This window comes from Callorhinus ursinus, unplaced genomic scaffold (assembly GCF_003265705.2).
Source record: "Callorhinus ursinus isolate GAN/ISIS: 27379988/994484 unplaced genomic scaffold, GSC_fseal_2.0 scaffold1, whole genome shotgun sequence".
Taxonomy (NCBI): domain Eukaryota; kingdom Metazoa; phylum Chordata; class Mammalia; order Carnivora; family Otariidae; genus Callorhinus; species Callorhinus ursinus.
The window spans coordinates 7,840,570-7,975,480 of record NW_027397063.1 but is presented as its reverse complement, the minus strand read 5'-3'; the positions used below and the strand labels follow the sequence as shown (position 1 = coordinate 7,975,480).

At 39.4% G+C, this 134,911-nt stretch overlaps 5 protein-coding genes and 1 pseudogene across 17 annotated transcripts in view; 2 read left to right on the top strand and 4 right to left on the bottom strand.

The window, feature by feature from the left end:
* Positions 1-11,250, bottom strand: part of LTN1 (listerin E3 ubiquitin protein ligase 1) — a 62,397-nt gene extending 51,147 nt beyond the window's left edge. For 4 of the 5 annotated variants that reach the window (XM_073891446.1, XM_025872447.2, XM_025872466.2 and 1 more), the window contains exons 1-6: positions 11,090-11,250; positions 5,414-5,617; positions 4,815-4,913; positions 4,088-4,318; positions 2,139-2,191; positions 1,266-1,446 (exon numbers count right to left, since the gene is read on the bottom strand). In XM_073891446.1, the coding sequence (XP_073747547.1) occupies positions 1,266-1,446; positions 2,139-2,191; positions 4,088-4,318; positions 4,815-4,913; positions 5,414-5,617; positions 11,090-11,131 (810 nt within the window). In that variant the 5' untranslated portion in view covers positions 11,132-11,250. Of the gene's footprint in view, positions 1-1,265; positions 1,447-2,138; positions 2,192-4,087; positions 4,319-4,814; positions 4,914-5,413; positions 5,618-11,089 lie in introns of those variants that run through there. The other variant, XM_073891460.1, reaches the window with a different exon arrangement.
* Positions 11,251-24,563: 13,313 nt separating this feature from the next.
* Positions 24,564-25,174, top strand: LOC112824518 (cyclin-dependent kinases regulatory subunit 2). The gene has a single exon (XM_025872435.2). The coding sequence runs from the start codon at positions 24,643-24,645 to the stop codon at positions 24,880-24,882; it is 240 nt and encodes a 79-aa protein (XP_025728220.1). The 5' UTR covers positions 24,564-24,642; the 3' UTR covers positions 24,883-25,174.
* Positions 25,175-26,659: 1,485 nt separating this feature from the next.
* RWDD2B (RWD domain containing 2B) lies at positions 26,660-37,905 on the bottom strand. 3 transcript variants are annotated; one of them, XM_025872422.2, is made up of 6 exons: positions 37,749-37,903; positions 34,894-35,070; positions 28,895-29,121; positions 28,738-28,805; positions 28,255-28,617; positions 26,660-27,649 (listed from the first exon to the last, which is right to left on the bottom strand). In XM_025872422.2, exons 3-6 carry the CDS (start codon positions 29,099-29,101, stop codon positions 27,415-27,417), a joined length of 873 nt encoding a protein of 290 aa, XP_025728207.1. In that variant the 5' UTR covers positions 29,102-29,121; positions 34,894-35,070; positions 37,749-37,903; the 3' UTR covers positions 26,660-27,414. The 3 variants fall into 3 exon arrangements, with proteins under 3 accessions (XP_025728207.1, XP_073747522.1, XP_073747528.1); XM_073891421.1 differs by lacking the exon at positions 34,894-35,070 and having other exon boundaries at positions 37,749-37,905; XM_073891427.1 differs by lacking the exons at positions 34,894-35,070; positions 37,749-37,903 and adding an exon at positions 32,006-33,084.
* A 161-nt stretch (positions 37,906-38,066) lies between these two features.
* USP16 (ubiquitin specific peptidase 16) lies at positions 38,067-68,445 on the top strand. Of its 7 annotated transcripts, none has more exons than XM_025872380.2 (18): positions 38,067-38,198; positions 44,061-44,162; positions 45,847-46,025; positions 50,169-50,272; positions 51,046-51,149; positions 52,323-52,507; positions 53,096-53,191; positions 54,224-54,354; positions 54,666-54,753; positions 55,826-55,904; positions 57,676-57,767; positions 58,110-58,166; positions 59,069-59,245; positions 61,170-61,830; positions 62,889-62,983; positions 64,127-64,213; positions 67,752-67,908; positions 68,006-68,445. In XM_025872380.2, the coding sequence occupies exons 2-18, from the start codon at positions 44,102-44,104 to the stop codon at positions 68,128-68,130; spliced, it is 2,478 nt and encodes an 825-aa protein (XP_025728165.1). In that variant the 5' UTR covers positions 38,067-38,198; positions 44,061-44,101; the 3' UTR covers positions 68,131-68,445. The 7 variants fall into 7 exon arrangements, with proteins under 7 accessions (XP_025728165.1, XP_025728170.1, XP_025728148.1 ...); XM_025872385.2 differs by lacking the exon at positions 38,067-38,198 and adding an exon at positions 40,691-40,841 and having other exon boundaries at positions 52,326-52,507; XM_025872363.2 differs by lacking the exon at positions 38,067-38,198 and adding an exon at positions 40,691-40,841.
* A 1,083-nt stretch (positions 68,446-69,528) lies between these two features.
* Positions 69,529-83,225, bottom strand: CCT8 (chaperonin containing TCP1 subunit 8). The gene is made up of 15 exons (XM_025872351.2): positions 83,067-83,225; positions 80,189-80,279; positions 79,460-79,539; positions 78,017-78,166; positions 77,394-77,574; positions 77,221-77,282; positions 76,191-76,328; positions 75,138-75,316; positions 74,350-74,416; positions 74,185-74,272; positions 73,988-74,103; positions 73,387-73,458; positions 73,144-73,308; positions 72,709-72,828; positions 69,529-69,754 (listed from the first exon to the last, which is right to left on the bottom strand). The coding sequence occupies exons 1-15, from the start codon at positions 83,124-83,126 to the stop codon at positions 69,677-69,679; spliced, it is 1,647 nt and encodes a 548-aa protein (XP_025728136.1). The 5' UTR covers positions 83,127-83,225; the 3' UTR covers positions 69,529-69,676.
* A 14,797-nt stretch (positions 83,226-98,022) lies between these two features.
* Positions 98,023-99,050, bottom strand: LOC141374423 (glyceraldehyde-3-phosphate dehydrogenase-like; annotated as a pseudogene).
* Positions 99,051-134,911: the final 35,861 nt, after the last annotated feature.

The window sequence follows — 134,911 nt, the reverse complement described above, 5'->3', positions numbered from 1 at the left end:
AGAATGGGGGGGGGGGGGGGTAAAATGGAAGGCATGCAATTCTGAGTACTACACAGCAGTTAGAAGGCACGGACCAAATATACATATAAGAACATGATAGATTTAAAGTATTTTAGTACTTTTGATTTCTTTCTTTTCAAAGAGAGAATCTTAAGCAGGCTCCATGCTTAGAGTGGAGCCCAATGAAGGCTCAATCTCACAACCCTGAGATCATGACCTGAGCCAAAATCAAGAGTTAAGACGCTTAACCAACTGAGCCACCCAGTACTTAAAAAGTCTAAGTAGGAAGAATGAAGGGGAGTAAGTAAGAGGGGGAGAGGAACCAGGAGAGATGATGGACTCTGAAAAACAAACTGAGGTTTCTAGAGGGGAGGAGGGTTGGGGGATGGGTTAGCCTGGTGATGGGTATTAAAGGGGGCACATTCTGCATGGAGCACTGGGTGTTATGAACAAACAATGAATCATGGAACACTACACCAAAACAAATGATGTAATATATGGTGATTAACATAACAATAAAAAATTTTTAAAAAGTCTAAGTAAAAAATAAATAGAACAAAATATAATACCATTTATGTGAATTAAAAATACATGCAAAAGGGCAATGATGTGCCTAACAGAGAAAATGCATATTAGATAAGCTTCATTCAGGCATGACTTCTAGTGCTATTGTCCAGGAGTTCAATGTTAATGAATCAGCAACATATATTAAGATGTCTTTAAACAAACATACATAAAACAAGGTTATACATTGACCAACTGAGAAAAATGTGACCAAAGACTCGCAGACACCTAATCTTGTATTTCCGCTAAGAGCAATGCTTCAGTATTCACTAATTCAATGTTTACGGGTTTTTCATATAACCTAATTACCATGAATAACAAGCATCAACTTTACATACAAAACGACATACACTAAGCACATTTAGAATGGTTAGCTGGTAGAAGTGGAGGATGAAAAGGGAAGCAGAGACAAAAGAGAAAAAAATGCATTAAGTTAGAAGAGCCTCACACAAAGCAACAATTTTAAAGCACCATGAACAGAGGAGTGTGATAACGTAACTCTGAATTTGAGGTCTAAATAACTAAATAAAAAAGTGAAAATACAGTAACACTGCAGTAAAAGAGGAATTCAGCCCAACCACAAAGATGTGTTCACAAAGTTTTAAACATAAATAATAAGCATAAAGCAAAAATATAAAACTAACAATATCAGAGTGGAAAAAAGGAATCACAGAAATGTTTACAATAAAAGATTAAGATACCTGAGGTATACTGTGTTTTCCATACTTCCAAAACTTATTCTGTGATAAAAGAGACTTAAATTTCTCTTCCAGAGAATCAAGCTCATTATCAGGTAAGAGGCAAAGCAATTTTTTTAAGGCCAATAAGGAACAAGTTACAACCCGATAGAATTTAGCTTCTCTTTCTTCCTCTGCAACCGTTCTTGATGTGAAAAGAAAATAAATAATGTAAGGATTGAAAATAAGCCAAATTACATATTTGGCACTTCTATTTTAAATGTTTTATCATTAAGTATCTACTAAAGTTGCTTTATTTCTACAATCTACCTCCGTGTGCCAACCCTCCTCCCTTAAAATACAAACACACAAAATTTTAATCACATATTTTTCAACTACTACAAGGTGAAAGTAGATGAAAAGCTGTGACTTGAAAAAAGTGTGCAAATATATTGCTCTCAGCAGCAAGATGATTCTAGGAAATGGGTATCAGTGCATCTAAGATTACTTTCCATTATGAACTTCTCATAGTTTTATTTGTACATAAAATGGGACATTTTACTACTCTTTCAACAGAACTATTCATAGTTCTTCACTATTTCAACCAGACCCTAAAATGATTTCTGCTAGGACTATCAAAAGGTAAATGTGGGAAAAACATAAAAATATTTCTTTGTAAAAGAACAAAACACGTAACTCCCGGATAATTCAAATTAAATAGGACAACTTGCAAGTAAAAACACTTAAAACAGCACCTGGCATATAGCATTATATTAAGTATTTTCATTTCTACTTTTACAATCCCTTTTTAAAAAATGTGACCTTGAAGTGATTGTCTTATTACCTATGAGTGAAACAAATTCTTAACATGAGTTACATAGATAGAGCATCACTTACTGTGGGTCACTGAGTGTATCAGGTGTTTCTTTTATAAGATGATCCTGCAGCACCTATGGAGGAGGGGGGAATTCCATAACCTTGAGATTTTATTGGACTGTCAATGGTGAACAGTTAGAACATAAACCTTATCTGACCTAAAAGTTTTCACCCTTTCCCCAAAAAAGTAGCAAATTAAGCAGCAAAACTAAAAGGTCTGAATTTTACCTATTTTTCTTTCCCTATCAATCCCCAAGGTTGACTGCTTTTGGGGTAAAAAGGAGAGGGTACTTCTTCTGAACATCTCCAATACCTGTCAAGAGGAATTTTCCCTTAAATACTCCTGGTCTCTTGCTCCTCCATTCCTCTTGTACACAGCAGTGAAGTAGAATTCCCGATGAGTAAATTTGGAAGAGAAATTAGGTTGTTTTCCTCTCCCCTCTTTTTGAGTGCCTCCCAGCTCATAGAGGAGACCACACATTGTGCTCTGCTTCATCATGGAGAAATGTCTAAGGTTCCATTCAAAGTGGGTAAGTCTGCCTACTTCCAAGGTGCAGACTAGGGAACCCACTGTTCTAGGACCCCTTTTATCAGCAATAGCAACAGGTAACATTTACTTAGCTTTTCCACATGCTAGGTATTGCTTTGAATACATTTCATCCATTAACTAAATTAATCCTCACAACTACTCAATAAAGTACAATTTCCACTTTAATAGATGAAGAAATGGATGCACAGGAACTTGCCCAAGGTCACATGCAAAACTAATGGCACAGTGGGACTAGAACCCACTGTGTGTATGACCTGGAGCCTATGTTCTTATAGACAGTATAATGTAATAACTATAAATCTGACATTTTGGTCTTCATTTGCCTAACTCCTCTCTACAAAATTGGTTTTGAACTTGGGAAAGTTCAAACTCAGTACCTGTAAGAACTGTGACATAACCAAGTAAAGGAAGAATAATGGAGGAAATAATCCACATATTCAATGATCAGTTATCCATCCATAACAAAGCCAAGAACAAAAAACCAACCAAATGAAAACCTGAATAGCCAAATTAGTTGTCTCAAAATCTATTTTCTAAAACTCCTAGTGTTCCAACTCATCACACTTCACTCTCACAACACTTAATACTTGATATTTTAAATAAACCAATGATTCTTGGGTTAGACAACTCCCTTTGAGAATATGATTAAAGCTACAAACCCCATCCCTAGAAAAACAAACTTGGTAAACCTGAAAAATAAAGAATAGAAGAACCAAGAACTTAAATGGGGAACTAGAATGCATGTGTGTATGTGTGTGTGTGTGTGTGTGTGTGTGTGTGTGTGTGTGTAGGAGAGGTGTTAGGTGGAAAGATCAAATAGGTAAGCCTATTTATACAGACTTCTGAAGGGCAATTTATCACCATCTATAAAAATTTTACAAATGTTCTTATCCTTTGACCCAACATATGGTTACTATAAATTCTACTATCACTCCACAGGGTATAAAGGGATCTATTCAAGAATGTTCACTGAAGCAGTGTTTGTTATAATAAAAAACTGAGGGAAAACCCCAAATGTTTATTAATATAAAAGGAGTTAAATAAACTGTTGTGCATCCATATCAGAAAGTCAACAAAAAGAATGAAGTAGATCTGTATACATGTACTGATTTGGAAATATGGGGAAAATAAACTTAGATTTATTTTTTAGATGTATTCTTTCTTCAGATTTTGTAACATAAAGCATAAACCCAAATCTTTTAGGTACTATCACTAATATTTATAAATTAAAGATGAAAAATTTAAATAACTTAGATTCAATCCAAAATGTTACTTATGTTAAAAATCAAAAATGGTCAATTTTGTTAAACACCACTTTCTTATTCCTTCACAAGGCCAGGTAAAAGAGCTATCATTATAACATGCCTTATATCCCTTAAATACTTGAGGAAAAAAATAGAGAACAGTTCCAAGAACTTACACTTGTAATTTCATCCTTACAAAATGCTATGGCTTCAGGTTGCTTGCTTGGAGGGAAAGCTGCTTCAAAGGCATCTTTTGCTGCACATGCAGCTGGTGTGTAAGTATCACACTGAGCCATTAGCCAATAGCCCATTAAACTTTTTAAATAAGGAGCCAAGTGTTTCTTCACTTTAAGGATAAGTTTTTCAAAAGCCTGCTGTGTGGCTTCTCGAACCCGGCGATCATGATCCTAATAAAAATATAACATGGTTTAAAATAGCTATAGCCCATAAAAATACAAATACAGACATTTCTGGATATGCTATGATGACCCATTAATAAGAATTCACCTATGGGCAGAGCTCAACTAAAATTATTAAGTTTAAAAATTGTGAGAAATTTGATTAATTTTTCCTTTTCCCCTTCTTGCAATGAGATAAAAACTATTCAAGATAGCCTCAAATTCACACTCACTCTTTTGCAGCAAACATGCAAAGAAATTAAACTGTCAAATTTTACTATGACTAGAAAGTATCTAGGTAATTCTCTAGTAATTACCTAATTTCTGAAAACAGACTCCCAATACACTTTATACAACTAACATGATCCAATCTGCATAATACTGACATAACATTTTATAATCCTCACCAAAAATGAATCATATAAATGTAACAGTCCCCATGACTTCAATCAAAAACTGTATAACAACAACAACAAAAAACTAGTGTAAGTTTTTTAATACTTACAAGTGAAATTTTGCAGAAAATTCTTGGCCAGTATGGAAGGACTCCTTTTACAATTTCTGTGTCTCTCTCTGTACACATGGTTCCAAATTCCTGCATAGCCTAAAAATAAATTAGCAACATTACTAAGGATCAACAGCCACAACATTGTCTATTGATTATATTTATTCTGTTATAGAAGCTTGGTCTATTTTATATAACGGGAGAATACACTGCTTCTGTTTATGCCGTATGGGACTAATCTGAAGAGTTCCTTCACAACATACTATAATAGAAACTTTTCATTTTTTTAAATAAAATATATACAAACAAAAACTCCATTTAATGCTATAGGGTCAAAATCACATTCTCTAATGGGAAAAACCATACACCCAGAATTCCAAAGTGGTTCAAATAAGTGTAGAACAACAAACTAATTTATAGCCCAGAAAATAAAAGGTAAAAACTAAGCTTAAGTCTATGTGTCAGAAAAAAGTACAATTGTAAAAGAACTTATTAGTGATAAACGATTGCTCATTTTTCTTTACATAAAATATACCAATGACATTTTATTCTAACAAAAGGATTTTCTTGATCATTTTTATGAAAAACATAAAACTTGCTTTTAATTTTGTCGTGACATCTTTCTTAGAAAGTTTCCGCAGCACCATTCGGAAATCAGAATCTACAAGACTGTCAATCTCTTCAGCTCCTTGAATAGCAGGAACATAGCCTAGGTCACTCTGAGATGTTCCAAAACCAATAAATCCAGGCACCGTTCCCTGTTCTTTGGCAAGCAGTTCTGCAGCTCGGCCACTGTTTGAAGGCTGATAAGAAAGTTGAGAGAAAAAAAGTCAGAGTCCAGGAAGTGTTCAAAATTTAACTTTGAGTTCTTGTCCTTGACAATTCTCAGAGAGGAACAGGCTTTTTATTTGATAACTTTTTTTTTTTAACGATTTTATTTATTTCAGAGAGTGAGACAGTGAGAGCACAAGCAGGAGGAGAGGCAGAGGGAGGGGGAGAAGCAGACTCCCCGCTGAGCAGGGAGCCTGACACAGGACTCGATCCCAGGACCCCGGGATCATGACCCCAGCCAAAGGCAAGATGCTTAACCGACTGAGGCACCCAGGCACCCTTATTTGAGAACTTTTTATTTCCTAGCCTAAGATTTCATCTCCTGTAATGTTCCCATCACCAAGAACCTATCAATAGTGATCCTAGTGCTATTTCCTGGTCTGCTAAACATCAGAACAATGTTGGTTAAATTGGATACAATCCATTAGTGGCTCATGATGATCAACTTAATGGGTAATGACAGCATTTCAAACAATAGAATAAAACTTTAAAACTCAGAATGCATCACATATGGTAAGAATAAGTACTATTTTATAAAAATTTTAATTTCCAAATTAGTATAAAGAGTATATATACACACATATGTGTACTATGTAATGATATAAAATTAATTCACACATGAGTTACATCTTTTCATTCATCCACTCAACAACCACCATGGGACAAGTCTAACAATAGCTCTTTCTAAGATTAGGAGTTCCTTGAGGGCAGACACACTCATTTCTACATACTCAAAGTTACCCTAACTTCTTTGAGCTATAATGGATACAAATTATATTACTATAGACATAAAATCAATACAATGGTCAGGATTTAAGATACACTCCTTTGAACCATAGTCAGTAGTTTGTTAAATGGATACTCAATATAGTAGCTACTTAATGCAAAAAGCTAAGGGGGCTGGTTGTGACCAAAAAAAAAAAAAATATATTTAAGCTGTTCAAAGAACGTAACGCATTCATTGTCATCTAATAGAAAAATACCTCTGGGATGCCTGGGTGGCTCAGTCCGTTAAGCCTCCGACTGTTGGTTTCGGCTCAGGTCATGATCTCAGGGTTGTGAAACCGGGCCCTGTGCTGGACTCCATGCTCAGCGCTGAGTCGGCTTGAGATTCTCTTTCCCTCTCCCTCTATCCCTCCCCCTGCTCACGCGCACTCTATTTAAGATTTTAAGTAAATCTTAAAAAAAAGAAAGAAAGAAAATGCCTCAGTTCAATGTCCAGGATGACATTAGAATCCATTTAAATTCACCTGTTCCTTAAAAAAAAAAAATAAACAAACAAACAAATAAATAAATAAATTCATCTGTTTCTGATTTCTTTCTAAGAATGGTTGAAAGAGCTACCCAAATGTATGATTTTATTTGCTCATACCTAGCAAAATTGTGTTTGGGAAACTCATTTGTCAAGAAATAATCTGGACTACTTTGTAAACTGAAATGAGTGACCAGAAATGAAAATGATAACGGTAACCTGAATTACTTTTTGTTTCTCAAAACAGTAGCATTTAAGACTAATTTCAAAAACGGTTCTCTATTTTAGAACTTTCTTAAAATGAACTAACATTATTCAGTTCATCTTTCTCAATACTGGTACATGGATAAACAGCTACAATGGAAATTAGTGAATTATAATACAATTCTGAAAACTATGATAACATTAGGACATCAGAATTTTATCTATAACATCACTTATAAACAGTTTTATTATAAAATAGAATAATGAAATCGTATAAAAATTAATGCTAAAAGCTAAAGGAGTCAAGGGGTGCCTGGATGGCTCAGTAGGTCAAGCATCCCGCTCTTGATCTCAGCTCAGGTCTTGATCTCAGGGTTGTGAGTTCAAGCCCCACATTGTGCTCCGTGCTGGGCGTGGAGTGTAATTTAAAAAAATAAAAGGGGGTGCCTGGGTGGCTCAGTCAGTTAAGCAACTGCCTTCGGCTCAGTCATGATCCCAGGGGCCTGGATGGAGCCTCGCATCAGGCTCCTTGCTCATCAGGGAGCCTGCTTCTCCCTCTACCTGGTACTCCACCTGCTTGTGGTCTCTCTGTCAAATAAATAAATAAAAACATCTTAAAAAAGCCAAAGCATTCAAGGCTGAATTCTGAATTGACCTGAAATATCCAAGCTGACAGTGATAACTACCTACAGAATAAAAGGTACCAGATTTCCAACTTCCAGTTTTAAAGTAACAAATTACTTCAAAAATATACTAATTGTATCTTTTATTCAATGTCTACCTTGAGTTTAAAATATAGTTACTTCTTCTTGTTACTTCCTCTACTGCATGTTAAATGCTTATACCCACAGTTCAAAAATAAGAACCTTGATTCTATTTCTGAAAGTTAATTTTCTTACACTACACCTACTTCATTCTTTTGTGCCTGTCTTCTAGAAGTAGTAGAGGTGGCAATCCTGAGTCTACAGTTTAAAGGCCAAACTCAGGAAGACTTACAAGGTCTTTCCCCATCTGGCCTTAGCTTTTCCCAGGCTTATCTCCTTACACTCTTTTCTTCCCCTGTCACAGTTCCTCCTCTCCTCTCCCAATTTTGCTACCACCACTTATGTTCCAGTCCCAAAGTGAATTCACAGTTCTCTGAATATGCTATGCCTTTCACAATCTGATCTTTGTGTAATCTTTTCTCTCCACCTGAAAACCTCTTCTTCCTTTTCATTGCCTGACAAACTCCTACTCAACCTTCAAAACACACTCTTGTTTTCAATGCTTGCCTCCCTCAGGTCAATTATCATTCTTTTTCCGTTCTCCCATTTTCTTTCTACTCATACCCATATCATAATTCTCTAATATATTATAATCATTTGCTTACTTATATGTTTATCATTAAATTAATAGTTCAAGAACAAGAAACATGTCTATGATCTTTGAGTACATGGCATTCAGTACTCAAAGTCTTCTGTTGGACGAAAGAATGCCATTCTTTTTTCTTTTAATAGGGTTTTTTTTTAAGATTTTATTTATTTATTTGACAGAGACAGAGATAGGGAGAGCAGGAACACAAGCAAGGGGAGTGGGAGAGGGAGAAGCAGGCTTCCCGCTGAGCAGGGAGCCCAATATGGGACTCGATCCCAGGACCCTGAGATCATGACCTGAGCCGAAGGCAGATGCTTAACGACTGAGCCACCCAGGCGCCCCTAGAATGCCATTCTTAAGTTCAAATCTCAACTATGCAACTTCCCCTTTCTCTAAGCCTCAGTACCATCATCTTTAAAATGAGAAAATAGTAAGTTACTAAGCCATTACTTGGGTTGTCAAAATTAAATGTAAATTTTAAACCATTTAAATTGATTCCAGCAAGATCATCAAAGGATGCTAAAATCATTAGGTGAAAGTTTGTGAGAAAACAGATTATTCCCAGTCTCAAAATACCACTCCCCATATTATTTGTTAATAGCCAACAGAAAGATACCTTTACAATGGACATCACCTTAACCAAGTGATTAAATAACACCAATAATGGGACAAACACGTACACTCTTGATGCACTGATGATGGCACATCATCTATGAAGCATTCCTATCAAAAACTGTTTAACCTGAATCTCACCATAAGGAACAGACAATTCTAAATTAAGCAAAACAACTGCCCTAGACTTTTCTAAATTGTCCCTGTTGTAAAAGAACTGCCCTCAAAAGAAAAAGAAAAGAAAAAAACTCCAAAGGAAAACTACATAGAGCTAAAGGGTTAAATGAATGGAATCACTCCTTGATTGTATCTTAGATGTTTTTAAAAATGCTGTATCTAAAAACAAGTTATAGAGAACATTATTGAGATCTATACAGAAATCTGAATACAATGTTATCTATTATTAGATAGTAGTAGTATACTGAAGTTAAATTTTCTGCATGTTGTAACTGTTCATGGTTATGAAGAAGAATGGCATTTGTTTCGAATATACATGCTGAAGTACTTAGGAGTTAAGTGTCATGATATGTGCAACTAGTTCTCATATGGTTCAGCGAAATACATATATTTAGAGAAAGAAAACAAATGTGACCAAATATTAACAATTGATGAATCTAGGTAAAAAACATATGGCTTGTCAGTCTAATATTTTTGCAACTTATCCTCATGTTTGGAATATTTTAAAAAATAAAAAAATTGTCCAAATAAAAAATTAAAATTAAATGAGAATGCAAGTAAAGTGCTTAACACAGTACCAACACAAGGCAAGTTACTATTATTACAGTTGGTACTATCTGCCAAAAACAGATCAAGTGACAGATCTAAGAAAATGTATGGATATCACTAGAATTTGATCAGAAGCAGGAAAAATACACTCTCATAATATTGGACTGTGCCATAACAAGCCTAATACCATAAAAATATAATAACATCCCTAATAAGTTTAATTCACTTCTTTAAACAAGTATTTAGGGGCACCTGGGTGGCTCAGTCGTTAAGCATCTGCCTCCCGCTCAGGTCATGATCCCAGGGTCACGGATGGAGGCCCCAGTGGTGGGCTCCCTGCTCAGCGGGAGCCTGCCTCTCCGTCTCCCTCTGCTTGTGGCCTCTCTCTCTCTCGCAAATAAATAAATAAAATCTTTAAAAAATATATTTAGTGAGCTTCTACTATATGCTAGTCCTTGTTCTAGGCTCCTAGGACAACAGCCTTCATAAAAACACCTGCCTTCATAATACATCCCAATGAAGCAAGACAGTAAATGAAGAAAGTAAATCATATAGTATGTGAGAAGTCCTAAGTGCAGAGGAGTAAAATAAAGCAGGAAAGGAGCACACGGAGAGGGAGGCTACAATTTAAAATAGGGCGATCATGACAGACCTCACTGGGGTGTCTCAACGAAATTTGTTGCCGCCTAAAAAAAAGAGCCTTAGGGAGCCTGCCAGGCAAGGTCAAGGCTCGGTGAGGAGGACAGTGTGGGGATGGAGCGAGAAAGGAGGAAGCTGAAGATGGTGCCAGAGAAAGAAAGGGGCCAGACGCTGACCACACACCCTGTACACCATCGTAAGGAATTTGGCCTTTACCCCGAGGAATCTGGGGAGCCCCAGCAGGTTTTTGAGCAAAAGAGCGACATGATCCGAGATGCCCTGCACACCAGGCTCACTTTAAATGCTTTCTACCCAATTCCCTTGTTCCTAGTGCCACCCGCCCCCACCCCCGCTAGCCCGGCCAGGTAACCTTCCAGTTGAAACGGATACTGAACCATTCCTTAATGGAAACTGTAGGATGTGTGCTCGGGTGGAGACCGCTCTGGCATGGAACATCTTTTCTCTCACAAATCCCCAATCTGCTCAGAGACAACGCACCCCGTTCGGGGGGACGCACACACATCAGAGAGGTCACACTCGACACGCAAACACACGCCTCCCTACAGCCGCGCTCCACACGCCCTCCGGACGCGCGCGTGGTAGAACCAGCTGCTGCGAGATGAGGACTCCCCGGCCGGCCGAGTCCCTCCACACTCACCCTCAGGTTCCCCTTGGTCCGCTGCTTGTTCTTCCCGCCCATGGTCGCGGTCTCAGCCGCACTCTCAGCCAGCAGCCCCCTAGTTGACACGGCCAGGCCACAACTTCCGGCCCCTCACGCCGGAAAAGGGCGGACTAGTGCGACTTTCCCGGCCCTCCCCTTCCGCCACCTACCCCGCCCTCCTGCCCCCCCCACTTCCGCCCCCGCCTCCCGCCGCGTCCTTCACCATCCGCCGCCGGAAACGTCACAACTAGAGCCACGCCTGTCTGAGTGACGTCATCCATGTCTCATAAGAGGCCAAGCTTGAGCCCCGAGGCTTCAAATCTTGTCTTTTTTCCCGCTTTCTGGGAGCGGGATTTGTTCCCCTCTTAGCGGGTAGGCAATTGGGATGATCCGTAATAAGGGCATTTTCACATAAAGGTAGCAGAAGAATGACATGGTAGTGGCTGTGAAAACAGGGAAATGGTTGACCTAAAATGCAATCATTCACATCACCTGGGCGTTTATTAGAAATGCAGAGGGGCCCCTGGGTGGCGCAGTTGGTTAAGCCACCCGCTCTTGATTTCAGCTGGGGTCCTGATCTGGGCGTCATGGAATTGAGCCCCGCCTCTGGCTCTGTGCTCAGCTCGAGTGGACTTCATATTCTCTCACTCTCTCCCTCAACCCCTCCTGCTTGTGTCTCTCTCTCAAATAGATAAATAAATCTTTAAAAAAAAAAAATGCAGACTGTCGGGACCACCTTAGGACTATTGAATCAGATTCTGCATGTTCTAAAAAGTAGGCTCCATGCCCAGCGTGGAGCCCAAGGGGGAGGGGAGAGCAAGACCTGAGCTGAGATCAAGAGTCAGAAGCTTAACCAACTGAGCCACCCAGGCACCCCAGATTCTGCATTTTTAGCAAGATTCCTCGGTGTTGTTAAAATTTGAAGTAGTGCTCTAGGCAATAGTCTCTAAATCCCCCCCTTTTTCGTATCAAAATTGTTAAGTGTGATTTTTAGAAAAGTCTAATAAAATTTGAAGTGTACAGATCTTGTACTAAGTGATTTTGATTCTCAATGACACTAGGGAAACATAAGCACACATTGCTACTTACTGTCTCTCATGTCCACATACCACTTTATACTCAATTCCATGATACTGAGACTCTGCAGACTATTTCTCCTTTATTCAACTGGCTCCGTGTTAGGTTCCATCCACAGTGGGGACTAGAATGAGAGTGAGACAAGAAGGAGAAGTGACTTGCTCCATTCCCTTAGCACCATCCCAGCAGTGGTGCTTTGCCCTGGCAGCATCAATTCGTTTAGGTGGCAGTCGGTTTCACTCTGCATCTTTTTTTCAACAATCAGTCACCCTTATTGTGCACCTCAGGGGTACCAGTAACTGAGCAGCCAGGCAGGAACATCCCCCTCGGAGGGCTGATTCCTAGCCCCATGGGACACTTCCTCTGAGCTGTAGACTTCTCTGAATATAGCTTATACTGGAGACTGGAATTCAGAATCAAGTAAATATTTCACATGATTTTAGCAATAAAAATAAATTCTCTCCCTAAAACTCTCCCTAAAAAAGAAAAGCAAAATGACATTGGGGAGGGTATGTGCTATGGTGAGCGCTGTGAATTGTGCAAGACTGTTGAATCACAGACCTGTACCTCTGAAACAAATAATACATTATATGTTAAAAAAAAAAAAAAAAGCAGCAGCAGCAGCTAGCAGGAGGGGTAGAATGAAAGGGGGGAATCGGAGTGGGAGACGAACCAGGAGAGAGGATGGACTCTGAAAAACAAACTGAGGGTTCTGGAGGGGAGGGGGGTGGGAGGATGGGTTAGCCTGATGATGGGTATTAAAGAGGGCACGTTCTGCGTGGAGCACTGGGTGTTATACGCAAACAATGAATCATGGAACACTACATCAAGAACTAATGATGTAATGTATGGTGATTAACATAACAATAAAAAATTTTTAAAAAAGAAAGAAAAGCAAAATGAACAAATACACCTATACATCAGTAAAGCTGATGGCTTTGTAACACAAAGAGGAATTATTTCAGTGAACTCTAGGGCACATTCATTTGGACTGTATATCTGTGTGGAATATACCTTACAAATGAACTGCAAAAAATTCTTAAGCTATTTTCAATAATTATAATAGCATAATAATACCAGTACTATTATTCTGAAATCAAATCAAATATGTAATTATTATAAAGGTACACAGAATTTTGGGGGTGGTGATGAAAATATTCTGTATCTTGATTGAGGTAATGGTTACAACTATAAGCATTTGTCAAAACTCATAGAAGTCTACATGAAAAAAGATGAGTTTTTACCTAAATTCATATTTGATTTAAAAAGCAAATATGTAATTATGTTAATGCCATTAAAGACTAAGAAAAGAGATATAAAATCAAAAAGGTTTAAGATAGGGGTGCCTGGCTTGCTCAGTTGGTAGAGCATGACACTCTTGATCTTAGGGTTGTGAGCTCAAGCCCCATGTTAGGTGTAGAGCTCACTTTAAAAAAAAAAGGTTTAAAATAAAATTTATAAATTTGAAATAAAAAAATAGTATGAACTCATATATGCATGTGTATACATATGTTTTTTAATAGTATTTTCCATCTTTGTCTCCTGAAAAGGTCTAGAAACAATGGCAAACCTAGTAGTAATGAGTTCTATTAAAGAACAGTGACAATCAACAAAATCTAGAATTTGGGAAAGTCTACAAGACAAGCAATCAGTTTTATAAATATGTTGAAGGACAAGCAGGAGGAGAGGGAAGAGAAGGAAGAGAAAGGGGACTGATTGAAAGAGACTAAAGAGACATATCAACCAAATGCAAGTGTGGCTCTTGCTTTTATCATGATTCAAACAAACTGTTAAAAAAAATTCTGAGATAATTGGGGAAATGTGACATTAAAGAATGGTTGTTAATACTTTTGGGGGTGTGACAAAGGTATTTTGGCTATGTTAAAAAAAGAGTCTTTGTCTTTTAAAGATACACATTGAACCTTGTACACAAAAAGATAACAATGTCTGAGATTTGCTTCAAAAAATCCAGTGGAGTAAGGGGTAGGGGCAGAAATTTGAATGTACCTATAAAATACTCTCTACGCTACTCTGATACCATACTTTCAGACTGTTCCTCCTAATTTTCCTTTCTTTGGTTTTCTTTGGTGACTCATTTGCTTCTCTGGAGTTTTCAAATATTGAATATTGGAGTCCATTATTCGGCAGGATTCGAAGTTCAGGCCATTTGATCTCTTCAACCATAGTTTCTGCCTATGCAATTTCATTCATATTCATAGCTTTTTGCCTAAATTTATATGCAGTCCACACCTTTTTACAATAAAGACCTATGTAGACAATTTCTATTAGAAAGTTAATTTGAATGCATTTTGGGCACTCAAATTCAAATTCATCAAAATGGAATTATTTTACCCCCAAACTTGGTTGTCTTGTCTATCTTGGTAAAATGCACCACAATAAATTCACCTCCACAAGCCACACTTCTGAGACAAAACCTTCCTATCACTCTCTCCTTTGTACCTCTATTCAATAAATTCTCAAATCCTAACAACTTAACCTCCTAAATATCTTCCAAATGTATCCACATTTCTTTCTTAAAAAAAGATTTATTTATTCATTTCTGAGAGAGAGAGAGAGTAGGGGAAGGGCAGAAGGAGAGAATCCTCAGGCAGACTCCCCACTGAGCACGGAACCCGACGCCCAGAGATCATGAGATCCATGAGGTCACGACCCATGAGATCATGACCTGAGTAGAAACCAAAAGTGGGACGCCCAATCAACTGAGCCACCCAGGCGCCACCAAATGTATCCACATTTCAGTCTCTGTCTCCATCTCCATCTCCACCGTCTAAGCCAAGAATCATTCCTTGGCAATAACCTCCTCACTGATTTGCAAATAGGCATTCCAGCTTTAATCTAGGATACATGCTGCAGCCAGAGGAGTATTTCATTTAAAAATGGCCTATAAGGTCATATATTACATGGCCCCAGTCCACCCCTCCAAGTTGTCACGCCATTCTGTTCATTACTTGCCAAACATGAGCCACTTAAAAAAAAAAAGATTTCTTTTTATTTATTTATTTATTTATTTATTTATTTATTTATTTATTTATTTATTTGAAAGAGAGACAGAGAGCATAAGCAGGGGCAACAGCAGAGGGAGAGGAAGAAGCAGGCTCCCCACTGAGCAGGGAGCCCGATGCAGGGCTCAATGTGGGGCTCGATCCCAGGACCCTGGGATCATGACCTGAGCTGAATGCAGATAAGTTTAACCACTGACTGAGCCACCCAGGCACCCCAAATGTGTCACAGGCTCTCCAGCTTCAGGATCTGCACTAAGGCTATTCTTTTGGGGTGAAAATTTCTTTGCCACTCCCTCTCTCCAAACCCCCTGCTCTTCCCAAGTTCAGCTGGGTCAGATTCTGCTGTATGCATTCTCATGGATTGTTCTACTTACAAAAATTGAAAATAAATAGCAGTCTCAATGGTTGTCAAATGTCTTTCTTTCCAACCAGAATCAAAATTTGATGAGGACTGCATCCATTTTTATCCATTCCAGAGTGGGTAAACAGTTATTGAATAAATAATGAGTATTAGCAATAAATTTAGGGGAAAAAACAGCATTCAATTACCGGCATTCTTGATCTTGTTCTGTAGTTCCAACTACTACAAAAATATATCAAAAACAAATAAGTAATGCAAATATTGGAAAGTAGGCCACTGGAGTATTATTGGCATACTGTGATTGTCTACTTGAAAAACACAAGAGTATTAATAAAAGAAATATTTAAAAGAGTAAAATACTTTACAAAGGTAGTCAGATATTAAATAAATATCAAATATAAAGGTATTGATTTGACTAACAATAACAGAAAATATAATGAAAAAAGATGATATTCTAAGTAGCAATAAAATATATATCAACAAGAATAAAATAATAAAATTTATATCCTATATGAAAAAAACACAAAAAAATGTACTGAGGAGCATAAGAGATATATGGAAAGATATCTTTTGTTTCTGGACAGAAAAGTGAAATAATGGGAAAATGACAAGGGACTATATGTTAGCTGTTCAGAAGACACGTTCTGGGTTCATGCTGACTTTCTAGTCTAGCTCCTCTACTTACTAACTGCAAATTTGTAAATTTTACTTAACCACTCTGATCCTCAGTTTTATTGTGTGTAAAGTATATTTATCAAAAGGATTGCTGTAAAGAGATTGTCCTTGGAAAGGATTTTGCACAAAGCCTGATAAGCATTTAATACATATTAGCTATTAGTATTATGTCCATTCTAATCAAAATACATATAATTTTAATGCAACCAAAAGTCTTAATGAACTTCAAAAATATGATTTAAAAGTATGTCTGACAATGAATCATGGAACACTGCATCAAAAACTAATGATGTAATATATGGTGATTAACATAACAATAAAAAAATTAAAAAAAAAAAAAATAAAAGTATGTCTGAGAGAGTAAAGGAAGAATCAAACGATGTTTTTAGTAAATAATGCTGAGAGGAATTTGTTCAATCAGGCAGTAATATCAATTTTGAAGTTATAAGAAATGAGTTCTAAAATAAAAGACCTAACTGAAGATAATTATTAAATCCAAAATACTTTAGGGGCGCCTGGGTGGCTCAGTCGTTAAACGTCTTCCTTCGGCTCAGGTCATGATCCCAGGCTTCTGGGATCGAGCCCCTCATCGGGCTCCCTGCTCAGTGGGAAGCCTGCTTCTCCCTCTCCCACTCCCCCTGCTTTGTGTTCCCTCTCTCGCTGTGTCTCTCTCTGTCAAATAAATAAATAAAATATTTAAAAAAATGAAAAATAAATAAATAAATCCAAAATACTTTAAAAATTTAAGAATAGTATATAAGAGCAGTACCAAGAGGAAAAAGGCTACAAAAATGTAATCAGAGTCATAAATAGATGATGAAAAAAATCACAAAAGTTAAAAGGTGTCAACCTCAAAAACTATGCATGTAAATCTAATGTATTCCCAATCAAATTCCTGGTAAGATGTTTTAAAGCTTTTATTTATTTGAGAAAGAATGAGAGAGCATGAGTGGGGAGGGGCAGAGGGAGAGGGAGAAGCAGGCTGACTCCAAACGCAGGGCGTGGTCCCAGGACTCCAGGACCATGCCCTGAGCCAAAGGCAGAGGCTTAACTGACTGAGCCACCCAGGTGCCCCAAGATTTTGTTTTTAAGTATCACAAAACTATCTCAAAAACTCATTTGAAAGGATACACATGAAGAATACCTACAAATATTTTGAAAAGCAAACAGAAAAAAATGATTCATCTAACAAACTTTAAAGTGTGAGATATTGCCATAACAATCCAAACAGCGTTGTTTAGGAATAAATAGTGAAATAGAAAGGCACATCCAGAAGCCCGCCTTCAGGCTCTGATAAGAGTAGCATCTCAAACGTCTGAAGAACATGGATTGTCCAACAAATATCATTGGAACAACTGGTTACTTTTTGAGAAAATAATTTAAATGCCTATTTCATGCAGCACTCAAATGAATTGCTGATGACTGAACATTAAAAATGAAGCCATAAGATGTTGCATAGAGATAGACACATATGTCATAAAAGTACAAAGAAATTTATAGGAATGATAAATACTTTCAGGGTAGGGGTTAATCTGCCAAGGATTGTTGTAATAAACAAAAGTACTCAAGCAGAGTTCAACTATACTGGTAAAGTTTTATTTCTCTAACAGGGTTGCAAGATTATGACTGTTAATTGTTTTATTCTTTTTACCTTTTTGTACAAGGTAAATATTCATAGATAAATAGGATGAATGTTGCATATCATTTTCACAAGATTTTTTAAAAGTAATCTCTACACCCAACATGCGGCTTGAACTCACAACCCCAAGATCAAGCCAGATGTTCTACTGACTGAGCCAGCCAGGCACTCCTTTCACAAGATTTTTAAAACAAACGAAATTACAAGGTTATATAAATAGATATATTTTACAATTATCCTGGAGTTTGGAAAGTGTTGGGGAAGGTCATGGAAAAGAACTGCTGGTTGACCCATGAGCTGGACCCAGGTAGTGGGGGGGCTCCTCACCACCCCTCTGCCCCCCTCCCTTGAAATGTGGGTTCCATTTGCCTTTCTTGCTCCTCCAGAGACTGATTCAGCCTTGAGGTAATGATGTGGTGTTAAGAACACCTGAACAGGGTGCCTGGGTGGCTCAGTTGGTTAAGCGACTGCCTTCAGCTCAGGTCATGATCCTGGAGTCCCGGGATCGAGTCCCACATCGGGCTCCCTGCTAAGCGGGGAGTCTGCTTCTCCCTCTGACCCTCCCCCCTCTCATGTGCTCTCTCTCTCTCTCATTCTCGCTCTCTCAAATAAATAAAATCTTTAAAAAAAAAAAAAAAAAAAAGAACACCTGAACAGTATATGTGACTGAACCTAGTTAAAACCTCTTTATATAAACTTTTAAGATTTGGTGGGCCGGTGTGGGGATTCATTCATCTTGCTGCCACCCAAGAAAGCCTCCTATGTAAGTTCCCTTTGTTTATCAAAACTGCCACCTACCAGGGGTCAACATCTCAAGCTATAAGGTAATTAGTATGTCACAATACCTGGTATGGAAGTAAGATAGGGCTAATAGGAGAAAGCTGCATGTCTTCTAAGACTGTTTATAATACTAAAAGGCCTAACACTGGATGAATATTTGAAAAAAATTGCTAAAATCTAGAAAGAAGATAAAACCCTGGGTGTATTTCTACTAAGCCTAAGTAAATGCATTAAAAAGTTAAGAATATGATATTTTGGTATTGTATATCCCAATTATTTGTTTATCTAGGTCAGATTTATTAAACATTCTGATCATACAATTAATGAATTTTAGATAGTAGACTTTCTTGATTATTGGTCTTTGATCTTACGTTTTGTAACACTGAAATAGTGGATTTATTCTGCTTGCATTATCTTCATGGTCAACACACACAGAATAAAAATCATACTAAATCAATTTTTAAAAAATGTTTATTTATTTGACAGAGAGAGAGAGAGAGAGCACAATCAGGGGGAGTGGCAGCCAGAGGGAGAGGGAGAAGCAGGTTCCCCGCTGAGCAAGGAGCCTGATTCAGGGCTCGACCCCAGGACCCTGAGATCATGACTCAAGCTGAAGGCAGATGCCTAACCGACTGATCCACCCAGGTGCCCCGGCATCTTCTTTTTGTACTCACTTGATTGTTCCTTTAAAAAATAAAGCTTATTTTTTCTGTTATTCTGCTTAAAATATATTATCATCTTTAATAGAAAGTTGTTGAAAATGTATTCCAAATTACCATAATATAGTTTAAAAAGGCAACAAAGAAATATGACTACCTCCCTGAAGCAACAAAAATTCAAGTTTTGAGATCAAAAGGCAAATAGTCAAAATATTAGCGTATTCTTAAGTTTCACAATAAACAAATTTCCACCAAAGATGACTCCCTCTAGTTTTGCCACTCAATGGGCAAATTTTGTTCAGGTATACACCTATACTCATGATTCTAGAAGAGAGAAACTCATTTTTAGTTTCAGGACAAAGCATCCAATCAGTCCAAAACACAGAAGTTGGAAGTCAACTTGGTCCATGGATGGGTAAGTGACCTAGGTTGGCAAATTGGACTGAACAGAAGGACCTTTATAAGATTTTAGGAGGAAAGGATTTCTTCTTTTCTTACTTCAGAATAACAGACTCCTGGCATATTTCAACTGTAAGGGGAAACAGCTTAAGGCTAAGGCAAAAAACACCTTGTTTCAAAATCATCTTTATTTTCCCCTATGAGTCTCCTGTAAAAGAAAACAAAAGAAAACAAACAAAAACCACATGCCACCTAGTACTCCGGAGTGGCATGCCTCTTCCTTCCCTCCTTGCCCTCCCAGTAGAGGGGGGAGGTGTGGCCTCTCAGATTATACCTGGAAAGCTTCCAAGGTTTCGAACCAACAGAAAGCCTTCCCAGTTGATACTCCAAAAAAAAAAAAAAAAGAAAACTATTGATGGATTTAAATACATTAAATTAAAATGTTTTTTTCCCTATGTCAGAAAAAACAAATAGACAAACAGGAAAATCTGCAACATTACCTAGGGGTTAATGTGCTTGTTGTTAAAAAAATGCTTACAAATAAATATTTTAAGGCTGCCCATTTAAGTAAAAATAAGTAAAGCATAAATAGGCATTTACCACAAAGGAAATATAATTGACCCACTCTAAAAGTCAAATGAAGATAACATAAAATGTAGATTTTTCATCTAAAAAAAAGACAAAATAATAATAATGATTAAAATCCAGAGAAAAGGAATTTTCAGAATTGCAATATTCATTTCTTAACCCTTCATAAGTGCAATTTGACAAGAGAAATCCAGGGGTTAAGAGTGACTTTCCACTTTTGGAAATCTAACATGAGGACATAATGGATGCTCATAGTAGCTTTGATGATTGGAAAACAAAACCGAAAACAGAACAGAACAAAAACCAAAAAAGGTTACGATCTCTTTGATTAGGGAGCAAAAGGCAAGTTGAGGGCAAAGCATAAGACTGAAGCACAAAAATTGCAACCCCCCCTTCCCACACCCCGGGGCATATGTGTGACATTCCTCAGGCACTACTGGCTGCCTAAGAACAAAGGAAAGGAAAAAACAAGTGGTTAACTGATAGAGATCACAGTCATGTAGGACATGAGTCTCCATTAGTTTGCAACTGTCTTAATGATTTACAAGAAGAAAAGCAATCTCCAGGAACCTATAGACCCAATTGCCTGGAGCCCTAACATCACCCTCACCTTCCATAGGATAGAAAATCTTATATAATCCGTCACCCCTCACAACCCCAGGCAGCAGCTCTTTCTGCCCACGGGTCCTGTCCCTGTGCTTTAAGCCACCATTTTGCACCAAAGGTGTCTCAAGAATTCTTTCTTGACCATGGGCTCTGAACCCCACCACTCCGAACCACATCATTTTGGTGCCTAGTGTGGGGCTGAATCTTCTCATCTAGAGTCTGAACTGCAGTGCAAACTTGGTTTCAGCCATCATTTCAACCTGTCTTTTCATCTGTCCAAGTGGATGAGCTTTAAGACCAAGAGACCTCTTTCTTTGCCCTCTGGACTCTCATCTGCCTCCAGCCTTCCTGGTAGCACCTCAACTCTTCTGCCTTCCCCTCCCCCTCCCCGTTTCTGCACCACCTTCGATGCAGCCTGCATCACTGTCTCCTATACCATCCTCGGTGCCTCTGGCACCATTGACTCCTCCTATCCTCGCTGTCAAGGAGCAAAGAGCACCGTGTTAGACCTAACCCTGCCCACTTCAGATTTCCACACTGGTGCCCCAGATAAAAATTAACGATGGGAAACAAATTGACTCTTAAGTGGACCCACATGGAACATAATTTGGTATTTAAACTAATTTAAGTTTGTTGGTTTAATTAAGATAGACATGTGAGTTCTCAGCATTAAATATGAAACTTTTTATTCTACCAAGGTTTACTCAAGGTCAAATAAGCTTGTGTTATCTCTGTTGCAATTTGTCAGCAAAAAGATGACTTAAAATAATGGTTAATTTTGTTCGTCTCAAGGTTTTCATGGGTAATTGCTAAGATAGTCTTTGGTAGCCTAAAACTAAAGTTTTGCTTGGATGATGTTTGGGATTGAACTCATTGGGTATCTAGGTCTTTTCTAAATAGAAAGGAGTGCTAAAGCATTGATTAGTGAATGTAGGTTTGTTGGCTTCTTATTGCAGAGAAATTGAGGATATTTGAGTTTGTTGGTAAGCATGCTTTGTGCTTAATTGATTCATAAATTTGCCATTGAAAGAATTCTGGTGTAACGGTTCACAATTGGTTACTACTTAGTTTTCACTGGAGGCTTAGTTTTCTAAGAGTTAAAATTCTGCTAAATGTAATTAAAACTGATGAAAATAAGGGAAGCAACTCTACGTGTGGGAAGTAGGAGATATATAAGAAAGATATAAGGGGGTGCCTGGGTGGCTCGGTCAGTCAGGTGTCTGCTTTCAGCTTAGGTCATGATCTCAGGGTCTTGGGATTGAACTCCACATCAGGCTCCCTGATCAGCAGGGAGTCTGCTTCTCCCTATCCCTCTACCTCTCTCCCCAGTCATGCTCTCTCTTTCTCTCTCTCTCTAGTAAATAAATAAATAAAATCAATCTTAATAAAAGATATAATGAATGGAAATACATTTTTGTTGAAGGTAAAAGAAAGAAATTTTGTCTTAAAATGATACCAGTTGTTTGGTGAAAAATGGCTTGAGACAAAATCTGAATGCAAAAGAAAGCTGTAGAAGGTTTGTGAAAGGAAATCTTTGTAAAGGAATTTTATATGCCATCAGGGTGGACTAAAGCTGAAATGAATGGATTTTATGTATGTATGTATGTATTATGTATTTATTTATTTAAAAGATTTTATTTATTTATTTGACACAGAGAGAAAGAGGGAGAGAGAGCACAAGCAGGGGGAGTGGCAGGCAGGCAGAGGGAAAGAGAGAAGCAGGCTCTCTGCTGAGCAAGGGGCCAGATGCAGGGCTCGATTCCAGGACCCTGGGATCACGACCTGAGCCGAAGGCAGTCGCTTAACCAACTGAGCCACCCAGGTGCCCCAAAATGAGTGGATTTTAGAAGTACACTTGTATAAGATTGAAATCGTGCTTTCTTTCTCTTAAAAACACTAAATTTTCTTAGATTGTTGGTCTGCTCTTGGTAAGAAAAATGTAAACAAAGGGTTTTTTTCTTTTGTCTGCCTGGAAAACCAGTGTCTATGTTTTGTCTTTATCAGGTCTTTAACGATCTATAATCCTACTTAGGCCAGTGCTTTAAAACTTTCTAAGGTTTTAACAAACTTCCCCAAGATTTAAATCATAAATGAAGTCTCTTTGACCAATTAGGCATGTTTATTTGGTATGTTACCTTCTGGTATAAGGTCATCACTCAATATTCTGATTATTGAGGTGTTGTGTGTCAGAGAAATAACCAGATTTCCTTGTCAGCTACATTATAATGAACTCTCATCAGATCTTTAATCATGTCATGTCTATTTTTGAGTCTTTTGTCATTTATAGTTTTGTTCCTCTTGTGAACAGTGTTTAATTTTCAAGGAGATTCATAAAAAGGACTCTTAGGACAAATACAGGTACTTGATATCTTTAATAACAAAACTGAAATGAGTAAGAATTTCCAGAACTAACTATAATGCTGCATTCGTTCAACTGAATATCACATATCACTTAATATCACATATACCCATAAGTAAAAATAATATACTAGAAAATAAAACGTAAAACCAAAATTTAATATTATCTTCTTAGGGGTGGATTTGTGGGTGGGTTTTAAATCCAGTTAGTTCTACATTTCCTATAATAATCATCTTTTCTAATAAAAATGTATTACATACGTATGGGGGTGGGTGGAGAAAGAAGAGATTCACAAAATCCAAAACGCCAAATGCCCCGGGAAGGAAAAAATAAGCCTCCATTTAGATAACTCCCTGGTTAAAATCTGGAGACACGCGGTCCTGGACTGCACCACCAGAACTTCAGGGAGCAGAATTCCACCAATTCTCCCGCTATAGCAGCATCTGGGAAATCCCAAAAGAATGCACATCGAGGCCTTTTCCCCAGAAGATAATGAGCAGTTAAAAAAAAAAAAAAGAAAAAGGCCATCCAGCAGCACAGCCACACCCGTCCAGCTGAGAGATCCCTACTTGAAGGGCAAGTCCGCAGTCTAGGGCTAGAGCCCCGGGTCAAAAGCCTCTGCCCACCTGCTCCCATATTCACAACGCCCCCAACCCGGGCTAGTAGTTCCAGGGCTAGTCGGTGGCTACCTGCGCTAAGCCTCGTTAGGTCCCTCCCAGCTGCGCCCGGTGGGAGCCCTAGCGTGCGCTCAAGCTGCGGGGGCTGGGGAAGGCCAAAGCGTCAGTCAAAGCTCCGGAGCACTTGAAAGCTTCTGGGGAGCTGGTGTCAGCAGGTAGCCGGTCACTCCCCTTTCATGCTGAGCTGAAATCTTCCCTATCGCTGCTCTGCTCCTTGAAGGGTTCTGCCTTTGATGGGGGCGGGGGGATGGCAAAAGATATTAAGGCCTACATCCCTCCCCCGTCCTGATGGGAGCAGATTGCTAAATTGTGCTTAACCAGAAGGCTCACAGTGCCCCTTTGCGGAATTTTTATGGGCTCAGATGGTTCTAAATAGTTGTAATCGTGGCAGGGGGTAGGGAAGTACCAAGAGCATCAGTCCTTAAATGCCATAAACTCGTAGCTGCCTTGCAGTCTTTATGGAGGTCCACAAACGATATATTCTGTTGGGTTTCTCTAATATCTTATTATATAGCTTTCTAAAAAAAAAACAACCTGTGTAACAGTTTTTATATTAGTGCTCAAAGTGATCATCAGTTCTGCACAGCAGATGCAATTTTGTTTTAAAATTCAGTTTATCAAGAGTCGAGCCGTTGCTCTGGCCAGGCCCGGACGTGTGGCCCGCCGCGCCCGCTCCTTGCGCCCCGTCGCTCCCGCCCGCCCGCAGGATGGCCCACAAGCAGATCTACTACTCGGACAAGTACTTCGACGAGCACTACGAGTACCGGCATGTCATGTTACCCAGAGAACTTTCCAAACAAGTCCCGAAAACCCATCTGATGTCTGAAGAGGAGTGGAGGAGACTTGGTGTCCAACAGAGTCTAGGCTGGGTTCATTACATGATTCATGAGCCAGAACCACATATTCTTCTCTTTAGACGACCTCTTCCAAAAGAGCAACAAAAATGAAGTCTATCTGGGGATCGTCAATTAAATCTTTTTCAAATTTAATGTATATGTGTATATAAGGTAGTATTCAGTGAATACTTGAAAAATGTACAAATTGTTGATCCATACCTGTGCATGAGCTGTATTCTTCACAGCAACAGAGCTCAGTAAATGCAACTGCAAATAGGTTACTGTAAGGTGTTTAAGATAAAATTTCTTCTAGTTGGTTTTTCTCTTAATATAAGTGCCTGTTTGACTTTACCTGTTGCTTTTGTTAAATAAAGTTTGTATGTTGCATTTAAAAAAAAATAAAATAAAATTCAGTTTATCAAATTAACGTGCAAATGACAACAGTGGCTTTTGACTTTGTTAGTCCAAGTTCAACTAGTTTGGATTTATGGGATTAATTTTACAATTTACAATATATACTTATTTAAAGATTTTATTTATTTGACACAGAGAGACACAGCAAGAGGGAACACAGACAGGGAGAGTGGAGGAGAGAGAAGCAGGCCTCCCGCTGAGCAGGGAGCCCAATGCGGGGCTCGATCCCAGGACCCCGGATCATGACCTGAGCGGAAGGCAGACGCCCAACGACTGAGCCACCCAGGCGCCCCCAATTTACAATATTTTTAAAAATTTTACTTAAGTTGTGTTTGGGGCACCTGGGTGGCTCAGTTGGTTAAGCATCTGCCTTTGACTCCGGTCATGATCCTGGAGTCCCACATTGGGCTCCCTGCTCAGCAGGGAGTCGGCCTCTCCCTCTGCCCCTCCCCCCTGCTGGTGCACGCGCGCTCTCTCTCTCTCTCAAATAAATAAAATCTTTAAAAAAAGTTTATACAGGAATTACTTTTACAAATAAAAGTGGACATATGACCACTGTTTCCTGCCCATACTTTTGTTTTCTAATAATCCTTTTAATTTTTAACCATAGTTTGATTTGGGACTAATAGTTTCTTTTCAGAATTTATTATTATTTCTTTGTAGATGATTACAGTTCAAGATATATATCAAATTAATACATTGACAGATTGTCATTGTGGAATAAATGTATGTGCAATCATACTGGTCAATTTTACCTAACAGGGATGTTTATATATCAAATATGTAATCATTGGTAATAATCTCAGAAAGCTATGTTTCCTTTTTTTTTTTTAAAGGTTTTATTTATTTATTTGAGAGAGAGAGAGAGAGAAACAGCATGAGAGGGGAGAAGGTCAGAGGGAGAAGCAGACTCGCTGCTGAGCAGGGAGCCCGAAGCGGGACTGGATCCCGGGACTCCGGGATCATGACCTGAGCCGAAGGCAGTTGCCTAACCAACTGAGCCACCCAGGCGCCCGAAAGCTATGTTTCCTAACATTCAACTGGTTTCTTTTCCTTTTTTTAAACATTTTATTTATTTGAGAGTGAGCAAGAGAGAACACAAGCTGGGGGGGTGTGGGCAGAGAGAGATGTGGGGCTTGATACCGGGACCTTGGGATCATGACCTGAGCTGAAGGCAGATGCTTAACAGACTGAGCCACCCAGGGGTCCTTAACTACAGTTTCTTATAGTTTTTTTTATTTTTATTTTATTTTTATTTATTTTTATTTTTTTTAAAGATTTTATTTATTTATTTGCGAGAGGGAGAATGAGAGATAGAGAGAATGAGAGGGAAGAGGGTCAGAGGGAGAAGCAGACTCCCCGCTGAGCAGGGAGCCCGATGCGGCACTCGATCCCGGGACTCCAGGATCATGACCTGAGCTGAAGGCAGTCGCTTAACCAACTGAGCCACCCAGGCGCCCGCTTATAGTTTTTTTTTAGATTTATTTATTTGAGAGAGAGAGGAGGGACAGATGGAGAGGGAGAGAGGGAATCCCAAGCAGACTCGTTGCCAAGCTCAGAGCCCGCTGAGACGGGATCCCACCACTGTGAGACTATGACCTGAGCCACAATCAAGAGTTGGACGCTTAACAGACTGAGCCACTCAGGCTCCCCTCTTATAGCTTTTTTTTTTTTTTAAGATTTTATTTATTTGACAGAGACATAGTGAGAGAGGGAACACAAGCAGGGGCAGTGGGAGAGGGAGAAGCAGGCTTCCCAAAGAGCAGAGAGCCTGATGCGGGGCTCGATCCCAGGACCCTGGGATCGTGACCTGAGCCAAAGGCAGACGCTTAATGACTGAGCCACCCAGGCACCCCTCCCCTCTTATAGCTTTTATTGTGTCTTTTACAGTATACAGTGCAGGCAGGACCATCTGACTTCTTCTTCTCTCTTTTGATATCTTAAATACATTTTTATTTTTTAAATTTATTTATTTTTAAAAGATTTTATTTATTCATTTGAGAGGGAGAGATTGAAAGAGAGCACATGAGTGGGGGGAGGGACAGAGGGAGCAGAAGCCTGACAGCAGTGCGCCATCCCAGGACCTGGAGATTATGACCTGAGCCAAAGTCAGATGCTTAACCGACTAAGCCACCCAGGCGCCCCAAATTACTTCATCTTTCAAGAAAGATTGGGGGAAAAATCAAAAGGCCAACAGTGACAAAACTCTTTCAATACTCCTTTGCCCAGTCACTGTCCTTCCACACCAAAGAACATCTGGAAAACATCCGCACATCCTTTGGCATTTAAAAACTGATACAGCTGACCAAAGTCCATATGGTTTCCTCTGGCTCCATTAACATTGAACACTTTTTCTTCAAAACCTGAAAATTTTCTTCGTCTTTCTATTTTGTCATTTGTACCATCAAAAGGAATGTCTTCTCGATGGCGAATTAAAATTCTCTTCCAGTTTAATTTTCTGAGTCTGAAAAGAAATTTTCAAAGTAGACATTTTGAAAATGTGTTTTGTCTTCTAGAGCATTGAAAATAGAAGTTATAAAACAGACTTTTCAATGCCTTTTCCCAGAAGTAAAGAAATTTACTTTTATCTCACAGGGATTTATTTTAATTCAATATGATGCTGGTCATGATCCTATCTCCAAACTCATTTATTGCTACTGCCTCATATCAACATTTTAGAAATGTGGAAATTACTGTATCTCAAACTCCCAAAGGGACTTCTTAGAAACTTATTCAGGATGTCAGTACAGAAATGAGAAGATTAGAAACCCGTTTGTTTCACAGGGTACGCACAGCTTATCACATCACTAAGAAGAATCCGATCCATGGAAATGGAGGGGATCATAACATCTTGGACAGGGCTCAATTAAACAGCTATATACAGAACATCTATGTGCACCATGTCAGGGAAGGGGGTGACGCTGATCATATGTGAGTTCTGGTTTATCCACTGACTTGAGACCGAATCCCCTAAGGTACAACCCCAGGGACATACTAATTTCCACATCTCTAGTATCTTGTTTACTACTAAAATTATTGACACAGCATACAACATTTGTGAAAGCAAACCTTGACCAGAATTCTTCACAGGCACTTTGTGGGCCTTCCACACAAACAACACCAGGTTTCCCTGGCATGCTAAATCCAGATAGGGAAAGCTCCTTTGCCCACTCTAGAATATTCTTTCTTTTACACTTGTTGTAGATGTGATGGCTGTAGATCCACAGTCTTGTGAGAATGAGATCAACTGGCTGGAATGTACTTCCTGGAGCAGGGGAAGGTGTGGTGTCTCTGCTGATATAGCCAGAAGCATGTTCTCTAACCCATTCTGTGGCATTCAATATACAGACATCTCCGAGACAATTCTTTTGCAGGTATTCGGTCAGATCTGTGTTTAGCTGAGTCTGCTGGGATCTACTAAGTGATACTGATCTGATGGAAAAGATATGGAATATAAAAATTAAATCAATTTTTTGGAATAGAAAACTTAAGCATTGCTTTTATTCTCAGGTTAATTTTAACCTTTGATGTTGGCCAATTCCTGTAACATACCTGACAATAATTTCAGGCAGAACTTCAGGGTATTTAAAGGGAAGAATACAAGCCAGAGAAAACATCACCTGATTAAAAAAACAGAAGAAGAAAATGCCCTAAGTGGTGTTTTAATTCTTGACAGGCTTTCAGTTCTTCAAAAAGCAAACTGAATTACCATTGCTTCCTCAGATACATCCAGGTTCACATTGATAGTAAAGTAAACTTTCGAAGATCGTCCCTCCATCGTCCTCTTTTCAATACAATCTTTCAGTTCTGCTAAAGCCAGCTGGTCATTCACAATGAGCTCGTTCTCACCAGGGAACATACTGGCTAGCAGGTCTAACTCAGAGAGCTGGGCCTCTGCCTGTTCAATCTCAATCATTTTTGGATATCTGTAAATTTCTAAGGAGGTAAGGATAAGAGAAATAATTTACAAATGCAATTTTGGGAGAATTCAATAGATCAATATAGGTCCTTATTGAAAGTGTGTTCGATTTCTTCATAAAATGTGAAATTTAAACAGATGTAATATACTAAGGATCCAAACTATGGGCCAACCCAGTGAAAGCCATAAAACTCTAATAATAACCAGGCATCAAATTCCTCTGTGTCTGGATAGTTGACCTGGAATCTTGAGCTACCACAGTGAACAATTTCACTTAAGTAAACTAATTACATAGTCAAAAGCCCTATCAATGATAAAAGCCAGGAGAGAGGCTATATGACTGGTTACTTTGGAAACCTAGAATGAACAGAATAAGTAACAGAGTTAGTTTTGTGGATGGTTAATATTTTTCTCTTAATATTAGTGTTTATTAGTTTTTAAAAAGCAGAATGTGAAGAAGAGAAAATAAGCTAACAACGTCACAGCTCAAGTACCCTCTGTTAACATTAAAAAAAAAAAAAGTACTAGGTTATAAAATTCAAGTGGTAGAAGGTTAAAAAATGAAGATATAGCTTCAGCTGGTGATTTCTTCCCCTACCTGCCTAAATCTCCCATCCAAGGTGAAGAGTTTTGGTGTTACAGAAACAGAAAATATTTTAGGAATTAGAGACATACATAAATGGAAAATATATGGTGGTATAATGTTTAAGGATATGTAAAGAGTGAGATACATAATCAAAATGTATCCATAGGGATCATATAAACATATCTTTTTTCTCCACTTCTTCCCCTCCAAATATATGTCAAAGACATATTCACTGTCAGTACATAGTGATCTATCTCATTCTTTCTAGTGGTTGACTGTCATACTGAATCTTGTTGATATGTCATAATTTATTGCATTCTTTGCCTATTGATGGGCAGTTGGGTTGTTTCCATACTTTTGCTATTATGAACATTTCTTTAATAGAAGTTCTTTTTATAGATACAGTTTGGCAAACTGTTAATACTGTATTCTCAAGGATAAGTTTGTAGAGGTGGCTTGTTGGGTCAATAAGTATAACATTTTAGATTTTGGTAGATATTGCCAGGTTGCCTTCCAAAAGTTGCCATACTGAAATGTAAGTTTTTACATAGTCCCCTCACCTTTTATTTTTATTAATTTTTCAAAAGATTTTATTTATTTATTTATTTGAGAGAGAGGGAGGGCACATGAGTCGGATGGGGGAGGGGGGAAAGGGAGAGGGAAAGGGAGAAGCAGACTCCCCACTGAGCAGGGAGCCCAACTCGGAGCTTGATCCCAGGACCCTGAGACCATGACCTGAGCTGAAGGCAGATACCCAATGGACGGAGCCACCCAGGTTCCCTGCCCCCTGCAAACTCTTTAAAAAAATTCTTAATACATAGTCTTTTTATGGTGTTTTTTTGTCTGTGTGTACCATTCATGAGTTTTTAAGTAGGCATATTCATCAATTTCTGCTTTCAAAGCTTCTGGACTTTGAATCTTTGCTAGAAAAGTCTTCACCATTCCAGGGTTATAAAGTTCACCAAGATGCTAATCAAATAGGATTTTTTTTTAGATAAATTAATTTCATTTGCAAGAAAAAGTGTAGGGACTTCTGATAAAACATGGAGGCTGAGCACTTGTATAAATATTTCCCTTTCTCTGTGACCCCACTAAAATGAGAATAAAAGGGGCGCCTGGGTGGCTCAGTCGTTAAGCGTCTGCCTTCGGCTCAGGTCATGATCCCAGGGTCCTGGGATCGAGTCCCACATCAGGCTCCCTGCTCAGCAGGAGACCTGCTTCTCTCTCTCCCACTCCCCCTGCTTGTGTTCCTGCTCTCGCTGTGTCTCTGTCAAATAAATAAATAAAATCTTAAAAAAAAAATAAAATGAGAATAAAAGGATAAATTCTCAAAGACAAAGGGAAAGGAAATAACAAAAGCTATCAACAAAAGTTTGGAAGGTGAAAGGGGTAAATGAATTATAACTAACTTATATTTCAGCTTCCTTCCCTCTATTAACTGCTTGGTCAGGTGGGTAGGGGTGCTGCAGAACTTCGGGCAGGCTCAGGAAATAGCACCAGGTACCCTAGAAAGCAGCAGTGTAATGTGCAGTAGAAAACATGAATTTGTTTAAAGTCTAGAGTCTAGACTTAACTAGACTCCAGTTTAGGATTTCTCAATCTTGGCACTATTGATATTTCAGAACAGGTAATTCTGTGTTTGTGTATGTAGGGGGGCAATCTCTGTCTTTTAATTACTGTATTTAGAAAACTTACATTTAACACGATTATTGATATGTTTGGTCTTAAGTACCTATTTCATTTTGTTTTTTTCTATGTTTTCCATTTCTTTGTTTTCTTTTCCCTGCCTTTTGCAGGTAGAAAATATTTTGGAGGGCGCCCGGGTGGCTCAGTTGGTTAAGCGACTGCCTTCGGCTCAGGTCATGATCCTGGAGTCCCGGGATCGAGTCCCACGTCGGGCTCCCCGCTCAGCAGGGAGTCTGCTTCTCCCTCTGACTCTTCTCCCTCTCATGCTGTCTCTCATTCTCTCTCTAATAAATAAATAAAATCTTTAAAAAAAAAAAAAAGAAAATATTTTGGAATTCCACATTTTGGTTAATCTGTAACGTTTCTGCACGTATTTCTTTTTATAGCTCTTTTAGTGGTTACTCTACACACACGTATATAAAACATCACAGTCTCCCAGTGTCTTATTTAAACAGTTTGAGTGACATATAGAAACTTTATGTACCTTTACCTTCCTGCATTTGTAATAGAGTGATCTTAAAATTTTCTTCTATATATATTTAGAACCACAAGAGTGTTATAATTTTTGCTTCAGCCATCAAATATAATTAAGACAGAAGAGAAGGGAAGTTCATTTTATTTGCCCATACTTTTGCTTTCTCTGTATTTCTTCCATGATAATTTCTTTATTGTTTCTTTTCCATTTTAAGAACTTCCTTGAGCCGTTTTTTTTTTTTTAGGGTAGGTCTGCTGGTGACAAATTCTCTTAATCTTCCTTCATGTTAGAATTTCTTGGGGCACCTGGGTGGCTCAGTCAGTTAAGCGTCTGCCTTTGGATAAGGTCATGATCCCAAGGTCCTGGACTGAGTCCTGCATTGGGCTTCTGCTCAGTGGGGAGTCTGCTTTTCCCTCTGCCCCTCCCCTGCTTGTGCTTGCTCTGTCTCTCAAAAATAAATAAATAAATAAAATAAAGTTTAGAAAGTCTTGATTTCCCCTTCATTCCTAACGATATTTTCACTGGATATGACATTCTGGGTTGTTAATTCTTTATTTTCAGCACTTGAAAAATATCATTCCTCTTCATTTTGGCCCCATAGTTTCTGATGAGAAATACTCTCTTATTTGAACCTTATAGCAAAGGTTCATTTCTTGCTTGCCTTCAAGATCTTTTCTTTCTCTGTAGTTTTCATAGGGTTGACTATGATGTGTCTCTATATGAATTTCTTTGAGTTTTTTTGTGCTTGACATTCATTTAATTTCTTGAATCTGTTTATGCCTTTTGACAAATTTGGGAAAATTTCAACCATCATTTCTTCAAGTACTTTTTTCAGCTCTGCCCTCCCCCCCTCTTTCTCCTTCTGGAATGACATGTTAGATCTTTTGTTATAGTCCCATACGTTCTTAAAACTCTGTTCATTTATTTTTGCTCTATTTCTCTCCACTGTTCAGACTGGATAATTTCTATTGTATCTTCCAGTTAACCGATCCTTTCCTCTGTCCCCTTTCTTCTGTTGTTGAGTCTATCTTCTGTGTTTTTAATTTTGGTTATTGCATTTTCAGTTCTATCATTTCCATTTGATTCTTCTTCACATCCTCTATTTCTTTACTGGGACCCGTTATTTTTTATTTGCTTGAAGTATGTTTATAATTGCTCACTGAAAATTTTTTAAGATAGGTATTTTTTTTTAAGTTTTATTTATTTAAGTAATCTCTACACCCAATGTGTAAGCAAGAATCACATGCTCCTCTGACTGAGCCAGACAGGTGCCTCTACGATATGTGTTTTAAAATCTTTGTCAGGGGCACCTGGCTGGCTCAGTAGGAAGCATGCAACTCCTGATCTCAGGGTCATGAGTTCAAGGCCCACACTGGGTGTAGTGATTACTTAAAAATAAAATTAAAAAAATAAAATCTTTGTCAGATAACTCTGTCATCCTGGAATCGGCATCTATTTTATCATCTTTTTCATGTAGTTTGAGATTTTCCTTGTTTTTGGTATGATTGATTTTTTTTATTGAAATCTGGACATTTTAGGTATTCTAAGACTCTGAATATTACTCAAATCTTCCATTTTAGCATACTTTTTCTGATACTTTTTTTGACATCCTGCTTCAGAAAGGAGAAAAAAAGGGGGGCTTATGCCCAGGAGGGGTGGGAGAGCCTCCTTACTGTTACCCATGTGGCCTCCACTAACACCATGTTGACGGGCCACTTTGCTAACGCTAGGTGTTGGTGAAAGTTGGACTCCCCACCAGACTTCTTGGACATCATTCCAGCAGGGTGAAGGAGGGATGCCTTGTTATTGCTGCATCAGAGTGGAAGTACAGGCTCCCCATGTGGTCTGACATGGGTCTGACACTAAACTCTGGTAAGGTCCTCATTATCACCAGGCAGAGAGGAAAGTCCTAGATCCCTAATCAGATTTTTTTGATACATCCTGACAAGGAGTGGGCATTGAAGTACTTATTACAGCTCAGTGAAGTTGGAATCTAGGCTCCCTTTGCTGGTGTGGTAGGGAGAGGCCACAGTGTTTTCTTTAGTATTTGCCTGGTATAGAGCATTTATTATCTAAATGTTTTCCATCTTGCTCAGCTGCACATTTCTTGGTACTTTAGCTAGAGAGCAGGGTTTTTTGAGGTTTTACAACTTGTTTGGTCTGTACCCTTGGTATTTCTGGGTTGCTGCTTCTTTAATCAAGTCTCAGATATTTGAGGCAAAAAAGAATAACCAAGAAAGTCACCACTGTGTCCTTTCTTGGGTCCCAAGGTCCCTAGTTGGTCTGCATTCCCCTTCACTTTTCAGAGTCTTTTGTGTTTGTTTTATAAATAGTGTCCGGGATCCTTAGTTGTACTTAGCTGGACAAATTAGGAAAGACACATCTACTCTGTTGTTCCAAAAGTGGAAGTCCCCCCTACACAATATTTTTAACTTATTGAATTAGTATGCATGTGCAAACACACACACACACACACACACACACACACACACACACACACAAAGATGGTTAACATCTGGTAATTGTTAGAGAAGAAAAAGTTAGTATAAGGAAAGCTGATTTAATTCTATGAAGCCGATCTAAGGAAAAAAATCAGACAGTATATAAAAAAGGTGTTTATAAGGATGTTCACTGCTTATTATCTATAATAAAAAAATCAGACATGACCTAAATGTTCAACAATAGATTAGTTAATATATATCTAAACAGAATATTATGAGACCATCAAAATATATATATTAACACTGATATTCATAATACAATTACCTAAAAAAAGTAGATTGTAGAAGAATATAAATAGGTATGATATTATCCATTGTTATATCATTACACATACATGAAAAAAGTCAGAAAGAGAATTCACCAAATTAGTTTGTTAAATGTGGGTAGAAGGAAGAAGGGAAGGACTAATTTGTATGCTTCTATATTGTTTGAAGTTTTAGAATTCGTATGTAGTGCTTCTGAATTCAGAAAAAAAGGAGTTACACATCTGAAAAGAAAAACAGAACTCAGTCCCATTGCTCCAAAGGAAATATGGCTTACCTTCTCAAAGAGAATTTACTCTGTGAAATCAAACACCATTATCTTGGTTAATGGCGTCTTCATGGAAGTCCTTCTCATCTTTGGGTAACTGTTTATTTAATAAATACTATATTTAGAGCTTCATCCTTCATTCCTTTCTGGAGCTTTCTATTTAGTTTGAGGATCAGTACATATTATCTAGTAAGATACAGAACAATGCAGATAAAAAAGGCTAAGTGTTAAATGACTAGTATAGGCATTATTGTGGGGTTTAAGAGGAGTACATGATCAATGAAATGGGCTATCAGGAAAGATTTAAGGAAGGAGACAGGATCTGAGTTGAACCTTTTCTCCAATTTTTTTTTAAGTTTTATTTACTTAAGTAAGCTCTACACCCAATGTGGAGCTTGAACTCACGACCCTGAGATCAAGAGTTCCATGCTTTTCCAACTGAGCCAGTCAGGTGACCCTGACTTGAGCCTTAAAGATAGGCTAAGACTTAGACAAGTGGAGAAGGGAGCATCGTGGGGAGAGAAGAAAGGTCTGTAAAGCAGGAAAGCACAAGAAAAACAGTATAGACCTGAGCCTGTGCCTTCCTCACAACCTTGACTACAAAGGCCTAATTCAGGGGCTCATTATTTGGACCATTTTCTGCTAGTTACTTCTTGTTTGTCCCCTAAACACCTTCTTGGTCCTTCTTTTCCCCGCTCTAGGCTGAAAAACTGACCTCCGCAGCCTATACCACCCCACTCTTCTTTCTTGTGGTTAGTTTCAGCTAATGCTCTGGCAGGAAGGGGGAGGATGGGAGGAGAAAGAAGCCAGAGTGTTTCTTCACCACACTTTTCCTGTTTTGGTGGCATTCTGACAATGGCCATGACGCCCTAAGACCACAGCTTTTGTGGGCAGCCCTTCTTCCTCAGCTCCAGGAAATCGTCCGGGCCTAGGGCCAGTAACGCCTGGCCACACCTCTGTAAACAGTCCCTTCATTAAGCAGTCTCTTTAAAATTTCAAAGTTGAGTGTATATCTATGTTTTCTTTACTAACCAGTCACTTCATAGAATTTTATATCCTACTTTCATTTGACATCCTAACTTATGCATTTACTGTTATTAAACAAAATATTCATGTAAGTATTCAAAATCCCTGAACTCACTGGAATTCCATTAATATCTTTTCTAGTATTTTTTTTAAAGTTGAGGTTAGATAGTTATTAGATATTATTAGATGGTTATTAGAGGAAGTGAATTTATTTTGTATTTTCATCATAGTGGTTTAAATATGTGCTCTGCTACTTAGACTGCCAACATGCACTTAAAAACTGTGTGACCTTAGGCAGGTGGCTTACTTTCTCTGTGCCTCAGTCTCCCCATCTCCAAAATGGGAATGATAAGGTTGCTGTGAGGATTAAATGATGTGTGGAAGGTGTTTCAAACAGTGCCTGGCAACAGAGTAAATACTATAAAAGTGGTTGCTGTTGTTATTCATCATTCATCCACAAATGTGTCTTGAGCACCTATTGTGTGTCAAGCATTGTCCTTGGCACTACGACTATAACAATGAAAAAAATCACCAAAAAATCTCAAAAAACACAACAAAAAATGTGTTTCCTAGGCAAGAGGAACACAGCAAGTTCAAAGGCCTTGTGGAAGGGAAGTGCTAGACTAGGTACTGGAGCTGACTAAGCCTGGAGCAAGATTTTTGGAGACAAGATTAGAGAGGAAATGTGGGGCAGTTTATATTCGGACTCAGAGGGCATGGCCAGGACTTCAGATTTTATTCTGTCTGATATGGAAGGCCATTGCAGGGGTCTGACTTACTTATGGGGAGGCCCATATCTGATGCTGTGAAATGTGCAGGGGAATGAGGATGAAACGTGAAAGACCAGGGAGGTACTACAATGACTCGGGGAGAGATGACAGTGGCTTGGATTAGGATGTGGTAGTCCAGGTGGTGAGCAACTTTCGAGTTCTGGACATATGGAGAGTAGAACCAACAGGATTTACTGACAAATTATATGTGATATGTAAGAGGAATCCAAGGCATTAAGAGATTGGAAGGATGGATTTGGCATTTAGGTAGGGAAGATGGTGCACACTGTAAGCCTAGTTTTAGAAATACTATGTAATGAAGTGCCTATTAAGACATCTACTCAATAGAGATGTTTAGGAGACAGCTGGATGTACAATTATGCAGTTTATGAGCTATCCGGCTGGAGATGTATTTTGGGAGTAACCAACATATATTTAAAGGCATGTTTGTTTTGTCACTTACTGAGTGAGTGAAATTGGGAGAAAGTCCTACTGAGTTCGGAGGTCTGGAAGATGAAATGGAGCCAGCAAAGAAGTTTGGGGCCAAGCGACCCGTGTGCGAACAACTATGGGAGTGATGCTACAGGTATATTATTTACTTGTCCAATTATTTTCGTAGATAAGATTTCAATGCAAAGAAACCCAAACCCTTGAAAAGAATTTTTGGACTCAAGATTTCAGTGAATTCTGTACGAACGTAGAATGAAAACCGAGTTTCCTAAGTGGAACCATTTTTTTTTTCCTCGCAGATTTTTATTTTACAGAGGAGAGCGGGTCCAGGAGGCACAAGCCCTGACCCCCGGCGAGTTGCAGAAGGCCACTACCGATACCTCGTGCGCAGGCGCCATCGCCCCTAACAACTGCCTGGGCCTAGGGATGGTGGTGAGTGTGGGAAGGGAGGGTCCCGACTGCGGGCGGGGTCAGGAACAGCCGGCTCTAACCAATGAGCAGTGTGTAGCGCGCGGGGAGGCGGGGCCGCGGCGTCGCCAAGTTCCCGGAGTCGGAAACGGGCCTCTGCCACACAGGAAATTCCCGTTTCACTTGGGCAGCAGTAGACCGAAGACTCACCTGGAGCCACGGACCCCCTCGGTGCTGAAACCCTGGATTTTATGGCTGCGCGGACAGCTCAGGTCTCATCCGGAGGGAGCCTCAGCGGTCCAGTGCTAGGCAATCCGAAGCCTACAAGCCACTCCAGCGAGGCGGCATAGGGAAGTGAGACAACGCCCTCTCCGCTTGGCGCATGCGCGCGCTCAGGGCCAGAGGTCCCGGAAGCCCATTGGTCCTGGCTGTTTGGTCCTGGCAGGTGCTCAACGGCTGGAATTCTTGGCAATGCTATGGGCTTCTCAGCCCCAAAGTTCAAATTCCACCCTATTGGCATTTCCCAGCTGCTGCCAGGGTTACGGAGAAGTTTTAGACGGCACTGTTTCCTGGGCCAAGGAATGGTCCATTAAAGTAACGCTCCTCAAATTCAAACATGCGTAGGAATCGTTCAGTTATGTGTAGCTTGGGATTCAATAGGTAGGAGTGGGGTTCCCTATTCTGGGTTTCTGATATCTTCCCACACAAGAGGGATGCTTCTGGCCCCTAAATAGCAAGGCATTAGGGAGAGGTGAGCCTGGATGGTGGTCGTGGCGACTTTAGGAAATACTGTTATTTAATAGAAATCTGTCACTGATAATAAAAGGACAGTTTGAAGGCGACTCCACCATGAGAGTAATTTAGATTTTTCCTTCACAATCTAATGTTTTTAATCTATGTTTTTCTCCAACTTTTTTCTAAGATTTTATTTATTTATTTGAGAGAGAAAGAGAGCACAAGCTGGGGAAGCGGCAGGCAGAGGGAGAAGCGGCAGGCAGAGGGAGAAGCAGGCTCCCCGCTGAGCAGGGAGCCCGATGTGGAGCTGGAGCCCACGACCCTGGGATCATGACCCTAACTGAAGGCAGACACTTAACCAACTGAACCACGCAGGTGCCCCCTTTTTCCAATTTTTATGAGAGATTTCAAGCATGCAGTAAAGTTGAGAGAATTTTACAGTGAAATAGTGGAGTGACTCTCAGGGAAGAAAAAAAGGGGGCGATTTTGCTCCTCAGGGGACATTTGGTAATAACTGAAGACATTTTGAGTTGTCACAACTGGAAGGGTGCTTCTGGCATCCAATGGATAGGGTCTAGGGATGCTCCTCAACTTTCTACAATGCTGAAGACATCCATCTACAACAAAGAATTTGCTGGTTTAAACTGTCCATAGTGCTGAGGTTAAGAAACTGGTGCTATCATGATTCTAGACACTATCGTAACATTTTATTCTACCAACTTTGTCATATGTCTAATCTATTCATCAATCCATCTGTTTTGATGCATTTCAAAGCAATTGCAGACATTAGCATACTTCTCCCTAAGTACTTCAGCATGCATAACATTAAGATTAAATGTTTGATTTTTTATTTTGAGGTAAAAATGAAATGCACATCTTAAATGTACATTTGCTGAGTTTTGATAAATGCATACACCTGTGTAGCTCAAATCCTATTAAGATTAGAACATTATTAGCATCCTAGAAAGTTCCTTCATGCTCCTTCCCAGTTAGTCCCCACCTGAACCCCCAAGAGGCAACCACTGTTCTGATTTTTTCCTGCCATAATTAGTTTTGCCTGTTCATATGCATGGAATTATATAGTAGGTACTTTTGTATGTCTTCTTTCACTATAATATTTTAAGATTGATCCATGTGCTTGTGCCTTACAGTTTCTTTTTATTGCTTAGAATCCCATTTTATGACTATACCACAGTTTTCCTATTCTTTTGTTCAAAATATGGGTTGTTTCTAGTTTCTGGCTAAAATGAGTAAGGCTACTATGAACATTCTTGCAAAATTTTTCATTTCTAATGATTATCCTTCAATAAGTATTTATTGAGCATTTACTATGTTCCAGACACCTCTGGATGCTAGAGATAGCCACGACCAAGACAAAGATATCCCATCTCTCTAAGAGCTTACATTTGCATGTTTCTGTGTATGTATGGGGGCTGGGGGGGAAGAAATATATAGGTAAATATAAGGGGAAAATATTAGATAGTGATAATTTGCTGCGTAGTGACAAAAAATAAAGTGACGTGAATGATCAGGTGGCTATGTAACCTAGATTGCCCAATTTCTCTGTGAGAAAGTAACTTTTAAGGTGTGAACAGAATTACAATAAAATAGCAACCACAGAAGATCATGGGGAGCAGCATTTTAGGCAGAGGAAGCAAGTGGTACAATGTCCCTAAGGCTGCGTTTTAGAATAGAAAAAAAAAATGCGTGTGTGCTGAGTGAAGAAAGCTTAAAAAATTCTATCAGCAGTAAAGAGCAAAAGAGTTAAATGTAATCCTTGCTACTCTGGCCAGTTTGAATGGTTAGGATGCCACTTAATCTACCTTTATCTGATTACTAATGAGGAACATTTCTTCCTATCTCTTATGACCAATTGTCTTTTTGTTGTGAATTACCTGTTCATATTCCTTGCCTATGTTTCTACTGGCGCTTGCATCTTTTTTTTCCCAAGCTATTATTGTGTCTTCTGTAGAAGACTAAACCCTAGGGTAGCGAGCCTATGTTCATTTAATTCACTTCACAGGGGACTGGGCCCTTACATATTTTTAACGGACACACAGTAAATGTTTGAAAATTTTACCTTCCGTGGGCAAGGTTAGTTCAAGACAATTTACGTACTCAACATTTAGAAGGCTATTGGGCAGAATTAGAACTGCGTGAAATGTAAATTTTACCCTCCTAGCCAGCCTTTAGATGTAATGTGAGTAAGGTAACCCATCCAGGAGATTCCAATACTCTGACCACCACCAGGTACTCATGCTTCCGAAACATTTAAACAACCCCATAATTACACCAGAGTGGGGAAAACTGACAGCCAATTTCTTCCAGGCGGCTGGATCTGAACTTCCGGAGGGAACCGCGCACAAGCGCCAATGAAATAGCGTCAGCGCCGCAGGCCCCTGGGGCTAAGCCACCTCCCATAATGCCGAGTACCGGAAATTGTTGCTTTCTAGGGGTCAGTCTGGCTTCGGCTCTGTCGCTCTCTATCCGTCACCGGGAGGGAGACGGAGCTGGCTGCCCAGCCCACAGGCTCATTAGGGGATGCAGTTATGGGCGCTGTCGCCGTGGGTGAGTTCTGTTCCCACTGACTCGCAGTCACCGCTCGCATGACTTCCTGCGTTTCGAGAGCCCGAATTTCCTGCCTTGACCTGGTTCTCTTCTCGAAGGCTCCTCTTCCTTACGCACGTTACCCGGCCTCGGCCCGGTACCGCGTTCTCATTGGCTTCATGTCCTGTCAGTACCAGGAGCTGGCCAATGAGTTGTCGGTGCTGGCGCCCTGATCGACCCTGGACCCGAACGTTCCCCCTTGGGTTCAGAGCAGTTGGAAGGGGAGGTGTGGCGGGCGCCGCGCGGCCGGGAGCACCCTACAGGTTGGGGTTGGGTTTGCTGCCGCGTCCATGTGGTGGTTAGTAGGAAAAGCAAGATCTGTCATCTCACCGATTCAGTGAACCTAGGGTAGGTCAGATCTACGCCGAACTTGAAAGCCATATTTAGGATCTGCTGACAAAGTTTTCCAAACGCTTCCATTTTTAATGGAATCGAGCAGGCATGGGAAGACTGGGAAGGAAAGGGAACTGGATTAGTATGCGAACCGGCAAGACCCAGCCTTGATTTAAATTTTGTGTGGAGTCCTGCAAAGAGTAGTTTGGCCGAGAAGCTGACTCTCATCTCAAGACTCACCTGAAAAGCTTAATAGATTTATTGAGGTTTTTTAGCGAGAGTACTCGCCACTCTTTTCTCTAGACTTATTTCATGCCCTTTATAGCTGCTAAAGATTTTTTGCAGCGCTTCCACAGCTTTGAAGTGAACCCTACTGTCCTCTCCCTGAAGTAGTTAACAATTAGTCTTTCAAGTTTTTCTTTGGAGTCCGGGCTGCTGCAGTCCTCAAACCAGATTTGCTATGCTGGCTTCATTACAGGATACTTCTTCATTCTTTACCTTTTTGTTTTTCAGCGGAACTTTTTTGCTTCATTCTTAGGTGTACCTACCTTTGTACCTTATATCAATCTTTTATGTCTCAGATACTATGCTCTTTTTCTGTTTCAAAGCAAGCACTATTTCTTGAGAAGTATTTCTATATGTACTGACACTGTATTAGATGCATTAGGCAATTCAGAGGTGATGCCCAAAACCATTTCTTTCTCCTAGAACTTTAGATTCCATATAGATAAATAACACGTGTCCAGGTCAAAGATTTAAGAAGCAGCCCGTTGGATTCGGGGACAAAACGAACAGTGCACATTATTAAGGTTGGGGAAGTTCACTTGGGAGGTTTATTTAGAGTAGAATGGTTGCCTAAGTCTTCATTGAAATGGACATCTTGGAGGACTGGTAAGATTTGGATAGGTGGAGAGAACGTCCCAGCTAGAGACCAAAGTCATAGAGGTGGGGCCACAGTGTTTTGGAGAGACTGGCCTGATCGGAATGCAAAGAGTGGTGGTCTTGGAACTGAAAGATCCGTGTTTTAATTCCATCTCTGCCACCCTATGATCTTCCATCATTTTGTTTCTGAGTTTCTTCCTTTAGCAAAATGCTCCATTTAAAGGGTGGTTGTGAAAATCAAATAAGATAATGTTTATGAAATGGCTTTGAAGATCAAACGCACTGTATAATTAAACTTCAGTGGTTCTTTGCTGAGAAGTAATGAGAATCAGGATTACCAGAGCATTGAGGACAATTTGTAAGGGACCGTGAGTGCACAGCTCAGGATCCTGGATATGATGAAAATGGTATTACTAGAAGAAGATCTATCTGGTACTGGAATGCAGCACAGATTAGAGGTAGTTGGATTGGAGGCAAGAACTTGGGTACTGGGTACTATTTGTTTTCCCTTAAAATCTATAATTATAGAGGAGATAAATTATGTAATATGTTACTTTAGGGTGACAAAATGTACATAAAAAGTACCCTAGTTTTATATATACCCGTATACTTTGTATTCTTTTGTTTGTTGTTAATTCATTTATTTTGTAAACATGGAGACTTGTTACATTTTAGATGATCCTTGGAAAGTTTAACAATTACTTGATGTGGCACTTCATATAAACCTTTTTGAATTAACTTTATTTACACTAACCAAGTAAGAGCTGAAAGAGGAATACTTCTAAGACCTTAGGATAGGATGACACCAAGTATCAGAATTATTGGGAAGTGTTTTCAAAACCTGTCTCCCAGGTCCTACTTTCCTAAATTCCTAAAATTCCTAATTTCCTAAAATTCCTAAGAATTTTAATAAGAATCCCAGGTAAAATAATTATTATAGTCATTTAGGTGATTTTGACACTAAGTTATTTGATGTGAAGTATAAGTTTTCAAAATCATTATTATTTAAAGTTAGGTAGATCTGTATGTACTTGCAGCACTTTTCATGTATTCTAATTTTGAATTGTTGACTAAGGAGGTGAAGATGTGATGTGCAGCTAGATTTGGCATAGTCTTCCAAACTGATTTTGGCAGTAATATAATAACGTAAACAGTTGAGAATGCAGTTGTAATAAATTCTCAGTTAGCTAATACCCAGAGGGAATCCTGGTATGGAAAATGTGGAACAGTGGATCACTTTTTATATTTGGCTTTGAAATTTATAAATTTTCTAACTCCCTTTAGTAGATTATCTTCAGAATTATTTCAGATTTTTCTTGGAGAAATTATCAGTTTAATTTGCATAGATTGCAGAGCTAAGAAAGGTAGCTTAGAAGGAAGGGACATTATTCTGTTTCAAAATGCCACCACCACTCCACATTTATTTAGTGAGAAGTTAAATTCCTAATAGTGTAAAGTGCTGAGACTTTTTAGGATCTGTGTAAGAAGACACAGGTTCTTTCCTGACTCTTACATTCATTGCAAAACTTTTTTTTTTTTAAAGATTTTATTTATTTATTTGACAGAGAGAGACACAGCAAGAGGGGGAACACAAGCGGGGGGAGTGGGAGAGGGAGAAGCAGGCGTCCCATGGAGCAGGGAGCCCGATGCGGGGCTCGATCCCAGGACACTGGGATCGTGACCTGAGCCGAAGGCAGACCTCAATGACTGAGCCACCCAGGCGCCCCTCATTGTAAAACTCTTAATCTTACTAAGAATCAATTTTCTAAGCTATGAAAAACAGGGGTAATACTATCCTATCTACTTCAGAGTTCTTACTGAAAACTGGATGATACATGTGAATGGTCTCTGTAAATTATAAAGTGTGATAGACATGTAAAATATGTGGCTTAGTTACTATTGCCTAGAGAAATATAAAACATACTCTTTTTTTTTTTGTCAAGCTAACTTTATCTTGTTTTCTAGATTGTTATTTTGTGTCAGTAAGTAATCCATAAAGTGCCAACATGGGAAAGAAACGGACAAAGGGAAAAACTGTTCCAATTGATGATTCTTCTGAATCTTTAGGTATATTTCACCAATTGAATCTTAAAGTTATGTTTATATCCCTAAATGGACATATATTTTAATATGTACAAATGGGATCAAAGTGTACAGTATTGTTCTGTAATTTGCATTTTAACTTAATGTTTATATCTACATGTCATTTAATAGTCTTAATATTCTTAATGGCATGATACTCCATTGATGTAAATGACCATGGGTGCATATTTCATAATTTACTTAGGTAATTCCCCACTGTTAAAAATTTAGGTAATTTTTAACTTCTCAGTGATATTGAATGGAGTAATAGTAAACATTTTTGTAGCTAAATCTCTTTGCACATCCAGCTGTCTTTTTAGTACAGATTTTAAAAGTAGAATTGCTGAATTAAATGGCATAAATATTTTCAAGACTCTCTTGGTTCCATAGCTAAATGCTCTTCAAAATTTTTTTACTAACTTATAGGCCCCCTAGCAGTGAAATAAAGTGCGCATTCCCCTTAATGATATCAACACTTGCCAGTATCATTTATAAACATCTGCTGATTGTCTAGTTGAAAAAGAGTATTTTCTTTTTTTAGTTTGTATTTCTTTGACCACCTACTGGGATTTAGTAGTTTTTTGTATGATCTCATTTGTATTTATTTTCTCTGGGTGCAAGTTCATTGTACATAAGCTAAATGTGCCACTTGACTGGTTTCTGAACCTCTTGGGTCCCTGAGACAACTGAAGCATTTTAGAGTGACTTGCAAAACCCTTTACTGATCTGGTCCCAACAGGGTTTTCAGTTTCAGGTCTAGCTGCTTGTTTTTACACATGTGTGAGGACACAGTTTGAGGAGACAGTATGAACTTTGACATTTTGTACCTACATACCTTTGTTCGTGGGATATGGCCTTTTCATTTGTTCTGTAGTCCCTGAGTTCATAGTTTAAAGTGTGAGCTTTGAGGTCAGAAAGACCTAAGTCCAAATTCTGGCATAGCCACTCTGTAGTTATGTGATCTTGGGCACTAAATCTTAGTTTCCTCATCTGTCATTGGGGATAGTAGTGTCTTTCTGATGAGATCATGTATGCAAAAACATTTAGCACAGTGTCAGGCTCATAGTAAGTGCTTAATACCAGAAAACTTTCTTACTGTTAATAAGACTGTACAGATGTTACCTACCCTTGGTAACCTTCATTGATTTTAGCCCTTTGTGTACTGCTGTAGCACATTTTGGAGATAATTTTTTTGTTTGTTTTAACATTTTGGAGATTCTTACACATTTATTTATCTGCTTCTGCCAGAATACTACTCAAAGAGAAGAGCTGTGGCTTGGTCTTTTTTAGGTTCCCTGGCCCCTACCATAGTGCTGGGCCTGCAATAGTTGTAATGTTGACTTGACGAAGGACCTTCTTCATGAACCTTTTAGGATAAAGAGAATAATTAATATGATAAAGGCCTTAATTTAAAGGAAATAGATAAATTGAAGTGAATTTGGGGTGGTGATGTTTATACCTAGGACTTCAAGAAGCCAAAATTTCAAATTTGTATAAAATCTCTTCCATCATCATAATATTCAAATGTGAAAGAGAAATTTAAGCTTTCAGATTATCTAACAGTTTGTTTATAAATTCATTTTTGAAGTTCAAATGAAGGGTAAGTTTTGAGTTTAACTGCAGAAAGCCATTTTTACCTCATATACTCCTTTATTATTTGTTTTAATAGAACCTATGTGCAGACACATTAGAAAAGGATTGGAACAAGGTAATTTGAAAAGGGCTTTATTGAATGTGGAATGGAATATTTGCCAAGATTGTAAGACGGACAATAAAGTAAAAGATAAATCTGAAGAAGAAACGGAAGAAAACCCTTCAGTTTGGCTATGTCTTAAATGTGGCCATCAGGTATGCTTAGGTTTTGATCAATATGGGATTTTGTAAAACTCTTTGAATTTATTTTAGAAGGTATTACGTAAAACCACAGTTTGGGTGAGTAGGCTGCCAGGGGGCTTAGGCTCTATTCCCTGGGGAACAGATTTGGGGACTGAGGTTTGGGTATAGGTGGTTTATTGGGGAGTGCTGTCAGGTACCACAATCAGGAAGAGAGTTAGGGAGGCAAGATTAAGCAGAGGGAGAAGCTGAAGCAAGAGGCAGTGCTGTGGGGCCTCAGCTGATCCCACAATGAATTCTGGCCTTCAGAGATGTCCTGAACTGAGACAAGGGGCCGGGCCTTTGTACTTGTGCATAGACTAACATTGGATGTGGGATGCTGCTGGGGAGGGGGACTAACCTTGGGCAAGGCAGCTCCATTACCTTGAGGATAATTCCCCGGGGGTGGATAGACTGAGCTGTGAGCTGTCAGTAGGCCACATTCGTGACAGCTGTGGGAATGAGTACCTGGGTTTTGGGGCATGGATGGTATCTAGGGGCAGAACAGCTCACAGGTATTGCCATGATAATGACGGTCAGGGTCTCTTTCTCTGTTATTGGTGGCAAGTTAAGTTTATATGTTAGGCAACTGGGCTGCTAGGCATTCCTGTCATGAAGCTTCAAGATGAGGCAGAGGACTTTTTTTTTTCTTTTAAATTGAAATTTTTATTGAGGTAATTATAGATTTATATGCAGTATAAGAAATAATTCAGAGATATCCCTATATACATTGCCCCATTTCCCCCAGTGGAACTTTTTTTTTTTTTTGAAGATTTTATTTATTTGAGAGAGAGCAAGTGAGAGAGAAAGAGCACAAGCTGATGGGGGTGGGGAGGAGCAGTGGAGAGGGAGAAACAGACTCTCCTGAGCAGGGCGCCCGATGGGGGGCTGAATCCCAGGACCTTGGGATCATGCCCTGAGCCGAAGGCAGATGCTTAACCGACTGAGCCACCCAGGTGCCCCCCCCCCCAGTGGAACATTTTATGAAACTATAGTATAATATCACAACCAGGATATAATACTGATCCAATCTATCAATTTTATTTATTTATTTATTTATTTTTAAGATTTTATTTATTTGACAGAGAGAGACACAGCGAGAGAGGGAACACAAGCAGAGGGGGAGTGGGAGAGGGAGAAGCAGGCTTCCTGCTGAGCAGGGAGCCCGACACGGGGCTGGATCCCAGGACCTTGAGATCATGACCTGAGCCGACGGCAGACACTTCACAGACTGAGCCACCCAGGCGCCCCCAATCCATCAATTTTAATCAGTTCTTCCTAGTTTTACTTCTCTTCATTTGTATGTTATGTTGTGCATGTGTGATTGTGTATATTAAGTTCTGTGTAGTTTTGTCACCTGTCTAGATTCATGTACCCACTACCACAGTCAAGATACTGAGTACTTTCAAATTACACAGAGCTCTCGTGTTGCCCATCCCCTGCCCCCCTTTTTTAAGTAGGCTAATGCGAGGCTTGAACCCATGACCCTGAGACCAAGACCTGAGCTGAGATGAAGAGTTGGATGCTCAACCAACTGAGCCACCCAGGTGCCCCACATATTGCCCTTTTTTAATTATACCCACATCCCTACTGCCATCTCTCGCCCAAGCCCCTGGCAACCACTAGTCTGTTCCCTATTTCTCAAATTTTGTCATTTCAAAAATTTTATATAAATGGAATCATACAGTATACAACATTTTTGGATTGGCTTTTTTCACTTAGCATAATTGCCTGAAGAGTCATCTAAATTGTGTATATCAATAGCTCTTTTTTATTACTGAGTAGTATTCCATGCTGTAGATGTACCACAGTTTGTTTATTCTGTTGAAGGATGTCTGGGCTGTCCCAGTCCACATTTGGTGATTACAAATAAAGCTGCTATGAACATTTATATACCAGTTTTTATGACTTCATTTTTCTGGAAAAATGTCCAAGAGTGCAATTACTACATCATATATTAGTTGAATGTTTAGTTTTTAAGAAGCTGCCAAACTGGGGGCACCTGGGTGACTCAGTCATTAGGCATCTGCCTTCCGCTCAGGTCATGATCCCAGGGTCCTGGGATCGAGCCCCGCATCGGGCTCCCTGCTCCGCGGGAAGCCTGCTTCTCCCTCTCCCACTCCCCCTGCTCGTGTTCCCTCTTTCCTCTGTGTCTCTCTCTGTCAAATAAATAAGTAAAATCTTAAAAAAAAAAAGAAACTGCCAAACTGTTTTCCAGAGTGTCCATAATGTTTTATATTCCTACCTGCAGTGTATGAGTGATCAGCTTTCTCTGCATTCTTGCTAGCATTTAGTATTGTCACAGTTTATTATTTTAACCATTCTGATAGGTGAATAGTGCTATCTCATTGCAGTCAGACAGTTTAAAAGTATTTGAATGTTGGGGCTCCTGGGTGGCTCAGTTGGTTAAGCATCCAACTCTTGATCTCAGCTCAGGTCTTAATCTCAGGGTCATGAGTTCAAGACCCACATTGGGCTCCACACTAGGCACGGAGCCTACTTAAAAAAAAATTTGAATGGCTGCAAAGAACATATTTATCATTTGTATTTGAAAGGTTTTCACTGAAGCTCTTAAATATATATGATGAGAATGAATATATTGTTACTTCAAATTTTCCAGAATACATTTCCTATTATAAATTTTATTTTGCTACCTATTTAGTTCCTAAGGGTAAGACAATATCACTATTTATTGTTAACTTTTGTCCTATAGTTACCTTTTGCACTGTTAGAAAGTGATTCTCAACTGCTGTCTTAAGACAAGTCATCTCATTCTTATGTTTCAAATGATCTCAAATGGTGTTAAAAGAACTTTTTTTCAAAATTAATGCTCATTTATTTTAGAATTGAATGTTGAATGGGATAAATTAAATCAGTAGTGTTGATATCATAATTAAAAGATTAGAAGCCATTGTTAAACAGTTCCCCTTCGAGGTGTATTTTTGGCTTTAGAGAAACAGGACTTCTTCTGTAGTGCAATCCAAGGGAGTGGGTGGCTTGGTTTCAGATGGATACACAGTGAAGATATATTTCATAGCAGTGATTTAACCAGCAAAAGGCAGAAAATCTGGCCATGTTCTTTTTTTTTTTTTTTAAAGATTTTGTGTATTTATTTGACAGAGAGAGACATAGCGAGAGCAGGAACACAAGCAGGGGGAGCGGGAGAGGGAGAAGCAGGCTTCCCGCAGAGCAGGGAGCCCGATGTGGGACTCGATCCCAGGACCCTGGGATCATGACCTGAGCCGAAGGCAGACGCTTGACTGAGCCACCCAGGCGCCCTGGCCATGTTCTTTTATGAATAAGTCTATACATCTTGTAGGTGAAAATCTCCCATTTGCTTGTTCAATTAATGCTTATTGACCTTCCATTTGCTAAATGTTTTTTTTGGTAATAGATGATTAGTTCTGTTTTTGTATCTTCAGGATTTATAATCCAGGGGAGGAAGGATATAAACATTAACAACTTTAATATGAAGTAGAAATAAGGAATGCCACTAGGAATTTATACCATGTTTTGTAGGAGTTTGTTTACAGCAAGAATACAGTGTTTTCTCATCTGGAAGGATAATCATAGGCTTCTGAGAGGAGGTGGCCTTTGAGCTAGACCTTGAAGACTGAGTGGGATTTGATATAGGACAATATGAGAGCTAACCCTAGAAAGTAGGGTGAGGTCACATGGTATCAGGTTTGTTAATTAGAAGTTTGAAAGCAATTCATAATTTTTGAATTGAGTATATGAACAGAAATTTTTTTAGATACCATTAAACTGAAAAAATACGTATGTGAAGAAAGAAGTCGAAGTCAGGAAAGTACTTAGGAAGCTGTTAAGTGGCTCACACTAGACCTAGTGAATGGCATGGTTTAGTTGGGACTGGAAAGCACAAGTTGGAGAGGAAGACTACTTTGAATGCACGGTTCCTAAATACCTTCTTGTTGAGATCAGTTGCCTATTCGTATTTAGGTTTTCACAAAATCGGGACTCTCTCTAGAGTCTAATCTGTTATTTTCAGAATTGTAAGAATGACAGAATTTCTCAGGCCACTTTCTTGTGCATCATGGATTATAAATTCTCTTTTTGTGAACTTTCGTGGCTTTGAGGCTTATGATTATGATTCTCTAGGGCTGTGGCAGAGATTCTCAGGAGCAACATGCCTTGAAGCACTATATGACACCAAGATCTGAACCTCATTGTCTGGTTCTCAGTTTGGACAACTGGAGTGTATGGTAAGTTTCAACTCTTGTGCCTGTCAGTTGACTGGTAACTATTTGAAATATTGGAGAACGGAGGTATTTAAGGAGCAAGAAAGTTTAAATTTTTGTAGGACTTGTTTAAATACCATAACTTTCAGAAGGCTTGAGGATGTGATATTTGAGAACCTTTTGCTTAGTATTGTATGCACATAGAAATTGTAGCATGTAGAAGACATATGAATCTTTACCCTTTTGTTTTTCTTGTGATATTATAAATGGCATGTAGTGGGTTATTTAAAATTTGGGACACAGAACAAATTTCAGATGAACTGAGAATATAGTAAAATTTTGGCAATGAATTTGTATGAAAATAAATGTCAAGCTGGTATGTATATTTCTTGTAACATCATCAAAACAAATTTTCACATCTTTAAAAAACATTTACACAGTAGTGTTAACTGCACATCATCTGTCAGTTGTAAAACTTGTTAATTTTGATGACGTAGGTCTGTATTTTGAAATACGTGTAGAAAAAACTTTTGACTTTAATATTGTAAATAGCCATTTCAATAAAATGATTGGAGTTTTTCCACAGGATTTATATGTAGCCACAGTTCTGGCTAGCCTTACTAAGTAAACCAGAGGTAACATGGATAGTCTTCTTCACGAAAACACAAAGTTTTTATTTTCATTTTCTTTAATAGAATAATTTGGTGGTTACACATTTTGGTTTCCAGGAATTCTAATTCATCCCCTTTTTTGGTTGTGTTTGTCACTTTTCTTCTCTGTGGTCTTTTGGGACACAGGTGTTACCTATGTGATGATGAAGTCCAGTATTGTAGTTCAAACAGATTGGGTCAGGTGGTTGATTTTGTTAGAAAACAAGCTGATATTACAACTCCAAAATCAGGTAAAATAATTTCTTACTTAATGTATACTGTAATGTTGGGTGTCTGGGTGGCTCAGTTGGTTAAGCGACTGCCTTCGGATCAGGTCATGATCCTGGAGTCCTGGGATCGAGTCCCGCATCGGGCTCCCTGCTGAGCAGGGAGTCTGCTTCTCCCTCTGACCCTCTTCCCTCTCGTGCTCTCTCTCTCTCTCTCAAATAAGTAAATAAAATCTTTAAAAAAAATGTATACTGTAATGTTAACTTAATGTATCTAGTTAATGTGAACTTAATGTATCTATGTAACTTAATGTATCTAATGTACACTAATGTTAACTAACGTATCTTAGTGTATCTATTAATGTATCTTACTTAATGTATCTGTACTGCTCAGCATTACATATACCTGAGTAAAATGAATTATGGTTGATTTCAAACAGTGAAACTATTTTTGGTTAAGAATATAAAACAGCGGGAATAGAGATTATTATAATGTGTTAGAAGGGAATCTGAGGAACAGTCTAGTCAGATGTGATAAAGAGTCTGTGATGAGTCTGAAGTAATGAGCAGTGATGCCCTTTCTGTAGCGGGCTTGAGAGAGACCTGCCTCATACTGAATTTATTTTGTTATATTTGTGTTTGGATGATATACAAGTGAAAGTCAGATATTTTTCAGCTTTTTTTCATACATAATTGAGTTAATTGGGTTGGCATACATCATCTGCTTTAAGCTTGTTTTGATTTTTACGGTCACAGAGTATCTTTGCACAGCCAGAATTGTTTGTTCTTAGCTTCAGGATTCATTTTTGACCCATTCATTTAAAAATTTATTTCATGTCCACATTCTTTACTTGATTGCTTTATACTCTATTTTCATAAGGTAGGATGTGCTCATTTGGAAAAAAAACAAAACAAAAAACTGTGCAGTAAAAAGGGGAAGGTTTATGCCAAACATACACTGTTTGGTTTCATTTGTCAAACTAATGCTTCCATCACTTTTGAATATTTTTTATTGGTTTTTCTCTGGTGATGGTAATTTACTTATATTTATTAGAAAACATTTAAAATCAAACAGCTGGGAATAATGTTTGGTAAAAATTCACAAATTCTAGTACTCTGTCCCAACTATAACTTTGCATTTGGTATAGTTGTATTACACATTTTGCTGGATCTTTTTTCTTTTTTTTTTTCTTAAAGCAGCAAAAGATGGTAACATTGAACTTGAAAATAAAAAATTAGAAAAGGAGAGTAAAAATGAACAAGAGCGAGATAAAAAGGAAAACATGGCTAAAGAAAATCCTTCCACGAATTCTGCTTCCCAAATAACTGTGAAAGGACTCAGTAATTTGGGAAATACATGTTTCTTCAATGCAGTTATGCAGGTGCCAATGTTAATTTTTTTCCCTCTTTAAAACTCTTTTCCCTCACATTATAGGATGTTTTTGCATACTTGTTACTTATAGTATTAAGTTTTTTCCCCAAGTAATTTATTTCTGAGTTTTCGAAGAATATTTAAGGAAATGTTGACTTTGCATGACAGTAAAACACTGTGCTAAGCCCTGGGGTGCGTTAGAGTTCAAAACAAACATGGCCCCTGGCTTCAAGGACTTTGTACTGGGGGGGGGCGGGGATGTACGGGATAGCCTGTTATGGAAACAAATACCTAGTCACCAGTGGTGGTGGTGGTAAGGTAGCTACTTCATGTTGGGTAGTAGGCAGTGCCCTTTTGAGGTGATGAGTAAGCTCTGAACTGAAGAACTTAGGAGCCAAATAAGGTGGGAGAGGAGCATGCTGTTCCTTCTTGTTTCCTAAGATAGGTACAATGAAGATGGCCGTTTTGATCGGGATGTTCTGTTTTGATAGAATAGACACTGAAGAAATACTTGAGTTATTTAAATATTTGAGTGATGACATAAATATTTGATTTGCTTTTAAATAATTTTCCTTTTCTTTTCCATCCTTTACTCCAGAATTTGTCACAAACACCGGTGCTGAGAGAACTACTAAAAGAAGTAAAAATGTCCGGAACAATTGTAAAAATTGAACCACCCGATTTGGCACTAACTGTATGTACTTTAAGATTTTCTTTTACAGTCAGTAATTTTCCTCTCTGAATATCCGCATTCAAAATTATTTTAAAGAATCAGTGCTCATTTTCACCTTTTTTACTTGTTTTGTTTGCTTTTATTTTAGGCTACTGAGTTAAACATTTTCAGGCTAATAGATTAAGCCTTTAGATTTATTTGCTATGTGTATGCCATGTTCTGCTGTGCCCTGGTGTTTGGTGTCTTTGGGAAAGCTGTTGATAGGCATGAAGCCCTAGGCATGCATTATTATTTTCAACAGCTTTGCAGGTGGCTTAAATTGTGTGTAGCAAAATGAATTTTATCCTATCCATTTTTATTATTCACATTTTTCTCTGGCTCTTTCAGTTCTTAGGTGGTCTGCTCTTGATATTCTAAAACTAAAACAGTAGAACTGAATTCTTCATAGTCAATGAACAGAAACTTTCTACATCTTTTGATGTACTTTTTTTAAATGTGTTTTATTTTTTATTTTATTTTTTTTATATTTTATTTATTTATTTGACAGAGAGAGAGAGAGACATCGAGAGAGGGAACACAAGCAGGGGCAGAGAAAGAGGGAGAAGCAGGCTTCCTGCTGAGCAGGGAGCCCGATGCGGGGCTCGATCCCAGGATCCTGGGATCGTGACCTGAGCTGAAGGCAGACGCTTAACGACTGAGCCACCCAGGCGCCCCTACATTTTTTTTTAAAGATTTTATTTATTTATTTGAGAGAGAGAGAATGAGAGAGAGAGAGCACGAGAGGAAAGAGGGTCAGAGGGAGAAGCAGACTCCCTGCTGAGCAGGGAGCCCGATGTGGGACTCGATCCCGGGACTCCAGGATCATGACCTGAGCCGAAGGCAGTCGCTTAACCAACTGAGCCACCCAGGCACCCTTTTGATGTACATTTTGAAGTTTTAAATGGGGCAGCTCTATCAGGAACATTGGCATTAACAAGTTGACTAGCTACGATTTGGTAACATAAATGATTCCATACTTTGACTGAAGAAAGTAATTTTTATTCCCATATTCAGGAACCCTTAGAAATAAACCTTGAGCCTCCAGGCCCTCTTACTTTAGCCATGAGCCAGTTTCTTAATGAGATGCAAGAGACCAAAAAGGGAATCGTGACACCTAAAGAACTCTTTTCTCAGGTCTGTAAAAAGTGAGTATCTGCTTTGATTTTGTTTTCAGTGCATCAGTAAGATGCTGAGATATAATATGAAAAACTTGTTAGAGTCAGCCCAGTATATATATTACAGCATGGTTTATTTCATTTGGATTAAAAAACATGAACTTAATGTGAAAATTAAATCTGCTAAGGGTGTTGTCGAACTAAGTGGAAATTTTGAGAAACTAGAACCCTCTGAGATTTGGGATATGATCCTAAGATTTTGTAAAAATCTTTTACAAAAAGATTTTTTTAGTAGACTCATCATTGTTTTTCTTTGTGTCTTGTCTTCTTTTTTTCTGTAGAGCAGTACGGTTTAAAGGCTATCAGCAGCAAGACAGCCAGGAGCTGCTTCGCTATTTATTGGATGGAATGAGAGCAGAAGAACAACAAGTTAGCATATTTTGACCAGTATAATTTATAATCCCATCGTCATTAACTTCTCTGACATTTGACATCTTAAAGGGTTATTAAAGCAATGAAACTAGTTATTGAGGCCATTGTATTTAAAATTTTTTTTCTATACCAATGTTTTCAACTGGTATATTTTAATCAGTAGAATGAATGAAGAGAATTAGAAATGATTCTCCTTTTCATGATGCTCTGTTTTCCTTGCTGGTTAGGGCATTATTGGTCTTTAGTTCTATTCTATTATACTAGCCTATGCCAGGAGAGCTCCAGAGTATTGGAAAATGTTTCCCCCAAAACAGTTCCCAGTTGCAGTGCATTCTTATTCTTACTCCTAGTGTGATTTAACACAGCTTTTTGAATCTAAGAAGTGTGTTCATTTTTAAGAGTCAGGGACTGTAATTATGTTTTTAACTGTTTGTAAATTACCAGATGAAAAGTAATGTATTTGGGGATGTTGAATATAATTAATAATAGTAATACGAGTGATAACAAGTGATAACTAGTGATAATATTTATTTTGCTCTTATTTTATGTCAAGCACTGTTTTCAGAATCTTATGTGAATTACCTTACTTGGTCCTCACAAACTTTCTCTGAGGTAGATGCTGTTAATCATTTTCTCATTCTATAGACTGTGAAGCCAGGGTGTAAATAAGGTTCAGGACCTGGTTCAAGGTCACCCAGTAATGGTGGCTCTCAGCTTTGAACGCTGGAGTCCCCTATAGCTCTCATTTAAACAGTCTGCTCTTGGACATGATATTTCAGTGGTCTTTCCAAAGGAGGTGGGCATGTGTGAAAAGCTTTGGTTTGAATAGATTAAAATTTTGAAGTAAGACAGTGCCTTTGTTCAGGGGTTAGTGATTGTTTTGTAATTTTTTTTTAGCTCCTTGAATTAATTTTGAAAATGTGACTTTAGAAATACTAATTTTTATTCAGTAAGTTGGGGGAGCTAATTCTTGATCACTTTCTTGACTTGATTACATATTTTCTAAGGACAATAACTATAAAACTTTAAGAATTTAATAGTGTATATATATCCATTTTATTACTTTTAGAGAGTGAGTAAAGGAATTCTTAAAGCATTTGGTAATTCTACTGAAAAATTGGATGAAGAACTAAAAAATAAAGTTAAAGGTAATGTCTGACTTTTTGAACTAACACACTATAGTTGAATTCTTCTGTAACTTAGGACAAGATTGCTGGCACTTGTATTTCAAATTCACAGTTAATAACATAATTTTTCTTTATCACCATTGATTTAAAAAAATTATTCAGTACTCCAAAGGTGAATATTTTTGAAAAATTTAACTTTGGTGTATTTTTATGCTGTATTATAGTGAAATTTATAAAGATAGAACTAAAATGAGATTACAGTTTTATTTTTCAAAAGCTTACACAGTTGACACTTGAACAATGCAGAGGTTAAGGGCACAAGTCTCTTCCTGCCTCATTCCCGCGTAGTCGAAAATCTACTTCTGAGTTCTGACTCTCTAAAAACTTAACTACTAGTAGCTTACTGTTGACCAGGAGCCTTACTGATAACCTAAACAGTAAAGTAATATGTATTTTTTTTTTGTAATATGTATTATGTGCAATATTCTTACGTAAAGTAAATTAGAGGAAAGAAAATGTTATTAAGAAAATCATAAGGAAGTGAAAATACATTTTCAGTTCTGTGCTGTATTTATTGAAAAGAATCACATATAAGTGGACCCACACAGTTCAAACCCGTGTTGTTCAAAGGTCAGCTGTATTTCTAATGAGCAGCAACATGTGAGTTACACTTGTCTGTGTGAGTTGTCAGTAAGCTGGTTTGTTAATCATGGTGCCAACTTCATTATTATTGTTGTGTGGCATTTAAAGATTTAGGATGGATCAGTCCAACAGAACTTTCTGTGGTAATGGAACTCTTCCATATTTATGCTGTCTGATACAGTAGCCACTAGCCACATGTAGCCATTCAGCCCTTGAAATGTGACTGGGGCAATTGAGGGGCTAAATTTTTACCTTTATTTAATTTTAATTTAAATCATCAGAAGTGACTAGCGGCTATTATACTGTAAAGCCCTGTGGTTTTTTTTGTTTGTTTTTGTGGGGCTTGAACTCATGACCCTAAGATCAAGAGTCAGATGCTCTATTGACTGACCCAACCAGGCACCCCTGTGAAGCACAGTTTAGAATCAACACATAGCACCTGTTTGCCTCTTTGGTGTCCTTTAGGGCCAGGCCAGTAGCAGAGAGAATCTTGCTCTGCTGGTGCTATCTGTCATCAAGTGTGTTTCTGTATAAATGGACACACTTATCATTGGAATAAGGCTTATACATTTCATGTATTTAGAAAATTGGGTGACCAGGTGGTAAAATTGTCTTATATTAAACTTACCAAGATTGTTTCTGGGAACATAGAAAAAGTAAAAGGAAGATTTTGTCTGAAACATTTTCCTGATTTTTTTTTTGTTTTTTGTTTTGATTTTGAGTGGAGTTCAGTCTTAGAGTTTAAAAACAAGTTATGTGCATTCTCTCCTAAGTTTGCTGCTGAATATTATTAGAGTGGTAGAGCTAGAAGTGATCTAGAGTATCATCCAGCTTGGCCCCATCTGTTCATTTTACTAGTGGGGATAGAAGGTCTCACTGACTTCCACGGTTTATTTTCCACTGACTAGATCTAGGATAAGAACTTTTTCTTTTTCATGAGACATGATTGTGTTAAATTGTGTTGTGCTCAAAAGTGGAGTATTTGCTGCTGACTATAGCATAAAATAAAATTATGGTAATTATGAACAGAGAAAACCTGTGGGATAGGAAATTAAAAATAAAATTTTAGGGTTAGATAGGTAAGTAAATAGTTCTAACTTACTCAATTAATTATATAAGGATAATTGATAAACTTTTTTTCCCCTTCTAGATTATGAAAAGAAAAAATCTGTACCAAGTTTTGTGGACCGCATCTTTGGTGGTGAACTAACTAGTACAATCATGTGTGATGAATGTAGAACTGTAAGTTGTAGTGTGAACTGGATTTATTCATTAATATTAATAGAGTATAGTTCATCATTTGTGTCTTTCAAAAACAGAAGTATCTAGTTTCATAAAGTTTTCTTTGTTGGGCTTCCCAAATCTTCATAGTTCTTTCCTGGGACTGTGAACACTTCTTATGTCTGAAAGAAGTTAGTTTAACATTTTAATTTATTTCTCCTAACCCAAAGACCTCAACACTGTGTAATTTTTCATTTTCTTAAGAATTTTAAAAATGTCATCCCCCCACCATAATCTTATTATGTAATGTCTAAAATGAATTTTTTCCTTCCTTTTTACATCTATCTTTTTTGGTTGATTAAGGTCTCCTTGGTTCATGAATCTTTCCTTGATTTGTCTCTACCAGTTTTAGATGATCAGGTAAGACATACTGAGTTTATTTAAGTAGATTTTCCCCCCATGTTAGAGTTTATGAGGGAAGCCTTGCCACTCTTCTCCAAGTTTGTACATTAGCCCTTGGAGGAATTTTTTTAAATGTATTTGAGATAGAATTTTAAAGATTTGAATAGAAATTGGAGTAAATGCTTTTTTATTTTAAAAGAGGATAGATGGTGTGTCTAGAATTCTTTATAAATAATTAGCTTCTATGGTAGACATGTAGGGGAAGTATTTTCTTTATATTAAAAATTACTTTTTTTTTCATTATTTAAGACTAAACGTAAATCCCTTACAGTCTTCAGTTCATACATGTTAGTAGAGAGTATCTCAGTTTTAAGCCGTATTAATTCGGTTCCGTCAGCTAGTGGTTGGAGAAAAGAAAGCCTGTTATATGAATATTGGATAAATCGTTATTCAACTTCATATGAATTCAGGGTCCCTTTAATCAGTGTTACTTAGTGATTAAAGTCTTAACCAAATTCACTTTATTTTCTCTTTTTCTAAAACTCTCATTTACACAGAAAGAAGGAAAAGGATAAAAAGGAATGTCTGTAGTGGGACAAGTAATTCACTGATAAACAGGGAGCGCAGTTAGAAAGGGGCATAATTACTGTGGGATGCAGCACGTATCTAATAAAATGCATGATATTCCTTTCTATTTTACTGGCATGTGAAGTTGCCTTTTTTACTGTTGTGTTTGTTGGCTTGTTTTCTCGGTATATAAGATTGCTTTCTCGTATTTGAGATGAATGAATTTTGTCCTGGATATATTTTCAAACATAGAAAGTAAATCCAGTGTGACATAGGAATTGAAAAATATTTAGGTTAACATGCAATCTCTTCACCAGTTGTTGTAAAATTTTATTTTTGGCCCATATTTTAAGAGTGGTAAGAAAAGTATAAATGATAAAAATTTGAAAAAGACGATGGAGGATGAAGATAAAGAGAGCGAGGAGGAGAAAGATAATGACAGTTACGTGAAAGAGAGGAATGACATTCCTTCGGGAACAAGTAAGCACTTACAGAAGAAAGCAAAGAAGCAAGCCAAAAAGCAAGCCAAGGTAGGTAACTAGGAAGAAAACTGCTTTTCTAATTTTATATTTGCAGTTACTGAGTCTGAAGTCTGAATGACTGAAAGAAAAGGTTGTGCTTTTGTTTTTTGTAACCTTGCATTACTTGCGAGAACTTCCTTTCTTTTAGAGGAGGAGAATGGGAGCAGAGGCAGGATGGGGGGAAAGGCAGGGGTTGGGGGAGAGAGAGAGAGGGAGAGAGAGAATCCCAAGCAGGCTCCATGCCGGCCCAGCACGGAGCCCACATGGGGCTCAGTCCCATGACCCCGAGATCATGACCCGAACCGAAATCAGGAGTTAGGTATCCAACTGACTGAGCCACCTGGGCACCCCTGCTTGCGAGAACTTTTAAGAGTTTTAGTTCATTTTTAACAATTTTTTGAGTTCTTAATACATTGACTTTCAAAAATTTTAAAATATATAAAGATGCACAGTGAAAGTACCCCTTCAACCCTGTCCTTTCACGACATAGATAACCACTTTCATTAGTTTCATATGTCCTTCTGGAGTTTCTTTTGAAAAATATCAAATACAAATATGTAGTCTTGTTTTTTCCTCCTAATTTTTAAAAAAATTATACACACTGTTCTGGACCCTGTGTTTTGTTTCTGCTTAATTGGGTTCTTGGAGATTTTTCCATTTCAGGACACAAGGATTCCGTTGTTTTAAACAGCTGTATAGTATTCTGCTTTATGGATGTACCGTTGTTCATTTCACTGTTTCTCTATCGATTTGGGCTGTTTGTAGTCTTTTGCTATATAATAGCCAGTGCTGCAGTGAATAATCCTATATTCCTGTCATCAGTACGGCACATTTTGAGAAGAGGGATGGCATTTGTAGTTTCGATAAGTGTTACCTAATTGCCCTCCACAAAGGCTGTCCCAATTTATATTCCCACCAGCAACAATGAGACTTGCTGTTTCTCCTTATCCTTGACAGAAGTGTGTTATCAAACTTCTGGATTTCTGCCAGTTTCATAGTTGGAAAATATTTTCTCAATGCAGTTTTATTTTCCATTTATTTTAATATAAATAAAGTATGGTTTTATGTTTGAGCCATTTTGTTCCCTTTTCTTTCCAGTATTTGCTTATATCCTTCCTCCATTTTTCTTTCATGTTGTAACTGTAGCTGAAGCACACTGGAAAATGTTTGTGTCCTGCGTGTGTCTCAGCCTTCTGGTATTACAGATTAGCCTCATGGGGACTGTCATTTTACTCTGAGTCTTTAGGCATTCTAGTGACAGGAATGTTGATGAAATGCCTTTCTCCCTACTCTGCTTGGAAATAGGCTGCAAATATGGCAAATAAGAGTGATTTTAGGAGGGAAGTCCTTTATTGTCCTCTGTTCATGAGGCTTCCTTGCTTCCTCCCTAATTTGGGGCCGTTTATTTCCTGAGATGTTTTCCTCCGTCCTGCCCAAAGCAGTCCTGTACTAGTGCATCCTTGAGTTTTCATTTTGTTTTTTTCTTCCCTCAGTGCAACCTTGATCTGATAATCATTAACTCACATGGATACATCCCTTCCTGCTCTCTGTGTAGTCAGACTCCCAACATGGTTTCATACTTGGCTGCTTGGATTTGGCAATTTCTTTCTAGTCTACTATCCTGTCTAGGTCACTTCCCTTAGAACACAGACTATGTCTTGCATGTTTTTATTTGCCCCACGTCACAATATTTTGATGATTGGTGATGGTTTATTCCTTTCAGTGAAAGAACTTTCTTCATAATTTATTTGGTCCCTGATAGTAAAAGGAGCTCTAAGGATCAGAATTCTGGGAGTGCACTCTTCCTTATAAACTTTTTGATTGATAAGCAAGAAAACCTGATGTGGTACATGTATGCTCTTTCTCTTCCTATTTTTTTTTTCTTCGTCCTTTTTTTATTTTTATTTTCTAATGTTTTATGCTTTTTGCACAGAACCAACGAAGACAACAAAAAATTCAAGGAAAAGTTCTTCATTTAAATGATATCTGTACCATTGACCATCCTGAAGATAATGAATGTGAGGTTGGAATGTCACTTCAGGGAGAAGTGGATGTTAAATCCAACCATATTTCAGAAGAGGAAGTTATACATAAAGAATATTGTATTAATCAGAAAGATTTGCATGGCCAAGAAAAAATGGTAGAAAGTGAAACTGACAATCAAAAATCCACAGAAGAAATAGATATGAACAATGTCAACATGGATAATGATCTGGAGGTTTTGGCATCTTCTCCCGCTGACTGTTCTAGGAATTTAAATGGTGCCTATCTAACAGAAGGGAGTGGTGAAGTGGACATTTCCAGTGGTTTCAAAAACCTTAACTTGAATGCTGCTCTTCAACCTGATGAAATAAATATAGAGATTCTGAATGAGAGTCATTCTCCTGGGACCAAGGTATATGAAGTTGTAAACGAAGATCCAGAAACTGCTTTCTGTACTCTTGCGAACAGGGAAGCTTTCCATACTGATGAATGTTCAATCCAGCATTGTTTATATCAGTTCACCCGAAACGAGAAACTTCGAGAGGCAAATAAACTGCTTTGCGAAGTATGCACCCGGAGACAGTTTAGTGGACCAAAGGCAAACATAAAAGGTAATTTAGATTCTCTCGCTGAAAGTGAAATTAATGTTCGGGGGCATATTTTGCACAGAGTAGGTAGAACCCTGCTATCTTAATTGTATCAGAATTTGCATGGCATCAGTAAGTTCCCTCCCCTGTGTAAATATTTTAACAGAAGGTTGAATAAACAGATTGAAGTGGCTAAAACTCTGTGGCAGCTGAAAGGCAGATAGAGTGGGACTGTTTGCTCTCCAACACCTCTGTCTATGGGTAAATCATCCCACTGGGTTGTTACTGCAGCAGGGTCCTTACAGATAGTGGCTCTTTCTTCGTATGCTCAGTTTCCTGTCAGCATTTGCGCTGGCCCTCTCCCTTGTATGCAGGAAGCTACACTTCATCTCATCCGTGTACTTCTGTGATATGCCCAGTGCAAGGTACTGGGAGGACAGTGCTTTCTTCTAGTCTCCCTCAAATATAGAACAGAAAAATTGTGATAATTCCCTTTCTCTTCCACCCCCCTTTTTTTGAGCTTGGGTAAGTGGGATAAGGAGGGATTGTGGATTCCTAAGGACTCTTACTAGAATTATTGAAACTTTTAAAAAGTCTAGCTTGCATGTCAATATAAAAAGTAAATTGTGTTGATTTTATAGCGTTTCTGTTTGCTTTAGAGCAAACAGTGGCCAACTATTGTCCACAGTTAGGTTTTTGTATGGTGTCTATGTCTTTTATTGATGAACATTTGAAAATGATTCAGTGGTAGGAAATACTGACTTTGAGCCCCAATTAATTAAATGGTATCTCTCCAAAAATAATTCCGTTCTTGGTAGACTGCAGTCATACTCAGTTATTGCTATACTTTGAATTACATCAGTAAAAATTTGTGGGAATTTGTGGAAATTATTGCTGATACCTACAAAATGTCCTTAATTTTGCCTCTTGGTCCACAGAGCCCAAAATATTTATTATCTGGTCCTTTCCAGAAAGTTTAAAGATAAATCGATTGTGTTAGATGTTTAAAATGATTTTATAGCAAATGTGAATGCTTTAGAAGTCCAAAATGATTTTCACGCTGCTAAAATTTCTTTCTTTAGGTGAAAGGAAACATGTTTATACCAATGCCAAAAAGCAGATGCTGATTTCTCTTGCTCCTCCTGTTCTCACTCTTCATTTAAAGAGATTTCAGCAGGTACAGCTTTGTTAGCTCAAATTTGTTTTAAATATGTAACATTTGCTTTATTTGTTATTGTTTCACCATATTACTGTGTTTCTTTGGTTTTCTGTTATTTCCTAGTTCTAATTTTAAAAAAATAGGGAAGTAAGAAATATACCTGGGCATGACAAAAACTTAGATGAAGATGCCTGTCAAGGTGGAGGAGACATGTAGGCACAGTCCTTCCTCAGTTTTACTAGAACTCATGTTTGTCCTTTTCAGTAAAATTAGCATCTTACTCTTAACTTTTTTTCAGGTTAAAAAAAAAAGTCCAGTTTACTAGCTGTATCTCACACTTAAGAAAAGTATTGATATTTTTTCCGTTTTGGGTGTGGTACCTTATTTTTACTGACCCTTCATAAAAAAACATTGATACCTTGGATTTTCATCATTTTGTTGACCCTGTCTTTTCTGGAAGACTTTGGTTGTAAACACTATAAGTTTTAAATTAAGTTCCAAATTCCCAAAGTACCTTTAGAGCATTTTCCCTCCCTCAAACCCTGTATGGGTTTGACTAACTGGGTGGGTCTCCATGAACCAAGCACTAAGCTTGGTTTTAGAAAGGAGGCAGAGAGTATGTGCTCCACAGAAGAGTATTCTGCTCTTGCTGAGTTTTAAACACTCAAAAGCTCTGATCTAATCTGGCTTTTCTGGATGGCCAGAGCAGAAACACTGAGAATTTTCTCAGGGGAGCAGCTTTTTTTTTTCTTTTCTTTCTTTTTTTTTTTTTTTTTTAAGTAGACTCCATTCCCAGAGTGGAGCCTAACATGGGGCTTGAACTCACACCCCTGAGATCAGGACCTGAGCTGAGATCAAGTCTGTGGCCATACTACCCTGAACGTGCCTGATCACATCTGACCTGAGGTCAAGAGTCAGACACTTAACCAGCTGAACCACCAGGCGCCCCTGGGAGCAGATTTCTTAATGCGTTGGGGGGTGTGTGTGTGTGGTGTGCACCTAGCAAAAATCATTTAGTGGTCAGAAAGAAAAGAGTCTTCTGAGAAGATTGAACCTAGGTTTGGATGTTGGTGTTTTCTGCATCAGAGTAGGACTACAGTTTACTTAATGTGTACAGCTTTTCCAAGAGAAGAACTCAATCTATTATCTCTCTTTTTTTAGGCTGGTTTTAACCTACGCAAAGTTAACAAACACATAAAATTTCCGGAAATCTTAGATTTGGCTCCTTTTTGTACCCTCAAGTGTAAGGTAAGTGAAAGTGGTCTTTTTGGGAAAATCCTTTAAAGGGAAATCAGCTTATTTACCAGATACTCTAATGGTAACTCACTTAAGTATGAAGTTGATAAGAATGACTGAGTAGAATGGGTCTTTGATCTTTGTACCATTATAATTTCAAGATCTTTGATGAATCATTTTGAATATTAGGTTGTTAAATTCAGTTCATTTTTTGAATTTCTATTGTGGCAGACATTGTCTTGGGAGCTGAGGGCGCAAAACTAAAGATCAGCAGGTAATTTCAGTTTAATATGGTTGAGTTTTAAGATTGGTATACACAGAGCAGGGTGGTTATGCACTTAGCCCAATATGTTGGTGGTTCGGGGAAGGCTCTGTGAAGTAGACCACACCTCAACCACTCCTTAAAGAAGGAGTAAGAGTTAGTGTGATGAATCAAGAGGAAACAAGTTTTTTCCAGGCAGGGAGAACAGAGCAGCTGGAGCAAAGATGTGTACAGTGATGTGGCGGGGACTAGTGACTAGCAGTAGAAGCAGTTGTAGAACTTACAGTACAAAGCCTAGAGAACACTGGGAGGTGAAGCCAGAGAAGTGAAATGGGAATGAGGTTTGGAGGATTATCGTGGTGGGGAACTTGGGCTTTATTAGGTGTGTAGTAGGATGCCACTGAAGAGTTTAAAGCAATGGGGTGACGTAGCCAGATGTGTGTATTACACAGGTTACTTGCTGAAGCATGGAGGAGGTTGGATTTTAGGAGGAAAAGACTAGAGAGGCAGGGGCTCTCTAGTTAGGAGGCTGTTGAATTAATTTAGTCAATGGTGAGGACTTCAAGTAGGGTAAGAGAAGGCAAGATTGCAAGAATATTTTAGGAGGTAAAATTCACCAGATTCGTGATTGGATTGGCTCTGGAAGATGAGGAAGAGGCCTTGAAATGGATGGTAAGGTTAATACAACAGGAGGTGTTGAGCCTGATTCCGGAGGCCTGGCTTGAGTGACTAGGCAGCTGGGCAGGTGGGAGTACCATTAGCTGAGGTAGGAAGTACAGGAAGAAGAGAGGTTGGGAGGCGGAGAACGAATAATGAGTTTGGTTTTGGATACACTGAGTTTCAGCTGTTTTTGAAATATCTATGGGGCTTTGTTTAGAAAACATGTGGATGTACATGTCTGAGGCTCAGGGCAGGGAGGTTAGGTTTGGAGATAAAGATTTGGAAATCAATATGTAGGTGGTGGTTTAGACGGTGAGGTTAGGACCCCCTGAGCAGAGCATGGTGAAAGAGAAGAGATGGTTAATGACAACTCTGGTGAGCCACTGAGTGTAAGAGGCATGTGTGGAAGAGGAGCACATTACCAACAATCTCAACAAATCCCCATGTTGAAGAATTTGGACAGAGAAGCTATAGTATTATATTCAGATTTCAAATGCCTCAGTATCAACATTAATAAAGTTTATGTGCAAAATTTGAAATGATAGAAATTCTCCTGTCCTGCCTCCCAATTTAAAAATTTAAAATTTTTCAAGAAAGGTATTTCAGAGCTGGTGGGTAGAGTGAATTGTAATTTTTATATTATCACTGTGGGGCAGGGCCACTTTTGCCGATAAACAGAAATACCTGTAGTTGGATTAGTTCAAACACAAGGTCATTAGGAATCCATTGTTTGCCTAAAATGTCATTGCCCTGTGTTCAAGTTTCAGGGAAAGGACTAGGTGGCCTGAGTGTCAGAATATCAGAGAAAAAGAATTAGAAAGTATTTGTGGATTAGACAGTATAGAGGTCATGGTAAATTTTTTAAGAAGTGTTGGTGACTTCAGTGGATTGAGAATTGAATGAGAATATTGGAAATAAAGCATGCAGATACACCAGAGGCTTTATTGAAAAGGAAAAGTGGTGGATCAATGATTTTTTAAGTCTGGGAGACTTAAGTAGGTTGGTAGGCCAACAGGAAAATCTACAAGTTGAAGATACAGAAAAGAGAGATAATTGATTGAGCAAGACCCTGGAGGAGGCCGAGGCCAGAAGAGCTTAGCAACACTAAGTTGGGGTATTGTCTCTGAACAAAAGGGAGAGATACTTCATCTTCCCGAGAATAGGCAACTTAGAGTTGGGTAGGTTGTATCTCCGTTTTCCTGAAGTGGGAGGTGAGGTCAACAGCAGAGATTAGTAAAGGTTTGGGGGATAAGGGGAGGCTAAAGGAATGGTTAAAGTGTGGGTCAGTTGCTGTGAAGGAAATCCATGGAACTAGGGAGCTAAGGAACAAGTTACAAGATCATAGTCACATGCAAGATCCTGATGAGTCCTGAGTTTATCAATCTGCAGGGTATGTAATTTTGCTGCCTAGGAATAGCAGCTGTCTGGGTGTGGGGTTGGGAAGGGTTTGTTGTAGGATTCAGAGTAGGATTTTCTGATCAATGTGCTGGCAAGGCTTGTCGGTGTAAGAGAGATTATTTTTAAGACTGATGCACGTGGTCTAAGTTCTCCAGCTTTAATGTACGTATGTCACTTGGGCATCAGTAGGTCTTAGGTGGGGGTCTGTGTGGACACTGCTGTGCTGTTGCCATTGTGAGAAGAGAAGACACAGACTTGATCGGGGAATGAGGCCAGGAGAGGCTTCATCAGCCAGGAGAAAATGAGGACTGGAGCGTCCAGTTAGGTTGGAGAAAGAGGAGACAGGTGAGGTGAGAAAGGAATAGAATTGTGGGCTGAGACTAGAAAAATGGGAAGCCTTGAAGTTGAACAGTTCCAAGTGAGGACCCGTTGCAGAATTTAGTCCTGGGTGTGGCAGCGAAAACAGGATGGCTGCAGAAACCCTGGGAAGCACACAACCCTTGAACTCCCCGAGGAAGCAGACAGGATTTGGGGTGAAGTATGAAGTTTTCCAGTGAATAGGGGGCTGTAGATTTAAAGAGATGACAGTTCTGTGGAAGGACAGTGATGCCCATTCAGGACTTTTTACTAGAGAACTTAAGTTGGAAGTTGCCTGAGAGTGCCCCCCCGCTTGGATAATGCCTTTCCTTGTTACCATCTGCCCTACAGCATACGGGATTTTAGAATAAGCAGGCTCCAAGGTCTAGATGGTGAAAGTGAGAAGTTGAATCTTTAGGGGACATGTGTAAACGTAAGGGGGAGTTTTGGCACAACTTAAACGCTATCCTCTTGATCTTAAAAAAGGTTTACAGTCTGGGGAGGAACTGGACTGGTAGCGCTATTGAGGTATTTTGCAATTACCAGAGCCCAGGACTCGTATAGAAACTGGCAAGTTCAGTTATTTAAGTATCTGGGCCAGGAAACTGCAATTGCAGCAAGTGGCCTCTGGTTTATGATTCTAGCAGAGAAACAGCAATGGTGATTTTCTAATAAAAGCAATAAAAACATCCAGCCATGGTGTGGCACTACTCAGTAGGCTGGGTAAAGGTAGGGAAGAAGTCGTAGTCAAGGTCAAATGTGATTTCTACATTCTCAAAGTAGAGGTTAGCAACCCTTTGCATAAATTGATCTTGCCACTGGCATCTATAAATGGGACTAGAACTAATTTTTGAATTCTGTTCATTTTGAAAGAATGTCGCTGAAGAAAATACAAGGGTACTGTATTCCTTATATGGAGTCGTTGAACACAGTGGTACCATGAGGTCAGGGCATTATACTGCCTATGCCAAGACCAGAGCTGCGAATAGTCATCTCTCTAATCTCGTTCTCCACGGTGACATTCCACAAGGTAAAAGGTCTTGGAAAATTCTGGTATTCCGATTATGGCAAAACCAAAAAATAATGAACTTGAATCTTCCCATTTACATGTAACTTTCTCTCTACAGATTTTGAAATGCAGTCAACCAAAGGGCAGTGGTTTCACATCAGTGATACACATGTGCAAGCTGTGCCTACAGCGAAAGTACTGAACTCACAAGCGTACCTCCTGTTTTATGAGAGAGTGTTGTAATAGTTTCAGAGTGCTTTCTCCAGAAACAAGCTTATGGCTTTTAAAATGGCTGTAATTAGTAACAATAATAATAAAGAAGTAAAGACTAACTGTAAAATCATGTTCACTTAAAATTAAACACATGCCAGAAGAAATCATGTTTATTAAAATATTGAAGGGAAAATACCTAAAAATTTACAATGGTTTTGTATTGTCCTAGTGGTTTTTATTCTTGCTTCCAGTTTCTGGAAAGGATTCTGAATTCCTTAAGTCCTCTGTGATTAAATATGTCTGGGTGGTGGGTTGTAACATCAATAAACTGACTTACCCCCCAAAGCTTGTTTTATTACTTGTAACATTTAAAAAAATGTTTCAGACTGGCTAATAAAACTTCAGGTGTATTTTTAAAAAGTGTTGATTATATAAGCGTAGACATTTGATATTGGCAATAATATATACTTGGAAGAAATACTCGTTATTTACAATTCTGATGGCAGACAGTGTACGTAAGCTGCAGTGTGGGCCTAACTGCACTTGTTCTGTGCAGTTGTTAACGGACCCAAGGTAGACACTCCCAAGACTCTCAAGTAATTTGATACCAGGTCCCCCTTAATGCTAGCATGCCAGAGAAAATGTCTTTACCCAAGCCAGCCAGCACTGCCAAGTTGCTTATAATCCTAAGAGCCTTAATAGATACCAAGTTTGTCTAAACTTCCATTACTCTTAACACTTGTTGACTTTATCTAAGTCCCAGTCAGTCGTACTGCTCCCAAAATTCTTTCCAAATACCAAAAATATAAATTTTAATTTTTAAATATAAAACTTGTGTTACTCATAGACCTTACATAACCAACACATACAGTAGCCTGTGTCCCATAAAATCAGTTAACCGTTCATGTTTTTTCAAAACTCCTTACTGATCTTAAAAAATTAAGATCTACTTTATAAAAACTGACTTGCTTAATTTATCTCTAGTACCAGATCGATTTTCAGTTGTATTACAAATATCTTTACATTCTACTACTGGACTGTATTTTAAGTTAGCTATTCAACAGATCACTCACTGGTACTACAACACGCCCTCTCAAGTCTTAGAATTCCCAGAGCAGAGCTGTGAAAAAACTGAAATCCAATCTGGGAGACGGACTTCCTGTAAAGGGAGACAGTAAATATTTTAGGCTTTGTAGGCCACTTAGTCTCTATCACTACTCCTTTACCCTGCCATTTCCTTATAGAAAGCAGCCATAGACCGTATGTAAATACACGAGCACGGCTGTGTTCCAAACGGGCAGCAGGCCAGCTATATATTGGAACTGGCCTCTTATTAAGTGGCTTGCCTGAGGTCCCACAGCTAATTTCATTACCAAGGTTGAGACAAACAGGTCATTCACATCCAAGAACACTGCTCATCAATGAGGCTTTGATACCAACAACACGTTTATTGTATCATCCAGCTGAGGATATAAACACAAAACACTTCTTAATTTAAGGAACATATGAACACATCAGGCAATTCCTAGACTACTACTACAAATGTAGTCTTCACCTATAGTAAAATCTAAGCCAGTCAATCATTTTGGTCATCATCCCAGTCTTTCTTCCCACTTGGAGGTTTGGGCCCACCGGCTGGTTTTGCCATTATGATCTGGAAAAACAAAAACAAGTATATACTTATAAACTCTACCTTTAAAATGAAGAGAAAGAATATTTTTCTACTAGACTGATTCAAGATGAAGCAATCCTCTCAATATAAGCAATCTGTTATGTACTGCATATGAGACACTATCACAAAGTTGTTAGCTTCCGGCAATGTTTTGACGGCTCTTGTGGACATTAACAGCAGCAAAATCCAAACACGTTAGTGAAGGGCATTCTAAGACATGCACTTCAGCAACTCAATAACCCTAGCCAAATGTGAAAAATACCTGCATGCATTACTAATATAAATCAGTTTGGCACCTGATTTGCTATTTATATATGAAGTTCGTCTTGCCAGTCATCTTTATCCCAATTTCCTTGTGGTTTAGGAGCTTTAGGTCCACCTGCCAGTTTTGCCATTATAATCTAAAGTGGTTGGTACATAAATATATATAAAAGTTCAACCCTGAAATTTCCTAGTACCTGTAAATGAAACCATTCAAGTGGCAGGAAGTGCGTATTCATAAACAATTATCCAAATATGTAGAGTTTCCTGGTAACTTAAAAGAACATGCCAAGAAGCCCCTAATTTTTCTAGAATGCACTAATCACCAAATATGTTCCAAGTATAACCATCTATCATTTTTAAAGGATTTATTTGGGAGAAAAAAGAGGGGTAGTGGCAGCTTTGGGCTCAAATTTGGAAGAATCTAAATTAAATTAGCTGGCTTTCCTCAAAGTAGAACTCTCAAACTCTAATGTACATTCTGAATCTCTAACCTGAAAATAGTATTCATTGCTTCCCAAATTTATAGGACTAAGATCCTTCTGTAGAACATCAAGGGGTCTTGCTTGTGTCTCAAGCCAACACAAACCGTAAAACATCTTCACTACCACTTCCACCAATAGATTGAACACCCCTTTTTTCAGAAGCTTCTGCAGGAAATCTAAACTTGAAATTCTTCATATAACATTTCACTAATTGAGGTTAAATTCAGGCTGAATTAAAGGTATTAGGTACAGTTTTAGAACCTGAGTGTAGCTTAATAAAACCAAACATTCTCAGAACAGTTCTCAGACTAGTAGGCATCAATCACCAGAGAGCTTATTCAAAATAGACTGCTGGGCCTCCTCCCAGAGTTTCTGATTCAGTGGGCCTGTTAGGGGCCCTGAGAATTTATTTATATTTTTAGCAAATTCTTAGGTGATTTTTTTTTTTTTAAGATTTTATTTACTTATTTGACAAGAGACAGCGAGAGCAGGAACACAAGCAGGGGGAGTGGGAGAGGGAGAAGCAGGCTTCCCACTGAGCAGGGAGCCTGATGTGGGACTCGATCCCAGGACCCTGGGATCATGACCTGAGCCGAAGGCAGACGCTTAACAACTGAGCCACCCAGGCGCCCTTCTTAGGTGATCTTGATGCTGTTGGTTTGAGAACTGTAATTTCAGAACGAGTGAAATAAACATCTGAACAAATATGAATCCAGCCCTAACTTATTCAATACTTAAAACTTGATTCGTAAGTCCCTCTCCCGAATGTATACTATACAAAATAACAATCTTAAAGAGTACAAGTTCATTATAGTAACAAACGGGTTACTGATAGTGGATGGGTTCTTCAGATATTTGAAAAAGTCCAGAGACACACAACAATCAACATCCTGCTCTACCATAAAACAAAACAGGCATCCCAGTTTAAAACCAAAATTGAGAACTGCCTCTGTGATCAAGGCACTTGTGTTATTACAATTACTGTCTCAGTTGGATGACTGACATTCAAAAAGTTCCTCAGTTAAGGAACTCCCACTATTAGAATTCCAGTTTACCTCATGCTTCAATGTACTTAACTTCTCCTGTCCCCTTCTATTTTTAGTATAACTTTTAGAAAAACCATTTTCTTCGGCCTGCACTATCACTATTTGAGAACTCCAAAACCACATTCTACTGGAAACTACCTGATACACTGATATAAACACACCCTATTAATAAATCTAGGACATGAACATCCAATTTGTTTATTTCCAGTGAGTTGAAACTGGATATCGTTCCATTTTTTGTCATTTCAAGGACCAAAAGTAGGAAAAAAGTTATTTCTATTGAGGTAGAATGTTTTACTATAATTATCAACAATAACCAGTCGTTGTTATGCTTAGAGTAAGTCTAATCTCCTCTCCATTATTTTCTACTTATAACTTGTTTCTCCGAATATTAATTTGGCATGATTTTCACCTAATGGATTTATAACCATGCCCCTCACAATTACCACTTTCTACTAAGTACTTAAAAATAACTCACTGCTTAACAATCAGTTCTAGAATTCTGAAGGAAAATGGATTTCAAAAAACACCTTCTGAAAAATCCCCTTTGAGAGGCTCATATCTGAACCTAGAAGAGTCCTGACCATTTTCCTCCTTGCCACAGTATCCTTCCTGCCACCCCCTTCAAAAAAACTGGCAGAAAGTATTATGATTTTTGACACTTTTTAGTTCCTCAAAACATAGTTTGTCATAGCAGAAAGAATCCTATGCACCTAGGTCCTAGCAACTCCACGGACGACTAGAGGCTCCATTTTCCTTAAAGCTGGTGGCACGCCCGTGCTTCAGGGATTCATGGGCCTTCCACATGACACAGTGAACTCCGAGTCTGCATGTTATTTGTAGAAAGGGGTTCCCAGGCTAAAAAACGCCTGAAAACTGTGAACTTGTTTTATCCATTCCAGTTTAAAAACAGCAAAGGCTTCTTTCACTGAAAAGATACTCATTTATTTTAGCTGAAATATACTAAACACAACTTAAAACTGTAACAGAAAAAAAACCCAAACTTTTTTGGGGGCACTTTAGCATCTCTAAGATGAAAAATAAAGGAAAACGCCTTTGGCTAGAATAACCAGCTCAATGAAAATACACTATTGATCCATATGAAAATTAGTACTTTTAAAGATCAAAATCTCTCGTCACTCACCTGATCCACTCTGAGTACAGTGACGGCAGCATTCGTAGCCAGTTTGATAGCCCAGTATTTTCCCAAGTAAGTGTCTAGAATACCAGCTTCCAACATGTCCTTTACAGCAGGAACTTCAGCCTGTCAGCACAAAAACAATTTTCATTCTTTCACTTTAAATTGTTGAATGTGAAAATGTTTAGGTCAGTAATAAAAACACACGGCTCCTTATGTAGAAAGTTGCCAGATGAAAGTACTCTCTTACGCACACTATAAAACAAAGGTTATTTAAAAGGAAACAATGTCAGACAAACTCTATCAAAGCTTTTGTTATGAAAATCATTTGCTTACAGATCAGAACATTTTCTGACTTTCCCTTTTTTAAACTTACTCTTCCATTTTTATGTTTTATATTCACAAAATAAGTAAGTTCATAGTGTTTGTTTTTTCAAATACCTCAATATCTAATCCAACATTCTTATTTCCTTCTTGATGTACTGCATAAAGTTTGGAGATGACTTCATTGGCCTTAACTCCAGAATTTTCTGCCAGTGCCCGGGGAATAGCTTCAAATGCCTCAGCAAACTTCTTAATGGCATACTGTTCAAGTCCAGGACATGTCTAAAACAAAAATGTTTTTAGCACTGTATTTTATTCAAGGAACACGACGAGAGTCAATTTATACAGAGAAAGCTATACCTCTCCATATGATGTGATCTGCTTGGCTAACTCAATTTCTGTTGCTCCACCTCCAGGAACAAGGCGTTTATCCTAGAATATGTAGGAAAAAAAAATTTACTAAGAAGCAGTTTATAGTTTTCTAATCTTCTCAGATTCCAGTACTCCACCACACTAGAGCTTTTAATCAGGCATTGTTACACAAATTCTAATTACAAATTTTATAATAATGGAGTGACTTGGGCAAATTACTTTATAGTACCTAGGGTCTGGTATATAAAAAGGGAGAACCAAAGTTAAGAATGGGAACAGCACACAATACCTTACCTGCATTTCCACAGACAAAGCACTAAGAATAATGCTTAAGAAACTAAAGGTACATTTAAAATAAAAAACCATGAACTAACTTTTTCCAGCAGTTAAAGTCAAAAGCCTTGCTTTGCGGTTTTTATTTTTTTTGCATAATCATTTCAGAAAACTATCATACTCATCAGCAACGGACACTTTGGCTTTAAGTAAAAAAGGTACTTTGCTTTTATATAAGCCGTTCCTTTTGAAGTTCTCTGCCAACTATGTTTGAAACCTTACAAATTACTAAATTAAAAGTACTGCTAATACTGACCCTTGTGAGAACTTTGAAAGTATTAACACCATCATCTACTGCCCTTTCTATGTCATCCATCAGATTGTCTGTAGAGCCTCGAAGCACTATGGTAGAAATGGCACCATCTTCCTTTTCTGTCAAGAAATTTAAATATATGAATACAAGCAAATGAACAGCCCATACTTACATAAACATACTTGACCATTTCTACATACCATGCTTAAAAACCACCACCTGTGTGTCTCCAACTTCTGAGAGGTAAACACTGTCACAATGTCCCATTTCTTCAAGAACAGGAGGAGTCTAAAAGAAAGTGACTGTTATAATAAAAGTAATTCAAATAGGTTCAACTACATTTTAATGTTGTCTAAAATACATACCAATCTAGGAAGAGCTGTAGCACCGACTGTTTTACATAGCCTTCTGAGATCCCATTTTGAATTCAACCTTTAAAAAAACCCAAAGACCTTACTTAAATTCCATCAGATACCATAACAAAATGCAGAGATGAAACAGGCAACTGTACGTTGGTCCCCAAATCACATTCTTGACTCTGAATTTAAGCTCAATAGGTCTGGACTGCACATGTAATCCAGACATAAGTCTACGTAGACGGCATTATTCTAGAATTGGGAGAGTTCGAGTCTCACTAGAATGTCACGAATTATAGTTCTAAAACACTAAGGCAGGCCTGGTATATAGGAACCTTCTGCTTCACTCTGGGTAATCGCGTAAGCCCCAAGGAAGAGAAGAGATTTACATTGCATATTTGGTCAGGTGCTAGGAGGGGTGGGAATGGGTAGGTAAGTTGTCTCCTGTGCCCCATAAACGGGTTTATAGGTTAGAAGTTACGTTCCAGATCCCATACCCTGACCATGTGCACCAGGCTTGAGTTTGGTCTCTCAAGCTGCAGCTTTTGCCTGGAATGCTTTTTCCCCTCCCTCTTCAAATAACGTATATTGATTGGTCCTTCAGCTCTCAGTATAAATGTAAGTTTTCTTACAGGTGTTTCCTGTCCCTCTAGATCAAGTTAAGTCCTGCTATTACTTGATCCAATATCTTCTACTTGCCCTTTTTTAAGTCATGAATTCATGGGGTATTGAAGGTGTTTGGTGTTTCACCACCAAAAGGCTATTTACAATACAGGTTAATAGAATGCAGCTCTCACCTCACCAACATGATATTGTACTTGTTTGCATAATGAAGAGCCATGTCTGCCACTTTGCCACCTGTTACAATTACATTCGCACCGGTATCAGCTATTGCTTTGACTTGTGCATCCATGAGATTTTCTTCTCCCTTACTAAAATTCATCAATTCTTCAGCGGTCTTTATCAATACTGTTCCCTAGCAAAACAAGCAAGCATGCTCTTTAGAACCATTTTACCACTTTGGTGTTCGACGTCATAGAGTAATATTTTACTGAATAAAGATTTGGCAAAAAAAATAGGAAAATAATTATATACGCATTATGAAACAATACAAAATGTGTATGAAACTCATAAAAACTCAGCTTACTGCTAGAGCCCCCCAACTCCTAAAACTGATGCATTTTGCTCTGACAGGCACTTTGTAGAAAAGTTGGAGAAACACTGTTATTTTAGATATATTGGGCAGGTGGTCTTGGCATTTCTTTTCACAAACGTCAATTGGTGTACCAAAATCACCACGTTGTGATTCTCGAAGTTTTTCTAAACTTTTCTAAAATGATTCCCCCTGGCCCATCTACAAACTGTGAAACTTTTAAAACCATCAACTCAGATTTTAAGAATTCCAGGGACAAAGACAGAAGTGACCTATAAACAAGAACTTCAAACTTCCTAACAATGTATTTTTAAAAACAAACCTATTATTTTCAAATTATATTAGCATGTTTGTTTCAGGATGCTATAGGATCTCAAGTTCTAAATATACTAATGAAGAGCACATAGTACTCCTATTCCGTGAGCATTTTACTTGCTGAGCAAGTACTTACAGGAGTCAAGAGCTGTATATCAGAACATAAACTATACTGCTACCATTTCATGTTTCAAATTTAGTATATGAATTAGGTATCCAAAAAAGAACAGGAATCTGATTTTAAGAAATACAATCCTGCAATCTTCAATAATTATGCAGTAGAGCAATCTCTACCTAAAAACTTAAGAATCATAAAACATTAATCTGAAAAGGCAGTGTCAAAAAATTTACCTTTAATTTTAAGGTTTTGAAGTCTACATACCTTAGTTTCAGTTATCATGCCATCGAAAGGACAAGAGTACACTGCTATTTTCGCATTTTTGACAGATGTTACATCACCTTCGGTTTCCTTCTTAAAAACCATGCCATGTAATACCGAGGAGGAATAGATGCCAGAGCCCTAAGATTGAATACGAAAGTCATCCGTGATCGCCTCAAAGTAACATCAGGGCTCAGTTGTTTATTTTGCATGTACCAAAAAGACCCGTTTCTAAATAAATATACCATGGAATTGACTCCTGGTAATAAGGAGTGGGGTGGTGGGCGGAAAGCACGAGTCTGCTTGAGGTAGAAATCACTCTGAGAATGAGCCACTGTTAAGAAGGCGGCGGGGGGCCTTCAGGGCACTGGGAGCAAGCAAAGACCGAGAACAACTGCTCTGAGCCATTCATTCTCTCACTCACCAAATACTTGGTGCCAATGTAGCAGGCACAGCTGTTAGTACTGGGGATAGAAGAGGGAACAAAGCAAAGTTTCTGATCGTACAAGCTTATAATTTAATGGGGGAGGAGGAGGTAGTGCATGGAGTCAGAAAATGCACAGCATCTATATAACTAACACAGCAGGTATATTTATATAAGCAAACAACTGAAATTATAAATTTTACTATAGGAAACACAAAATTAAAAAAAAAACCTCATTTCAATACTAACATTAAGATGTGAATTCTATTATTGTAGAGCAACAGAACTTCATCTCATTTGAAACTGGCTTCTAAGTTTATTGTTTTAATTCAACACATATGAAAAATATAAGACATGTGATACTTTGTTTATACGCCATTCTCAACCTTCAAGTTGTCATGAAGAGATGAGGACTTTACAAGGAGATAATATATCAACCACCTTTAAAATTTAACCTACTATCAGAAGTCACAAATGATACCTCAAAAGGCACAAAGTCCTAAATATTCAAAACCTGGGGTAAAATTTAGGTTTGGATGAACACATTTTTCCTTTCTGCAAAATATAATTGACCTATGTAGACAACACTGATGCATTTTCTAAACTTACCAGAATCTTACAAACTCTGATGTTATCAACATTGAAATGGCCAGAATCAGGAAAAATAGACACTGTTAAGAAAATGAGACATTATCAAAAGATACATTGGAATAACAGAAAAAATATCTTAGTCTCATTAAGACATTTTAATTTTGGAGCTTTTCATTTACTGATATACTCACCACATGCCTGAGCAATAAGCTTGGCCAGAAACACTTCATTACCATATTGCTTACTCATTATGGAGGTATGAAGCAGAGATGACACTTCATCAACATCTCGAAGATTTTTTGCAGAACAACACACTAAATCAGGAAGAATCTCATGGGCTTTTCTGCAGGCTATTTCATAACCTTCTATGACCTTAAAAATAAAGAGCAAAAACATTTCTTCAAAAGACTTAATTTTGACAAGACTTAAAAAATAGCTTATTTTGGTAACCCAAGGAATACGGGTATTTGTTTTCCAAATATAATGACAAAGTATACTTTCAGAATAGCATCAATGGCATAGCCTACTAACCAAGAGTTCAAGCTTTTGTGATGGCCCGAATTTGAATGCTGCCACTTATAGATTTTTCTAAATTTCCCTTTCCTCATCTAAAATAAAATAGAATTTTAATAGGCCATACTCACAGAGTTCTTGTAAGAATAGGATAAGATACTGCACATAAGGCACATGTGCTCCAAGAAGTGGCACAAGTAAACCGCTCAATATTAACTATTATTACAGTGATGATTCTTACGGTATGTATATATATATAGGCACAAATTAAATAGGAGTACATTATAAAATGAACACTTGCCTCTGAAACTGACAAGCCAATTCTCAGAAGCTCCTCAGCTAGTTCCAGAAGGGCTCCAGCAAATACCAGAACAAAGTTCGTGCCATCTCCAACCTCTTGCTCTTGCATGTGAGAGGCCATTACAATCATTTTTGCAGCAGGATGCTGTACCTGGTAGAAGCATTTTGAATTTAAATATCAAAAACATTTGATCCTTAAAGCAACACTAAGTTTTTCATTTCCATTCCTTCTTAAATTAACAGACTCCAATCTCCCCGTGGGCTAGGTAACTCCATTCAGTCATACTGCTATATATTATAGCGTGGTCCCAAGAAGACAATCCAAATCCCTCTGAGACTATCAGCACAAATGCATTACTACAAATGAAAACAACTTCTTAAAACTGCATCTTCTTTCGATGGCCAGTCATCCAGTACATACAACTTCACACATAAGGTTCAGAAAATTATTACATGCATAAAGATTTATTTCAGAGAGAGAGAGGAGCGTGTGTGCATGCACAATGGGGGGCGGGCAGAGGGAAAGAACCCCAAGCAGAATCCCTGCTAAACTGAGAGCCCAATGCAGGGCTCAATCCCTGGACCCTGAGATCAAGACCTGAGCTGAAATCAAGACACGGATGCTTAACCGACTGAGCCACCCAGCTGCCCCGTCGCTATGGTTTTATTAAGGCAATATTCACACCATCCCTGAATAATTTCTGAGTCCATCTTAGTGTCCAACATTAACACTTACAATGACTAGTCTTTCCATAAACATCTTGTGCAATTAAATTTGTTTTGTTCACCATATTATTTTAAAAATAAACTGTTATTTAAGCAAGTAGAGAAATGTTAACATACCTACAGTTTCATTAAAAAAGATTAAGCTCTGATGCTTTAAGAGCTAAGTTCAGGAAAATTCCTTGAAGTTGAAAATATCTTTCAGCTACAAAGCAGCTAGATGAGGAATGGCTCTCTGATGTTCAGGTGCCAGACCTTTCTCACAACCTTGCTGGCAGTTACCTATTCTACAGACTCTGTAACATCAAAACTGTAGGTGAACAAAGCTAAATGCCACCGTTTTATTTTCACAAAGCCAAAAAAATAGTTTTTTTTTTTTAAAACCACTGTTTTATGTATCAGCTATTTCTGCATTATGAAATAATTCACTTCAGTGTCCTACTCTAAAAATGAGACAAATACTCAACTTGATATGATTATTAGCAAATATGCTTTTATCACATCCAATCCTCCATAAATTAATAACTTGTGAGGTTTTTAATTTAAGTGGTAAGATGTTAAAACTAAAGAGGACACCATAATTAGGAAAACTGATATAATAAACTTTGAAGCTGGGGGGGGGGGGGAGTCCCTTATTGTCCTAAGACGTTTTTTCTATGTCAATATATACTTAATTTTTGACATCACCAAAACATTCCTTGATTTCAAAGAAATAACTTACTTCTAGCTCTCTTAAAATAGTGGCTGCATCATTTGTCACAAACAACTTCTCCAGGTGGTTGATAACCATTTTGTTCATTCCTGAAAAAAAAAGAAAAAAGTTAGAAAAAGAAATCCATTATCGCTCAAATCTTTCTCCAAATACCCAAGGAAACCTAGTCAAGAAATATAAGCTTGTATCTATTTTTTAAAATAACTATAAAAATTCGACACATATTATTTACTCTTTAAAACTCTATTAGCCTAAATGCACCCCCATATTATTCCTGTCCTTTCTAACCTCCTAATGTTTATTAGGGAAGACGTCTATCTTCTCATATTTTTATTCAATAAATGTAAATTACGTTAACATAAAGACCAAAAAATCTACTTAAAAGTATGGTTTTATTGTTTTCCATACATGTGTACCAATTACATTCAGTTGATGGTAGGAGGCAAAAGAGAACTTTCTTCCTTACATTAGGTATCATCTCAATAGTGAAAGCACCATAATTTTTCTATCCTTTCAATTATGATAAAAAATAACATTTTGAATCCTATTTTTCTAAAGAGACCTGAGTTGCTGATTAAAAACTGAAAACACTACACTGGTGGCAATAAACTATGAAATTACTTCTGTATGGTGGCTAATACTCTCATTTTACGTATAATATTCTTAGAGTAAGTGTGAAGAAGCTAGTACACAAAATTCTATCACTGTATCTTTTAAAAACATGAACCTGGAAATTACCATTTGGTCCATATGCTGTACGAGTTGTTTGGGCAAGCTCCTTGCAAGCCTGTATGTTCCTGTACACAGCCTCTTCTAATCCGGAAAAATGCTGTAAAAAAAAACAAAAACAAATCCCCCTTCTGATTAGACAGAACAGTGAAACACAAAGATTTTCTTCATCTCAAAATGGGTATAATAATAATAGTACCTACCTACAGGACTGCTGAAATAATAATCAAGCAAGGCTTATGTGAGGAAACCATGGTGCTTGCTATTCATAAATGATCCATAAATTTGCTCACTGGCTGAATAAAGTGACATTTTTAGGGACCACGGGTACCTGCTTACACATCAAAACATAAAGCCTATAATTTTTTTTTTCAAATGTAGTCAAAGTGCAGGGAAGAATGCTGTGATTGATCAGTGAATGCAGATGAGGTATTTCAGGTAAAAATACCTTTTCAGTTTATCATTACTTTTTTACTCAATTTGAAAATATGGTATGAATACTTTTATTATGTTAGGAACCTGAGCATTATAAAGCCAGCAGTCTTCTGTTTGTTGGGAATTTCCACTTAACATACCTGCCCCCAAATGTTTAGTATACGGACTTCTGAATGCTTTTGTGAATCGGAACACAATCCTAATGCATCCATACTGAAAAACTGCTGAATTCCTCACAATATGAAAAGTCTCAAACTTTATACCTGACTTCTTTTAGAATTGGGATTTACCTGTGGCCTCAGATGGGTTTCATGAGCCTCCTGTTTGTTCATGTGAACATTTTTCTAGAGTTGCTATGCCTAACATAGTAGTCATTAACCACATGTGGTTATTTAAATAATTAAAATTAAAAATTCAGTTTCTCGGGATGCCTGGGTGGCTCAGTCGGTTAAGCATCTGCCTTTGGCTCAGGTCATGATCCCAGGGTCCCGCTTCTCCCTCTGCCTGCAGCTCCCCCTGCTTATGCTCACACTTGCACTCTCTTTGACAAATAAAATCTTAAAAAAAAAATTCAGCATCTCAATTGCACTAGCCACAGTTCAAGTGTGGCTTGAAAAAAAATTCAGTATCTCAACTGCACAAGCCACATGTGGCTAGTGGATACTGTACTAGACAGAACTGATATAGAACATGTCCATCATCATGGGTAGTTAGTTCTATGAGATGGCTGTGTTCTAGAGCATAAGGTGTGGCTTTTATAATATTCATAAAAGGAACTGATCTGCATCATGTTAATAACCATTACTTTAGAAGCAATGTCTTCAGAGTTGAGAGCTGAACTCTTACAATAGCACTTAGTCTGATCTTGCTTACACGCTGGCTTTTTCCCTCACCCATTCTCTGAGGAACAGCCATGTGATCATAAATTGGATCCCATCAATGGTTTCCCATCACTCTTACGATAAAATGTAAAACCCTCCTCAGGTCTACAAGGTCCTACATGTTCTAGTCCTTACCTACAGCTTCTCTAAATTCATCTCTCACCATTCTTGCTTTCCCTTAATGAGGTTCAACCCCATCACCTTTCTGTTTTAACAGGTCAAACTCATTTCATCCTTAGGGCCTTTGTACCTACTACTTTCTCAGCCTGGAACACTGCCCTGTTTAATCTTGGCTGTTTCCTTTCGTCACTAAGTACTGAGCTAGGAGTTCTTCCTTGAACATCTTACTTAATTGTTCTATCTACCCATGACCCTTCATTTTTTTTCAGGGGGAGGCAGACTTTCGTACTTCCTGTCATTCTCTACTACAGTACTTTCTATCGAATCTTTTTTTTTTTTTTTTACAATACTCTTTATTTCTTTCATCAGTATTTGAAATTATCCTTACTTGTCTCAAAAGAATAAAAACTACGAAAAATTCAGTCTCACTTTTTAGAAGAGTCAATGTCATTACCAGCAAAGCTATTTTACTAGTATTTACATTAAACCCTGATATTTGATACACTCGTGTTATCCCAAGTGTATTCTGCCAACAAGAACCTAGTTCCCTAACACTGTTACTGTAAACTGAACCACAATGATCTATATTTCTTGAATTAAGTATTGGAAATTTGGGGGACAAATAAAGGAACACTTTGAACACAGACAAACTTATCAGTAGTATACTGAGATATTTTAAAGAACTTAGGTTCTTGAAATGACGTTCACGGTCTGACCACAAAACAAAAAGTTTTAATTAGTCCAGGGTGTCCCGTATACTTAACACGGTAAGTCAGAGAGTTACACCTCAAAGCTACCATCTTTTGCTTCATTTAAAGAGCAAAGCAAGACCTGAGGGTTGGTTTTACATCAAACTAGCTAATCTAAGTTGGGACCAGAACGCATTTCAATTCAGAGTAACGTTTTTCCTACCATAACGGACTACTACGAACGAACCGGGCAGCCCTCCCTCTATCCCTCATCTGAAGGAAAGCTGTCAACAACTGGCCCTTGTCCCTCTCCTCGGATTACCCACACCTTGAACTGTGTCAATCGGCTTCGCGGTTCCCAAAGCAATTTCACCTACGTTATTCGACTTCACCCTCAAAACACCCTTTACAGGTGGAGAGCCAAATCAAACCCCGTTTTCGGGATGGAGGAAAATGCACTAGCTACTTTCCGCTTGCCCGGCTAGGAAGCATAGTACGCGAATTCTGTAGCCTTACCCCTCTCTCGCCGCCTCTGCCCCTCGACCATTCCCAACCTCGGGGAAGAACGGAAACGCCCGCGGGCCTCGGTGGCCGAGACTCCCCACGCCTCCCAGAACACCTCCCTTTCTGGAATCTTCTTTTCCTCCGACCGCTGTGCCCGGGGAGCACACCGGGCCCCTTAGCAGGCCCCTCTCCTTCGCTCCAGCCGCCGCAGCCCTACGGTAACTCTCCTACCTCACTCCCTCTTCCTCCATGCCTTACCTTCGCTCCTTCCTTGAGCATCTGGGCAAAGCCCGGGGCCTTGGGGACGTGAAGCGCCATGGCCTCCGCAGGTAGCCGTTCACGCGCTCGCTCAGAGAATCCGGGAGGCAGCGAGGGGCACGCAAAGCCTCCTGGGGACGCAGCGTGCGGCAACCTCACGCTCCTCCTTTCTCTCCAGCTGGGCCCGCCTCTTCCCTGGCCGCCTGGTCTGAAGCCTCGCGAGAAAAAACAGTTCCTGCAGCCAGAACTGAGTTGACGATCCTCGATCACATCGATCGATGGGGCCGCTCGCAGAACGCGCCCTCGGTCGTCCGGCTGGCAAACGGGCCAGCGACCTGGCGGTATATTAACCCCGTTGCTGAGACTCCAAGGTCGGGACGTTTGGTGTTTTGCTATTTCTTGACCTGGAACCCGATCCTCTTAAGATTAAATTGCGCGAAATCTTCCAGACCCACCCACAACATCAGGGCAGGTGTGCCTTTTTTCTCCGAGGCGGAGCACCTGTTCTCCTCCACCGAAATCTGTCGCTGGGCGTCCGCTCTGTCTTGGGCACTGTGGGAAGCTCTGGCGACTTTAGGGCGATAAATAAAATCTGTAGGAATAACGATACACCGAATGCGCTCATATGTGCCAGGCTCTGTGCTATTTACTTTACGTGCGGTGTTTTAGCTAACGGTTGATCTTAGGAGTTCACTGTTACTACCTCCTTTTGCTACGGGGAAACCGACGTTTACAATTTGTTCAAGATCACAGCGCTAATAATGTTAAACCTAGGATTCCTACCCAGATCGGACTGATTACAAAATACGAGTTCTTAACCATTACCTATATTCCTCTTTTCTGCTTCTTCCTGGAAATATAAATCTATTTTATGCTCCCAGAATCTTAAAACTCGATCTCTGTGTCTTCCCAAATCAACATATGGTTGATTTCAGCAAGGTTGAATGTAGTATTTTTAGGAATAATTGCACTCCATGAAAGTAATCCACTCTTGTTAAAATACAGAAAACGTGAAGCAGAACGTTTTGGCTCGACTTTTGTTCTTTGACTCGGACACTTGCAAATTGCTTATTTTTTTAAAATTGGGACAGTTTTGCTGTGCCTTAAGGAATTATCAGATGCATCAAGTGTATCATCAGTTATAACTTCTAATAAGCACTTAAAATACATAATTATTGAAATAAAACTTTTTTTTTTGCCATGTCAAATCAAATGATACGTGAACCACTTGTTGGGAAACATTATAAGATATCAGGGATTCTCAAAAGTGTGGTCCAGGCACCTCTGAGGCTCACCCAGACCTGAGGGTCCTCAGGAGAAAACTATTTTTATAAGACTAAGACATTTGCTTTCTCATTCTTTAATTGGGGAGTTTTCCAGAGATGCACGATGTGTGTGATTAAAACAGTTTGAATGTAAAGGGCTTGAGAAGCCAGGTATTATTAAGCCAAATATAAAAGAGATTTACAAAAATGTAAAACAATGCCACTCCTCATTATTTGGTTTTGAAAAATAGAATTTTGAAAAAAGGATTATTTACATATTTCTAGAGAGAGAGAGTGAGAGAGCACGCACGAGTGGGGGGAGGGGCAGAGGGAGAGGGAAAAGGAGTGAAGGGGACTACCCCCTGAGGGGGAAGCCTGAGGGGGGCAGGTAGGGGAGGCTCTCACCACCCTGAGATCCCTCTCCCTCTGCCTCTCCCCTTCCCCCCTTCCCCCCTCATTGTTCATGTTCTCTCTCTCAAATAAATCTTAAAAAAAAAAAAAAGATTTACACTGAAACCAGAGGTACTATAAGATTGCAACACAGGCTGTGGGATACCACGGCTAACTTTTTATATTCTGCCCCACTATTCTGCGGGGGATAGAATAGGATGATCCATGCCCCTTCAGAACCCTGGAGATGGTGAGAAACTGCTTCCTGACAGCTTTCCAGAGGGGCTAGGGAGGTGTTGAACTTTAGACCCAAGATGGAGCCACTCTTGTCCAGGGTGCCACATCAGCAAACTGAAACTTAGACAACTTTTGTGTCCCTGGAAACACTCTCTGCCCAGAAATGCAGTATATCCAGTCAGCCAATCCCCAAATGCCAAGCCAACCCTGGGCCTTCTCATTCCAAACAAGGTTGACTATGTGGCCCCAGACAATCAGAAATTATCTATTTGTCTTGTTCTTATTCTTTATCCTATAAGAGCTTTTTGCCTTGCACTCCACTTTGCGGTTCTCCAAAAGGTGACTCTTCATAAAGTTCGAACTGAAGTTTGTTTTTATCACCTACATTGTCTTCTTTAATAATTTTTTTTTTTTTTTTTTTTTTTTTAGCAGAGGTGAGAGGGAAAGGGCCTTGGAGAAGCTCTTTGGAGGCTTCCTATCCTCTTGTATTCCAGGAGAATCCCAAAACATTCTGCCAAGACCCAGGTTAGTTTGGGATTGCGTTTGCTTGGGTGGTCTACGTGGATAGATGCAAAGTTGCCATGGCACCGTGGCAGATCCATTCCCCTAGTTTCTTGACACTGTTTTTCCTTGTGGCTATCTTTAGAGGGTTCACTCCAGCAGTGATTCCGGGTCCTCAAAGGGGTGCATCTTGCCATTCCATCTTTTGAACGCTTACCCTTCCTCCCCACTCTGCTGAAATAACACTTCTGGAGCCCCATGTTGTGAGAGATCTTACAGCCTTTTGTTACCCTTGATTATTTCCTTATCAATAGAATACTGGCTTCCTAAAATATCACCAAGACAGCATGTTAATGAGACAAAGCTGAGTTTATTGTACTGCAGTCAGGGAGAATACTACTTTGATAGAATCTTAATAACATGTCATTTGGGGAGTTGCAAAGTTAGGATGTTTATGGGTTTTTGAAGTCCAGGTAATGAAGGTCTTTCAATGCAGGGGCTTGGGTTGGTTCGAATATGGATCATGATACAGGATTGATGAGCACAGCAAGATGAGGATTTGAGGCAAGGCTTTCAAAGAATCTTGAAGTATAAACTGTCATTTGATGCTTTCTATTGAAGAGTGGTGGATCTTTCATGAACTTCCTGGAAGGAACAATAAAGTTATTTGCAGCTTTTATCTTCCTGGGTCAGTGTTTCCTGGAATAAATAAATTGATGAAGACATCGCACTGGTAAAGTCATGCTAATGTGGACATCAAGCTGTGTGGGTGTAGATGGTTTCAGTTGTCACTCCTGACACTTTGCCTAGTGACAATCAAAGGGGATCCTCTCCAGATGATTAAATCTCCCATGAGCTTAGCATCAGGAATGGTATATTAGTTCAGAGAAACTGTGTGTTTCCATTGATCTAAATGCTGGTGGTAGCGGCTATGTTTGGAATCCAAAGAGGGAGCTGGAATGATCCTGAGCTGACACAGGCAGATGCCTCTCTTGCTGACACCAATCCCCACACCATGACCAATATGTCTCTTCTCTATTTTTGGTTGTTTAGCTGGACCTTGTTTCCCTTCCAGTGAATAAAATTCCTCTATTAGCATGTGGCGTAGTTGGGAACTTAAGACCTTATTTTAAAACTATCAAGTGAACTTACTATATGTATTCTGGCTATATTAATCATTTTACTGACGGAGGCCTTAAGTCCAAGTTTGTAGGTTCCTCTTTTCTTAGTTATAGGGAAAAAAACTTTCACAGAGGTAAGGAGGTTCTAGTTATGCTCGTGTTTTTCAAACTTACAGGAGGCAGAGGGATGGTGGCTGTCAAGCTCTCTTAGTCAGCTCAGGCTGCCACAACAGAATATTCTGTTTTATTCTGAGGCCTCTTTCTTGGCTTGTAGGTGGCTGCCATCCTGCTATGTGCAAGATCTCTGATAACATTTCTTAGGAGGACATTGATTCAATTCTATCCGAACACCATCTTAGGACCTCATTTCACTTAAATTACCTCCTCGTAGGCCTATCTCCAAATATAGTTACATTGCGGATGAGGGCTCCAACATATGAATTTTGGGGCATTAAGGTCAAAGTATTCTCCATTCTTATAGGAACTTTTTGGTCCTGATTAATTTCTCTGATAAATCAGCCGAGATTCACCTTGATGCACATAATGCCTTTAGTAGACTTCCCGCTGTCTTCCGGATGTTGGACCACATTTCTGTCATCTTTGGACTTTCATCTATTCTATGAACCCCCTAGCAGGAAGAACCATTTAAACACCTGGTCTGTTAAAGAACAGATGGAGACATTCCTCCAGCCTCAAAACATCAAAAGACAGATTTAATTTCCCATGAACCATTTCTCTGGGGCCCCCAAGGAGATGTTGAATGGTAAATTTCCCACCGATTTCATTTGCAAACAGATGCTTCTTATTCTAAACAGTAACATAAGGCACAAACCTGGAAAGGTCAGTTCCCTCTATTCTGGGAAGTGAGTTAGGCTCCTTGAGGTTTCAAGGAAAATAAATCACTTTAGAGGGTGTGGATTATTAAGGATTGCAAAAAAGTAAGAAATTGCACTTCTGTCCTAGGGCGAGATGACTTCATGTATACTGCTGCAGGTTGGTGTCTCTGAGTTACTATTTTTATACCTAAGTTTATCTCTGTTTCTATGGCTTCTGCTTCTCTTCACCTCCTTCAACTGTTGGCCTCTTTTTCTTCTCTCTACATTTAGCTTCAGCTTCTTTCCTTGTCTCTATGTGTCTCTTAGCTGCCCTGTCCCCCTCAGGTGGGTTTCTGTGTGTTTCATATTTAAACATCCCAAGAGAGAACATCTGGTTGGTTCAGTGAATTGCTATCTAACAAAAACCCCCCAGGTTCTGCTGAATTCTCAAATCAAGGGTACTACAAGCCCCTATGGCTGCCTTAGCCTAAGCAAGAATTGCTGGCATGCTTAATGGTGACCAGGGGCCAGGATCATCTGTAACTTTAGTATAAGGAATGCTTATGGCTTTTTTGTTCCAAGATGGACTGTGGATGTGACCCACATTCAGAGGTTCATAAGTAGTCCAGCCAATCTATCCAAGGCAATGCTGTAGTGAACAGCTCCCCTGAAGTCTTTCTGGGTCGAGGCAAAGTAAAAAGAGATGAAATGTGTTATAGTTAATCACTCCCTGAGTATTAACCATTCTGAGAATGGAGATCTTGGACTGTATGAACGTGATCATTTCCTCTTACTTTAAACGTTGGCTTAGTTGCCCCTGTGCCGATCTGTGCCTAGCCAAGATTGAGCTGGTTAGGTTACGGGAATGAGAAAGGGGAAATGGAGAAAGACACATTTAGATTCCATTGGTGATGCCTCAGATCTCTGGAGATTGATGATATCTCTGTCTTAGGGGACTGAGAGACAAGTTCTCCTTCTGCTTTTACGAACGGATTGCTGATACGCTAAAACTGTGCTCATCACTCCCTCTTTTAGAAAAACAAAGAGTTACCACCATAGCTCCTCTGATGGACATGCAAGACTGGTGCCCTTGTGCCGACCTCTGTTGCGGAGGCCAGGAAGCCCAAACTGTACCTCCCAGATTCCCTCATGGTTAAGGTGCTGGGTATAAGTGAGACTTCCAGCAGCTAGATACACACTGTGAGGGTTGGAAGGTGGTAAGGAGATCTGGTTGATTTTCATGAGGACTTGGTGTGTCCCCCAATAGGCAGGGTCATGACAGGATGCATTTTTGACATCCCAATTCCATAGTCTCCACGCAAAATGTGTGGCCAGGAGACAGCTTCCTCATCCTGGCTTCTTGCTCTCTACATCAGAGCAGTGGTGGGGTGCTCCTGATCTCAGACTGTCCAGTGGTGTTTCTTGATTCTCAACTTTCCCATGATGTAGAAAGTATAGATCTTAAGGTGGGTCAGTTCTGTGACATTTGGGATTTATTCCCGGAGGACCATCTTAGAGCTTGCTACTCCATCCTATCACGGATGTTTCAAGCATCTGATTCCTTGTATTAAAGCCTTTCTGCTTGTAATACTTAGAGTGGTTTTTGTTTCCTACATGGGATGTTGATTGAGAAATTCCTGTGTGTATGATTTTTAGGAAGCTAAAAGCACTCATGGCCAGCCTTGTGAGCTAACATAGGAAATGAAATTCGGAAGTCATTCAGGATCTTGCCAAATCCAATTTTTACTCTTGGTTTTTAAAAGTTTTGTTTTTCAACTTAATTTCTTGTGGCTGGCCCAGACCTGGCAGGTAGAGCTGAGAGTCAGGAAAGATTTTGAGATGAACCTGGTGAGGATGATTGAAGAAGCCCCCTAGCAAACAGTATGAGACACCCCCCTTTTCTCAAATTTATAATTCGAGATAATTCGCTCTCTTTCTAGTGTATGCAGAAAACATGTCCTTTCATAGTCTTACTGATTTATAAGGTCAAATTAAGTAAGTTCCCCAGTGAGGATTTTCTGTTATTAAAATAGTTTACGGTCTGCTGGTGACTGACCTTTCTAGTTCTGCTCTGATGGACCAAGTATATAATATGTCCTGCTCCCCATCCGCAACCTCTTAAAAAAAGGTAAATCCTCTACTCCTTTCTAATTATGGATTTATCAGATTACTGTTTCTTTAAAAAAATATTTTAGCTAGTTGCCCATGAAAAATTGCAAGTCTGGGTTTCTCAGGCCAATATTCTCAGAAGCAACAGGCTTTTGGCAAGGCTCTTCCATGGTAAATTATTTTTCCTTTCTGTATATTTTATGCAGAAATCTCTCAAGAACAAGATAAGATCATTCACATCTTTTTTTTTTTTTTTATCTTTACTTAGTATTTGGTTCTGTGGGTAGGAACCAGTTGTAGGCTAACCTATACAACATTGAACCCAATCCAGAGTCTTCTATAGAATTTGCATCTTAACACCAGTGTAAAGATCTGGGTTTGGAAGAACAGTTTCCTGATCAATTGAACAATTATCTCAGGATGAGTAAAACAGAAATGTTCGAAGACCTCCTTTCTTTTTAATCATTTCTTAATATTCAGGATTATTTTTGGATGAGCTAATTGAATCCCTCCCTACTCCCATTCAGAGTGAAAATAGTAAATATTATCTACTAATATTACCAAGCTCTAGAAATGATTTTCACCAACTCTTGGTCCTATTTTCTAATACTACGTAAAAAAATAGCTCAAATTCAGGTACTGTAGCAGTTAGTGATTGCTGTATCAGCTATCAATAGCAAACCACTCCAAAGCTTAGCGGCTTAAAACAACAACCACTTATCATTTCTCACACGTATAGGACTGCTTGGGCACTTTGGTTGATCTGGACCAGGCTTTGATGTATTAGGGCAAGGACTGCATTAGGGCAAAGACAGTCAGCTTGTGGGTAGGCTGGGAACTGGCAGGTTAGGAGGCCTCAAATGGAACAATTTAGCTGTGTCTCACAGGACTTCATCCTCCAGCAGGCTACCTGGGCTGGTGCTCACTGAAATGGAGAGTTCCAAGAGAGCAAGCCGAAATGAGCAAGCCCTTCATCAAATTTGCTACTTTCATATTGGCTGAAGTAGGACACATGGCCCAGCCCAGAATCAGTGTGGGAGGGAAGTACTGGAGAGTGTAGATGCAAGGAAGTATGACAATTGAGGACAATAGGGCAGTCTATCATAGCCACTCAAACACCAATCACCCTTTTTTGCTAAGAGTTTTCCAGCATTCGCTGGCTTTTTATTCAACAATTCCACTCAGCAGGTTATCTTAGGAAAATATCAGAATGAATGTGTCTTGTAGGATTCACTAGAAAGCAATATTACTTGAATTAAGGTTTCCTCCAGTTTTTTTTTTTTTTTTAGTATTTGGCCAACAACTGTTCTTTTCTTTCTTTTTTTTAAGGCTTTATTTATTTGAGACAGAGAGAGAGAGAGAGAAGCACAAGCGGGGGTGGGCAGAGGGAGAGGGAGAAGCAGACTGAGCAGGGAGCCTAATGCGGGACTCGATCCCAGGACCCTGGGATCGTCACCTGAGCTGAAGGCAGACAATTAGCCGACTGAGCCACCCAGGCGCCCTTTTCCAGTGCTTTACTGGGGTTTTTTTTTTTTTTTTCTTTTTCTTGAGCCACAGTGAATGATTGGTAATATCTGTGTTATAAAGATTCAAGCTAAAAATTAGTGTGGTCATTCTTTGTGTTGTCGAGCATTGGTATCTTTTCCATTTATTTATATTTTGAAGTGAATTCAGAAATATTTGCAGGGCATGATATCAGTCCACTCCCAAGGTACTTGGGTGTTTATCTTGGTCAATTCTTCAGTTTTCCCTGCTTTATTTTGCTACATAGAATATCTGTACCCTGGAATTCTAGTTTGAGAATATAACTTTTAATCATCCTTTATCCTTATCAGAAACCTAATTGCAAAAATTTATGTTTGTGAGAAATCCCTTGAATGCCATGCAGTTCGTTCTCCTTTAGATAACAAATTTGCTGTTGGATCAAGCCAGACCATCAAAATTCTAGTTATTTGGAGAATTGAGTTTGACAAATTGCATTTTGGTATCATGCCATTGTCTTATAATAAGGAACAGCCAAATGTAATGGACTATTGTCTCTACTCTTGGCCTGTTTTCCTGGATGTCAAACATTTCATTACATTTCCTTTTTATGTGACTTGTCGGGAAAACTTATCTCATTATTCCACCATTGTTTTTATTTTATGGCCTCTATGAATCTTACAACTTCTGTGTTTCTCTCTTAAACTGCTGGAATTTTTGAGCCAAATGTGTAGCCCAGCTCTGCCAACCATAGAGGCCAATGGTGCACCATTTCTGTATACTACTTTTACTACTTGGTTTTATTATTTTCTTGCTTGGTTTTTCTTTCTTTTCTTTTCTTTTCTTTTCTTTTCTTTTCTTTTCTTTTCTTTCTTTCTTTCTTTCTTTCTTTCTTTCTTTCTTTCTTTCTTTCTTTCTTTTCTTTTTGACTATCTCAGCTTAAAAAAATATATTTACTGATTTTATTTGTTTTTTTATAAGCCCCATCAAATCCTTATGGAATGAGGTGGGATAAAAAATATATATATTTAAAGTGCTAGTTTATGGACTTAAAGATGGTTTGAGCATGATTCAAGACCTTAGAAGCCTCACTTCAGAATGATTTTTTTTTTTTTTACTAATTTAGGGAGAGGAATTTACAGTTTTTGTTAGAAACACGATCAACTGTAAGTACAACAACACTAAAGTTTAAAACAAGCTTGAGAACTTACATTACTAAACGTAGATTCTATTAAAAATAATAAGGGGAGAGGCTCCATCAGTTAAGCGCCTGATCTTGATTTAGGCTTAGGTCATGATCTCAGGGTTGTGAGATTGAGCCCTACGTCAGGCTTCATGCTGGGCGTGGAGCCTGCTTAGGATTCTCTCTCTCCCTCTCCATCTGTTTGCACCCCCCCCAACCATGTGCTCTTGTGCGCTCTCTCTCTCTCTCTCTCTCTCAAAAAAAAAAATAATAATAAGGGGAACTAAAGGATCATTGAAGAATTCTTTTCTTTAAGGTACACACACTAATTGATTCATATAAGATGGTCCCTGATTTCTTTTGGGTACTTAGCCCATGAGCCAGTACTTATTTTTGTGGTTGGATTAGTAAGGATGCTTGATGGTTCAAATGCTTATCAGCCATCGTCATACTTGCTTGTCCTATTCTTAATGTTTTGGCTATTTTTATTACAATGATTTCCGCTAGGATTTTCATTAGGGTCAGTCTCAGGGAGATAAAAGTAGGAACGGATCCGTGTGTCTATTTATGTAGTGGATGGCTAGAGAAATTACATTTTCTCATTGTTATTTGATTTAACTATTTTCTGTTCCTTCGCAGATACTCGCTCTTCTGACTGCCAAAGCACACTACTGAGGCGAAAGTTAAATCACAGCAGGAATCCTGATCAAGAAGAAGGGTAGTGGCTACCAAAAATCCCCCTCCAAAAGATCTTCTTGTCCTCCGACATCATCACACAGGGATTTTTGACAACTTAGGCAAATACAGGCTAACAACACTTAGAAATTAACTTTCTGAGATGAATAAGATAATTTATGCATAAATGAGAGATACGGGGAAGGAACGTGTTTAGAAAATGCAATACTACACAGTCACTCATCTCAAGAAGACTCTCAAGCTTTGCCAAAAATTTACAAAGGAAAAAGGAAAACATGTTAGCCAGGAAACTGCATCCTCAAGCCCACCACTTTCTTCTCATTTGAGGTACGAAATGACTCTTAGGCCCCTACCTGGGGCCTTTTGGACTGAGAATTATTGTCAAAAAATGCTACTCATTCCCATAAACTCTATACTGCGGTCTAGTTTCTCACACAGGGCAAATGAGAACAGGTGTGAGAATGCACAAGCTAACAGTCCGACCTACTGATAGTTGTAAAGAGTGACAGAGGATAGCCAGACAGATGAGGGCCTGACATTCTTAAAGGAGACATGAAGGACTAGAGGAGCCAAAGTGAGGCTATTTGGTGAAGTGATTGTGTGCAGCAGTTAGTTACACTTCAAGTGATCATTGGCTGTGAAAAGACTAAACAAATAATGATTCTTGCATCTTATTTAAGTGGTTGCTGAATATGTAAAATACATTTAAGTTCTATCAAAAATGATGAAAAAACATCTTTTGATCCTTGATGGGGGAAGCATCACTTTTCTGGAGAATTCATTTGTGGAGAAAACCTCGTTCCCCCCAAATTATGTATGAGTGAAATGTGACTATATTTAACAGTATTGAGTGCTAATGACATGGTTAGTGTGTTGTTTGAGCAATGTTGTGATGGCTTTGATGTAGAAACATAATTCTTTACCACTCATGTGAAGGACAATTTGGGTAGTTCAATTATTTCCATGCAAAGAGGGGCTCCTGGGTGGCTCAGTCAGTTAAGCATCTGCCTTCGGCTCAGGTCATGATCTCAGGGTCCTGGGACTGAGCCCTGCGTCAGGCTCCCATCTTGGTGGGGAGTCTACTTCTCCTTCTCCCTCCCTTCTCTCCACTTGTGCTCTCTCTCTCTCTCTCTGTCTCTCTCAGATGAATAAATAAAATATTTAAAAACAATTATTTCCATGCAGAAACCAAGCAGTTCACATCATTGAACCTTCTGCAGTTAGATGGGAGGTGGCAACAGATCTTATTGTATGCCAACTCCGTCCCAACCCCTTCCTGTAAGACCCTCAACCATAGTCCTGTTTTCATTAAAAAATAGGGTAGGAGAAATGTAGAAAAGCAGCAGAAAGAAATGAACCCTGGAAGTCTTATAGCCCACTATTACTGTTGGCAACCCCTGGGCAGTCTCTGGGAGGTCAGTTGCCTGTTTGTTGAAGTGCTGATTGAAACTCTGGGACACCGGTTCTTTCCCTTAATACAAAACCAATTTCAAGCCAAGGCACTTAAGACCTTTTGAAAACCTTCTCCAAAATAGCATGTGATATCCTGAGGAAAAAATAAACCATGATTTAGTAAACGAAATGATCCACGTAGTAAGGATGGCTTTATATAGTGTTCTCACAGAAAGAGAAAGCACAGATGGTTAAGTGTGGCCAGGAAAAAAAAAGTCTTTGGCCCACCCATGTGAGTTCCAACTTGAAATGGACTTCTCCATATTCCCAGCCCAGTGTTTGCTCCCCACCAGCTCTGGGAAATGGGTGGAAGGATTCTCACCAAGCCCTGGAAGCAGAAAGTCCACTTACCTGACGATGCTCTGGAAGAAATTAAGGAATGATGATGGCATTTTATAGTGACCATGGCATTAAATCTTGCTCCTTCGGATTGATTTTGCCATAGGCTCATTGTCATTTTATTCCAGATGGCAAAAGTCAAGGCTGGGGAACAGTGCTGGCCTAATATTTGACTTCAGTTTAATTGCTGGTAATCATGATGAGAAAGACCGCAGAGTAAAAGAGGGCCCACAATGAGAGTTTGGCTTTATGCTGCTTGGCAATTGACTCCTATCCTCTGTTCAGGCCCTGTTCTCAAGTAATCTTACACTAGCTTGACCCTGACTTTTTATTTTATTTTTTTTAAAGATTTTATTTGTTTATTTATTTGAGAGAGAGAGCAAGCAGGGGTGGAGCAGAGGGAGAGGGACAAGCAGACCCTGTGCCAAGCATGGAGCCTGACGAGAGGCTCGATCCTATGACTCTGAGATCACGAACCCAGCCGAAATCAAGAGTCGGACGCCCAGCTGACTGAGCCACCCAGGTGCTCCGACCCTGACTTTTACATGAATGAAGATTTTGGGCCTCACTTACAATATTGTATGTCAGGGTTGTCCGTGTGGCCATGGTGATGATGACACATCTTGTTGCCTATGCACTATGTGCCAAGCATTTGCTGTGTGGAGCCCTTCACGGAGGTTATCTCATTTAATCTTTACAACCACTGGGATGAAAATCCTCTAATGACTTCCCAGTGGACTTATAATAAAAACCAGACCCTCTACCAGGGCCCCTAAGGCTCAGCATGATGCTGCCTCTTCCTACCTCACGTCCTGCTTCTTTCCCACTTGCTCTGCCTCGTTTTTTTCTTGAAACACCCCAAGCTCATTCCCTCCTTGGAGCTTTTCCACCAGCGGTCCCCTCTATCTGGACAGCTCTTCTCCTAGACCTCGGCACAGATGGCTCCTCATTGTCATTCAGGTCCTGGATGAGGTCTCACCTCCCAGAGAGGGTTAGCTTGACAACTCTGTCCAGAATACCTCCTGATACCCCTTACACATCACTCTGCTTTATTTTCATCTAACACCTAATACTCCCTGAAAATGTTCTTGTTGAATGATTTTTAAAAACTCTCCATCTCCACCCATTTGAATGTCAACTTCCTGAACATTTGGACCACACATGTTCTTTATTATTATGTTCCTAGCTCTCAGAACAGTGCTTGGCACATGGTAGGTATTCAATATATGAAGAACTCCAGTTTCCAGAGCAGGAAGCCGAAGCATTGAGAGGTTAACATATCTGTCTTAAGCCACACGACTCCTAAGGCGCATGAAGGATTTATCCAGGCTTAATTCCAAAGCCCATTTTCCTAACCACCATGCTATGACACAGATTAATAGATCTCTTTCCATCAAACCTGGACTCATGTAAGGGTTATAGTGAAAACAAAGCTTAGATGCCCAAGAGGGGAATTCTGGTTGTGTTTTAATCTACTAAGTTAATTGAGTGGGTTAAGAGCTTCTGTATTGAACCACTATGCACTTTTTTATGAACCACTATTAAATAATGCCCGTATTTCTCCAAAGTGCTGAATTTCAAGATTGTGCCCTCAGGAGAGAGCAGAGCTGTGAAAATATTTCACTTATGTCCTAATAGCTCTGATCAAGATAGATGCTTTTATTTTTTTCAGGAGTTTATGTGAAATGAAGCTTAAATAGACATATAATGTGGGCTGTTCTAAATATTCTTGATTAAGAAGCTTAAATATAAGCATAAGAAACAGCAAGTAATAAATGCTATCACCTTTGTTGCATTTTCCTGCATTTACTTATTTTAAGATATGTGATCTATATTTGACAAAGAGTACACAAGTTTGCAGCCTTGCACTATATTTTCATCATGTTTTGAATTATGTGTAAAGAATAAATGTAATTTCTGGGTTCTTCCAATCTCCTTCTCTAAAGCTCTCCTTAAGTTATTTCACACCCTGCAAAGTTTAATTTAACCATGCTTGTTTTATTTGATAGGTTAAACGGAATTAAATTGGTTTTAAAATAAATTACGCTGCAAATAATAAAACTGTTAATAGGAAATACATTCCTTAATACTAATGCTATATTTCTTGTGGCTTCTGAAGCCCAGTTATTATTATCATGACAGACAGTCTTAGCCTACAGTTGACCAATTTATGGGTGAATTTTGGTAACACAAGGAAAAGTGTGTGTGCATGGGTGTGTGTGTGTGTGTGTGTGTGTGTGTGTGTGTGTGTGTGTGTGTGTTGAAGAAGGCAAGATCGTTTACCTTTTGTGGCTCTGCTTTCTCTGATCTCACAGTGAGAAATTTCCTTCCTTTCTTTTGTTCTCTAGTTTGGAAATCTTGAGTATGATCGTCCCAATGAGTTAGCTTCCTTTTACCAACATAGAAAGCTAACAAGCTACTGGTGCTGGGCTATCTGCTATGGGTATCTCAGAAGTACCTTTCATCTCCAGTTCCAGAAGCTGGGAAGCCTGCTCATACTGCTCAAGAAAAGGAGGATGGGCTCCTGAGATACTGAGTTGAGCCTTATATTTGTCTTTTCCCGTAAAAATACTGCTATATTACTGCTTGATGAGGTAGAAATCATGGTGTTATTAGTGTAATGTGTATTTGTATTTTTGCAAACTTGCCCTGGAACAAATGAGAAAAAGATTTCCCATTCTAAATGACCAGCGAATAAGCTGCCTTTGGGAAGATAACCCCTTCCTAAGTTGAGGGCTGCTTACCATTATGCACTTGACTCTATTAAGTTTGTAGCTGGTGAATGTTTATGGTCTTACTGTGTCTTGATCCTGTCTGTGAAGTTGGGCTTTGAAACATGAATCACATATTAACCTCATGAAGACATCGTATAGAAATAAGCAGCATGTATCTCTAAGTTGAATTTGACCTTATGGCTCTGTCTTTACATAGGATTTATATAAAAGGTGTGTCTGAGAGGTTCAAAGAGTGAAAGAAAGAAAAAAATGAAAGGGAAGAGGGAAGGAGGGAAAGAGGGTAGGACTGAGGAAAAGAAGAAAGGGTTGGCAGGCTCTAATACTAGTTTCTCATTATCAAACCTGTTTTCTTGCCTTTATTTTCATCATTATTGAATCCATGGTAAAAACCTGTAAAAATAGTAATGTGAAATGTAATTAATTCGTTCCTTTATTCATTCTTCATTCTTTTTATGGACTCCTTCACTGTGCCAATTTTTTTTGGGGGGGTACTGGGTACAGTATACTTTCTTGATTGTACTTGACAAGGTAGGGCTCCCCAAGCCCCTCTCCTAATTCAGGGGATCTGGGATGGAAACTGTGGAGGTTGGGAGATTCTCAGTGTGTTGGGGGATGAGTTGGGGCTGCTCCCCAGCAGCTGAGGGCCTCTCTCTTCCTCTTGCTGGGACTGGTGGTCCAGGGAGCTCTTACATTTTGGAGGCCATGCGGACCATAAGGTCCACCACCCGGTTGCTGTAGCCAAATTCATTGTCATACCAGGAAATGAGCTTGACAAAGTGGTCACTGAGAGCAACAGCAGCCCCAGCATTGATGGTGCAAGAGTGACTGTCACTGTTAAAGTCACAGGAGACAACCTGGTCCTCAGTGTGGCCTAGCCTGCCCTTGAAGGGGCCCTCTGATGCCTGCTTCACCAGCTTCTTGATGTCATCGTATTTGGCAGCTTTCTCTAGGAGGCAGGTCAGATCCACAAATGACATGTTGGGACCCAGAAAGCCATGCCACTGATCTTTCCATTCAGCTCAGGGATGAACTTGCCTACAGCCAGTAGAAGAAGAGATGATGTTCTGGACAGCTCCTTGGCCATCATGCCACAGCTTCCCAGAGGGGAAGCTTCTGGGTGGCAGGGACAGCATAGACTGTGGTCATAAGTCCCTCCATGATGCTGAAGTTGTCATAAATGACCTTGGCCAAAGGGGCCAAGAAGTTGGTGGTGCAGGAGGCATTGCTGACAATCGTGAGGGACTTGTCATACTTCTCATGGTTCATGCTCATCACAAACATGGGGGCATCAGCAGAAGGAGCAGAGATGATGACCCTTTTGGCCCTACCCTTCAAGTGAGCCCCAGCCTTCTCCGTGGTGGTGAAGCCCCCAGTGGATTCCACAACATACTCAGCACAGGCATTGCCCCATTTGATGTTGACTGGGTCTCACTCCTGGAAGATGGAGATGGGCTTTCCATTGATGACAAGTTTCCTGTTCTCAGCCTTGACTGTGTGGGGAATTTGCTGTGGGTGGAATCATACTGGAACATGTAGACTGTGTAGTTGAGGTCAATGAAGGGGTCATTGGTGGTGACAATATCCACTTTGCGAGTTAAAAGCAGCCCTGGTGACCAGGTGCCCAGTGTGGCCAAATCCGTTTACTCCCACCTTCACCATTGTGTCTCGGGGTCAAGGCTGGCTCTGCACCAGAAGATGCGTCTGTCTGTCCAACAGGGAGGAGCCGAGAGCCACTGTGCCGAGTTTTCTTTTAAAATTCTACTAAATAGCCTGCAGAGGGTGCACTTTCCTTAATTTAGGTCCTTCCAACTGCTTACTGACCAAAAAAGGACAAATTGTTATTTATGAGATTAAAAACTATTGTCTTGTCATTCACGACAACATGGATGGACCTAGAGGGTATTATGCTAAGTAGAACAAATACCATATGACTTCACTTACATGTGGAATCGAAAAACAAGACAAATGATTGAACAAAACCCAGAAACAGACTCATAAATACAGAGACCAAACTGGTGGTTGGCAGAGGGGAGGGGTATGGGAAGCTGGGTGAAATAGGTGAAGGGGATTAAAAGGTACAAATTTCCAGTTATAAAATGAATGAGTCATAGAGATGTAAAGCACCGCATAGGGAATATAGTCAATAACATTATAATAATGTATGGTGACAGATGGCCCCTACACTTACCCTGCTGAGCATTGTGTAATGTATAGAGTTTTCAAATCCCCAAGCCGTACACCTGAAACTTACATAATACTGTATGTCAAGTAGCCTTCAATAATAGAAGTTTTAAAAACTATGCAATAAAAAGAAGTACAAGTTCTCTTTTCTTTCCTCTACCAAATGTTACGAAATGGAATATGTAAAAGGCATAGGAAATATAGTCTCTTTTACCTTTTTGCTAATACAAAAATCAGTCTTGATGTCTTCCTTGCTTTACATGGAGCTAGGCTCATCAAGCCTTACGAACTGAGGCTTTTTTTTTTTTTAATTTGCTACATCCTTTTGGCTTCCTTTTCTCCTCACTCTTTTGTGTATGTGTGTGTATGTATCCCTAACTAAAAACTAGCACAACAGAGTGTACTACAAAATGGTGCTAAGTATGCAGGGACCCTTCATGTTTAATTATCTACTGATTTGGAAGCAGGAAACATGAGAAATGGTCTATGTCCTTTTGAGAGACTTTTATCTACCAATTCTGAGAGCTTTTTAATAGAATGTAAATCATATTTTTTAGCCAATCAATTTTTAAGGGGCTCTCATTCCTTCTGTCACAATATGAGGTACAGACTTTAATCAAAACCTTCAATTTTGGGGGCGCCTGGGTGGTTCAGTTGATTAAGCAGCTACCTTCAGCTCAGGTCATGATCCCGGGGTCTTGGGATGAAGCCCCGCATCAGGCTCCCTGCTCAGTGGGGTGTCTGCTTCTCCCTCTGCCCCTCCCTCTGTGCTCTCTCTCTCTCTCACATGCTCTCTGTCGCTCAAATAAATAAAATCTTTTTAAATAAACCTTTAATTTTATTTTTCTGAGTGTTCATTTTCAAATGTATAATAACAATGACCATTTATTTCAGACTTCCTATGGGCCAGGGACTGTGTGCTAATTGTTTATCCGAATGATTCCATTTAATAGTTACAATAGCCTTTTGGGTTGGGTACTATTACCATCACCTCTATTTTAAAGATGAGGTCACTGAGGATAGGAAGGGTTAGGGAGTTGTCCTGTGTGGCCCAACTAACACAGCAGAGCTGGGATTTCATGCTCGGTCTGAATGACTCTAAAATCCTGGCTTTTTAAACTTTATGCATGATATTTCCCAAGTTGTGGGTATATTAACTGCAAGTTTCATATGTTGGTGAAGAGTATTATACTCATGGAAGGAATCCCAGACTTTCTGTAGTCACATCTCTCTGCTTTATGGAAAAAAACAAAACAAAACCCAAACCTGATGCCAGAGCAGGCTCAGTGGTTTCTCCATTGAACATCCAGGACCAGAACCCAGGCCTTCTGACTCCAGGCCCAGTGCTCTTTCCTCTGATTAGAAATGTCTCCAGATTTAAACTCCAGTTTATAGGACCATTAATAATCCTCTCTAAAGAAGAGGCAAGAGGTTTCAAATTCTTCTCAGAGCAAAAAAGAACTGACATCAAAAGGTTTCTTTGGGGTCATTTGTCTCATGGTGACTTTGAGTTGGCCTTGATCTTTATTTAGAATTTCAGTTTTATGCTCTGCAACAAGTTTGGCCTTGTTGGAGGACCGTCCAAAGGTCAGCAAGTTGGCTGCTGGTGATTGGATGCGCACTCAGAAGCCAAAGTCTATTACTGTGCCCATGGAAATCCCCAGCTCGCCTCTGGATGAGTATCACATCCACTCTCTGGAAGCTGTGGGCCTTGTGGGCTTTTTGCACACTGCTCCCTAGGAGCCTAATGCTGGTTGAACAGCACTTAATTCTGCAAGGATCTGGGTCACAGCGGGACAATGGTTCTCCAGTGTTCTGGGTTTTTCTCTTTCTTTCTCTCGTTCAGCCAATGATTTTGATTCTGTTTTACTTTCCCCAAAAAGGTGTGGTTTAGAGTCCAAAGAATCTTCCTGACTTTGTTTAGCTGTGCTATTTTGTACTGCTTTGATTTGAGTACAAATCTCCCCAGTATCTCTAAGGCTCACAGAAACTCACAAAAATTTTCTTTCCAAGTAACAGCCCATGCTGTCTATGGATAGGCTTACCCTACTCTTGCATATGCAACACATTTCATATTGAACATTCTGTTTAAGTATTCCTACAACTATTATTTCTCAGCTAATATTGGATTTGTTCCAAAAGCAAAATATATATATATATATATATATATATATATATATATATATATATATATTAGGATTTTATTTATTTATTTGACAGAGAGAGCACAAGCAGAGGGAGTGGCAGGGAGAGGGGGAAGCAGGCTCTCAGCTGAGCAGGGAGCCCAATGCCGGGCTGGATCCCAGGATTCTGGGATCATGACCTGAGCTGAAGGCAGACTCTTAACCGACTGAGCCACCCAGATGCCCCAGCAATGATATTTTTCAAGGATAGAAATACCCCTTTATAGCCCATCTAATAAGATATTGCTGTTTATCTATGAAAAGGAAACATCTGGGTTTGAGTTCCAGCCCAGTTACTTAGCATGCAGTGATCTTGGGCACATCAAGTAATTTCTTTGAATCTCAGTTTCCTTACCAGTAATACAAGAATGATGATAATTACCTTCTGCATATAGGATTAATGTGAGAACAAGGGACATATATACCAAAGTGCTTTGTAAACCATAAAAGCTTCAAACCTTAGTTTATGTCACATTGTCACATACCTGTGTGAACACTTGAATGCATATATGTTATTGACATGCTTGTTTATATGTCACGATTTAGGCTTGGACCAGTCCGGGCCATAGTTGTGACTCTAGGGCTGTGGTTCTCAACTGGGGACACTTGTGTCCCCCCAGGGGATATTTAGCTTTGGAGATTTAGTCTGGAGATATTTTGGGGTGTCACATTAACAGGATGGTACTGGAATCTAGCAGGTAGATTCCAGAGACTCATTTAAACATCCTACGATGCCAGGATACCTCCCTACAACAAAGATTGATTAGGCCTAAAATGCCAATAGTGCTGAATTTGAGAAACTTTCCTCGAGAGCAGTGCCTCTCAAACTTTAGCATGCATCAGAATCACCTGGGGGCTTGTTAAAACACAAATTGCTGGCTCCTATCCCTGCATTTTCTGATTCAGAAAGTCCAGGCTGCGGTCCGAGAATTTGAATTTCTAAGAATTTTCCAGATGATACTGATGTTGCTGGTCCAGGGACCACACTTTAAGAACCATTGCTGGAAACATTTCCATCAAGATAGGCTTCTTCACTTAGTCAGTGCAGCAAAATAGTGTCTTTACTTGGTAAATGGTACAAAATTTGTATTAGCTAGTCTGGCTCCAGGTCTAAATTCTTTGTGTGATCTATGTGTGATTATAGGCAATGACAAGGCTTTGCCTCACGGAGGGAAGCTGCCCTCCTCACATCAGAGATGGTACACAGTTAGTGCATTACAGTTTTCTGGAGGGAGTTGCATTTGAGGACTCAGGTCCCCCCATTCCGCCATGCTCACATACATACCCACCTTCCTAACTCAGAGGTCTCTATTTATTGCCTTGACTAAGACACTTCTCTTGACTTGCCTTTCCATTTCTAGCCCTTCCTATCTTCGCCTCCCCAGCTTATGGGGCTGGGAAGTTCATGAGTGGATCTGTCCTCAAGGGGAATGAAAGGAAACCATCAGGCCTGCCCCTCTGCTTTCTTCCTGTCCTCTACATGCTGGTCTTACTCTCTTCCATTTCAGAGGAGCTTCCTCCATATGGTTGGGAAATGACAAACAATGATTAGAGGCATGATTAGTGCAAGGTTTATAACATCTCATTTCAGCGACTACGAAGAAAAGTGAGGTCTCCTTTCTTTCATGATGTGTATTAAATCTCAGGTAAGAACTCTGATCACATCAAGTATAGGCCACTGATTATAGCTGGGGAATGGGAGGAGTACCATGATTGGCTGTCCCGCTAAAATCACAAGTGGGGGACAGGAATATCATCTTAGGGAGAAAGCAGTTGCAATTATCAGAAAAAAAATGATCCTGGGCAGACAGAACCAAAAAATCTTAACAAGCATCAAATAAGAATATGGAGGAGGTATGCATGTCATGATGAGACCTTGGATTTTTAATGTAGCTTAGATGATAAGTTTGTTTTTGAACACATTGTTTAGGTGTATATGGACTAAATGGTAGCCAACAGATATTTGGAACTTGCCTAAGGAAAATGAGAAAAGAAAAGAAAAGAAAGGAAGAAAAGAGAAGGGGAAATTGGAAATATTACTATTATGCATAAAACATGAGATAAAACAAAATTAAAATTTGTTTTAAATTTTAACAATCACCACTACAATTCCCCATAAGCCAACCTTGAGATGTCTGCTAAGTACCCTGTGGTGTGATGAACATTTCAGTTTTTAGGCTAGAAGACAGTGGATTTACTACCAGTTTGTTCTGAATCCTCTTGAAATGAATAGTTTTTCCTATAGGCACCATGGTCAAGCAGCATGATATATAGTTTCTTAGCAATTGACTTCCCATAATTTAGGCAGAAAACCAATATTCCAGTTTAGTTAAAACATGTAAAGATATAATTTTTATAATGATCTTTACCGTTGGTCAAAACGGGTTATCCCTTACTGTCATAACATGGGGATGAACAGAAGTAGAGGAGTCTTGATAATCTTTCCCCCAGGTTTTAGCTCAGTCAATAGAAACTGGTCAAGTAGTTAAGACTGGACAAGATCATAAGAGTGTATGTGAGAGCAAATCATAGATTCTGTAAATTGTGTCTGTACAATTGGAAGAAATTATAGTGGGAAACATCTACGGGGCATATTACCCAGACTTGCACTGTCCAATGTGGTATATATATAAACTTGACCATAGTGCCTATGGGAAAAATGATTAATTTCAAGGGGATTCAGAAGTGGGTGGGTGGGGTAGATGAAATAGACAAAGGGCACTAAGAGTACACTTATCATGTGCACTGAGTAACGTATGAAGTGTTGAATCATTATACCTGAAATTAATACAACACAGTATGTTAACTACACTGGAATTAAAATAAAAATATTAAATAAAATTAAAAAATCAATTCCTTAGTCATACTAGCCACACTGCAAGAGCTCAAAAGGCTTATGTGGCTAATGTCTACTATGTTGGACAGCACCTATGTAGAACATTTCCATCATCACTGAAAGTTCTTTGGACAATCCTAATCTAGATAGGATTGGGTCAAGTTCCCTTTCTTTGGGATGAAATAAACTAAATATAAATTTTAACAGGGATTTTTTTTCTCTTTCCTTGTAAATCCTGTCAACTCTACTCTTAAAACCTCATGGTATGTGGGTAAGGCAGGTCAGCGAGGAGTGGAAAACAGCAAAGCTCGCCTCCATGTGGAGGAGTTGCTTGTTGTTCAGACCCCTGTGCAGTTAGTTGTAAATGAAATGACTCTGTGGGCAGTCTATACCTGGAAACCTCAAGGGAAAGGAATGTGTTGTTTTTAAAGCATCATCTAGGGTGATGCTGATGCCACTCGTCCAAGGACCACCCTTTGAGGAGCAGGGCCTTGAGGGACACAAGCCCTGAGGCTGAGTGACAAGAAAATATGCGTCAAAAAGAAATGCAAACAGCATCATGGCTGGAGTTTGTGTTGATGGGAACTCAACACCATGGGCCAGTGGGTTGGAAAACCAGGAAAGATGAGAATAAGATGGCCCTTTTGAAGTAACTTGCTGCATAGGAATAAGTACCTGGTACAAAGGAGTTTGACAAAAGTTCTTAAGAGAGACATACACAAATATCCTCTTAACCTTGATTTTGTCATCTGACCCACAGAACTCAGTTACCAAGAAGGCACGCAAGAGATGCCCTATGCAAAAGAAAGCATCATGGAGCTGCTTTGTGTCAAAAACCAACCCAAGAGATGAAAAGAGGAAGTACAAAATACAAAGCCTTAAAACACATCCCAGATCTAACCACTTCTCTCTTTTTCCACTGATACCCCCTGAGTTCAAGCCACTAGTATCTCACTTTTGTAACAGCAATAGCCTCTGGATTCATCTCCCCCGTTTCCATTCTTGCCATTTATATACGGTCTCCCTAGAGCAGTCAGGGTGATTTTTAAAAATGGAAATTTCTTAAGAGGAAAAAAAGCATGCAAAAGAGGAAAATCCAGCATTTATTGAATCCCCACTATTTGCACCACTGTGTCCTGTTCTATCTTCTTTAACCTTCACAGTAATATATGAGGGAGGTTTCATAATTCCCTCCTTTTGGCAAAGATGGAAATTAAGGCTTAGAGAAGGCAAATAACTTGTCTGTGTTCGCCTAGCTAGTAAATGGTAGAACCATCGAAGAAACAAATGGATGATCAGACAGCAAAGGCCATAAGCTTCCAACTAGACTGCTTTGCTAAATACTGTTAAACCCCAAGAGATTTGTTACTGGGCCTCTTTCCATTGAGGAAGAGAGGAACTCGTTGTACCTTTATCTACCTGTTTGTTTATCTGAACTTCGTGTCTTCAGTTATGAGGACAATAGCCTCTTCATCAGGTTGAAGTGGAAACTCTCTATTCCTTTTACTTCCAAAGATGCCAAAGTGGCAGGTGGACTTTTGAAGTGGCTTCTGCTGAAAGGTCCCCTCCCTGATCAAGCTGGGCCATTGTCCTAGGGTTTAGGGCAGTGGCTCCCATGTTTTTGGGTTTAAAGCTTAGCTGGAAACACTGGTTTTTGAAGGCACCACGGGTACAGATCGAAAGAGTCAAAACAGAACACATACAAAAAAGCCAGTGAAAATGATAGCAAAGTATGATAAAGTAAAACAGAATCTCAGAATGTGTAAATTGGGGCACCTGGGTGGTTCAGTTAGGTAAGTGTCTGACTCTTGGTTTCTGCTCATGTCATGATCGCAGGGTCCTGAGATTGAGCCCCGCATTGGGCTCCGTGCTGAGTGTGGAGCCTAGTTAAGATTCTCTATCCCTCTTTCTCTGCCCTGCCTCCCCACTCATGCTTTCTCTCTCTCCCTTTTTTTCTTCAAAAAAAAAAAAAAAGAATGTGTAAATACATCATGGTGCCCCTCTTTGCCTCTATGCTACCTCTTTCTCTGCATTGCTCTGCAAAGTTCTTTCTGTCACATCACTCTATTAAGGGGATGTACGCTGAGTTGCAGCAAAAATAAGTTTTATTACTTTCGTTATATTTTTTGCAGCTGGGGGATCTCTGTTAGAGTAGATGCTTCTTCCTTTCCTCCTAAGAAATAGACCACATCCGGGGCGCCTGGGTGGCTCAGTCGTTAAGCGTCTGCCTTCGGCTCAGGTCATGATCCCAGGGTCCTGGGGTGGAGCCCCGCATTGGGCTCCCTGCTCGGCGGGAAGCCTGCTTCTCCCTCTCCCACTCCCTCTGCTTGTGTTCCCTCTCTCTCTGTCTCTCTCTGTCAAATAAATAAAATTAAAAAAAAAAAAAAAGAAAAAGAAAAAAAGAAATAGACCGCATCCCCCTTTTATCCTCTGAGTGGCAGCACTGGGACATATGAGAAGCTTTTGGCATCAGCTACAGAAACAATGGAGATTCCTAAGCCTCAGTGGTTTCTGACTTCAGTGTATTCCTTTAGCTAAATCAAGTGATCTTCAAACCCTCGCCCCTCACCCCCAACATTCTCTAGCATAAAAGTCATTTAAACTTGCTTCTTGGGCTGTGGCTAAAGCAGAGGAGGGGGATGAAATTTTATACTATTAGAGATGAGTAATTTGTTTCAGTCCCCAGTTTTACTGATGAGGAAACTAAGAGGTTGATGTTACTTACTTAAGGTTATAGAGCTAGATATGGGAATAGTTATTGTAAGTGAAAAAGAGTGTGGATTTTAGAGCTGAATCCTGTCACTTACTAGCTGTTTTAAACCAGGAAAGCCATTTAAATACTTTGACCCTTTCTTTACTCATCTGTAAAACTAGGATGATAATATCTAGGTTGCAGGGTTGTTTGCTGTTGCAAGTTTAGAGATATCTATTACAAATCACTTAGAAGAGTCTGTTAGTTATCTATTGTTGTGTTACAAAAATTCCTGGACTTAGCAACTTATGACAGCAAACATTTTTGATCTCACAGTTTCTGTGGGTCAGGAATCTGGGGGTGGCTTGGACACCTCTGGCTCAGGATTTTTACAAAGCTGCATGATCTGTCATGCAAAATATCATTTACGTGGATGTGAAAGGCAGGAGTTGGGATCACTGGGGACCATCTTAGAGGCTGCTGAGCATGGAGTATCTGTTAGGTAACAGTCGATTTGGCTTAGATGAGGGGTCAAATTGTATTGGTACCCAGATAGCCTATTGGATCAGTCTTCATCTCTAGGTTCTATTTTCAGCCTGATCTCATTTAAAATTTTTATCAGTGACTTAGATGATGATATTAAACAATAGTCTTTAATATTTCCTGATCATGCATCTATAAAAACTTCTGAGCGTCTACCTCAATATACATATATTTATTTATAAATTATGAACGTCTGCTGACATTAATTTATAAACATCAACTAACATTAATTAATTAACTAATAGTAAGGCTTAATTTCTTTCTTTCTCTAGATGAATAAAACCGCCTAGAAACAGAAGTTTTTTTTTTTAAACCTGAACCCAAATGAATTGTCTCATGTATTCTCTGGGTATGTGTAACCTCCTGACATAGAAAGTAATGGAGACATAGGGAATGTGGTGAATACCAGAGTCAGGACCCAAATAAATCTCAACAGGCTGGAGTTATAGACAAATATACCAAGGTTGGGGACAAATCATGCAAAAAATCAACATCCCAGGTACATAAGTCTCCTTTTATGTAGATCCTTGCAGAGGTGGCTCTTCCAGGCAAAAGAATGACAAAAATTGTTTCCTTCTTCAGGGGACAAGGCTTGATGAACTGAGTGCAGGCTAGATTTCAGCCCCAATTTTTCGTCTCATCTGGGCCCCTTACACAGTGTACACACTGTATAACCATGCATGGCAGACCTGTGGCTTCCCAGTAGCACATGTGAAAAAGGGTCTTGGGGATGCCTGGATGGCTCAGTTGGTTGAGCGTCCAACTCTTGGTTTTGGCTCAGATCATGAATTCGTGGGTTGGGGGAATGAGCCCTGCGTCGGGCTTCACACTCAGCGGGGAGTCTGCTTGAAGAGTCTCTCCAACTTGGGTGAGTTTTAGGTCAATTAACTGAGGCCCAGGGAACAGAGAAATCAAGTACATGGTAAAAACAGGCTTCAGAAATAAGGCTAAATTTCAATTATTAGAGATGGAGCACACATTTGGCCCAAGACATCCAGACTGATTTGATGCCATCATTTTGTTTTTGTGTTTTGACCCCTCACAAGAGAGACACTAATTCCCTACCTCTTGAGTGTGAGCTGGACAAATGACTCAATTCCAAAGACTAGGATATGGCAAAATATGTATGACCAGGTCATAAAAAGATGTCATGGCTTTTTTCTTACTCTCTCCCTCAGATCTCACATTCTGGAGGAAGCCAGCTGCCACGTTGTGAGGACACTTAAGCAGCCCTGTGGAGAGGTACATGTAATGAGGCCTCTTGCTAACAGCCATTTGGAGGAGCCATCATGGAAGCAGACCCTTTAGCTTTTGTCAAGACATCAGATGACCACTGCCCCAGGTTGACTGCAACCTCATGAGAGACTCTGAGCCAAGACCACCTAGCTGAGCTGTGCCTAGATTCCTGACCTAAAGAAACAGTGTAAGGTAAAAGATGTTTGTTGTTTTAAGCCAGGAGTTGGCAAACTATAAATGGAAGACCAAATCCAGCCTGCTGCCTGTTTTTGTAAATAAAGTTTTATTGGAACACAGTCATGTCCATTGATTTACATATTGTCTATTGCTGCTTTCCCATTACAATGGCAGGGTTGAGTAATTGTGATAGAGATTATGTGACCCACAGAGCCAAAGATAGTTATCATTTCATTCTTTATGGAAAGAAAATTTGCCAATCCCTGCCTCAACTGTTAATTTTTGTAGTAATTTTTTTAAATACAAGAATAGATATGTAACACAGAGGAATATGGCAAATATTCCTAAGAGAGATATACAAGAATAGACATTTGCTTCTTTTAAAGATTTATTTATTTATTTGAGAGAGAGAGTGAGTGAGTGCATGAGGGGGCAAAGGGAGAGAGAGAGAGAGAGAGAGAGAGAGAAACTTCAAGTAGACTCCCCACTGATCATGGAGCCTAATGCAGGGCTTAATCACAGGACCCTGAGATCATGACCTGATCTGAAATCAAGAGTCTAACACTTAACTGACTGAGCCACCCAAGGGCCCCAGCATTTTCTTCTTTATACTGATTTTGTCATATCTAGCTATGACCTCTGGAAGTGCTACTGCCATCTTGTGACCAAGGTAAGAGTCAGTTGAAGGATAAAGCCATCGCAATTAGAATAGCAGAGCTTAAAGAAGCAAAAACCATTAGAGACCCTATAGTTAATAGAGAACAAACTGAGGGTTGCTGGGGGCAGGTGGGTGGGGGATGGTCTAAATGGGTGATGGGCATTAAGGAGGGCACTTGTGATGAGCACTGGGTGTTGTATATAAGTGATGAATCACTAAATTCTGTAGCTGAAACCAATTTTACCATATATGTTAACTAACTGGAATTTAAATAAAAACTTGAAAAAAAAAGCAAAAAGCTGGGTGTGATGCTAATTTTATGTGTCAACTTGGCTGGGCTCAGGGATGGCTAGATGGCTGGTATAACATTATTTCTGAGTGAGTCTGTAAAAGTGTTTCCAGAAGAGATTAGCACTTGAATCTGTAGACTAAGTAAAGAAGATGGCCCTCACTAAGGAAGGGGAGCATAATCCAATGTTCTGAGAGCCTTAATAGAACAAAAAAGATAGAGGGAGGGCAAATTTTCTCTCTTGCTTGAGATGGGATATGCATCTTCTTCTGCCCTTGGCCGTTGGTGCTTGGGTCTCAGTCTCAGTTTGGTACTTACATCATTGGCTGTCCTGGTTTCCAGGCCTTTGGGTTTGAAGTGGAACTACACCACCAGCTTCCCTGGGCCTCCTGCTTGTAGATGGCAGATCGTGGGACATTTTAGCCTCCATAACTGCATAAGCCAATCTCCTATAATAAATCCTTTCTATATATCTATATGAATCTTAGCGGTTCTTTTCCTCTGGAGAATCCTGACTAATACATTGGGTCTGCGATAAAGTTATCAAGCCACTGAATTAATCAACACCAGAACTAGTCTACCTCAACTCTGTCTTGTACCCTACAGATTTTCTTATTGTTTCAGTTCTTTGAGTTGGAATTTTGGTTACTTGGCCCTAAAATCATCTTAATTATATGACTATATATTTGAACAAAGTGGCTCTGCAAGCAAACAGAGCCTAACTCCACTCAAAAGCCTGTTAATTTGTCTAGGCAACTGGGGAATGTGTCAGTGATACATTGGAGGATCTTTGTAGCAAAACTCAAATTGCCTCCACCTCCCACTTTTCCACTGTTTCCTCCTCCCCTCCAGATCTGCACTGGTCTCCATGGGAAGGGAGCTGGAACACATTAGGCTGCCCTGGATTCCTGGTGCCTTGAAGGGCATGCATAATAAATTAAAGACCTGGGAGAAGAATGCACCTAAAGAACACCCTTAATAGCTTGTGGCATGCCCATTGCTTTCATGGTGGCCTTGACACCTACCCCCCCACTCTGACCAGTGAGTGGTCTAGGGAGTGCAGAGTAGGCCTGGTCTGCTGGGTCAGAACTGTGTTGTGGGGACCCACTTCCACCTTTAGCCTGACACTGACCAGGTGGGGGTGGGCTTTGTATTTTGTACTTCCTCTTTTCTTTTCTTGGGTTGGTTTTTGACACAAAGAAGCTCCATGATGCTTTCTTTAGCATAGGGCATCTCTCGCCTGGTTTCTTGGTGAGTTCCTTGGGTCAGATGACAAAGTCAAGGTTAAGAGGATATTTCTGTGCGTCTCTCTTAAGAACTTTAGCCAAATTCCTTTGTATTAGGTACTTATTCCTATGCAGCAAGTTACTTCAAAAGGGCCATCTTATTCTCATCCTTCCTGGTTTTCCAACCCACTGGCCCACGGTGTTGAGTTCCCATCAACACAAACTCCAGCCATGATGCTATTTGTATTTTTTTGATGCATATTTTCTTGTCACTCAGCCTCAGGGCTTGTGTCCCTCAAGGCCCTGCTCCTCAAAGGGTGGTCCTTGGACCAGTGGCATCAGCATCACCCCAGATGATACTTTAAAAATGACACGTTATTTTCCCTTGAGGTTCCTTCTGTTCTCCTTCCAGAAACATTCTCCAGGTCTCCTCTCAGCAAGAGCTATGGTTTATATTTAAACTATTGTCATCCCAGCAGAACAAACTCCTTTCCACAGTTAACTGCGTTCCCTTTTCCCCTTCCCATTGTGTGTGGTCTGCATGGGGACACCCAACAGAGGTCATTTTATTTCCAACCGCACAGGATCTGAACAACAAGCAATTCCTCCACGTGGAGGCGAGCTTTGCTGTTTTCCACTCCTCACTGACCTGCCTTATCCACATACCGTGAATTTGAGAACCTTTGCTCAGAGGGAAAGCTTGTCTGGATTAGAAAAGTCCTGCATAGAAACTTGACACTGTCCTTAGCTGGCAGTATTTGGAATCACACACAGGAAAGGGCCGTGTATTTGTTGACCTGCCTAAATGACAGAATGTGTGTGTGGCCATCTCTAATTACAACGCTCCCGGAAGCATCACCCCTAAAGTACGACTGCTATGAACCACAGCATATCCTCCAGCTAATCCTCATTAACCGAGGTGGACATTCTCTTTCTGCATGCACCGGCTTCTCAACCGTGTCCTTCCTGCAGTCTTCTCATGCCTTTGAGACTCAGTGGTCAATCCTCTGGGAGCACACAGGCCTAGCTTTGCCCCCGACTAGATACATTTAATAGTTATTTGTAAATAACCAGCTCTCCTCAGCCAAACTCTGGGTCCCAGTGAAGGACCACTCACTTCCCTGTGAAGCCCAGAGATAGGACTTCTCGCACTGAGAAGCACACTGTTTCCTACTGAGCAGGGAAGGAACTTTCACTGGCTGCCTCCTATTGTACCAGGGACCGTGTGATTTCCATCCAGGTATCTACCCCCGGCTTAGTGGTGGGACCCAGTTGCAGATTAGCCTCTGGGCCAGGCCTGATCTTTTGCTTTGTGTCTCTAGGACTCCAACACAGGAGGTAGAGCTTGCCCTGGGGGATTCTATGCTTAAAGAAGGACTTTCTCTGATTTTTCTCAGCCTTCCTAGAGGTGTTCATCTTTTCTCTTTCATGCACCTGCTGGCCATCTGTATGTCTTATTTGGAAAAACATCTCTTCAGATCTTCTTCAGACTGTGTTTCACAAAGTGACAATTAAATATATCAAATAATGCTCTCCTTTTTTTGGAAAATTAAACAATATTTTCCCCTCTAAGTTAAAAAAAAACTTCATACACCTATGTACAAAGGAATAAATGTGATCAAATCTTGCCTCCTTGTTTAAGTGAATTTCTTTCCTTTTTGACTTGGTTTCCCCTCCCTCCATCCTTAGAGTCCCCACATTACCCACTGCTCCTCCTCCCAACCCATGTTAATAAAAGTCTCCTTTCATATTTCTCTCCATGCCCAAATAATCATATTCAAACATAGATATGCATAAGCCTACTTATGACTATGTATATGTATTATACAAAGAAATTGTATTATGCATGCTTTCTGCATCTTGTTTTTCTCACTCAACAACCTCTAGAATAATCCCTCCAAGCCAACTTCATTGGATCTAATTCATTCTTCTGAATGGCTATATGACAATCCTTTGTATAACAATATTGTGATTGAACCAACTTTCTCCTGCTGATGGGCCCTCATTTTGTTTCCATTTTTCCCATTATGTACCATGATCCAGTAAATGATCTTGTACTATACTGTCAGTACCACAGCTTTCATTTTTTGTGGGGTAGATTCCCAGGAATGGGACTTCTGGGTGAGAGGGTATACACAATCTTTAATTTTAGTTGATGTTGTCAGTTTACTCTCCAAGAAGACATTAATCTAGCAATCCACAGCTGGGTATTTTCCCCACAGCCCTGCCAACAAGAGATGTTTTCTGTTTTTAAGTGGTTATCAGTCCAATGATGTATAAAGTGATATTATATTGTATATTTAATTTGCATTTTCTTGATTCAGAAAATTTGAACACACTTCCACTTCTCTTCAAAACTTCTACAACGTGTACCCATGCAAGTTTTTTTCTTTTACTATCTTCAATTACACCTTGGGACCAGACATTTTACTTTAAATACAAAATTAATCTTTTTCCTTCGTAAAAAGCCTCACATTCGTTATACGGACATACATTCATGTATCTCTGCCATTATGTACTTTAATCACCCATAACTAATTAGTTATAGATCTTAACTAAAGCCATTAACTTTGAGGTACATTTTCTACTTTTTCACTTTCTGGAACTCCTATATTCAAACGATGGTGGGACTAGTCCTCTAATTTTCTTAACCCCCACCATGTTCCATTTTCCATCTCTGTGCCTTTTTGTTCTACTTGCTGGTAGGCCCTTAATTTTCTTTTCTACCCTTTCCATTGAGCTTTTCATTTCTACTTTTTAAAGTGAGATTTATGCCCCCCATTGGGCTTGAACTCATGACCCCGAGAAAAAGAGTTGCTCTCCCGACTGAGCCAGCCAGGCGCCCCTCATGTTCTTAATTTCAAAGAACTTCTTTTCCTTCTCTGAATGCTTCTTTGTTTCATACTATCCTATTTTTGTTTCGTGGATGTTTCATCTTCCTTTAAATCTGAATATAAATATACATATTCTGAATATATATATCAAATCTGAACATATATATTGATTGAAGCATAATTAACATGCAGTGTTCTATTAGTTATATTAGGTGTACAACATAATGATTCAACAATTCTATACATTGCTCAGTGCTCATCACCATAAGTGTACGTTTAATCCCCTTTATCGCTTCCACACATACCCCCACCCTCTATCTACATGTATTTTAAGATGTATTTTTTCCTCTTTCTGTAGTCTCTGCATCTTCCAATTGCTTTGTGGTTTTTGTTTGTCTGTTTGTGTGTTTTATTTTTTTGCTGTTGTTTTTTTATTTTTCATGTTAGAGGTGTTCCTAAGGTGTCTGGTGATCTCTGGTTGTCTGCTCTTGTTTAAAAATAAGGAGGTAAATGCTGGCCAGAAGCTCTGAATGCACAGGTGGGCCTGCGCACTGGAGGGTAGTCTGGCTATTGGGTTTGTTGGGAGCTCCTCCTCCTCCTGGGATCAGTCTCTTTAGACCCATCTTCTTGGGCCCGTCAAATTTTCCTGAGAAGACTCTTCCAGTCTCCTGTGTGCCTGCACTGCAGAAGGGGAGGATAGGAAGACCTGTACTTTCACTTAACTGCCACCTCCCCCCCCGCCCCCAGCTCTGTCCCATTTCTAGGCAAGTATACCCACTCATCCTCTCTTCTCCTTTCTCCAGAGAATAAAACACCACTCTTCTACTGGCAGTATGGAGTAGAACAGGAAATTTAAGGGTCTGACAATGTCTCAAACAGATTTCAATCCATCCTCCTTATTTTAGTTTCTTACTTCATCCTCCCTTCCAGAGGTCCCTGGTGCCACCAATTGCTGAGCCTTTGGAGGATTCTGTGATGTAAATTGAGTTGGTTTTTGACTTTCCCTGCTGATGGCTTATACCCTCTGGTTTGCTCAGCCCTCTGCCATTCTCACATCTGGATATTTCCAGACCTAAACTTTATGTTGCCTCCTCTCCTTCTCTGTCTCCTTAAGGTTCCATGCTCATTCATTACAAAATCTTTTGCTGTAGTTTTGGAAGGATTGAAATTAAATGCAATCCTTTATCGTTAGGAAGGAAAATCTTTTTTTTAAATTTTATTTATTTATTTGAGAGAGAGAGAATGAGAGATAGAGAGCACGAGAGGATAGAGGGTCAGAGGGAGAAGCAGACTCCCTGCTGAGCAGGGAGCCTGATGTGGGACTCAATCCCGGGACTTCAGGATCATGACCTGAGCCGAAGGCAGTCGCTTAACCAACTGAGCCACCCAGGTGCCCCCAAATCTTTTTTTTTTTAAAGATTTTATTTGTTTATTTGACACAGTGAGAGAGAGCACAAGCAGGGGGAGCAGCAGAGGGAGAGGGAGAAGCAGGCTCTCCACTGAGCAGGGAGCCTGATGCAGCCTGGGATCATGACCTGAGCTGAAGGCAGACGCTAAACTGACTGAGCCACCGGGGTCCCCTAAAGGCAAATCTTTCTTTATCACTTGTTTTATGTGTCTTCCTTGTAATTAGTCCATACAGTTAGGATTTCTTTGTTAACCCAATCTGACATTCTCTGCTTTGTAGTTTATGGATTGATGCATTAGATTTTATTCCTTATATCTGATTTTATATTTGTTATATTTTTTTAGATGGTTATTTTCTCCTTTCCTTTCTTTGGTAGGTCTCATCAAATTGTAATTCATTCCCTTTCTCCTGATAATTACTATGCTTTTCCAATCTATCATTTTTGGTTCTCATAATTATATACCTATTTCTCTACCATTGTTGAAAACAAGGCACCAATGATTTCCCTTATCGAGACACTCTTTATAGTTCACCACATGTCCCTCCCATCTTGATTAGCTGACTCCAGAATATTTTTACTCTTCCTTCCACCTTTTCTCCCAGCAAATGAGGCCTTTGGAACTCTTACTCTAAAATTTCCCTACCCCCTAGATTCAACTCTTAACGCCAATATTTTTTTTCATGAAATAGTTAACTTTTAATTGTATGCTTTTGTTAAATTTCTCCTTGTAGTGTGTTTTTTCTTCAAAAGTCCCTACCTGAGAACAGTTCAGTACTACTGTGTTTAAAAAACTTAGGATCTGGCACCAGACTCCCTGGGTTTTAATCCTGGTTTTGTGCCTTTCTTGTTTTGTGTCTGTAGGTCAGTTACTTAATCACTTTGTACCTCACTGTCCTCCTTGGTGAAATGGGGTTGATATTGGTACCAACGTCATGAAGGTTTTGTGAGGGTTTAGTTACTTACTATATGACAAGTACTTGAAACACTGTCTCTTTCATAGTCTTTTTAAAAAAGTATTTGTTTATTTATGTGAGAGAGAGTTGGGGGGGAGGGCAAAGGTAGAGGGAGAGAAAGAATCTCAAGCAGGCTCCCCACTGAGCACAAGCCCAATTCAGGGCTCAATCCCAGGACCCTGACATCACAACCCGAGCTGAAACAGAGTGGGACGCTTAACCCACTGAGCCATCCAGATGCCTCTTTGCCTCTTTCACAGTTTAATAAATGTTAACTTGTTAATACATTTATAAACATTCTTAGATATTATACCATTATCCATTTACATGCATACCATCGAGACGTACATGAACATATCTATATATGTATGTATGTTTGAGTGTTTATATCTATCTGTGTGAATGTGTGTATATATTCAAGGTTTATCGATCATTTCTTTTCCTCTTTTCTTTTCCCTCTGTGCCTTGGAACCTCTATTATGATTTATACTGACAGGTGATTTAAATATAGGATTCTTGGATTATAACCATTTTCTCTCAGAATTCTTTACTTTTCTTTCATGATTTATTTATATTTTTGCTTTGTGCAAAAAGGATATTTATTCCTTTAGTTATTTTATACCACTGTTTTGGATATCAACATGGTCTTCCTTTCCTCCAACTCATCTTGTGAAATGTTAGCTGGAAAGTGATAATTTTTAGCTCCAACCTGTTTCTGGACCTGAATTGGGACTTCATTTTTTTCCCTTTGGCATTCTCCTACACTTCTATTTCTCTTGGCATGTGCTACATTGGAACAATCTGATGCATTACTCTCTCTCTCTGAGCCTCCTTTTATGTGTGTCTGTTTTCCTTTTCAAATTCATTGTGGCATAGTTTTGCTCATTGGGGTCTCCAAATGGTGGCAGCCAAGTCTGCTGGGCAGGCGGGATAGGCACAGGTAGGCTGCTAACCCATTGCTGAAACCCCTGGAGGGAAAGTCTCTCTTCCTTTTCTCTTAGGCTTTCCCAGCTTCCTGGTCAGGGAGGGCTTAGCTTACCGCTCGAGGGACAGAGAGACCATTTCCCGAGGGTACATAAATCCCTGCAGGCTGCGGTGGGTCCTCCAGTGATGATTCCCAGGTCCTTGCCCAAGCCACTGGGAAGAAAGTCTGCAGCAGTCTTCTGCTCTGCAACTCTCACAGAGCCCGAGGCCCTCCTTGTATCCAGTTGTTGATTATGTGGCCTTTGTGCCATCAGGGGAGACGAATAGGTTGGAGCTGGTTGTGGAGGGGAAGCAAGTATCAATTACTGACTTCCTGAAAAGAGCCTTCAAATATCAAAGTGTTGATAAAGCAAAGCAGGGTTAGTAGCTTCCTGGCAGCGAGAGGGTAAAGGTGGGATATTTATGGGGTCTGGTTTAAGGTGAGTCTTCCAGTATGGTGGGGATTAATTGGGATTGGGCAAAATTTGTTATATAATAGTTTAGAATTGGCAGGCAAACTGAGAATGACACCTGTCAGGAAACATAAAAAAATCATCTGATGAGTCTGCTTGAAGGCTCTACTATTCTGAGAGGTGGTTATTTACTTTAATGAGGAACCCTGAATAGTCTAGTGTTTGGATAAGTGAATTTTGGGGAAGTTCCTGAAACACTCAAGTTATTTACAACTCCATTTTCCAAGTTTCCTGCCATAGTGATGTGATGTTAACTTAGACGGTGACCTGTGTGGTTGCAGATGGTTTTTTGTGTTCAGGGGTCCAGGTCAGACACCATCCTTGCAAACTCCCCTGCTGCCAACTATGGCCTTCACAGGTGCATCCTCAGCTTTGCTCTTTCAGGGTCAGTGCTTCTGACTTTTGGTTGCACGTGGAGCAATGATGCTATTGAAAAGAATTCCAGGAGGGACAGGAAATTTGACGCCAGCCAAATGCAGAACGGATTTGGGGACAGGGAAGCCTCTTTGGGAATCCTGACCTGGTCCTTAATGGTTCTGAGCAGGGAGACAGAGGTTGGGGGACCTCCTGAGAAGACTGATGCTGGTTAACTGACTACATACTAGAAGTTACAGAGACCCTATTGACCAATCAGAAAATCATAGTAGCCTAAGAACTATGGGACCTTGTATTGACTTTACATACTCCAATCAGAAAACACGCAGTGTTATCAGAGAACTTGAAGAGTCTTGAAAACCACTGATTTCGTGTAAGACTCCACCATCAGTTACTGGGTCTCTCTCTTCAGTGTGGCTCACATGGTTCTGGTCTGCACTGCGCAAGGGCAGTTAGCAATAAGGAGTGTGCTGGGTTCCAAGCAGCAACTTCCAGGGTTCGCTTTGGAGACATCATTTCTGCCCAAATCCGGGTGGCCTTTTTATTGACCTGTATTTGGAAGCTAGTTTTGAAATTAGTAAAACAAAAGAGTTTTATTCTGATTTTTAAAAAATCGAACGTACAGCGCAGACAGAAAACGAAACAACAGCCAATAATAATAATAATAATAATAATAACAACTCTCAGAGTTTATGTGGTCTGGACCAGGCCCGGGATTACTGGGGAATGTCTACAGTCCATCGCCTTGAGCTCATGGGTTTTAGTCAAAGTGAAACACCCACAGTTACCTTAGATAGGAGATGGGGATGGAAGAGGGTTGGCAGGAAACTCCAGAGCAAAAGGAGGCCAGATGCTTCTCTCCACAGGAGACTTGACCTTTGACTGCGTCCTCAGGATATCTTGAAACTTTTCTTTAGTATTTGATCCTCAGCTGATGCAAACCTTTTATTTATGTTTGCCTGGGGACAACAGGCCAGTAGGGCTGTTTTCACATCTATAAAAGGCAGCACGGAGTGCTCCCTTTGATGTGTTCCGCCTCTGCTGTGGTATCACCATTCCCTGCTAAGTTGGTCTTTCCCATGTAGGGCTCTGGATCCCACTCCTAAAAGCTCTAATTTGGGGATCAGAGCCTGAAATAGCCCCCAAGGTATCCTGTTTAGCTCGTCACTTAAATAGCTACGCCCCTGCCAGGACCACTTCAAACCGGCTCACCTTCCATTTAGCTAAGCAGTTTTGTTTTCAAATTTGGTTTGTTTGTGAACGCAACATCTATTTTTCTTTATCCACCGCAATTCTGTAGCTATAAAAAGCCTTGATTGCAGGAGGAAAGAGTGAAAGCAACATTCCTCTTAGTACAGGACCTATGTTAGGATTGCAGAACCAGCGAGGAACTGAGCATAAGGGCTTCCAGCCTCTCCCCGTGAGGCGGTTCAGAGGTGTGCAGGGTATGAATCGCAGTTCCATTAATGACCAGCTTTTGGACCTTGAGCAAGTTACTTAACCTGTCTTTGCCTCAGTTCCTGCATCTGTAAAATGGGAGTGATAAGAGTTCTAACACTTCATAGACAGGATTCGTTACATAATTTGCTGAGCCCTTTGTTCAAATTTCAGTGAAGTGAATGCTGGGCCCCTTGTTCCAATTTCAAGATGGCGACAGCAGAGCATTAATCCAAGGATGGGGTCTTTCTGAGCACGGGGCCCTCTGTTGCTGCCCAGGAAGCTGGCCCTAATCAGAGGATTGTTGTGAGGATTAAATGAATTATTGTATTTAAAGCTCTTTTTTTTTAAAAAAATTATTCATTTGAGAGAGAGAGACAGAGAGCACAGAGGCGGGGGTGTGTGTGGGGGGCGGGGGGACAGAGGAGAAAGAGAGAGAGAATCCCCAGCAGGCTCCAAGCCTTGTGGAGCCCAAAGTGGGACTCGATCTCACAACCCATGAGATCATGACGGGGGCCGAAACCAAGAGTCAGACGCTTAACCGACTGAGACACCCAGGTGGTCCTGTATTTAAAGCTCTTAAAGCAGCATTTAGCATATATGCAATCTATGTAAATGTTAATTAGATCTAAAAAATGAAGTTACCCAACTGTCATGTATATGGATTTAGAAGAGTCAGGTTAATGACATTGGGATCTTGTCCTCAAAATATGAACAGAATTTATAAGTGTAAATTATTTTTAAAAAAAGATACATGTAAATATAAATGATGGATGAGTCTCTTCATGGGTTAAAGCAGGAGATGATTTAGGTGATTTAAAAGAAATCTAGTTCTAGCATTAATAATGTAATCACATGTGCTCCAATTCTTTGTTAATGCTCAAGGAGACACAACTGGAAAGACCTAGTTAAAATTACTGTTTTTTGCTATTAATGTGTTCTTAAAGAAAATTATTAAAAACAGCTCAGATCAATGGCAGATAATTTTTTAAAAATCCTCGCTTAAAAAACCTAAATGGAATACAAAATACTATTCATTCTATAGTCACATTAATCTTCATTTACTCTTTTTCTTGGTAAAAGGGAACATAATTCATGTTCATGTGAATTTCAGAATCTAAATTTGGAAAAGGAATTCTAAAACCATGCTAATAAGGCTCTGCAGAGAGTTCTTTAAAAATTTGACTACATCTATCTGGTGAACACTGAGTAATGTATAGAATTGTTAAATCACTATGTTAAATCACTGAGATTTAATGTTGTATGTCAATTATAAATAAAAATGTTGGAAAAAATATATTTTTATATATTTATATATATATTCATATATATATAATTTTAACATTCAAAGGATGAAGTAGCTACAGTTAGTCCAGAGGACTTTTTTTTTTAATAAGCTTCTTTTTTTTTTTTTAAAGATTTTATTTATTTATTCATGAGAGACAGAGCGAGAGAGGCAGAGGCAAAGGGAGAAGCAGGCTCCCCACCGAGCAGGGAGCCTGATGCAGGACTCGATCCCAGAACTCTGGGATCATGACCTGAGCTGAAGGTAGACACTTAACCGACTGAGCCACCCAAGCGCCCCAGTCCAGAGGACTTTTTAAAGCAAACTTTTTTCCTGTTCAGGAATGCTTTCCTGATAAATAACTTCCATTTTCATGGAACTCAGTCCACAAAGGACCTTGTAGTACAGACTTGTCTAATTTAAATTATTTGGACTAATCTGGCAACCTGTGAAATATCACTTGGATTCTTACCTTGGCTATGCTAACCTTGGGTCAGGCTTTTTCTTAATGATGCATGCTCTCACCTCAAACACAGAAGCATTTGTGAACTCTGTCCTCACTATTGATAGGTTTCTTATATTTAATATATTCTCAGATCTCAAAAGGAGATCATCTCCTGTCCTTCACTGGGATTTTTCTGTTCCAGGAAAATGTCAGTTTCTATTTGTAGACTCTTCTAGGAAATTTTCTTCATTCTCATTTAGCTGGAGCAATGATAGGAAGCTGTCCTTTCTCTGATGGACTTAACGATGCTATTTCTGTATCTCATTGGAGAGGAGAGGCAGCCATTCATTTGTGGTTAATACTGTAATTCTTAAAATGTATTTTTAAGAAGTGGATGGAAATATCTGAAACTCCATTTTCGTTTGAATGCTATCACTGCCTAAGCACACACAGAACTGTCAGCAAAATGCTGTTTGTGTTGGGCAACTTCTATGAATTGACTGTGGCTAAGCTAAAAAAAGGGAAATTGACAGGTGTCTTATTAGGCTTTAGCTATTAGTCATTTTTGTATCTGCACAAGTAATTGACACCCCACTTCTAAACAAGGATCGTGCATTTGCATGCTTTCAGGAAGAAGTCCTGCTGGGTGATTCTAATCCACTATTTTAGGATGTGATGGCTTAATTTGAAAAATGTTTTGATGAACAAAACATGATCTCTTCCTTGTCACTTTCCTCCGGTTTCACAGTATAATCAGGGACTGAATGGATTTTGCTGGGGTATGAAATATCTGATGACTAAATGGGTTTGGCAGTAAAATTGGGGGTGGTGTTGGGAACTGGCTTCAACAGGAAAAAGAAGAGGGATTATCTTCATTCTGTTCTTTTCTTGACGGTTGCTGTTAAATGTATTTTTGGTTTATTACAAACCGGTTTACCCTTTACTGAATCAAAACTAGGGAAGGAATTCTGAAGATAATTTGCTTTTTTCACTTTTGGGGCTGCTCTACCTCTCCAAATGAAAGAATTTGGAATTATAAGAATTCCAGAGAGCCTAAATTTTAAATCTCTCCCTTTGAGATCAGGGAAACTGTGGCCCTGAGATGTAAAATAACAATCTCAATGTGGCTACGTGTGTGAGAGACAGAACCAAGATGAAAAGGTGAATAAAACATTGTGTTGGGTCCTTTTTCTTTTATTCTCGTGTTGGTGACTTTTCCCACAAAAAAGGTGAATTGCTAAGCCATATCCCTCTCTCTTCTTTACTTCACTTCAAAGTCATTTTACTTTTCTCCTTCCTCTGAAAACACTGAGTCTATGTAATCTGATAATGAAATGAAAAAGTTTGAGTTGGCTATTTGATTAATTAAATACCTCCACCATCAACAGCAACATTTTTCCATACCAGTAGCTTCCCATTTATATGAGTCCCTTGCAACTCTCCGTGTCATTGGCCTTTGTGATACTATTCAGGAATACCATGTGTCATACTCCAAAGTGGCTGAGCCCTTTGGGTAACCTCTGTTGTCTCCCCATAAGCAATTTTGGGTTTAGACTTACTACTTTTTGTTTTTTATATTTTATTTATTTATTTGAGAGAGAGAGAGAGAGAAAGAGGAGCACGAGCAGTGGGGAGAGGCAGAGGGAGAGGGAGAAGCGGGCTCCTTGATGCCGGACTTGATCCCAGGACCCTGAGATCATGACCTGAGCCGAAGGCAGACCCTTAACCGACTGAGCCACCCAGGCACCCCCAGACTTGCTACTTTTTTACATCCTCAAAATACACATGTCCAAAAACACTGGTGAACAAGGTGGATTTTACCGTATGTTTCCTAGGGAGACAGATCACATACTGCCCAGAAAAACGTAGACTGTCCCTTTGGAATCCCATGTTTCTCTTCTTGGCATCCTGTTTTCTGGTCTCTTTCCCCACTTCCTCTTTCTCACGTAGCTTTTTCAATTACCTTTGTTTTCTGGAGCCACTCATCTCTGGCCTGGAGAGTGTATGGTAGTCCCACCTTATCCATGGAGGGTATGTTTCAAGACCCTTGTGGGTGCCTGAAGCCGTGGACAGTGTCAAGCCCTATGTATGCTATATTTTTTCCTGTACACATGTACCTAGGATAAAGCTAAATTTGTAACTTAGGCACAGTAAGAGAGAAGCGAGAATAACTAAGAATATAAGAGAACAATTATAACAATATACTGTAATAAAAGTTATGTGAATGTGGTCTCTCTCAAAATGTCTATTGTACTGTACTCACCCTTCTTGTGATGATGTGAGCTGATAAAATGCCCACGTGTTGAGATGAAGTGAGGGGAATGACGCAGGCCTTGTGACCCAGCGCTAGGCTACTACCGACCTTCTGATGATACGTCAAAAAGAAGATCATCGGCTTTTGGACCATGGTTGCCTGGCGGTAACTGAAATCATGGAAAGCAAAACTGTAGATAAGTGGGGGAACTTCCGTATGTCCCTCGGCAAAAGAGAGGTCCGTGGTCAACAACGACCTGGCATGTTCTTCAAGTATGCCTTTTAGGGCAGGGATGCCTCCGTTCATTTGATCATACCTGTGGCTTTTTGGCTACTGATTCTTCACAAAAACAGATCTAAAGTTAAGAGGTTGACTTGGATTTAGGCCTGGCAGTAGACAAAAGTAGAGCTATAGGCAGAATAAATGGATATCTCTTCACTTCTCTCCTGATATGCCTGGTTTCTCTGGGTGTCTTCTCCACTAGACACTTGGATCCCAGTTTCAATTTAGTTCCAGTAATACTTATTGAGCTTCTGCTATGGACCAGGCATCGTACATGTACCTTTGCTCTAGCAGTTTCGTGGAGGAAAGGGGGCCAACCTGTAAAGAGATGGGAGCAACACGAGGTGCTGCTGAGTGCTTTAGCACGCACATGCACAAAGGGCTTTGGGAATAGCGAGCTCGAAGGGCTGCACGGAGGAGGTGATAGCAGAGATGACCTTGATTGAAAGGGCACAAAGTAGGCACCAAGGCTGTCGTGTTTCAAGGCACTGAGGGCTCAGTGTGGCCCCCTCATAGGGAGAGTGGGCCATGAGCTAAGCCCAGTGGGGAAGAGGCCAAGGTGAGAAGGGCTTCAAATGCTGAATGTTATCTTCTAGGCAAGACTCGGCCCACAAATGGAAACTTGCACATCTTAACTTTTATCAAAGTTTGACACGCTCATACTCTGAAGAGTCAAGTAGTTCCTCAAGGTTTGTTGAAAAATCCCAACAGTGCTCTGCCCTCCTTCCCATCCTCTGCATTCCAGAGGTAACCGCGTTCTAGAATGATGTTGGTCTTTACCTTCCACTCCTACACGGTGTGTTTTCATTACAATTTCTTGCTTTTTTAGGTCTGCGCCATTATCTGCTGGCTTCCCACCATGGAGAACGAGGATTTTTTTCTTTCTCCCTGCATCTTACTGCCATCACACACACAGGGATCCTTCCTATACCACCTCTTTTCAACGGCGCGATTTTAGTTAAGTCAATATTCGGTATTTACATTATTAAGGTCATGTAAATGCTATTCACAGCTGAGGCAAATAGTCGACTACAGTTCCTTCTACTTTGCTACAGACGCCCCCTTGGGTTCATCTTGTTTGTTTGCTTTTTCAGTTCATGTATTGTCACTAATTCAACCCTAAATGTCTTTGCCTTTCTGCCAACAGTATAAATCTCTTCTCATATGGTACCAATAAAGTCTAACCATTTCCTATTCCTAAGGAGCCTTTTCTGTGGTCTTTGGACCTGCCTCTGTGGGGACTGCACATGGGCTGCCCCCTGCTCCTGGCGCATTGGGTTGCTCTAATCTTCTTTACTGTGATCCCAAAAGTATTTCACCCTCTCCTGTGTCTCCTGTGTCCCAGGCCTCCTCTTTCCTGGTTTATCCCAGTGGCTTTCTGAGAAAAGAGCACAGGATATAAATTATTTTTTTAAGATCTTAATCCTCAGTCTTGATTGATAGTTTGCTCAGATATGGAATTCCAGGTTAGAAATAATTTTTTCTTGGGCACTTGGGTGGCTCAGTTGTTAAGCCTCTGCCTTCGGCTTGAGTCATGATCCCACGGTCCTGGGAATATTCAAGACTAGCTCCATTTCCTTGTGGTTTCCAGTGTTGTGATTGAGAGCCCCCAAAACATTTCCGACCCCTGATTCTTTTATTTTTTTCCTCCTGTTATGAAGATTATAATCTATTTTGATTCTCCACTTGCCTTGCTAAAGTTTGATTCAGGCATCCCCAGGCTACTCTTCACTTCTTAGTACTCTTCCACTTGCTTTCCAGCTTGCAAAACTTTGTTCCTGTTGTGTCTTTTCCTATTTTCCCATCCTTGTGGATTTTTGCCTAAAAGCAAAAACAAAACCAATAAAAATGAAAACCAATTACAACAACAAAGCTTTGCTATCATCTTAGCAGGGCTTTAGAAATAGAAAATGTTTGAGCTGCCATCTTTACCTGTAAGTCTCTAGAAATGGAGGCATGGATCTTGGTTAGTGGTGCTTAGAGCTCCTGGAATGTTGTTGGAGAACAAGTCTAGAAAATCATGCATACCCTCTAGGGCACACTAATATCACGAGATGGCCAATGGCTCTGAACTTTGTTGCTGTCATGCTGTGGGTTGGTACAGTGGGTGGTGGGGTAATACTGGAAGCCATTCCTACACTGGCTCATCCAGACATATACTCTGTACTGACACAGAGAACCACAGATGAATATGGATAGTCAATGTATCCCCAACTCAACTTCCCTTTAGCCAAATTCCCACTGAGACTCCATTTCCACTCAACACTAGAGGAATTGTGACAGAAGGGAAGTTGAATTAGTAAGAGATGAAAATCTTAACCAATGCAGCTAACCTCGCTCACGTTTGCAGATTTTACAAAGACATATGACCCTGTGAACCCATTGTAAGGGTCGCACCCAGGCTCTTGGAAGGGGTCTGTGGGAGTCAGGTCCCCAAAAGCTGCCTCTGTCCAACGGATGCTTTTCACCAGAGTATGATAGTGATTCAGAGCTTTTTAAATTTTTAAAAAGATTTTATTAATTTATTTGACACAGAGAGAGAGAGACAGCTAGAGAGGGAACACAAGCAGGGGGAGTGGGAGAGGGAGAAGCAGGCTCCTGGCTGAGCAGGGAGCCCAATGAGGGGCTTGATCCCAGGACTCTGGGATCATGACCCGAGCCGAAGGCAGACGCTTAACGACTGAGCCACCCGGGCACCCCAGACCTTTCTTTTTAAAGGAAGGTAAACAATGATGGCTGTGTGCAGATGAGCTAAATGAGAGTCAAGGTAGGAGTTTTGGTGATGATATCACCACCTTGATGTTGTGAAACAAACCTGGAAGAAGTCACCCAATTTGGTGATCAGTTCTGCATGGAGAGGTGAGGAAAAGGATGTTTTATGTGAGAAGAATCAGTGAGATCAGGAATTTCTCCTACTTCACTTCTGCCTTTCTTTCAAAATTTAAATGTTATAAATCCATACTTTCTAAGAGTCTTATTGTGCTTTCAAAAGTAGTATTTGGTTGGTATATTTGGACTCCCGTATAAATTTAAGCTCATAAAGAGGATGATGCTGTTGGAACAGGTATGAACTTTTAGTGCTCATCTCCTTTGTTTTTGTTTTCCAGGCCAAGGGTATAACCTTCTTTTTCTGGGTCTCAGTTTCCCCAAGAAGGAGTTGGATTAAGATCCTAGTCCATTCTAATATTCTCTGTTTCTCTGACTGCTAATTATGGAAGCTTCATATTGATTCCCTACACAAGGAATAACTCGTTTTTATTCATTGGATGAGGTAACCAGATTTGTATCTTTTGGCATTTGATTGTTAAAATAAACACACTCTGCATTTTTTGAGACTTTGCATTTCTCCTTCATAAAGAAATAACTTTTTGAGACTCTTACTCTGGCAATGGGAAAAGGTATCTCCTACAAAGGCAACTTCAGCCCTGTGCCTTGAACAGGATTTTGATTTGTAGAGGAAGAGATTTATTTTGGCAAAAAAAAAATTGGTCCAGTACTTTATTAGCTCTGGAACTTTGAGCAAATTACTAAAACTTTTGGAGTTTCAGTTTGTTCCTCTATAAGATAGAAATGACAGTAGCTCTCTTAAAGGGGTGTTTTGAGCATTAAATGATGTCATGTGTGTGAAAAGAACTTAGCCAAGGTCTGGAACATAGTTATTTCCCCATCAAGGTCATTTTCACCACCATCTTGAAATCTAAGTGCCTCATGGGACACTGATTTATCCTACTTCCGAAGAGAGTAGCATAAGATTTTTAAGTAGTCTTTTCTTTTCTTTTTTTCCTTCCCTCGTTCTTTCTTTCTTTATCTTCCTTCTTTCTTTTCTCTCTCAATATCAATTTTTCAGTCTGGGGAATAATTCCCTTCTTACCTGACTTTCTGGGTGGGCCTGTGACGCAGGCCTCAACTGTCCAAATACACTACTCCTTGTCTGTCCACAGTGATGGGTATGGCCAATAACTTGGCCAATGTTCTTGTACCCAAGTATTCTGAGGAAAAGGTATTCTCTTTTGACTGGGCTTTTAAAGCTGATACGATGTGAGGTGGTATCTCATTGAGGTGTTGATTTGGATTTCCCTGATGCTGAATGATGTTGAGCACTTTTTCATGTGTCTTTTGGCCATTTGGATGTCTTCTTTGGAAAAATGTCTGAGAGACTATGGACTCAGAAACAAACTGAGGGTTCTAGAGGGGAGGGGGGTGGGGGGCTGGGTTAGCCTGGTGATGGGTATTAAAGAGGGCACGTACTGCATGGAGCACTGGGTGTTATATGCAAACAAGGAATCATGGATCACTACATCAAAAACTAATGATGTAATGTATGGTGATTAACACAACATAATAAAAAAAAAGCTGATAGGATGTGAGTTTAGATAGCTTATGGCCCCCTCACGGGGAGACTGCATTTGAGAATGGAGTTAGTACAAGAGAAAGATGACCCAGGACATGAAGAGAGACAGATTCCTGATGTCTCTGTGCCTTTGGATAAATCCACTTCTGAAATGAGAAGGGCCCTGGATTTCCTAGTCATGTGAGCCAATAAATATCTTTTGTTATTTATGCCATCATTAAATTGGTTTTTGACTCTCATACCTGAAGGAATCCTGATTTAAATCCTAAGTTAAAGCTAAAGCTTGTTTTTACTTACCCCTCAATCACATGGGAGGTTCGACTGGCATTTGGTCTGCTCTCACAGTTGGAGGCTTTCAAAGTTAAGACATACACCAAGAGGACAGACAACCACAATAATTAATGGACCATATAGCTCAGTGTCTGGGATTTTTAGTAGAAGTTCAATGAGTTCCTTTATATTTCAGTAAAGATGTGACCTTAAAACTGAAGCTCATTTGAGAAATGTCAGAAAAGTATTCAGGATATATCTGTTGAGGCCTTCCAATTTTAACAGGCTCTGTTCATGGGTTAATATGGTACAAAAGAAGCAGTTGTGGTTAGAAAAAAGGAGACCAATGTTTGCAGACACCAGGTGCTGAGCACTTTCTTGATCACATGTGCTTGTGTGAAGGGCAAGGATGTCATGGGCACCAATCAAGCATGAATTTCAAAGTAGGTCACAGAGAAAAAGTCCCATAAGCAACCAGTCATCATTCTTACAGCAGTTTGGATGGAGGAAGCCTAATTAATCATACCGTACAAAATGACTACTATGTTCAAGTTGCATGTACTTGCTTATTTTCAGGGAAGCATTCTGTCATTTTTAATTAATGGGGTTAAATGGTATTTTAATTTTGCTTTATTTGTATTTAATTTGTAAACATGTTTTTACAAGTGCTTTATCAATTTGCTTTTCATAAGGGTTTTTTTTTTTAAAGATTTTATTTATTTATTGACAGAGAGAGAGAGACAGCTAGAGAGGGAATGTAAGCAGGGGGATCGGCAGAGGGAGAGGGAGAAGCAGACTCCCTGCTGAGCAGGGAGCCCGATGCGGGGCTCGATCCCAGGACCCTGGGATCATTGATCTAAGCCAAAGGCAGACGCTTAAAAACTGAGCCACCCAGGCACCCCTTAATAAGAGTTTTGTAAGAAGCTTACACATAGTTTTATGCTTGTACTTACTTAAGTAACATTATTATCAAAATTATCTAAGTCAATATTGGAGAATACTTGTTCTTCTAAAAGAATAGTATTCACTGCCTGTGAAGCAGTCCTGCCTCCCCCAGGACCCCACCAAAAAAAAAAAAAAAATCAGACCTGAATCTGATCAAGTTTCTGGATCCAACTGTCAATTTACAGGGAGTCTAGAGAAGAAGGAGACGTGTTGAACAACAGTGTCAAGGTGTGATTGTGGGAAACTCTATGGTTTTCTAAAATAAATAAATTACCAAAAAATGAATCAAAGGTGGTATCTATAGATTTTAAAAATGTAAAGACAATAGCAACCAATCATATATTCGGAACTTGTTTGGGTCTTGATTAAAAATAAAAAATGAACTGAAAAAGTAATTTAAGACATTTGTGAGAAAACTGGAGATCTGAGCGTTTATCTGGATGTTGATGATGTCGGGCAATGATGGGGGTTCTTATTTGGTACGATAGCACTATTCAGATGTGTTAAAGAAGGGAGTATTCTTGCTTTTTGGAGTACACACTGGGTTATTTATAGGTAAGAGGAAATTCATGTTTTTCTTAGGATAATATTATAATGATAAAATAAATCTATCTGTACTGTAGTAACAAGTTTTAAAACTTGGTTTTATTTGTTCTAGTTTATATTCTTGGGAAAGATGCAAATACTGAAATATAAGATAAATATAATTTCCCATAGTCAAGAATATTAAAGAAAATGTCATTCTTCTCCATGAGCCTGATGTCTAAGTTATTATAGAAATTGGGACATATTTGTCAAATCTAGTCAATTATAAATGAAAAATGTATAGTATAAAACCATTAAAATTATATATAAATGAAGTTAAACAGGCTTCACGCACACACACAGACACACACACACAGACACACACATTATATTATTCCAGTTTAGGAAACCCTGAGCTATCCCATGCTCGCTTGTTGGGCTAATTCTGTATATTAAGGGTCTTAAAACTATAGACCTCAGGAAAAATCTGGCTCACTACCTGTTTTGGTGTAGCTCATGAGCTAAGAGTGGATTTTATATTTTTAAATAGTTGACAAATATCAAAAGGATACAAACTTCCAGTTTTAAAATAAAGAAGTCCTGGGGATGTAACGTACTGCATGGTGACTATAGTTAACAATACTATACTATGTATTTGAAAGTTGCTAAGAGAGTAGGTATTAAGACAATCAGTAACTATGTGTGGTAAGGATGTTAACCAGACTTATTGTAGTGATCACTTCACAACATATACAAATACTGAATCATTATGCTGTACACCTGAAACTAATATAGTGTTATATGTCAATTATGTCTCAAAGAAACCTTAAATACCCAAAGGGGAATAGTATTTGGTGACATTTGGAAATTATATGAAATACTCATTGTCTGTAAGTACAGTTTTACTGGAATTTATTCACTGTTTTGTAAATGAAGTTTTATTGGAGTCCACCCATCCATTTAAATACATGTTGTCTATTGCCTCTTTTGACAACAGAAATGACAGAGGTGAGTCATTGCAACAGAGATGGTATGGCCTGCAAAGCCTAAAATATTTACCCTCTGACCCTTTACAGAAAAAGTGTGTCAACCCCTGCTCTAGGTGATAAAACCGAGGCTGGGCGTGTCAAGTGTCTAGTGTAAAATTTCACAGAATCACAATTCAAACCGAGGCTTTCTATCTCTAGATACCCTTTGGGTATGGTTTTCCCTATGTTTTTGCCCCTCAAAATAATAATTTTTACTTACACAGTGCTTATTGTCTTCCTGGCATTGTTGATCTTTTAATAATCAAAACAGCCTATGACATATATACCATACTTGGGGAAACTGAGGCACAGATTAGTTAAGCAACTTTAGTAAGTCCCATACCAGCAAGAGATGGAGCCAGGCTGTCCGCTATACACCGTTCTGTCTCTTGCAATGAGGGAGACACAAGGCAACAGAAGGACCCATTGAGAGGTTTAATAGTTCTCATCTATTCACCCCTCTCTTGAGCTTAGTGATATAAAGCTGATCGTTCTGCTATCTTAAGCCTGAATTCTCCCCCGCACAAAATACAGTGGACCCTTGAACAACACAAGTTTGAATGTGCAGGTTCACTTAGATGCAGATTTTTTTTTTTTTGGATACAGTACAGTACTGTATTTCTTCTTCCTTACAATTTTCTTAACATTTTCTTTTCCCTAGTTTACTTCATTGTCCAAGAATAGAGTATATAATACATAAAACATACAAAATATGTGTTACTCAACTATTTATGTTAACAGTAAGGCTTCTGGGCATCAGTAGGTTATTAATAGTTAAGTTTTTGGGGAATCAAAAGCTACATGTGGATGGTTGACTGTCACCCAGGGAGTTGGTGCCCCTAAACCCCCATGGAGTTCAAGGGTCGGTTAGTCCATGACAGTGAAATAATCAGTCTTCCCTTAGAACCGTGGGTCAGGAATGTCTTATAAACCATTCCCTAAACACCATGCATGGGCATTAGTATTTCTTATTTAAATTTACAAAACCCTGAGCCCATTCCAGCCCTACTGAGTCACTGCCATGGCAGAGCCTGGGAATAGGTATTTTTCAAAGGCATGAGCCCAGTGATGAGGTAAGTAGCCTGGAGCATACTGAATCTTCTTCAAATGAGGGGCACCTGGCAGGCTCAGTCGGAAGAGCATGCAACTCTTGATCTCATGGTTGTGAGTTTGAGCCCCATGTTGGGTGTAAAGATTACTATAAATAAGTAAGTTAAGTAAGTAAGTAAGTAAAAGTAAGTAAGTAAGTAAATCTTCCTCAAATGCTGATTGAATTGTATTGAGACATTCAGACCACATTAGTTGTAACAGTGACCTGTCCCATGAGCCTCTGTGCATATTACGGACCACCATTCAGAAGCAGGTCTAGATTTCATTATTTGAAAAGCTCCCTGAATACTATTATAGCTAACTTCTCACCTAATAAGGAAATACATTTATTACTGAAGGGAAGAAAATAAAAATTATACATGTTGCTTTTACCCAGAGACATACTGTTAATTTGTTACTATTTTGATGTATACTCACAATCCTTTTTGATTGAATTAGTACAATTCTATTGAATTTTTAAAATACCATGTGTTATTTTGGGTTACAGTTGTGGGAAGGGATTTCACTTGGGTTTCAGATTTGTTACTCTCTTGGAAGTGTTTAGATAAAGAGCCAAGAAATACACTGTTGCTCCTATGGGAACAGAAGAGCTAGTGAATATTAATTACTGTTTAAAACCTTGAATTTATATGATGAGACTTGGACGGAGCACATTTAGATTATTTGGATGTATTCTTTTTTTCCTTTCTGGTTGCTGTCAAATTATCCTTTAATGAAATCTTTCTCTTTACAGCTCTTTGCCAACGGGGCATCCACCACATCACTGCTGATGTCATCTTTGATGTTATGAGGAGGGAGCCATTGACACTGAAGCCCACAAATTGGGCAGTCCCCAGGATTGCTTTAATCGATGCTGGGGAATTCTCTGCAGAAAGATCTATGTTGCAACTGTCAGGTGCTTCTGACAATAAAATAAAGAACAATAGTTCTATTGTATTTAATGTGTAACTTTCCCTTTCTATCTCTGGGTTGTTCCTCCAGAGTTTTGATGATTGGGGCAGAGGAGGAAGGTGCTACCTCATTTCGGGTCTTTCCATTCTGAAGGGTCAGCTTCACTGGAGTCCAGATGCTTCACTGGAGTCCAGACATCAATATAATACTGATGTCACCACCAGCATTTCTCAAGGTGCACTGAGGGGTTGATTTGGGTGCGAGTGCAGTTGTGGTATCCACTTCACCATCAGCATAGATAAGATGCACAACTTTGATTTCCTTGGAGAGTCATGATAAATATGGCTGGGGTCAGATGAACCTGGATGCCAGACCACTGAAGCAAGTTATACTTTTGTCTCCTCCAAGCCAAAAGTTAAAAGTCAGTCATCATTAATGAAACAATTCAGTTGGATATTTCATACAGAGTGCATCCTGGTATGGTGGAAATAGCATGAACCAAAAATTAGAAAACCTGGATCCTATCTGGGTTTCTTTATTCCATCTGATCATTTACCCTTAAGCTTGTTTCTTCTACTGTCTGAGTCTCAGTTTGCTCATCTGTCGGATAGGGATGACAATATTGACCCTGATTATGTTATAGGATTACAGGGAAGATGACAATGAGATAGTGAATAAGACTCTTTTGATGAAGTATAATGCATTATGTAAGGTGATGTTATTAACCATAAAATAACATCAAAACAGTAATAATGATTTCTGAAAAGATTTGCAGTTAGAAATGCAAATAGGTTTATATGTGAATGCTCTAATTATCTGAATCTGTGCAGCTTATTGCTGTGGATATCATAACAAATTAGCCTTTTTTTTTTTTTTTTTTAAGTAGGCTTCATGCCCAGCATGGAGCCTGATGCAGGGCTTGAACTCACGACCCTGAGATCAAGACCTGAGCTGAGATCAACTGACTGAGCCACCCAGGTGCCCCCAAATTTAGTCTTTTATTCATTAGATCAAGACAAACTGCTAAGACTTTTTACTTATTTATTAAACTTTTTTTTTGAGCTGTTTTAGGTTTACAGGAAAGAATGAATGAAAAGCAGGTTTCCCTTATGCCCTCCCAATGCTTCTTCCCACTTATTTCCCCTAGTATTCACATCTGGCGTTAGTGTGGTGCATTTGTTACAACTGATGAGCCAGTGTAGATACATTATTATTAACTAAAGTCCACAATTTGGGTTAGGGTTCACTCTTGGTATTGTACATTTTGTGGGTTTTGACAAATGTATAAGACAGGTATTCACCGTTATAGTATCATCCAGAATAGTTTCACTGCCTTAAAAGTCCCATCTGTTTTGTTTTTTTTTTTAAGATTTTATTTATTTATTTGACAGAGAGAGACAGCGAGAGCAGGAACGCAAGCAGGGGGAGTGGGAGAGAAAGAAGCAGGCTTCCCGCCGATCAGGGAGCCCGATGCGGGGCTCGATCCCAGGACCCTGGGATCATGACCCGAGCCGAAGGCAGACGCTTAACGACTGAGCCACCCAGGCGCCCAAAAGTCCCATTTGTTGAACCCTCTCTGCCTCTCCCTTGAAGATCTGGCAACTACTCATCTTTTTACTGTCTTCTTAATTTTAATTAAATTTTGCCTTTCCCTTAATTTTGCATAGTT

What these genes read in the sequence shown, in the direction of transcription:
- CCT8 (XM_025872351.2), bottom strand. Translation starts at nt 83,126, where the DNA reads ATGGCGCTTCACGTCCCCAAGGCCCCGGGCTTTGCCCAGATGCTCAAG. An exon ending in GCATGATAACTGAAACTAAG is followed by an intron (nt 75,317 to 76,190) that starts GTATGTAGACTT and finishes TTGTTTTGCTAG; the next exon opens with GGAACAGTATTGATAAAGAC. An exon ending in GGTGGTGGTTTTTAAGCATG is followed by an intron (nt 74,104 to 74,184) that starts GTATGTAGAAAT and finishes ATTTCTTGACAG; the next exon opens with AAAAGGAAGATGGTGCCATT.
- USP16 (XM_025872380.2), top strand. Translation starts at nt 44,102, where the DNA reads ATGGGAAAGAAACGGACAAAGGGAAAAACTGTTCCAATTGATGATTCT. An exon ending in CACCCGATTTGGCACTAACT is followed by an intron (nt 53,192 to 54,223) that starts GTATGTACTTTA and finishes TCCCATATTCAG; the next exon opens with GAACCCTTAGAAATAAACCT. An exon ending in TTTTCTCAGGTCTGTAAAAA is followed by an intron (nt 54,355 to 54,665) that starts GTGAGTATCTGC and finishes TTTTTTCTGTAG; the next exon opens with AGCAGTACGGTTTAAAGGCT.
- LOC112824518 (XM_025872435.2), top strand. Translation starts at nt 24,643, where the DNA reads ATGGCCCACAAGCAGATCTACTACTCGGACAAGTACTTCGACGAGCAC.
- RWDD2B (XM_073891421.1), bottom strand. Translation starts at nt 29,101, where the DNA reads ATGATTGAGATTGAACAGGCAGAGGCCCAGCTCTCTGAGTTAGACCTG. An exon ending in CTGCCTGAAATTATTGTCAG is followed by an intron (nt 28,618 to 28,737) that starts GTATGTTACAGG and finishes CTTTTCCATCAG; the next exon opens with ATCAGTATCACTTAGTAGAT. An exon ending in TGTGAAGAATTCTGGTCAAG is followed by an intron (nt 27,650 to 28,254) that starts GTTTGCTTTCAC and finishes ATTTCTTTTCAG; the next exon opens with ACTCAGAAAATTAAACTGGA.